The 144,179-nt window shown below is 38.0% G+C and overlaps 2 protein-coding genes across 3 annotated transcripts; one reads left to right on the top strand and one right to left on the bottom strand.

The window, feature by feature from the left end:
• Positions 1-19,255: 19,255 nt before the first annotated feature.
• On the bottom strand, positions 19,256-19,855 carry LOC131874294 (uncharacterized mitochondrial protein AtMg01250-like). The gene has a single exon (XM_059217593.1). It carries the CDS (start codon positions 19,853-19,855, stop codon positions 19,256-19,258), a length of 600 nt encoding a protein of 199 aa, XP_059073576.1.
• Positions 19,856-23,477: 3,622 nt separating this feature from the next.
• LOC131050148 (uncharacterized) lies at positions 23,478-103,254 on the top strand. Of its 2 annotated transcripts, none has more exons than XM_057984332.2 (3): positions 23,478-24,235; positions 69,736-69,946; positions 102,680-103,254. In XM_057984332.2, exons 1-3 carry the CDS (start codon positions 23,810-23,812, stop codon positions 102,958-102,960), a joined length of 918 nt encoding a protein of 305 aa, XP_057840315.1. In that variant the 5' UTR covers positions 23,478-23,809; the 3' UTR covers positions 102,961-103,254. The 2 variants fall into 2 exon arrangements, with proteins under 2 accessions (XP_057840315.1, XP_057840307.1); XM_057984324.2 differs by having other exon boundaries at positions 23,480-24,235; positions 102,659-103,254.
• The last annotated feature ends 40,925 nt before the right edge of the window (positions 103,255-144,179 follow it).

Below are 144,179 nucleotides of genomic sequence, written 5' to 3'. Positions count from 1 at the left end.
AGCTGATATGAGAATTGACTTGCTTCTCGCTATTATGATTTTGAGACTTGTTTCTTGAGATAAAAGCCTGAGAAAGGGCCATTCATGGATTTGGCAAAGACTCCCCACAAGACCTTTTTTTCCCAAGTTTTACCCAATTTGCACCCGTGGAAATAGAATTTGCAGTAAATCATGTTAGTCCTTGTGGTGGCCACCAATTGTCCTTCCTTGTCAAGTGGTCCTTGTGGTTTTTGAGTGCCGATCTAGGGTTCCTTTGTTTCCTCGACCAATTAGTATCTACTGCCGCAGATGCAGAGATATCCTGATTATTTGTAAATTTAGATTTATTTGGGCTGATTGGGGGGCCACCTGGAAGCCTAGCTGCATCCTTGCAAATTTTATTTAGAGTAATCGAGATCGAATTTACTCCCGTAGCGCAGGATTGCATAGATGAAAGGGCTTCAAATCTATTCGCTAAACCCACCTTGTTTTTGTGGGCATTATGAGAAAATGAATTAGCTTGTCTTGGGGATATCCTCTTTGTTCCCTGGATATTTTTAGGGTGAAGGATGGACTTCGCAGCTAGATGCGATTTCTTGATCGTAGGATACTGTTTACCACTTGTTGTGGTTTGGGCGAAATTTTGCCGAGCCATTTTTTAGAATACTCACATGAAGTTTTCATATTTTTAGTTTTGTTTATCAAGAAATTTAATTATTTTACGATATAAGAAAACATATATCTCTCAAATATTTTAAATAAGGCTTTGTAAATCATAATATTTAAAAAAAAATGTATTTAATTAATTTTCAATATTATAAAGTGTAAAAATATAGAAATTAGTAAATTTAATTTATTTGAATTGTTGAATTTAAATGTAAATTGATATTTCAAATCACACTTGTTGATTAAAAATTCTTCTTGTTTATTAAAATATTTTTTTTAACAAAAAATTCTAAAAATATTTTATCTTTCACTTACTATATCTCTTTTACATCTAATTTTAACAAATTAAATTAAATTTGATTAAACAAATTTGAAAAATGAAATGTATATTAAAAATATAATTAAAAAATAAAAAATAAATTTACACTAGTACAAAATCAATTTATTTGAAGTTAGTAAATCATTCTAATTTAACATCGATATAAAATAAAAATAAAACTTTCCATATTTAAAAATATGGTTTCAAAAGTTTGATAAATTTCAATATTCTTTTGTAATTTAGAATAAATATAGTTTGTGTTGGGAAATAATTTAATAGTTGAATGGTGTAGCAGTAGAATTTTTTTTTACAGTATCAAAATTAAAATAGAGCCAATAGATAAAAATGTTTATATTGTTTTTTTCCATTATCCAGTAAAATTGCAACCATAATGTGCCCAAAAAGTTGTTTTATCTAATCAGAGGAGAAAAATAATTATTGTAATTCATAAACTTAAAAAATATGCATCTAAGCTTTAGGATAAGTAAATAAACTTAAAGAACAAAAAAATTGCTTACAATTGATTTAAATAAATATTTGTTTATTTTATTTTTAATAAGTAATACTAGTATGGGGGTAGCACCCAATGTTACTGAAAATAGGAAATAAATAAAGTATGAGCATCAACTCAAGTACATAGATAAAGCAACCCATTATGTTACATCCCATTTGCGCCCTAGTTGTTAATATGTTGTGATTACGTCATGTTATATGTGTGCCCTAGTTGATCTATGCTATACTTGCAAGATGTTTAAGCGTGCCCTAGATTTTTCATGTTGTAACTAAATGAACGTGCCCTAGGTGTTCATGTTTTAACTAAGTAATGATGCCCTAGATGGTATTTGTGTCAGTACGGTGAAATGAGGACTTGCAACGGTTAGATTGATGTTTTGATATTTATCATGATGATATTTAAGATGTTTTAACAACTACATTTATCAATCGACAACCCCATCCTTTGTTACTGTGAAGGAGCATGCCTCTAGGTGGGGTTCGAGCATGCTTTCTGGCTATTTACCTTCCCACACGAGAGGAGGTTGCGTGCTTTGACCGAACCCATTATACATAGTAATAATGGAATGCGTGTGGCCTTAGATGGGTCCTAGACCAAGGAGGCACATTGTATCCCGAGAAGGGAACCAACGAAAGGGGAAAGGGTGGAAAGGGCATAATGAGTTCAGGTCAAGTAGGCAATTGAAGGCAGGATGAAAAGGACATTTATTACTTCTTTTATAGAGAACGTCTGCTCTTGTTGGCCCACATGACGGGTAATATACCTCTTTGCTTGGGGGAATAATATAGAGCTATTTTGTCCTCATTGAGCAGGTGAGGAGATCTACGTGTCTATAAGGTGGACATGTGGTACTACCGCTCCGCGTATTAGCACAAACATGTTAATAATATTTTTGAAATGTTAGAGTTATGACAAGATTTCAGACTAATTGTTTGAACCGAACCAAGTGTGTGCAGGAGTTCATCAACCTCCGAGAAGGGAGGGGAAGTATCATCAGGTCAGGAGGTAAAGGAAAGAGAACTCGTGCCATCTGAAAAACCTTGACCATAAGTTGAGTCAAGTTGCCTTTATTTGACCATATTTTTCGTCAACCTGTTGTAACAAGTAACCCTATTCTAGTTTGAATAGGCATTTAGGGTTTCACATCTTAAGTCTTTGAATAGGTATTTCAAGCTAAGTTGTTGTTTTTTGCTTGGTTTATAGTTGATTTTATTGAAATCGAGTTTTGAACTGGCCTGAACCATTTGGGGCTATAGCCAGGGAGCCCCTCTCCAAAGTGACTAAATATTATAAAGATCAATGATTACATTACTGGTTTAAATCCCCCTTATCTTGAGATCAAAGTGTCCTACTTATGCTCTCATCCTTATCCTTCATATGCTTCTTCCTTTTAATCTCAATCTAGCCTTCCTCTCTTGCATTCTCTAGTAATTTCAAATTAGAAACTCCCAACACTTCCTTCTCCCCTGCCTCCAACCTAGGTAAATTAGAGTGGATCTTGACAATAGCCCTTGAGGTAAACCTCATCTTAGAAACATCCTTCACTGCAGCCTCCTGAACACCGGGCCTACCCTGTTCCACCTCCCAATTCTTTAAAGGGCTTGAACTATCCTTAATCTCTGATTCCTTTTCATTGTCATCATTGTGTTTTCCACTCAAAGACTGAGGGACATTGTGATTCTCAACCATCTTCTCCATCATGTGATGGTGAGTAGCTTCTTCCTTCCACCATGAAGTTGGTTGCTCCACTCTAGGCTTGTCACAAGCAACCATAATACGCCTAGTTTTAAAACTTCTCCTGCATCTAAAAGGAACCCCTTCTAAGTCAACCGACTAAACCCAACTACCTCTTGAAGATTTAAAAGAGATCTCCGAATGAAGTTCTTTGGAAACATCCATCTCCACCAGAATCCAGGAAAATGTAGTATGTAAGAAATTAAGAGATTCATTGTCAGTCATCAAAAAATTACCTAAAGAGTTCCCAATAGCCTCAGAACAGGAATCAAACCAAAACTACATAGGAAGATTAGGAAGTCTCATCTAGAGAGGGATCCGGTCAAAATATTTTGAAAGTGGATTAAAGGTCGGATGCCATGGTTTTAGCATCAAAGGGTGGCTATCCTCCTAACACCATTGACAGTCACATAGGATCTTGTTCTGGTCCTTCTCGTTTTCAAAAGCTACCACCAAAATCCCTCTAGCATGCAAGTAAATTTGCACACAACCATCTACAATGGGTTCCCAGTGAATAGAAATCCATTTATGTAGATCCCCTAAACTTGGCCACAATCCTCTAAAGCGCCCTATAAGCCCTAGCCCAGAAAAAACCCTCTCATTGTGCTCCACCTCTTTATCCACCTCCTCTATCATATTAACTATGATCATCGTTGATCCATTCAAAGATGTTGGGCCAATTGAAGTCTCAACTTCCTGAGACAACGATTCTTCATGCAACTCAGACAAAAACATCTTTCTGCCTAGCGTATAACCACTCTTCACCCCCTTACCCCATCCTTCCTCTACAAAAAGACCATTGGGGGGTTGTTTCCCCTTGCCATATCTCACTTCAGAACCACCCACAATTCCGTGACTGGAGTCATTGGTCTCCAACCCCAAACCAATGCTTCTAAAATGATTGGGATCACCAACAAAAATATACGACAATATCCTTGCCTTGCCATAGTAGCCCAGGAGGCTCGGCCACTTTGCAAAAATCCTTCCACCGACGACCTCCATTGCTTCCAAACCCTAGCGATAGGAGCAACTCTCAATGACATCTCTTATTACCGCATCAAGATAAGTTATTGTTTATTCTCTTATTAATGTTATTATTATTTTAATTCCCTTTTATTATAATTAAAAAGAAAATAATTTTGCAATGGGCACTCTCTCTCGTGTGTGTGTCTAAATATATATACATACACACACACACACACACACACATGTGTGTGTGTGTGTACGTATATGTGTATATTTATATGTATATGTATATGTGTATGTGTATGTGTATGTGTATGTGTATGTGTATGTGTATGTGTATGTGTACATACACATACGCATACATACATACATATATATATATGTGTGTGTGTACACACACGAGAGAGAGTGCCCATTGCAAAATTATTTTCTTTTTAATTATAATAAAAAGGAATTAAAATAATAATAATATTAATATCTGTGTGTGTGTATACATATACACATATACATATAGATATACATATATACATGTACATATACATATATATATTCATATACATATGTATGTATATATAATATATATATATATACACATACACATATATATGTATGTATGTATGTATATGTATGTGTGTATACATATACACATATACATATAGATATACATATATACATGTACATATACATATATATATTCATATACATATGTATGTATATATAATATATATATACATATATATACATACATACATATATGTGTATATACATACACATACACACATACATACATACATACATATATATATATATATATGTATGTATGTATGTATGTATGTATGTGTGTATGTGTATGTATATGTGTATATATATGTATGTATGTATGTATGTATGTGTGTATGTGTATGTATATACACATATATGTATGTATATATGTATATGTACATGTATATAGATATATGTATATACATATACATATATACATACATATATGTATATGTATATACATATACATATATACATACATATATGTATATGTATATACATGTATGTATATATATACATACATATATGTATATGTATATACATGTATGTATATATATACATACATGTATGTATATATATACATACATATATGTATATACATGTATGTATATATACACATACATATACATATATATATATATGTATGTATATATATATATATACATACATATATATATATATGTATATGTATGTGTATATATACATACATGTATATACATATATGTATGTATATATATACATACATGTATATACATATACATATACATATATATATATATGTATACAGATACACACACACACACACATATCTGTGTGTGTGTGTATACATATATACATACATATACATATATATATATATACATATATGTATATATATACATATATATACATATATGTATATATATACATATATATACATACATATATATACATATATGTATATGTATATATGTGTATGTATATGTATATATGTGTATGTATATATGTATATGTATATACATATATACATACATATACATATATGTATATATATGTATATATGTATGTATATATATGTATATATGTATGTATATATATACATATATGTATATACATATATGTATATATGTATGTATGTATACACATACATATATACATATATGTATATATATTTATATATATACATATATGTATATATATATGTATATATACATATATGTGTGTGTATATATGTGTGTGTGTGTGTATGTGTATATGTATATGTATATGTATGTATGTATGTATATATGTATGTATATATACATATACATATACATATACATATATATATGTGCATACATACATACATACATACATACATACATATATATATATATATATATATATATATATGGTGGTCTCAAACTTCATGTTATTCTCCTTATCTGTTCTCGCTCTGCTTCATGTTTTTAGTCATTTATAATTCCTTTAATTTCCACCCATCGATATATGGCCTAATACCAATATAAAGTTTAGCGGAGCTTATGAATTATTAGAAAATAATCTTAATTTAAGTGTCAAAGCACCCCTTTACGTACTTAGCTTATATATATAGGCGTTTTTAATGCTAATGTAAGCACAACAAATGAATTTTCATTACAATAATTGCTTTTCATTGGTCTATATAAGCTAAGTACGTAAATAATTGCTTTTCATTGGTCTAAATAATTTTTTTTAATAACCATATAAGCACAACAAATGAATTTTCATTACAATAATATTGCCTAATGACAAGTACTAATAACGTGAAGTTTGAGACCACCACAGAAGAATTTATCATGCCATATATTTCATTTTTATTGAGATTCATTCAATTAAAAAAAATTGAAATAATGAGAAAGATGATTCTTCTAGAAACTTCAGAGGGAAAAGGCTTTATGTGTGACCTTCATCTTTGCCCAAAGAAAGGCAAATTTGGGTGTGATTATTGAAATAATGAGAAAGATGATTCTTCTAGAAACTTTAGAGGGAAAAGGCTTTATGTGTGACCTTCATCTTTGCCCAAAGAAAGGGAAATTTGGGCGTGATTCTTGGGGGAGAGGCTCGACAACATTTTTGAGGTATGATTTTGGTGTGGCCATGGGAGGAGATGTTTTCTGTTGGGTGTGAAAAGGAGGATACGAGGAAAAAAAGAAGAAGACGAGCATGGTATTTTCTAGAAACAGACGTATTTTGGGAGAGGGAGGAGGAGTTCGCTCTCTCCGTCATAATCACCTTTCGTGGATTTTGCAAAGAATAGAGGAACGGGGAGACGGGCATTCATTTTGTGAAGGATTTCTCCTTACTAAGTGAGGGAAAGCAAAAAGATGAAGATGCGACTTCCATAACTTACCATGGAAGCTAGGAAAATTAGTAGGAGACCACAGGGAGATCACATTCGCCTATTTACACCAGGTCATGTAGATCATACCCAAGCCTATCAAGGTTTTGTGTAAACATTCTTTCCTCGAGTTAGATTTATATTAAGAAAAGTTCACATTCGCAGTTCTAATAAATGTATAGTTGTGTCTTCTTTCTTGTTAGCATAAATATGTGTGTGTGTGTGTGTGTGTGTGTGAACATGATGTGAATACACAACATGGCCATGAAGGCCTTGTTTCAAGAATAAAATAATACACTTAGAATTTCTCTTTAGGGGATGGTTGTGAATTGAACCATTTGGATACGGGAAGAATGTATACATTTTTAGTATCTTAGAACGTATCGCCATGATTATCATTATGTAAAAAAAAAGATTAATATTCACTATGCAAATTTTATAGAATGGTTGTAGCTTATATTTGTTGTTAAGAAAATATAATCTCCTGTACCTTATAATGTCTGGTTGGGATTATTTCTTTTGTAGAGGAAGAATACCTTCGACTACACATTATAAGGTAAGGTTGTGATGATTCTTGGAACAATAGAAAAATCACATTTACCGTGTAATTTACAACATGACTGTACATACACAGTACGACTGTGCATTTACATCATGACTATGTATACACAATATGGATGAGGATTTGTAGTATGGCAGTGCATTTACCATATGGTAAAATTTAGTTCTTAGGTGGGATAGAAAGATATTCGCCTAGATTGTAAACTGGTCTTTGTGGTCTTGTTTTAGGAACCTCGGTTGGGTTCTCAATTAAACCTTAATAATCGTTGAGGTTGCATTAATACATAAATTTATGCAAGAAGGAAATGAATGAGCTAGTTAGATTCCATTCTTAGCACTGACAGTATGGAATACAATAGGTGAATACTATTTTTCAGCTAAGAGGTTGTTCTAGAACTTGAGTTTAACCTTGGCTGATAAGATGGCTAATTTTCTCCTTAGTTGGAAAAAAGGAGGGTAGGCAAGAGTAGCTTTTTAGTGCTCATTAATGCAGTTGGGCATAATAAACATTATAGGAGCACTTAGACTTTTAGTAAAAAAACTATCTCAATGCATAAAGATTTGAAAGACAAGGAAGCTTAAAAGGCCTCTTAATACAGATAGTCATATGTATGGAAATACATAGCTTCATAGCTTCCTAATGCAGTTTCACATTCAAACAAAATAAATAGTTTCACTGAACAGTATAGTAGCAACACGAATGCTCATAATATGCACATAACATAGAAGCTTATGTTGATGAGGGTGATAGTACTCTGTTGTCTATCTCATCTTTTCCTCACCAAGGTAAGTTTACCGATTAAAACCATGCTTCAATAAAACCTAAAAGGAACAGTTTACAACTTATATAAAGTAAGGCCTTGAACCTCAAGATGAGGTAGAGTACCAACTGATACAATCAAACATGCCAGACTAAGGAGAACTATTGACTGTTGATATTCACCTATTATTCATGTGTAGAGAAGGGCATTATATGTTTATCATTTGCAACTTAATGACATATGCTTTTCAATAAAGGCCAATATGGGTTACTTCTCTTGTGTAAACAACATTGAGACCATGGGAAATACAAACTAATCAACTATTGTACTTAAGATTGGTAAATATGTACAAAACATTAGTTCATAAAAAGGAAGATTAATTCTACATATTCATTAAGCTTGAATTCATCCTTGTTCATGTGAGAGAACGAGTTGATAGCTCAAGGGAACAAGTATGAACTCTGTATTATATTAACCTAGGGTTTGACAAAGAAAGGTTACATTATAAGAGTGTAAGTCATCTCAAGTTTGTTGACCATCATGGGAAACTTGAGTCCAAACATTTATGATAGCCAATGAGTCTCATAGAGTCAGAATGTACTAACATAGAGATAGACATGAGGACTTAGATACCTTCAGGAATTTAATCCAACCAAGCAGGACGATGAACAATTAACTTCATGATCTAGCGTTAATGCATTAACATAGAAACCCTCAACCAAGGTGATGTTATCTCTGTAAGCGTCAACCAGTTTGTTAATCCAAATACACAATCCAGTCAGAGGTCATACTAGATAGGGGCAACCTACAATGTATGACCGACTAGGGATCTGTGTAGGATTATCCACCAGTTTTGATGGCATGAGTTAGACTCCTGTTACCTCCCTGTGAAGGGTCGGGCCAATCCAATTGGATATGGTATGAGGGACTAGTTAGTCCGTGGTTGGGAGGAAAAGCACCTTGATGATACTTTCCCTCCTCATTGGTTAGTTGATAAAGTTATGGAAGATCATAATTTTAGCATCTAGAGAAATGCACTTTCTAAACCCTTTCTCTTTCATTTAAAATGAAATGTTTTAAGTTACATTTGTATCTTTTGTTCATGCCTACAACATAGATCTTGGTTAATTCAAGCTATCAGTTAAGATCTAGTTTCATTTTAGTTATTGATGATAAAAAAAAATGGTGGTTTTTCCCTCTTTTTTCTGCTGAAAAAGATATAAAAGTTGTTATTTCCAATTCACATAGGTTGTTGCATGTTATTGTAGTGTTATAAAATTGCAACCCTAGCAATTTTAACCACGTTTTAAGTCTTCACCTTGGCGACGACATCCCCCTTCCTAGTCGAGACTGCTTTCTGCACCTTCACCCTTAGGTTCTTCCTTACTCGGGCCTGTCCCTGCCTCTAGACCCTGTTTGGGCCTCAAAATAGGGCACGACAAGGGCATGGCGCCCCTCTCCCCACCTCTTAGGGTGGCCCTATGATGGGTTTGCCCGGTCCCCTATGCATAATTTGACCTTTAGGGTTTGCATTTCCTCTTTGGTGGCCTTCAGTGATTGAAAATTAATCCTTGAGGCATGTATAAAAGGAGATTCAATTCCCTCATTTGAAGGAGGTGATACAGGAGCAAGATAAGGATAAATTCAAGCAAAGGGTCTTCATTACCTAACATTCAAGCTTTCAAGTCTTCTCCATTCATCCATTGGAGCAATATTACAACATTATTTTGCAAGCATGTGTGTGTGTTAGGGTTTTGTCATGTTACATGCCATTTCATGCAACACTTGTGATTACATTCAAGAAGCAAAGCAATCATCATCGAAAAATTATAGATCTGCGAGGTATACAATTCCATTATTTACATTTCAACATTTGCAATTACTTTCTTTCAAGGTTGATTCCTCAACCGGGGTTTGACTAAGGCAAACCCCTATCCACAACCCTTCTCCCCTTCTTTTATGTGTGTAGGTTGCAGGTTTGAGCTTCATTTGCAAAGACAAAAGAACCCTTTTCGTTTCACAAATTTTGTGGAGGACCATGTACACTATCACCACAGTCTCGATGACTTTTCTCCAAATTTGTAGGACAAATCCGTATTAGTCTAATTATCTCAGATTTGAAGTTACAACGTGATCCCGAAACGGTAGCTCCTCATTTCACCCAATTTCTCTCTTTGTTCCACATAGTCAACAAGTCAACTTTCCTATTTACAAAAGAGGGCAAAACACACATCAACCCTTGCAATCCACTTGGAATTCATATCCTTGCCTCCCTTGGATTTCGATCTAGTGGATTCAAGCCCCTCTTTTGAATGTAAAGTTCCTCCAAGCGAAAATCATCCTAGTGATTTCTTTTCTCTCTCTTAGGTGGGGAGTCACCAGGGTCCAATTTTCCACTTTACATTTTGGTGAACCCGACGTATTACACATTAATTCTGATTTCTCATTATTAGATCTGATTACTTGCTATTTCAAATTCAAATTTTCATTTCCAAGTTTGATCTATTTGCAAATTTTAGAGGTTAATGGCACAAAAACCCTAATTTTTCATTTTGATAAAATTAAGCTTGTGAAGTGTAAAATTTTAATTAATTATTTCAAATCTGATTTCTATTGCAATTCAAATTTGTCTCTTTATTATGAAAATTCAGTGGTTAAATCATAATACCCTAATTTTTAAGATTCTTCTATTTTTGACCTTTGACTGCAAGTTTGACTGATCTAGACATCTCCAAATCGACTGTTTTTTTGGATTTTGCATTAAAATCATAATTTCTATCATCCCTGAATTTTTTTTTAAAAGTTGGTCGGACCATGTGCACTTTCGCCACGGTCCTCGACTTTTTTCCCAAAATTTCGAGAGATGGAATTGACTGTATTTATTCTGCTCAAATCCAAAAAACCGATGCACTTTATCAATTTTAACACCCTCTAAGGTCAAACACAAATTCAAAATTCATCAAATTCACAATTTCAAATAATTTTTATAAACAATTTCTAATTTTAGATCTTCTTTTCCAGCAAATTTAGATTTTAATTGAGAGACTTTCAATGACAATTAATAAATTGGATTTACTTGCTCTTTCGCATATGATTACATTGATTTTTGCATATATTTACTACAATCATGTGTCGGATAAGAGTTTCTTTCATTTCTTGTTGCTTCTCTTTATTCATAACACTTGGTCATATTGTGTTGTTAGGATTTCCAAATTATTTTATTTTCAATTAGATCTCGAAGCTTTCATGTATCATTTATGTTGCATTATGGTGATGTTGTTAACAAAATGCATTTCCTATGTTAATCACCTTAAAGCTTTTGTAGATACTAAACCTAGAGATCCTAACCTTTGTACCTTTCCTAGGGTATCTTGTGTGGATGAGATGAGACCTAATTCTTTAACGAATGATCTCTCTAAAAAAGAGCAAGCATTGAAAAGTAATATGAATCCATCTTCTTCTCATACACATACCCTTGAGCAAGGAGGGCAAAATCAAAACATCAACATTCTTACATCTTTAGATCCTCCTTATTCTCCTAAGACCTATCTTCAACATCAAAGTATATGTAGGGAGGATGATGTCATGCATTTTATTCATGACCTTTCCCTTGCATAGAAATAACTAAAAATGAGCTTTTAGATGATGAAGATGTTCCTCCCCAATCTTCCAAATTGATAAGCTTGATAAAGGAAATGAGATTGTAATTTCACATAATACTCCTTCTTCATCTACAAATCCTTTTATTCCTCCTTACACATCAGAATTCAAAGAAATTCACGATCATGTTCCTCCATCTAGTCAATTGCAACATTCTTATAGTTGCGGCTTTCATATAATTACAAAACAAGGTTTTAAAGGACAAGGAATTGGGAAATTTGAGCATGGAATTTGTGTCCCTATAAATCCTCCCACACAAACTAATACAAAAGGCCTAGGAAGTGGTACCCCTCTTTCTATGGACAAACTCCTTAGGCTCCAAAACTTTAAAGATTATCTCCAAAAACAATAAATCAAAAGAGCTCGTAAGAATGCTTCTTCTTCAAAGCGTCCATTTTGTTCATTTCACCAAACTCATGACCATAATGCTGATGATTGCCCTCATTTTCAAAAATCTATTCAAGATGGCATAGATAGTGGCAAAATTAGAATTGTCAATAATAAAACTTCTTCTCCCAATAAACCCTCTCCTTTATGTCAAGACGATATTTACCATCCTGACAAATTAGCTGCAAGAATATATTGGAGATTGAAATATGACAAGAACTTTTCCTTTCCTCCTCAAAATAAAAACAAATATCTTAAGCAAGTGAAAGGAATTGAATACTGCATTTTTCATGATTTATATTCACATTCTCTTGGAAAATGTTATGCATTTAAGAAATTTGTTCAACTGCAATATGATCTTGCACAAATTTGTCTCACAACAGATCTAGCTATATTTCTTGGTAAAAATATAGTGCCTTAGCACTTCTTTTCCCTCCGTGTTGCTCTTCACCCTATGACATAACTAGCCCATTTATCGAGATCTCTTTATCATTTGTGGTGGTATTGTTTCAATTTTACATACTTTGGGGCAGCAACATGGAGTCCATTTTCCTCCTTCTTTCTATACACTTGTCTTTGTCTTTGTGCATTATTCATTATTAGATCTCTTTTTTAGCATAAGAATCATTCCTATGTGAGCATATAATTGTTCTTGGGTTTCTTTGCTGAAGAGAGGCTTCTTTAATGGATAGTGCCCTTCTTCTCTTTCTTTCATTCTCTTGGAAAATGTCTCTTTTCTATGGTTGCGATTATTCTCAAACATGATATGCCTCCTTGCATGGAATGATCTCTTGAGAAGTGCATATTCCTTCCTTTAGAGAATTTGTTCCATTAGGAAGGCATATCACTTGAAAATAAACACCATTGGAAAATGTGTACCCCTTTTTCTCCTTGTCCTTCTTACTTGGGGGGCAAGGATTTTCACTCCTATCTCTTTCTCTTTATCTCATCCTTATTTTCTTTAGGGGCTGCCTTTTTCAAATGTGCTTATCATTTCTTACAATGGTATGTTTTCATGATTAATCCCCTTGGGGAATATGCGATGCTTTATCTCTCTTCCTTTCGAAGAATACCACTTCTTGAGATGTGTATTTTACATATAATGTCTTTTCTTGCATGCAAGTACATTGTGCATTTGATTATGTTAATCTATCTCTAGAAGACTGTGAAGTCCTTCTCATTGTCCCTGCACTTAGGGGGCAATTATCTCTCTCTCTCTCTCTCTCTAGGAATCCACTTTGCCCTATTTTGTGGATGGTGTGAATTATATTACTTGATGTCATTCCTTGTGCGCAATTGTTGGTTGTTGACTCAAGGATTCTCTCTTATACAAGAGGTGTAAGTCCTGGTTTGAATTATATTACTTGATGTCATTCCTTGTGCGGAATTGTTGGTTGTTGGCTCAAGGATTCTCTCTTATACAAGAGGTGTAAGTCCTTAACTACAACCTCTTTCACACTTGGTAATGTACATCTATGATAAATTCACCCATCCCTCTTGGGGTTAAATGTGAGTCATCCTTCATCAAGAATCCCTTTCACCTAGCAATAGGAGGAAGGATTGTGGTCTTGTTCTCTTCTGCGCTTCATTCTAGAAGATTTTATATTTGTCTAAGACAACTCCTCTCGGGGGTAGATGTATTTTGAACAAAGATCTCTTCTCCTCCAAGGATCTCCTTTACACTTACAACAAGATATCTCTTTTCAACTATCCTATCCTTGCTTGAAGAGTATTCCCTCTCCTGCTTGTATTTATGGCATTATTGCATGGCGAATGTCTTCTTTGTGATGAAGGTAGGTATCCTTGTCATACTTTCTTTAAGATATCAACATAAACCTATGTTGACATCTTAAGGGGGGGGAACCTACACTACTCCATTGTACCTGTATAATTTTCTTGTACAGTGAGACATTCTTGGAACTAGAGGGAGGCCTCTTAGAGCAAGATGTTGTCACTTTTCTCTTGTACAATAGGTCATTCTCAGAACCAAAGCACAGACTCTTAGAGCGAGATGACACTGCTTTTTCCTTGTACAGTGGGTCATTCTCGGAACCAGAGCATAGAATCTTAGAGCAAGATGTCTTCACTTCTCCTTTTCTTGTACAGTGGGTCATTCTCAGAACCAGAGCACAGACTCTTACAGTGAGATGATGCCACTTTTCTCCTATGCAGGATGATTATTCTCAAAACCAAAGCACAGACTCTTAGAGCGAGATATCATGCCTTTCTTGACACTTGTACTATACATTCTATACAAGTTGTAGCGTACTCGGGCATAGACTCCTATGAGGCGCTTCGAACCTCACTTGCACACATGCACTTGAGGTTGGGTGGAACTAACGGTATTCTCACTCTCCTCCCTTACATGGATCACCCAGATAGACTCTGGGGGATAGATTTCCATGTCCTTATCTCCATGGATCACCTAGTTTTAGGGGCAAGATGTCCATGGTTTCTCTCTTGTTCGCCTTTCTTCTCATGGATCATCAAAGTGTGTATTCGTGTCCTCTCTCCTTCCTCTCATGAACCCATAGTTTTGCTATTGATGGTTCATGGATGATGTCAACTTTTCTCCTTTATGTGATCGCTCGTGTTTATGTGATGGCATTGGTCTTTGTGTCCTGATTAGTTGTTGAGACATCTAAGTATTGAGGTCTCTTCGGCTAGTTGGTTTGTCGTCTTGTGTCTTGTTCTTGTCGTGTGTCTTTTGCACTTTGTTTTTGTTTTGTGTGCTCTTGCATATGTTGGAGTGAGTTAAGATCCTAGGCTTGGGGGTTTTTGTTCCTCAATATTAGTGATGTCTTACACTCCTTGTGGTATTGCTTTGCATCTCTCATCTTCATCTCTATTTCTTCTACTTTATCGACAATATTGGCGTAAGTCGTACTCCTGCTGAAGTGGGGGCTAAATGTAGTGTCATTAAATTTCAAACCCAACAATTTTAACCACATTTGAAGTCCTCACCTTGGCGACGACATCCTCCTTTCTAGTCGAGACTTCTTTCTGCACCTTCACCCTTGGGTTCTTCCTTGCTCAGGACCTATTCCTGTCTCCAAACCTTGTTCGGGCCCCAAAATAGGGAAAGACAAGGGCCTGTCACCCTAGGATAGGGGCGTGGCACCCCTGTCCCCACCTCTTAGGGTAGCCCTATGATGGGTCTACCTGGTCCCCTGTGCATAATTTGACCTTTGGGGTTTGCATTTCCTCTTTGTCAGCCTTAAGTGATTGAAAATTAATCCTTGAGGCATGTATAAAAGGAGATTCAATTCCCTCTTTTGAAGGAGGCAATACAGGAGCAAGATAAGGATAACAAGAGAAATTCAAGCGAAGGGTCTTCATTATCAAGCATTTAGGCATTCAAGTCTTCTTCATTCATCCATTGGAACAATATTACAACATTCATTTGCAAGCATGTGTGTGCGTTAGGGTTTTGTCATGTTACATGCCATTTCATGCAACAATTGTGATTGCATTCAAAAAGCAAAGCAATCATCATCGACAAATTACAGATCTACAAGGTATACAATTCCATTATTTACATTTCAGCATTTGCAATTAATTTCTTTTAAGATTGATTCCTCAACCAGGGTTTGACTAAGGCAAACCCCTATCCACAACCCTTCTCCCCTTCATTTCTGTTTGTAGGTTGTAGGTGTGCAACTGTAATTGCAGGTTTGGGCTTCATTTGCAGAGACAAAAAAACCCTTTTCATTTCATGGATTTTGTGGAGGACCATGTACACTGTCGCCACGGTCCCGATGACTTTTCTCAAAATTTGTAGGGTAGATCCGTATCAGTCTAATTCACTGAGATCCGAAGTTACAACGCGATCCCGAACCAGTAGCTCCTCATTTCACTCAATTTCTCTCTTTGTTCCATATAGTCAACAAGTCAACTTTCCTATTTACAAAAGAGGGCAAACCATACTTCAACCCTTGCAATCCACTTGGAATTCACATCCTTGCCTCTCTTAGATTTGGATCTAGTGGATTCAAGCCCCTCTTTTGAATGTAAAGTTCCTCCAAGCGAAAATCATCCTAGTGAATTCCTTTCTCTCTCCTAGGTGGGGAGTCACTAGGGTCCAATTTTCCACTATACAGTTACACTTTAGGCCAAGCTATTATTGATGAGAGCCAATCCACAATCAATGTTAAGAAAATGATCCCCATTGTTAGTGGACATCTAGTTGTCCTTCAAGGACAAAAAGGCAGAAAATGAGTTCATGTCATTTCGCAAGACCCCTGTTCTGAACAGTTCCCATGCATTCTCCCTTAGTGATAGATCAACTTTCTTTGGATGACACCGGGTTGAAGATCCTTCCCCTTTGTCTGTCTTTCTCTCATCCTCCTCAACCGTATTTGGCTCACTGTCCATTTTAAAGAAAACCTGGAGATAGGTCACACACTTTCCTCGTTCCACCTCCATTATAGCATTTGCTATAGTAGGCCGATTGTAATCCACAATGAAGAGATTGACTAGATTGAATGCTCTTTCTCTTGAGCCAAGGATGTCAATCAAACAAAAAATAATGGTTTCATAGATGAAACCATCACACTAGTGGATGCCCGAGCTTAACCGAGCTGCAATTACCTACCTTAATGCACCCACCATGTTTGGGTCATTGGTTATAAATAGTCTTTTGCATTAATCATCGAGGAGCTCCTCCCGACACAAGCAACTGAGCTCGAATTGGTGCACCATGATGTGTCTTGCATACATTTCAAGAGTCTGATTGCCATACATAACCTGCCTGTTAGAAGTTTCTAGATACCATGAGATTTTTCAAGGCTTCAATCTTGCCAGATCCAAAAAAAATTAGAGCAATTATAGCTTTTGCCTCTAGTTAAATAATAATATCCATTTTGTCTTGAGTCCTTCCAATAGATATGGCATCTCAAAACTGACCATGTGAAGTCCTTTTTGGATATCATGTGACTGTTGAGAGACAAAATAAAATCTTTTATAGCGTAGAAATCCATGATAAGGTGCATGGCGTATAGATGAGCACACTTTGGTCAACGAGGGCCAATCTTTGGAATTGTTGCTTCTAAATATTTTGCTGCTTTGTTCTATATTGTAGTTTGCCAATATGTCTATTGTTTTATTTGCATCACAATATACGTGCTTAATAATATAATCCTCAAACCCATCTAATAATTCTTTGGCCAACTCTAGTCACCTTCCCAGTCTCTAATTAGGGGTGTTGCCTCTAATCACTGCTAGAGTGACGATTTGTGAGTCGCCTTTGGTATCAATCTGTTTTGCCTCTATGTCCTTGCATAGTTCTAACCTGGTTATCAAAGCTTTGAATTTGGCTTCATTATCAGTAATGCACCCGATGTTTTTAGATACACCACCAATGCATATTCGCATACAAGCCACACCTGCAACCCCTAGATTCCCTTTAGATGTGCCATCGAAATTAAGTTTCCATCTCCTTGAGATTGGACGGTCTCATCTTGCAGATTGTCGTTTTGACTTCTCAGCCGAAATACTAGGTCTTCTGAGCTCTGTCCATTTTCGTTGGATTAGTTTGTCCCCCAATGTGAATTTGGTTTTCCTCTTACATTTCACATTTGTATTTACCAACTCAGTGACTTCATATTTGATTCTTTTTAAGAGCAAGTCCACAGACATCTCTGAGTTTTTTAAGATACACTTGTTTCTTTCCTTCCAAACATTCCAGATGAGTTGTGTAGGAGCCAATATCCAGATCAATACCCATAATGAATTTTTATGTTTATGGCCAACTAATTAGAAATTTCAAGAGGCAATCATGTATGGGCCCAAACCAAGAAAATTCATTTAAAAACCAATCCCAGCAACTGGAAACATACTCACAATTCATGAATAAATGATCAGCTATCTTAGAATCTCTTTTGCAGAGAACACATCTGGATGGGCCCGTGATACCAATTGAATTAAGCCTATCACTGATCAAGCATTGTTTGTGGAGTGCCACCCACAAGAATGCTCCAGTTTTTGGCAAAATACTAGGATCCCAACATAACTTGTCCGCCCCAGAACCATTCTCCTCAATTTTCATATGGATTAGGTATCCCATCTTAGCTGAATATTCCCCAGATTTGGCACCACACCAAATAATTTCGTTCTCCATATTTGTTAGAACGATTCTCATTTTGTCTAGCTCATCTTTTAAATTGTTCCATAAGTCTAGTGGCAGACCATAATCAGAAAGGTTGATCCATTTCAGCTTTGCATCCCATGAGTTAGCTTTGACCACAAATCTGCAACTTTGCATCCAATTCTACTAATCAATCCCTCCTTATATGGCAATATGACATCCATATTTTCCAATTCATCATAACTGTTCTAGGATTCTACCTAGAAATCTACTAGTTTGTCGTTGTTGATACGCCAGGTTAGATGATTGGTAATTGATTTCTTGGCATCCCACAAGAACCTCCATACAACAGAACCCCCGCTGGAATTCTCCATGGCGATGATCCGATTCAGGTTGTCTGTATCCAAATACTTCTTTTGAAATTTTTTGCACCACAATCGTTCAAGATGTCTATACATCTTCCAAGTCATCTTTGCGCCGAGGGCTAAGTTCTGTCAACTAATTTTCCTTAGACCAACACCACCCATAGTCGTATGCTTGCATGCCTTATCCCACCAAATTAATGGTATTTTATTATCTACCTTTGAGCCTTCCCATAAAAAAATATTTGAATATACCTTCCAAGTCTTTTTTAACTTTGTGAGTGGTCCGAAGACACGACATGGTGAATTCTCCTTGCCAAAGTAAGCCACCAATTTTTCCACGAGGCTTCTTTACTCCTGCATTTATCCATAATCTCCTCCTAATTTCGAGATCTGTATACACCATCAATGGTGGGAGCCTCCAAATTCTTAGTTGGAAGAGCACCGATACATGTTCCCAATATTCTTGCCATTCTCCTCTGCAAACATGGTTTGGTATTGAAGAAATAAATAGTGGACTTCTCCATATTCATCACTTGCCCAGACAACCTCTCATATTCACATATTGTGTGCTTGATCTGCTCAGCCTCAGTGACACTGGCCATGTCAAATAGAGTAGTGTCATCAACGAATTGAGCGTGGGTGATGACTTCATTGGTAACATTAATTCCACTCCAGAGACCCCTGCTTCTGCTAGCCTTGATTGCCCTTCCAAGAGCCTCAGCCATGATGACAAACAAAGATGAAGAAAGCGGATCACCTTGGCGCAACCCATTTGTTCCATTAAAGAAGCCAAATAACGAACCATTTGCAGAGATTAAGAAACAAGCAGTTGATATGCAAAATTTAATCATTTCAGTCCACCCTTGACAAAAGCCAAATTTTTCCATGAACCTTAATAAGAATCGCCAAGCAACTCTATCATATGCCTTTGAAACATCCAATTTAATCATCACACCTTTGATCTTTTCTGATTTCATCGAGTGAACAACCTCATTAATCAAGATAATAGAATCTGCAATATCTCTCCTAGAACAAATCCATATTGCTCTTTCAATACTATCTTATGCAAGACCTTCTTTAGTCTATTTGCAAGGACCTTGGCAATCGGTTTATATATTGTGTTGCATAATGAGATTGGCCAGTAATCATTGGATGAGGTATAGGCTTGTTTTTTGGGAAAAGAGCTATGGTCGTGTTATTGAGGTATCTCTCAAACTTCTTGTACTTGACAAAGTCATCAACTAATTTTCATAGATCATTCCCCGTAAAGTGCCAACAATTTTGAAAAGAATCTTATAGGGAATCCATCCAGCCCCGGTGCTCTGTCCGGTTGCATTTGAAAAAGGGCAGATTTAACATCCTCCAAGGACACGGGCTCACATAACATCCTATTATCTTCCTCCGAGATCAGTCATGGAATATTCTCAAGTGCCAAAGGAGAATCATGTGCAGTGCAATCGCTCCCCAGAATCTCTTTGAAGTGTTCCACTGCGAATCTGCCAACCTTTTCAAGGCTAGAAACCTCCCCGCCATTTGAATTGGTAATCTTATCGATTTTGTTAATAGCCCTATGCTCATTGGAAGTGGCATGGAAAAATTTGGTGTTCGCGTCACCCTCCTTAAGCCAACATTGTCTTGACTTGTCCCGCCAATATATTTCTTCCCTTTTAAGTAATTTAGAGAGTTCTTTTAGTTGTTTTTCCCTATTGTAGTCTTCTTTAAACATACCATGACGGATGATCTTGTCATTGAGAGCCTCCAATTCTTGTTCAATTTTAATTTTTCTGAAAAGATGTTCTTGAACACTTTTTTATTCCAGTCCTTAAGCTTGTTCTTGATATGCTGTAGTTTCTTATGAATTTCGAAAACTTATCGATCCTCCAAATTTAGCCTTCATCCACCATGATTCGAGCAATGAGATTAGGCTTTGGTCCCTCCCCCACATGTTTTCGAATTTGAAGCATGACTTAGTATTGTGGGTGTTTCCTTCAATATGTAGTTCAATTGGAAAGTGATCTCAAATGAAATATGGGGTAATTTTTGCTCTTACAGAGGGGCCATCTTGAAGCCAATTTGAAGAAATGAGAAAACTATCCAATCTTTCAGAGATGTTTAGAAAATCCCTCTTGCGATTGATCCATGTGTACATGCCATTCTCAGTGCCAATGTCCATTAGCCCCGAATTGCCACCATTCCAGTGATGTGATTATTACCGCCAAGCTTCTCTAAAGCATCTAGTATTGAATTGAAGTCTCCCCCCATAATCAATTTCCCATGCCTTTGCTTATTGATGAAGTGAAGAATCTGAAGCTTTTTCCTCAGTCTTGATGGGCCCATATATACATATTCCAATGAAATCCATGTTCAAGGGTATGCTGACTACTTTGACAACCATCCAGTTAGAATGCGTCTCCAATAAAGATGCCGATATTTCCTCGTCTCCATAATATACCAATACCACTCGCCTAGCCATTAGATTGCACTAGCCAACCATTTCATCCCTTGGAGTATGCTGAAAACCGTTCACCATCTCTAATATAAGTTTGTCTCTTGTTAAAAAAACCATATCGTCGATGAAAATTTGCAATTGACGCTTCACCAGGCATCGCTTGTTAGGGGCCCTCCGTGATAGCAGCCTCATTGGTTTCCAAGGGAGGCCTTACAGCCCTTGGTACTAGCCAAATTTTTTTGTGATGCTGGTGAATTTCTTCTCCTTAGCCTCAAGTTCCTTGAGTTCTTTGAAGGATCTCCTCCCTTTGTGTTTTTTGTTAGCCTCCGGTTTATGTTCTGATTGCTTTGTAGTCTGCAACATGTATCTCTCCTCAATGATATCCAGTTCATCCCCAGAAGGCTCATCTTACCTGCTTCCATCATCAGACCTAATGTAGATGCTATATGAGCATTCTTTGCATATTCCCGGCCTGCCTTGATCGCCAAAACAGGATGATATGGGGCATCATTCATAACCTTGGTCTAAACAGGCTTTGATTGTGTTTTGTTTTGTTGATTGGCAATCGGTCTCCATACCTTCTTGATTTTAGGCTTCTGAGGGCAATCAGTTTCATTGTGTTTTCTAGATCCACATTTCAGGCAAACTTTTTTTGTCATCTTCAATCTCTATTTGTTGAACCCATTTTCGGTTATTGATTATTAAGGATAGGGTTTTAGGGATTCTCTTGATTGGCGTGATTTGGAACTGAACAAACTTCCCCATATTGCCATCGATCACATCCCAGTCAATATCGATCAGGGCACCCGATGCTTGGCTAATTTTCACCAAACAATCCTCCGCCCAATATTATAATGGCAGGTTGTACATTCTTATCCAGACAGGGTGGTTGATAAAAACAAAAATACACACAGAAATACAGAGGAGAAGAGACATGAGAGAAACCCATAAATGGGCTCTACTGAACACAGGCCCTTACAATTGAATTTATAGGCAAAAACACATTAAATGTTCTGTCAACTGTAGACATAAGTTAGATGCAACATTAATGGTGGGCAAGTGAAGGAAGTCACTGGAACAACTGCACGTGAAAGCCATCAACGTCTAGAAGCTTCCCTTGCTCTGTGTCGACAGTTGATTAGCAACAATTAATTTACCTTCTAACAGTGGTTCGTGGGATGAAGCTTAGATGGATAAAAGTTCTCACACCATTGTTGAATATATAGGGGCACACCTTTCATTTTCCATAATCCACCATTTACGAACCTTTGTTTATTTGCCCCGTCAGTGAATACTGTCATGCTGAATGGTTTCGGCAAAAGTTTGATAAAAACATCCACTTGCCACACCTCCCATATCCATTTCTTAATTTCCTCTCTGGATGCCCTAAGGCTGAAGAATCGACATATGATAGCTTGATCACGCATGATGTTGATGTTGTCTTCAACCTCTACTGTGACATCGATTAGGGTTTCTTCGCATACTTCACTGAATTGGGGTTTTCGTCATCCGTGTCTGCCCTGCCTTTTCTCATTTGGCTCGCCATTTTTCTTTCTTTATGAATTAATTTTATTTTCAATTTAAATAAATATTTTTAATAGCATTTAAGCATAGAAACAAATTTCATTGCAATACTATTGCTTAATGGAAAATACTAATAATATAACTATGTTGCATTAAAATTGCGAAGCAAGAAAAAATGAGGGGGAGAAAAAAAGTTAAAGCGAAGGTGAAATGAAGTAAGCATGTATCATATTAATGAATTAAAATATTAGAACATGCAATCCATCTTGTTGTCTTATCCTTTGCTTTATCCTTTGCTTAATGAGAAAGGATGATGTAATAAGTTGTTTTTTGTTTTTGAAAATTTACATTTTATATTTGTATAGACTAATAATGAAAAAGAAAAATATGTAAAAATTAAAAATAGATTATAGAAATTTTATGCAACAATTCAAAATAATATAATAAAGAAAAATATTACTAAAATTAAATAAATGAATACAATAGATATCCCCAAAGAACAAGATGACAACTAACTACCTACATATAAACATTTTCACCCTTACAAAATTAAATCAATCTCATCAACCAATCATTTAAAAATAATAATAAAAAACAATTTACAAAAGTAGATCAATCTCTCCAACCTCTTCACACAAATTCAGTGAAGGAATACCCATCATTGAAAAGAGTGCATTCGAAGGGTTTACCTGTCGGTAACTGCAAGCTGTCATTTCGCCGTCATATTCCACAACCCATGGAGGGATATTATTAAAATCAGCCGTCAACCTGGTTACTCAAAAACACTTTCTTCTAATGCTAGGGTGGCTTTAAAAAAGAAACGTCGCACTCTCTCTCTATATATGTGGGTGTGTTTCCAGAATTAACAAGAGCAGTGGTGAAAGCACATTTTAGTGGGCACTGAGAACCATTAGAGGAAGGGTTTTCTTTTTCTGAATTTGGTGAAAAGGGTGGTCATATGAGTACGCACAGAGAAGCAGAAGTGGAAGTAGTTAAAGATGATCTCCGTTGTAGACGGTCAGACGGAAGAGGATGGAGGTGCGGTGCCCCTGCCATGAGTGGCCGCACTCGCTGTGAGAAGCACTTCAAAAGGAATCAGGGCCGCGAAAGGAAGAAAAAGGGTGAAAAGTCTACCAAAAAAATGAAGAGCTTAGAGGCCGTTTCTGGTTTTGCCCAGGGCAACCCGGATTTGTTCGGCAGTTCATTGAAGCCCGAAGCCAAAGATGGAAATGCTGGTTGCCAAAACGAACAAGAGTCTCTGGAAACAAATTTCAATGAAATTAGTGGGCGCTGCAAGTCTGCATTTGTGATTTCCGGCCATAATGTGGAAGCCGAAGCAGCAGAAGTGGACATTGTCGCACGGTTGAAATCCCTCACCAGAATGGTACTTTGGGTTCCTTATTTCATGTTTTTGGTTTTTTATTTTAAAGCTCTCTATAATTGTTTCTACCTTTGGTTTATGGGTGAATTTGAATAGTTTACAAAGAGGAAAATAAGTACCTCATATTAAGTTTGAAAGAAAATCAATTATAAAGTGATTCCATGCTGCTACTTATTATATTTTTGTTATTATTTTTAAAAATGCGATTTCATATGTACTTTAGCCAAACACAAAGATACTTTATAATATTTTCTTAAAATGTTGGCTTCTTTAATGGTGGCCTTAATAGCACGTGTTTCCATGTACCTTATAATCTTCTCTTATAATGCTGTTTTCTCTAATGGTGGCTCTAATAACATGTGGTTTCATATACCTCTGGATAATGAATGCTAAGTTTGAAAGAAAATCTATTGTTGAGTGATTCTATGTTACTATTTAATTGATTGTTTGATATTAATTTTTAAAGAACATGAGATTTCATATAATATTAATAACTAGAGAGAAAGGATGATTTATAATCTTCTCCTAGAATGTTGGTTTCTCTAATGGTGGCCTTAATAGCACATTTGGTTTTGTGTAAATTTTCAATTAGCACAAAAGATAAATTTGAAATTTTCTTCTGTAATATTGGAGTTGTTACAATTTAGAGATTGAAATTTCATCTAGAAATAAATAAGAGAGTTGAAAATATGCAGCCATTGCATGATGAATCATGCATCTTAAATAATAATAATATATTTATGAGTTGTAACTGTTGGAATGCCAAGTAGTTCTTTTTATGTACACGGATCTGCTGACCTCCTATTGTTGCCACTATTACGCCTCTCAGCATAAAATTATGTCATATAATTGTACATATTTCCTTTCTTTCTCTTTTATCTTTCCATCCAAATTTCACTTTCAATTATTTGCTATGTTCCATGGGGACACATCCTTGCCCTAAAATCCCCCCATCCCTAATGATGTTTTAGTTATGGGGGAACTGTATTAGATGTTCACTTGCCATCCCCAATCTTCAAATCTTTGAAATGTTTTTGAAACGTGTTGCAAAAATAAGAAACACCACAAGAACATTTGGCTATGTTTGAGATTGTTGAAGATGTTTGATATACCCCTCAACTGCCCTAGGGACAACTAGACATCCCTCATGGCAAGGCAAAATTTTATTATATTTAAAAAATAAAATTGTTCATTACATTAAACAAGAGTGTAAAATATATCATGGCAACATTATAATAAACAACAATAAATATATCATGATAGCTGTTAAATTTTAATGATCAGACAGTAAGTCAAACATAAATGCACAGAATATATCCTGGGAAAACCTTCCCCTAGAAGGTGAAAAACCCAGCAGTGAATGTCTCGGATTATATTTGTCAAATAAGGATATGATTTTACAAGATTGCTTCTCTTCTTGAAGCTATATGAATAAGTCAATCATTCTAGACTGTTGTGATATAATCCAAACTCTTGTAGGATTCTCGGACTGCAGAAGAATGAATGATGATCTTCGATCTGACTTGAATATATTGCATAATCTGCGGATGAAGGAGGTTGATCTGCTGTAGGATGAATCCGATCCACTGAAGGTCTGACAATTCGATCTGCTTCAATCTGCTTATCGTATATGATCTGATAATTGTATATATTAAATCGTCCTGTTGGAATGTGTGGCAGATTGAATTATATATCAATATCAAACAACATGACTTCTTCAAAGTCGGTACTTCCCAAACATCATGTCTTTCCTCAATGCTTAACCAACACGTCTCTTTGTTAAGGTGAGTTCGGTATTAGTTAGATATATTAATAAACTGTTTTATTAATCTGCTAGTATAAATAAAATATCGGCATTATAGAATTCAAACTTTGAATTAAATGTGCAAGACCAAAAGGTCCTTCACGCATTTGATGGTAAAGAGTTGGTACCAAGGATCCGACTGACACTATCCATCAACAATAGCAATATTCAACAACAAAATTGATTATGACAATGGTGACAACAACAATTGTATAACAACAATAAATATATGATGATTCAAATTCGTTGCTAATGATACAAGTTACATAAAACACTAACAATAATATGATTTCTGTTTTCATTGTTCAAAAAAGCCTCAAACTTAAAAAATTTCAATATGGTATTAGAGTCAAGTTGCAAAAGAGATTAAAGGTGCATTGGCCATAGTATGGTATAGTGTGGTGTTGTATGAGGAATGCAGTCAAACAATTTCTTCTTGGAATGTGGTTGACATGCAGACATTCATTGACATCGTCCATCACCATTTTAATAGTGTCAATGTTATATTGTTGTTGTTATACTATTGTCTATTAACTTGTATAAATTTAGGTATCTCTCTTTTTCTTTCTATATATCTATATATATATCCCCTTACTGCCCCCCAAAAATGGTTCTCAAACTGCCATCCCCAAAATGCATTTCCTACCATCCCGTCATCATCATTTTCGAAATATCATGGATCATAGATTATTTGTTTTTTTCAAATTGACAAGGTGAAATCTTTATATTTTGACATTTGCTTAAAATCATGGGACCACTAACTCTAAAAATTGCTCCTTGAAAATTTGAGTATTGATTGCTAAATAAAATTAACTAAGCATTTTCATGGCTTGACTTTATTATTTGGCTTTTCTTAAAGATCAACTAATTAAATGATCAAAGTATTTGAAAATAAAGTGATTGTTTACCAATTTTGTTCATGAACTAGGTGAGTGGTGGAATGGTGATCGTATTTTTTTTAGTACTTCTTGATTGTAGTCTGAAAGCATAACTCTATTGTTTGTTACTATAAATCCTCCTCATCCTCCTTCCAAACCCAAAATTCTATCATGTGGCTATATATTGGATAATTTCAATTGCTCATTAAATTATTAAATAATTTAATGTTTAAGGAGCAATCCCAAATATGTCTATGCCTAGCTGAATTTATAAGACCATTTCCAAATTGTATGTATAAATATAAACGTAGTTCAAACTATCATATGGTCGAACTATTGTTTTGGGTAAATCTAGTGAGCTGTGTTGTAGAGAAAATTGCTCGCATGTGTTTTAGTTTCTTGCAAAATTCTTTTTTTTTTTTTTTTTTTTCTCTTTGCCCTTTTTCCTTTCTGAAACATATTGAAGTTGGTTAGGGGACATAAAAGTTATGACCTATTGCTTGTATGCTTATGGATTTGATTGTGTAATCATACAAGCAACATTTTCATGGATTGTGGAAATTTGCTATTAGTAAGTTATGACCTTTTAAAATTTCTATAGCTGCTTCTAGATTTGATTGTGTGACTTTTTTTGCATCAACGTTTTGGATCACACTCTGTGATCCATCATCAGGATGTCTAGAGAATGCCAAGATATGAAAGAAGGTAAATTTGTCCTTGCTACTGCAAATGGTAGATTGAAGTTGTGAATTGATTTCTATGGTTCTAATATACAAATTTAGTGATTATTATCTTCAATCATTAATGAGTATACTATGATAAATATGGTTGAATTCAGTAACCTTTCATTGTATTCTAAAAGGGTTTCCTTTAATTAGACTTGGAAATTAACAAGTAAGAACCTTGTTTTCTAAATCACCTAGTAGTCAGTGGATTTGAGGAACATGTGGGTTATGGAGTAGCCTTCGTGGTGTACTATTTAATAAATTTCATTACCTTGAAATTATATTATTGAACCAATGCCAATATGGGTTTTGTCTTTGGGTTACTATTTATTCATCCTATAGAATGTCAAAGCATCATTGTGAAATGATTGAGATATGTTATGCTTTGAACATTGAATGCCATTTATTTCCATGCATACATGCATTACCTGTTAGATTTACGATCTCTTCCATGATAAATTAACAATGGACAAATGTATTAGATATGTGATGCATGAGCATATAGGTATGCTAATTGCCAATAACTCACAGTAAACTAGATTCCTTCATGCATGTTGGCCACATACTTCTAGATTCTTTGTGGTGGGTCGGGCTTCTCCAATGGAGTAGCACGATGAAGCTAATGCTTTGTGGTAGGGTGGATATCATTGCAATGATGCTCTCTCTCTCTCTCTCTCTCTCTCTCACTTCAAGTTACAAAAAGGAAACGATAAAGATTCAGTAATGCAAATGATAACTTACTGTTTATCTCATCTTATTGATTGAGATGAGTAGACGACTCTTACTAATTGTTTTGTATTTGTCATTTACAATACAATATCTTTGAAATTTTATGAGAAGAATGGCTCCTCTCATTTGATTGGTTGCATATGTCATTTGGTTTCAAAGTGTGTTTTCTTGTATTTGTAACATATAATGATTGAGTTTGTAGTTATGCCAAAGTAAGGTAAATGGATTTGTACAAATTATAATGATTGTAGAATCATTTTATATATAGAAAGGAAAAAATATAGTCTAGTATTTGACTCTTGACTCTAGATTAAATTTTCTATTCTCATTAATTACCATATTTTGTTAGTGATTATTGGGTAGGTGTTACACCAATTATTAGTTTGTGATGGAGATTCATGCAAGGGAATGATAGGGAAATCATATATCAGCAAAGGGAGGAAAAAAAGTAGCCATGGGCTACTGAAATGAAGAAGTAAACATTCAGGAAATCATTAGAGATGAAAATAGGGGGAGCTGACCAAGGAATTGCATTGTTCTATGAGAGAATCCACGGTAGAATAGTTCAAACTTGAGGAATGAATCAACAACGAAGTGTTGGTAACCCAACCAAAATTTTGTGGACTCAACTTGTGATAAAGTATCAATTAATCCTCTTATGAAATTTTTGCAAATAGAAGAAGAGGATCATTTTAAAGAAGAGTAGCAATTATCCTCAAGACAAGAGGATGGGATGGCAAGGTATAAGTCCAACAATCCATCATGACATGGTTTTCATTGAGTACTATGAGATGAAAAAAAGGAGTGGGCATAGAAGGGGAAGGAGAGATCATTTGGATCAGCCCAAAAGAGACACAACATTGGTTGGGGAAGTTGTGATGTCCCCTTCTAGTTGACATCTGTCAGCTGAGTAGATTAGCCTATCACTGACCCTCTTTGGCTGATGAGGTTGGGTAGAGGGTCCTCCAGAGTTTGATTCACCACCTTCAAAGCAAGCACTCTAGGTTTGGTCTTCGTTTGAGGTCTCCAGGTGTCCGTTTGAGATACTTTCTATTTTTAGTAGTCCTGCTATTTATAGCCAGTAGGTTGGGCAAGGACAGATTATGGTTTGGCAGTCTCCAGTTCAGACGGTAGGCATTTCTGATGAATACTTAGAGAGATATTAATATTTAATTATTTTTAATTAAATATTAAATGGCGAACTTTAATTTTTTGATGTTTTAAAAAGTCACTTTAAGTTATAACTTAAGTGAGGGTCTATTTCTCATCAGATGGGGCCAGTGTTTATATTAAATGGAAGATGATTTATATTTGACACTTCAATAGTCAAAAATAAATAATAAAAGTTAAAACATCATTAAAGGCCAAATCGCACCTTTCTTGGGAATCGCGCCAACCCTAAATGGAAGAAAACAGTGATCAGAGGTATCGGTACAGGGAAACGTGGGATACTTGTACAACAGCATCAGAGGCTGTGAAATATCAGTTGATCTTGCTCTTACAGTTGGTTTCATTCAGGGACCAAGTCTGTGCTTATTAGTTAGAGAGGCACCGTTATTTATCAGTATTTTGTTGCTGCAACAAACAAGGAAACAAAGATACCCAAAGGAGATATTTTTTGATGGCTGTACGGTTGCCTGGGGAGTAGCCCCAATCACCTAAGGGGCTGCGATTTGCATGTTGGAAGGATCCAAAAAAATAAATAAAATAAGGAGAAGGTGCGCCTAGCCTAGAGTCATCCATTGAGCTACCATGCAAGCTATTTGGGTCAGTCTGAAGTGAGTTATAGCATGCTGTCATAATGGACTGTGTATGACCAGCAAGGAAGAAATAAGGGTTTCCAAAAATTCTTGGTATTTTTCAGTTCCTATCTTTTATTGTTTGTTTATGTATTGAGGGTAAATAAAGGTTGAATACATGCAATAAGGGTTTGATCAGTTTATTACTGAATTAGAATTGATTTCTAGCATTTCCCTATAGTTGCTTTTTGTGCTTAAGTTTGTCAAGATTATATTTGCTGTTACAAATTTGCAAAGAACACACTTGAAACGCAACAGGTTCAGTTAAACGTCAGTTGTCTCAGTTGAGGACCTTTTAAGGTTCTTATAGTGGTATCAGAGCTAAATCTTGCCATCCTAAGGGTTTAGCAATTACATGCAGTCGCAGGAAACGGGTTCACATAGGTATTACACACGCAACAAAGCCTTTCGTGAAGGAGAATAGAGTTTTAATAGGCAGTCAAATACCATGGGTGAAAGGCATACAGGCAATCCAACCAGAGGTCACAGAGCTGAGGATGAGGAGACAAGAGAATTCTTTAGGACTATGGCCACTGGGCAGCAACAAGTTGCTCAGGCTTTACAGGCACTCACCACCATGATGGAGCTTATGAATCCTCCAAACCGAAACAATCAAGAACCAGAGGACAATAGGAGTGTAGCCAATATTCCTAGACCTCACAGGGTAGCTTCACGCACAGTTGACAGGCCTTCAAGGCCAAATTTCTTGGCAGAAGAACCTGAGGATGTTGCCAGAGCTGAGGCAGAACCTGTCTCTGTTGATAATGTTATGACGGTACATGATGAGTGGAGTCTTCTTCCACCTGATGTGAGGCAGAATCTGAATTTTGATCTGTTCATGAGGCAAAAACGGGAGGTAGAGAGAAACAGGCAAGAGAGGAGGCCTCGTTTCCAACATAGAGATCTTGAGTTTGCCACAAGCAAGCTCACCCTACCTTATTATGATGGCAGCGGTGCAGTTACAGCTAGATCTTGGATCCATAAACTGTATACATACTTCACACTGAGACCCATGATTGAAAGGGATGCAATTAAGTTTGTAACCTTACACTTGGACGGTACTGCACATGAGTGGTGGCGTAATGGACTCATCACTCTCCAACATGATGAGATTACCACCTACCAGGAGTTCGCTGATTCGTTAGTAGAGAGGTTTGATAAGAAAGACCCTGAGTCATACTTTTGGGAGTTAGCACAGCTGAAACAAACAGGGAACTTGGAGGTGTATGTTTTAGAGTTTTTGAAGCTGGCATGCATGGTAAATAACATGTCAAATCAGCGATTAGTAGTTTTGTTTATAGAGGGACTCATGGAGCCTTTGAGAGGCTGGGTAAAGGCATTTGATCCCCCAACACTTCTACTTGCCATTAAAAAGGTACGGAGTATGGATGTGACAACCACTCAAAATAAATTTGGGACAAAAGGGTCAACATCTTTCAAAGATAATAGGAATTTCAGCAAAGGGAAAGAAAAATCAGACTTTAGAAATGATTACAAGCCAAAGCCAGCAGCCCCTCCCTTAGATCGGGAGACACTTAACGATTTAAGGCAAAAGAAACTCTGTTTTTATTGCAAAGGTCCATATGATGCCAACCATGACTGTCCTTTGAGGCCTAAGGGCAAGGCAAACAGAGTAATGTGGGCATATTATGAAGATTCTGAATCTGATCACGAAGGTCAGCCTGCTGGTTATGAGAATTTAGAGGCTGAAGATGACACATAGGGTCCTTCGAGACTCGACAAAATGGATGCAGAAGGTGATGAGCACCTTAAGGAGGCACTTCTCACGAGTATTCAGCAGGAAGGGTCATTTAGAATGAGAGGAGTACTTGCTGGTCAGAAAGTTATTACACTGCTGGATACCGGAGCCACACATAACTTTATTGATGCCAGGTTGGTGGAGAAGAGAGGAATCCAAACAGAGGAGTTTGAGGGCATTTGTGTGACGGTGGCAGATGGTTACACTTTAAAGTGTAATAGGATGATCACACAACTCCCATTACGTGTAAACAATTATGAATTCAAGATTGATTTCTATGCGGTTCAGATGGGAGACACAGATTTGGTCCTTGGTATGAAGTGGTTGCATGAACTAGGCAAATTTACACTTGACTTGCAGGAGATGGAGATGTCTTTCACCATTGATGAGAAAACACATGTGCTGAAAACGATTAAGGACAGCAATTTCAGAATGATTACACTCAGGCAGATGGAGAGGCTCGTACGCCATGATCAGACTGAGTGGGCAGCAGAGTGTATGATCATGCCCATACAGCAGGATGCTCAAAAAGTTGAATATCATCCGGACATTTAGATACTGAGAACCAAACATAGCAAGGTTTTCAGTGACATACCATCCAAGAGGCCGCCAGATAGGGGTTTTGGGCACATCATTGAGCTAGAGGAGGGAGCGAAGCCAGTGATGATTACTCCATATAGACATCTGAAGCGCCTGAAAGATGAAATAGAGAAAACCATACAGGAGCTTTTGGCCATAGGACATATTCGGCCTAGTAAGTCCCCCTTTGCTTCTTCAGTTGTTTTGGTGAAGAAGAAGGATGGCACATTGCGGATGTGTATTGATTACAGGGTCCTTAATAAGCGGACAATCAAAAACAGATATCCCATCCCGTGTATTGATGAGCTCATAGATGAATAACATGGGGCCTGTTATTTTTCAAAGATTGATTTGAGATCAGGCTATCACCAGATCAGTGTTCGTGAGCAGGATATTGAGAAGACTGCTTTTCGTTGTCATTATGGACATTTTGAGTTTGTGGTTATGCCATTTGGGCTAACCAATGCTTCTGCTACTTTCCAGTCCACAATGAACAAAGTCTTCAGACATCAGTTGAGGAAATCAGTATTGGTGTTCTTTGATGATATATTGGTTTACAGTCGTACTTGGGAGGAACACCTCAGTCACCTAGATATAGTTTTGAGCATTCTGAGCAGGGAGTCCTTGTATGCCAAGGAATCCAAATGTGACCTTGGAATGACTGAGTTATTGTACTTGGGCCATATTATCAGTGCAGAGGGAGTGCGGATGGATCCCGAGAAGATCTGTGCTATTGTAGATTGGCCTACTCCAGTGAACCTCACTCAGTTGCGTGCGTTCTTGGGCCTATGTGGTTTCTACCGCCGTTTTGTTAACGGTTATTCGCGCCATGCGGCACCTTTGACAGACTTGATGAAAAAGGGTGCCTTCTTATGGACTCCTGAGGCCCAGGAGTGTTTTGAGAGGTTCAAGGAGCTCATGACTTCATGTCCAGTACTTGCTACACTGACTTCTCGAAATCATTTGAGTTACAATGTGATGCCTCTGGTGAGGGCATTGGGGCGGTGCTTATGCAGGACAAGCACCCTATTGCTTATGAGAGTAGGAAACTCTGTGGACCTGAGAGAATTTACAACATTTATGATAAGGAAATGTTGGCCATAATGCATGCACTGGCCAAGTTTAGACAGTTCTTAGTGGGCAGCAAGTTCTGCATTAAGACTGACCACAATAGTTTGAGACATTTCCTTGGGCAGCGTGACTTAAATGACAGGCAACAAAAGTGGGTCAGCAAACTTTAGGCTTACAACTTTGATATTTCCTATATCAAAGGCACACAGAATGTAGTTGCAGATGCCTTGTCACGTCGTCCCCACCTGAATTCTATGGTCCAAATAGCAGAGGATTGGCGGCATATTATAGTGGCCGAGTACGTCAAAGATAGCTGGGCTGCAGGTGTGATAGAGGGGTCAGTAGTGGACAGCAGGTATACAGTTGTAAATGAATTGATCATTTACAAGGGGAGAGTGTACTTGATCTCAGGATCAGAGTTGAGTAGGGTACTGCGGTTCCGTCATGATGAACCGATAGCAAGACATCCTGGGTTTTTCAAAACCTACAGACAGGTGCGTGAGTGCTTCACGTGGAAAGGGCTCAAGGCGGATGTTCTACAGTATGTTAGAGAGTGCCCTGTTTGTCAGCAGAATAAACAGGAGCATACATACCCTGCTGGTTTACTTCAGCCACTTCCAATTCCTGACAGGAAGTGGGAATGTTTGTCTATGGATTTCATCACAGGGTTACCGAGAGCACAGGGACGTGATTGCATATTTGTGGTTGTGGATCGTTTGACGAAGTATGCTCACTTCTATCCGATCACCACCACTTATTCAACTATTCAGGTAGCAGAGTTATTCTTCAGAGAGGTATTCAAATTACATGGGTTGCCTCGGACTATTGTTAGTGATAGGGACACGCGGTTTTTGAGCCACTTTTGGAAGGAACTTTTCAGACTCTGTGGGACCGATCTTACACCGAGCACCAGTTACCACCCTCAGATTGATGGCCAGACTGAGATAGTTAACAAATGGGTGGAGGGATACCTTAGGAACTATATTTCAGGGCAGCAAAAGGTGTGGGTGAAGTGGATTTACCTCTGTGAGTACTGTTAAAATACCACTCACCACATGTCCATTCAGATGACTCCATTTACAACACTGTACGGGTATGAACCTCCCAGTTTCATTGACTTATTGCTGAGTGACAGTAGGGTGCCTAGTGCGGGAGACATGATACAAGAGAGTCAGGACATTGTGAAGACTCTTAAGGAAAATATAGCCAAGGCACAAAATCAACAAAAACAATATGCTGATCAGAAGAGGACAGAGAGGTCATTTGAGGTAGGAGACATGGTGTATTTGATGTTGCAGCCTTATCGACAGTCTACTCTCAGAAGGAGTGGAGCAGAGAAGCTCAAGCCTCAATATTATGGCCCTTTCAGAGTAACCAGGCGTATAGGTGAGGTGGCTTATGAGTTGGATTTACTGGCAAATAGCAGAGTACACAATGTGTTTCATGTGTCACGTCTCAAAAAGGCGTTGGGACACCGTATTGTTCCTTCCACGGTCTTACCACCCATGGATAATGAGGGAAAGTTGATACTCGTACCTGAGGCTATCATTGAGTTCAGGGAGAGGAATTTCAGGAGACGAACTATCACAGAATACCTGGTGAAATGGAAGGATTTGCCAGTAGAGGATGCTACTTGGGAGAGCGAGGAGATTTTACAGCATCCGGAGTTGAGATTGCTTGAGGACAAGCAATTTCGGGAGGGGCGGACTGTGATGTCCCCTTCTAGTTGACATCTATCAGCTGAGTAGATTGGCCTATCACTGACCCTCGTAGGCTGATGAGATTGGGTAGAGGGTCCTCCAGAGTTTGATTCACCACCTTCAGAGCAAGCACTCTAGGTCTGGTCTTCGTTTGAGGTCTCCAGGAATCCATTTGAGATACTTTCTATTTTTAGCACTCCTGCTATTTATAGCCAATAGGTTGGGCAAGGACAAATTATGGTTTGGCAGTCTCCAGTTCAGACGACAGGCATTTTTGATGAATACTTAGAGAGATATTAATATTTAATTATTTTTAATTAAATATTAAATGGCGAACTTTAATGTTTTAATGTTTTAAAAATTCACTTTAAGTTATAACTTAAGTGAGGGTCTATTTCTCATCAGATGGGGCCAATTTTTATATTAAATGGAAGATGATTTATTTTTGACACTTCAATAGTCAAAAATAAATAATAAAAGTTAAAACATCATTAAAGGCCAAATCGCACCTTTCTTGGGAATCGCGCCAACCCTAAATGGAGAAGATTAACGAAGATTTTAGGTCTTCTTTTCATTATGCTAAGTTTTGATATTTTTGTTTGGAGCTTTGAGAGGAGTTTTGGCCAAGGGTTTCAACAGAAGATTCTTCTGCAGTGATCAGAGGTATCGGTACAGGGAAATGTGGGATTCTTGTACAATAGTATCAGAGGCTGTGAAATATCAGTTGATCTTGCTCTTACAGTTGGTTTCATTCAGGGACCAAGTTTGTGCTTATTAGTCAGAGAGGCACCGTTATTTATCAGTATTTTGTTGCTGCAGCAAACAAGGAAACAAAGATACCCAAAGGAGATATTTTTTGATGGCTGTACGGCTGCCTGGGGAGTAGCGCCAATCACCTAAGGGGCTGTGATTTGCATGTTGGAAGGATCCCAAAAAAAAAATAAAATAAGGAGAAGGTGCGCCTAGCCTAGAGTCATCCATTGAGCTACCATGCAAGCTGTTTGGGTCAGTCTGGAGTGAGTTATAACATGCTGTCATAATGGACTGTGTATGACCAGCAAGGAAGAAATAAGGGTTTCCAAAAATTCTTGGTATTTTTCAGTTCCTATCTTTTATTGTTTGTTTATGTATTGAGGGTAAATAAAGGTTGAATACATGCAATAAGGGTTTGATCAGTTTATTACTGAATTAGAATTGATTTCTAGTGTTTCCCTATAGTTGCTTTTTGTGCTTAAGTTTGTCAAGATTATATTTGCTGTTACAAATTTGCAAAGAACACACTTGAAACGCAACAGGTTCAGTTGAACGTCAGTTGTCTTAGTTGAGGACCTTTTAAGGTTCTTACAGAAGTTCACTATACCCACTCATTATGGATTGAATAATTATACAACTATCGCATGGTTGTAGAAGTTGGATACCTACATCTCATTGAATCCTATGTAAAGGAAGCAATTAATTTTGTTAGCTTACATCTAGAGGGTGTGGCTCATGAATGGTGGTACCGTGACATGGTGACTCAAGGGCATGGTTCTATTACTACTTGTTAATTTGTTTTTATGCACGATCAAACACAGAATAAAATACGAAATTATTTTACCCTGTCTTGAACAAAATCACCTCAGATGCTAAATATTTGATCAACTAAGATGATTCCAAGGTTTCTACAGTCAGTTATTGACATGCGGGTAACTCAATGGCTGATGTGATTTGCTTTTGTCACTTGGAGACTTACGCAATTGTTCGGACTTGTTAAGCTTATTCATGAATGGGAATTGGTTGCCAATGACTTTGAATGATTTTGCAATTATAGCTCTTGATCTAATCTAACAATGATTTTCAAATAAAATTCAAAAGGATGAGGGTTTAGTAATTCTATCCTAAAACCTAGAATGCAAGACGTGAATGATTCAATGAAATTCAATTAGGCAAGGTTTCACCATCAATGGAAAATTCAACACATGCTTAGGGCAATCATATAAGGTAGCGTTAGAGATGTTCAAATTATCACCATTGACATCAATACCATCAAGGCAATGCATATCGATGGACATGCAATCATTGAAGTTAAGTTGAATTCAATTTCCAGTTGACCACACAAGGCAAACTTATAATCAGTAAGAAGCTAGTGGTATGGATTATACGAATCTCATTCAAATGCATTCAACACTTCTTTCATCCAATCTAAAATACTTGAAACAAATTCTAATCTAACTTATACAATAAATTTTGGAGGTAATTAGAATCACAAATGCGTACAACATCTAAACAAAACCACCAAGCTTCAATGATTTGTATTCTCAAATGAAATGAATGGCCAAGATTCATTTAGAATCAAGGGCCAAGATCTTTCCAACACTGCCCTAAAATAACCCTAATATGGATTTGCAACAAAAAAGAAGAGGTCCACTAGGATGACACCTAGTCATCAAGCAAGGAATCTTCTAGAAGATTCCGACTTGTATGCCTCTCTCTAGTTGCATACCCCACAAATCTGGCTAAGACTGAATTGAGTTCTTCCATGGTGACGTTGGGTAAAGCTTCTTGTTGCTCATCAATCACATCCAAGGCATTTGAGCAAGCATCAAAGACACTTTCCCAATCCAGTATAAGCTTCTGTAAATTGTAGATGTGAACCACGAGAGAAACCAAAACATCTATCCGACTCTTCTTCAAAGATTCTAACTGTTTGAAGTAAACAAACTTCATCTTTTCTTTCAATTCTTCTAAGTCTAAGCTGTTGGAAGAATGGACATCCATTCCCAATAATTCATCAATAGATGTAAGGATCTTGGATTGTATCTCTTGGATCGATCCTTCCATCTCTGTGCAATCTTGTCTTGTATGATCATAAGCGAACTTCCGCATAGCCAAAGAACAATACCATCCCTGGAAATCATAAACATTACTTGCATGCTCAACTCCCTCCTAGATCAACGTAGGCATCAGGATTCGCTTCAACACTCTAAGGCGAGGAATTGTCTTCTCTTGCACAGGTTGGAAATCATCCCAAACTCCCTCCAAATACAAGCATTGACGTTTTGTCAAATGCTTGGACAAACTAAGCTAGGAAATCATTTGCTTGTTTCGAAACATCTTCAATCCACTCTCCAACCTCCATTTGTGTATTCCTCACTGCCTCATAGTCAAAGGGAATCCGCGATCAATAGCAATAGGTGAGACAAAAGTAGGATCCTCACGCATTTGGGAGTTCATCCCTTCAATGTATTCTTTGAGTCTCCTATTCTCATTTTCAAGCATCTTCTTCTCAATAGTGCCTCAATTGTCGTGGTAGTATCATTCAACTCTTGGAATTCTTGCTTCTGTGTAGTTGGTCCAAGGTCAATTGTGGTAACCTGATAATCCATAGGAGTGACAACATCTTTGGTCTTATTATCCATCGGGACAACCGCTTGTGCAATACATGTTAATGCATGATAGCTTCGGTAAGATAAATGATTGAATGAGAGATAAATGAAGTCTCTCATTCAATCATTTATCCTATCGATAAACCATCAAGAAAAACTTCAAGCTATTTTCATTTGATAATCATTCCTCATTTATATATCAAATCTTCTTAGTCGATCAATATCGATAATCATATTATAGCATGGCATATTGGTGATCATCGATGGTTATCGAGTTAACCATGTATTCCGATTCACAGTGGATGTGTTCCCAACAATAAACAAATAATGATTATCGTGTTGCTTTCGAGTGGCAAGGTATGCACCGCTTGACATATATAACCTTTAGTTAGTGATCGGTGTCGATTAACTTAGACATCGATTCACGTCGGTTAATATGCCACGCCAACACCATCGTGAATACCGATTGGCATATACACTATGTTACGTGAACCCTGATTAGTATCGAGCTGGTAATTAATTAAACACCGGTTGATAACATATATCAAAGGGTGCGATCAAGTAGTGTCTTGACCGGTCATGTCCATAAGACATGACCGGTCAAGGCACTGGTTGATCCTCCCCTCTTGCATATATATAAATATCATTTGATATTTGTGAAGAGGATATTGAAATCGATAAATACTCCTCTCACCTATCAAACAAAGAAGATAGTCAGATATATAATAGAGATAGAAAATTACATAGATATAGAGAATACAAATAAGAATACGTCTTGCATATTGAATTGTAAATTGAACATCATTTACATGGTATCAGAGCTATAGTTAAATCGAACCCGAGGCTGTTCAATTTTACGTAAAATTCAAATCAAGCATATATTCAACATAACAATTCTCTCAATGGCTAGCGCTATCAGATTTGAAGATAGACTCGGAGGAGGTGATGACTTCTCAGCATGGAAATTCAGAATTCAAATGATTCTAAAAGAAAATAAAGTCGAATCATTTGTAAAGACCAGTGTTCCACGGGCGTCGGGGACGGGGGGACGCGGGGACCAAGGGTCTAAATTTGGGGACGGCGGGGGGGACGGCGGCGGGGGGGTGGCGGGGTGGTGGTGCTCATATACTTATACATATACATATAGTACTTGAAAAACTAGTTTTGAAAAGATGTATAACAGTATAACAGTATAAGAATTAGATTTCAAATGAAACTATAGGAAATACCAAGATTACTTAGATTAGTGATACGTAACTAATTGCTAAAAGTAAATAAAATTTGACAAATGAAATTGTCAAATTGGAGATTTCTCATTTCTATCATATGAATATCGAAAAAGGAAAACGAAAATACGAATATCTGATGCCATTGCAAAGTCTATAATAATAAAGATGATTACATGATTCATCATTACAATGAGTAGCCAAATACAAATACGTGTAGCAATAGCATTACAATACAAAATGACAAAATTGAAAAGTGAAAACTGAAAACTCAAACTGTAGCTAATGGAGGCCTCTAATCATCTGCGAACTCCTCCTCACTGGAACTGCTGGACTCCTGAGGATCAAGGTCCCTCAAGCTCACACCAACTAGCCCTGCATCTGAAGTGGTAGGATCATCCTCATCAATCTGTGAAGGCTCCTCTGGCTCTACATCCCATCGTGCCGCTGGACTCTCCTTGTACATAAGTGTCTTGCGGTCAATGAGACGCAAAGCACTGTGTACAGCCACAAGCTTCTCTGCTCTCTTAGAGGTAAGTCCGTTCCTCTTAAGAGAGTGGATGAAGCTATATGTAGACCAATTCCTCTCAGCAGCTGAAGAACTGGAAATCTGGGATAGCAGACGGATGGCTAGAGTGGTGGTCAAAGATTTCGGGCCATGACAATTCCACCATAAAAGTGGGTCCTCCTGTGCCATGTTGTCTATATCCATCTTTGCCGCATCTGAATAACCTCTAAGAGTGGCAAATCTTCCCCACTCAGTGCGCATTGTGCCGACATCTTTGGAATCAAACATCTTCTCTATGCACTTAAAGAAACCCGCCTTCACCTCATCATCCTGAATCGGTGTCAATCTACCCGGTCTAGCCTTGTACCACTTAGGATTCAAGGCAAAGGTAGCCATATGCAAAGGAGTGTTCAACTTGTCCCATCTACGCTGAATGATAGGCTGGATTTGCTCATTGTAGAATGCTAAAGAGGGGTCCTTCACTCGCACAGCAGCCCTCATCTGGTCAAGCATAGAGTCAATGCACTCATACACCTCTCCAAGGTTAGGTGCATCCCCATCCCCATATCTGATCACCTGGAATACTGGAGTAATGATAGAGACAATGTATTTCGCATCAGTCCAAAACACATCACTCTTCACTATCTCCTTCACCCTTCTCCCTTGCTCTTTCTTGGCCTCAGCCCACCTATTCCACTCTTTAGTCATAACCATGAGTTGCAATGCCTCTTGCAACTCAATCATTCTCTCCAAGAGAATGAAATAGGATGCATATCTAGTCTCAACTGGTTTCAAGAACTCCTTCTTCGTGAAGGTCCTGAAGAGTGCATGTGAAGTGTGGTGGTTGCAGATAAACATCTGCACATCTCTCGCATCGGTGACCACTCCTCTAATCCAGTCTATCTTCCCCATGTCCTTGAGTGCATTGTTCATGGCATGCACACAACATGGGGTCCACCAAATGTGTCTATAGGCTGCCTCAACGAGTCTCCCTGCTGCTCTACACACATGGGCTGCATCTGTCACTACTTGGACCACATTTTGTGGCCCAACCTCCTCAATAGCCTCCCTAAGGACCTGAAACTGGAAATCAGCATCTTTACGATGCCCTGTACAATCAACTGCTCTAAGGAAGTATGGGCCCTCTGCACATGTGACCATGACGTTGATGAGTGGACGATGGCTAATGTTCGTTCACCCATCCATAACTATGCTGCACCCCGATGCCACCCAACATGCCTTCATCTTCTCCATCAAAATATTGATCTTGGAATAGCTTTTATCCAAGATCGAGGTCCTCATTTTCGTCTCCCCTGGTGGCACATAACATGGTCCTCCCTTGGCCACCATATCCATCATCTTCCTATAATAAGGAGACCGTGTAACATGAAATGGAATGCCATTGGCAAAGAAGAAATTGCCAATGGATTCATCTATCTCATCTCTCAGTTGCACATTAAACATATCAGTAATGGGGTTGCTCTGTGTTGTCTGCAACTTACGTTTCCCAGCCCTGGCGGCAGTAGAAGTGGAAGTGGATGGAGATCCAAACATCATTCCTCCCGTCTGCGAAGCATGAGAAGTATGAAGTGCTGCCCTAGCAGACAAAGTAGTAGGCATTGAAATATTTGTGTCATCTGGAACCCCCCAAATCCTGTTAAACTCAATTCTGTACTGTATATTTTTGGCTTCCTCCAAAAACTTACAATGTTTCACGCCTTTTCCTCTCCAAAACAGAAAGTGTGCACACTAATGCTACCGAACCATTCTGTGTCACAAATATTGCACTTCCACTTCCTTGTTCCCCCACTTGAATGTGATGCAGTGCCTTGTATTGATATTCGTGAAGCAAACTGTTTTAGAGGAGACTTAGGATCAAAATGACCCCTAGCATATGGTGCCAACAACTCTGAAGGGCAACCTGTACTAGCTGGTGCACTTACCATAGAGCTAGATTGGGCTCCAGGATCAGCCCCATGGTCACCCCCCTCATTTTCAGGTTCATATTCTGAATCATTCTCACTATGAGAATGGATTTCTATGTCATCTTCACTCATGCCTTGGGAGCTCATTGTGAAATTGACACTGCATTTGACAAAATGAAAATAAAATCAGCCTAGTTTAACAATATATTTTTAAATTTTTTTCCTATTCATCTCAAAATGAGATTTGATGTTGAATCTTGAGGGCAAAATGAGCTCATTGTGAAATTGACACTGCATTTCACAAAATGAAAATAAAATCAGCCTAGTTTAACAATATATTTTTAAATTTTTTTCCTATTCATCTCAAAATGAGATTTGATGTTGAATCTTGAGGGCAAAATGATGAATCATTTTGCCCTCAAGATTCAACATCAAATCTCATTTGAGTCTTGAGATGAATAGGGAAAAAAAATCCAAAAATGACATAGAACAATGAAAATCAGAAAATATTAAAAAGAAAACAAAAAAAAAACAAGAAAAAGTTGAAAAACCCTACCTTGTGCTTGAAAAATCTCTCCAAAATGTAGAAGAATCTTCTTCTTCCTCTTCTTCTTGCTTCTTCTAGCTCCTATCACACTTGCAATCAGTTTTTCTCACCCCTTCAATCAGTCTTCTTCAAGTTTTTCCTCCTCTTTAGCTTGCTGGAAAAAAAAATCAGATTACCAAAATGAGAGTTAAATCTAAAAAAAACATGCTTTTGTGTTGTTTTGGGGGGGTGGGTGGAGCCCACGTCCAATTAGGGTTACCCCTTAATCCCCCCAAAAGGCAAATGTTTTTTAAAAAATTGCTTTTTTTGTTTGTTTAGGCGTAGGGACGCGGGAGACGCCTGGGCGTCTCCCCGTCCCTCGAGAGACGCCTAGGTGTCTCCCTCAGAGACGCCCAGACGTCTCCGAGGAGACGTCTCCCTGTCTCCACGTCTCCCTGGGAGACGCGGAGACGGGGAGACGTCTCCACGTCCCGACGGCGACTGGGTGGCGGTGGCGGGGGTCCCCCCGTCCCCGAGACGTCCCTGACGGGGGGACGCGTCCCCATTCCGAGACGTGGAGACAGGGAGACGTCTCCACGTCCCGGCGGCGACTGGGTGGCGGTGGCGGGGGACGTCGCGTCCCCGTCCCCCCGTCCCCGAGACGTCCCTGACGGGGGGATGCGCCCAAAAGGGGGGGGGGACGCGTTCTTGTGGAATGGGGGTAAAGATTGAAACTGCAGAACCGAAGACTAAACTTGACAAAACAACTTGGAGAGAATGAAATAATAAGGCTATTAAAATCATAGTTGATGGGGTAAGAAACAATATTATGCCCATCATAAGGAAACATGAAACAACCTTCAACATGTTCAAAGCACTTGAAGATGCTTTTGAGATATCTAATGCTAGTAGAACCTTGGCTTTAATAAGAGAAATAAATCACATAGCCATGATAAAACGAGAATCAGTCAATGCCTACTTCATGCGAATATCTGCCCTAAGGGATGAACTGGCAACCCTTGGATATGAGATCCAAAGCAAAGAATTAAACCTCATTGCTCTAGATGGGCTGCCTAGCATATGGGAAACATTTGTCCAAGGCATCAGTGCAAGGGATGAATTCCCAAAATTCAATAGGCTAAAGGCTGTCTGTCTCTAAGAGGAGTCAAGGCAAAATAAGAAAGGGATCAAACAGAAGAATAGAGATGAAGACCTTCAAGTTCTAAATACGAACTCTAACAAGAAAGGCAAGCAGAAGCAATTCAGGAAGAGAAAAGGTCATCACGGCAAGAACTCCTTCAAAAAGGACCTTTCTTAGATTCAGTGTTACAGATGTGACAAATCTGGGCACTATGTTGCCAAATGTCCAGAAAGAGCTAAGCAAGCCACATTTGCCAAAACAGGAAAATCTAAAAGGGAAGAGGACTCTGAGAAGTATGTACTCTATTCAACACTCACAAACCAAGCATCAAACAAAATGAACTCTTGGGTGATTGACAGTGGCTCATCCAGACACATTACAGGATTCAGAGAAGTACTAGACTCCATGAAAGAGGAGAATGATGAGGAAGTAACTATCGGAGATGATTCTACACATCCAGTCAAAGGAGTTGGAACCTACACCATCAAACTAAAGTCGGGTGTATCATTACAACTTAGAGGAGTACTATATGTTCCAGGCATTAAGAGAAATCTAGTCTCAATATCAGCACTGGAGGACAATGGATATAGAGTAACCTTCATGGACAACAAAGTATTGGCTTGGCCAAAGAACTCATCCATCAAGAAAGCTAAAACAATTGGTCAAAGACAAGGCTACTTGTATGAGCTATGTACAGAGCCCGACTTAGCCCTAATTCATGAAACTACAGATGCCAATGAAATCTGGCATAGAAGACTAGGCCACCTAAATTTTAGAGCTTTATCATCAATGGGAGACCTTGTCATAGGTCTACCTAAGTCAAAGCAATATCATTTAGGGGCATGCACAGGATGTGCCCTAGGTAAAAATACTAAGGGTGCTTTTCAGAATAGTACTAGGAAAACAAGTAAAATTTTAGAGTTAGTTCATTTTGATGTATGTGGACCTATGTCCGTACCTTCATTGGGGGGATTTCTGTATTATATAATATTTGTTGATGACTACTCTAGGAAAACTTGGATCTACTTTCTGAAATGTAAAGAATCAGAAGAGATCCTTAATAGGTTTAAAAAAGTCAAATCACTAACAGAGAACTACAAAGGAAATAAAATTAAAACCCTAAGAATTGATAATGGGGGGGCATACACATCAGAATTATTTAAAGAGTTTTGTAAAAATTTGGGGATTAAGAGGGAGTTAACAATACCTTATAACCCTCAACAAAATGGGATAGTTGAAAGGAAAAATAGGACAATCGTTGAAGCTGCCAAAGCTATGATTCTTGATTAGAATCTAAATGTCAATCTTTGGGCAGAAGCAATTAGCATTGCTGTATATATTCAAAACATATGTCCTCACTCTCATCTTGAAGATAAAACCCCTGAGGAAGTATTTACTAAATCAAAACCTGATATTAGCCACCTTAGGATATTTGGATGTCTTGTCTATATTCATATACCTGAGGAGAAAAGATTAAAATTAGAGCCTTCTGGAAAAAGGGGAATCTTTGTAGGATATAGTGAAACCTCTAAAGCCTACAGGATCTATATACCTGGTCAAAAGAATATTGAACTAAGCAGGGATGTGATCTTTGAAGAAAACTTAGAGTTCAAAAGAGCCCAAAGCTCTCTAGACTCTGAAGTCTATATCCCCACCCCTAGCATAGATAGAGATCCTATTCCTGAGCTTCAGAGGGAGAATCCTGAGGAAACTATAAGTGAAACTCAAAGTCCACCTAGAGAAAACCTCAAGAAAAGACCACTATGGGCCACCAAGACTGTAGCAGAAGCTCAGAAATTTGTTGCTCCTTCAGGGACCTTCAGGGAAAGCAAAAGGCTTAACAAATTCACTAGCTATGTTGCCCTTATGAATAATCTCTCTAAAGCAGAACCAAACAATGTATCATAAGCTCTTGAACATCAAGTATGGAAAGATGCTATGTCTGAAGAGTATCAGTCTATTATGAAAAATGATGTCTAGGAGATTGTTCCTAGGCCAACCAAGAAATCTGTTGTTTCATCTAAATGGCTTTTTAAGATCAAACATGCTGCAGATGGTAGTATTGAAAAACACAAGGCTAGATTTGTAGCTAGAGGATTCTCACAAAGGGAAGAAATAGATTATGAAGAAACTTTTGCACCTGTTGCCAGATATACATCAGTAAGAGCTGTATTAGCCATTGCAGCAACTAAGGGTTGGAAGGTACACTAGATGGGTTTGAAATTTATAATGCAGAGTCTCATGTGTGTAGACTCAAGAAAGCTCTCTATGGACTTAAATAGGCTCCCAGGGCTTGGTATGAAAGAATTGACACTTATCTCTTAGGACTAGGCTTCTCTAAAAATGATGCAGATCCTAATCTCTATTACAAAAGATATAAAGGCGATATGCTAATGTTGATTTTATATGTTGATGACTTATTAATCACAAGAAATGATCATCTTATAGATCAATGCAAGAAAGATCTATTCAAAGAATTTGATATGAAGGACTTAGAACTCCTTCATTACTTCCTAGGATTGGAAGTATGGCAGAATTCTGACAACATTATGCTAAACCAAGGAAAGTATACCTTGGATATTTTGAAGAGATTCAGAATGCTAAATTGTAGGCCCATGACCTCTCCTATGGAAACCAATTTACATAAACTTAAAGAAGCAGCAACAGAGTCACAACCCATTGACTTTACTCTATACAGACAAATGATTGGGTCCCTGATGTACCTGGTGAATACAAGGCCAGATATCTGTTATGCAGTTAATGCCTTAAGTCAGTTCATGTGTGAACCTAAGGAGATACACCTAGTTGCAGTAAAGCACATCATGAGATACCTACAAGGTACTCTAAACCTTGGTCTCAAATATGAGAAAGTTGACATAGACCTACATGGATTTACAGATTCAGATTGGGCTGGAAGTGTAACTGACAGAAAAAACACTTCAGGGTGTTGCTTCAGTCTAGGTTCAGCCATGATATCTTGGATCAGTAGGAAGCAGTCCTTTGTAGCTCAAAGCTCCACCGAGGCAGAATACATTGCAGCTTCTATGGCTGCTCGAGAGGCAGTATGGCTTAGGAAGTTGCTTGTGGGGTTGTTTGGAGAACCTATGAAACCCACTATTATTCATTGTGACAATCAAAGCTGCATAAAACTTTCAGTTAATCCAGTGTTCCATGACAGATCCAAGCATATTTAGATCCCATACCACTATGTGCGAGATATGGTAGACAAAAATGTGATTCAATTAGAATATGTTTGTACAGGAGATCAAACGACAGATATTTTGACCAAATCTCTTTCTAGAGTGAAGGTTGATCACTTCAGAAAAGGTTTAGGTATGATAGAAAGGTAATTTGCTTTGTAATTTGTATTTACATATCAATAAGATGTTTAATGCGTAAACTTCTTTGTCATGATAGGACATTTTGGATTTTTATCCCTTGGGTTCATATCTAAGAGGTGAAGAACTCTCAAGATAATGAACACTTGTATGGAGACATTATAAGGTGATGATCTTATAATGTCCAAACCAGTTATCATGTTGGATCTCTGGTGTGTCATGGATGTGCCATGATTGTGTTGTGGTAAAACATTTATATGAGATGTTAGTGCACCTACCACAACTTGGATAAAGATGAGAATTGAATATTTTCTCATATGATTATCCTTAAGTATTGCGTGCTTAGGCAATACTGATATCACATGCTAAGGTGATATCCTGTCATCACAAGATTGATGTGATGGACATTTTGTATCACGTGTTTAGGTGATACTTCATATCATGTGATTAGGTGATATGATTTCCTAGAAAGTTAGATTGTGTAAAGAATGCTAACTATCATTTGAATTGTGATGTTTGATACACTACTCTCATTTATCTTACCTAGTTAAGAGGGAGTGTTAATGCATGATAGCTTCGGTAAGATAAATGATTGAATGAGAGATAAATGAAGTCTCTCATTCAATCATTTATCCTATTGATAAACCATCAAGAAAAACTTCAAGCTATTGTCATCTGATAATCATTCCTCATTTATATATCAAATCTACTTAGTCGATCAATATCGATAATCATATTATAGCATGGCATATCGGTGATCACCGATGGTTATCGAGTTAACCATGTATTCCGATTCACATCTGATGTGTTCCCAGCAATAAACAAATAATGGTTATCGTGTTGCTTTCGAGTGGCAAGGTATGCACCGCTTGACATATATAACCTTTAGTTAGTGATCGGTGTCGATTAACTTAGACACCGATTCATATCGGTTAATATGCCATGCCAACACCATTGTGAATACCGATTGGCATATACACTATGTTACGTGAACCCCGATTAGTATCGGGCTGGTAATTAATTAAACACCAGTTGATAACATATATCAAAGGGTGCGATCAAGTAGTGTCTTGATCGGTCATGTCCATAAGACATGACCGGTCAAGGGACTGCTTGATCCTCCCCTCTTGCATATATATATCATTTGATATTTGTGAAGAGGATATTGAAATCGATAAATACTCCTCTCACCTGTCAAACAAAGAAGATAGTCAGATATATAATAGAGATAGAAAATTACATAGATATAGAGAGTACAAATAAGAATACATCTGGCATATTCAATTGTAAATTGAACATCATTTACAATACACACACCTGCCTCGTCTCTAGTTATCTTTGAGAACACCTTAGCCTTCTTCTGTTCCTTTTCTTTGCTAGTTCTGGCTAAGAAATCATCAATATCTTCTATAGGCTATACCTCTATCATTTTCTTCTCCATACTCTACAACAACCAATCGGGAATAGTAAAAATTTTCATCTCGTCCTCAAGGCTCATGTCCTTGTCCTTAGTTAAATCCACCACATTGTTGCCAATTTGACCTCTAATTGGATTGTAGGAGATCCCGACTGTTCTTTATCATCATCATGCAGTGCCGACTATCCTGTAGCATGTAACTCCTAATTATTCTTAATTATTCTCTGGTAGGATTTCCGTATCAGAATCCTGTCTGGACTCATCATCCTTCTTTGTCATATCATTCTCCTTCATAGATGAGGAGCTCACAATGGATAAAGGAGTGTTAGACTTGTGCTTTTTCTGCCTTGACTCTTGGCTAACAGTCTCCTTGCCTTTCGCTTGTGATTCTCTAGGCATACCTTTCCTTCTCTTAGGAGATTGACTCTCCTCATCATCATGTGGTCTAATATCACCGACTGCCCTTTCATCATCATTGAGGGAGGACTCCTCATTTCTCATCTTCTCATAGGTAAAGGTGACCTTCAACTTTCTTAACTCATTGACGTACTTGTCCACCCTTTCCTTGGAGTAATCATTCACTTCTCTCATTAACACATTCAAATCCACCAACATAGATTGTGTCCAACTGGGTAACAAGATAGGCTTGTCTTTTTCATTTACGTACTACGGATGGACAGGGTCACCATCATCTTGAACCTGATCTGGAATGGAGAGAAGATTACACTTCCTCATTAAGTCCATTGACATACGAGACCACATCCTCTTCTTAACTGTGTGCTCATCCATAAGATTATCCCAATAGTCTTCAATGCCAATTTTGTGTGTAAATCTTCTTTCCTTGATATTTACAATATTCTGAAATGGATCAAATTGATGCCTGCTCTTGTAGGTTCCAAGGTGATAGAACTCTAATTCTTCAATTATTGAATCTGTTGCGGCTGCGGTGTGGAATAACCTCTAATGTCTTTCCAAGTGCAATTGGGAGAGTTATCCCCATTCTATGCTTTTCCTTTTGGAGGAAATCATACTCGAAAAGTTGTCTCACTACCTCAAGTAAAATCATCTTATCTGTCAGATACCTAGGAAGCTTGTATGGTTCGGATTGAAATCCTTGAATCCGTAGGTATGTGAAGGTAGGAAATTGTATATACCACAATCCATACTTCTCAATAAGCCTTGTTGCCTCCTTGGACAATCATTTGTGGATCTCGCCTTGCAGCAGTCTAGTGATGTACATAGTGAAAGCATTTTTCACCCTTCTATAATGTTCAATCTTGTGCATATGGAGTTGTGGATAACACTCATAAACTCTATATTGTCCTGGCCAATTCTTGACTTCGCCCTTGCATATCGGTCATTTGTACACAACAAATTTGGCTAGTGCGTGCACAAGGTAGGATGTCATGTTGAATGTCTGTGTTTTCTCCAAACCTCTCAATTGGAAGTCAAGGTTATCACTTATTATTTTGGCCCAGTTGATCATTGTGCCATTTGACATCTCCTCAATAAAATAGTACATCCAATTCTCAAATAGCACGCCTTGAGGTGCTCCCATCACTCAATTGAGTAAAATTATCAAGTCACTATATTCATCATTGAAGTCCGAACATAGGAGCCTCTTGGGTAGGCTAGAGTGGTGATGCCTTGGCTCAATAACCCACTCGCTGTTGGCAACTATCATACATGCATTTGCTCTCTTCACAAATTTTGCTAAGGCTTCATCCTTAGTCCTCTCTTGCATATCCGCACAGCACACTTGGGAATTCCAAACACTTCCACAATTGATTCTTTAGCTAAGTTTGCAAGCACTGTCTCCTTGAGTGATTTGATCATCCTGGTTCGCGGATCATACTGATTGGCAAACTCAATAACAAGCTCACTGCATTGGATAGATGGTGGAAAGCTAGCTACGTGGTAGATTCCACTCTTCATGATATTAGCCGATAGGGTTGAAGGAAGATGATTCTTCACTCCAAACATTCTTTGTCTCATCTACTTCATGTCCAGGTACTCCATGGTCGTATCCGTGATCTTTTTTCATTGGGATGATATCAACGACTCTGGATGGAATCCTTCTTGTACGATTTTCAACTGGTTCTTTCTTGCTTATATTCTCGCCTTAGACATGGTACCTGTATGAAGCTCAAAGTTAATATCATGGAAAAAAATCTCTAAAAGTTTGTTTTCAGAATTTCCTAAGTTCTGATTTTTAATGATTTTGTCATTTTAATGGTCTAAAATTAGAAACTTAATTCTGAGAACAACATGATTTTTGACATAAATTCTGATTTTCGGACTTATTTAAGGTCTGATTGTGAAATATAAGTTTGAAGACACCCTGGCATACTCTGAAAATGAAGAATTTGGAGCTCAAAATTGTATACCCAGGTCTGAAAATGTCGCTCAGAGGTCTGAAATTGATCTCCAAAAGTCTGAAAATATTCAAAGAATGATCCACATCAATGGCTGGAAGTTATCACAGCCATGGCACGCCTTCACTCTTAAGTTGTTTTGTCTTCAAAAACTCCTAAATGGCCACACCTGGGCACAAACAAGTGGCTGGGAATGATGTATCAATCTGAGAATAATTCTGAAAATGGTGCTTAAGACTTGCACCAGCAATGGTGTCCTCACAAAATACCTTCAATCTCTCAACAATGGCATCCAAAACAAAGTTGCCTTGGCTGGGAACAATAGTTCAGATCTGGAATTTCAATGTCCTTGGCAAGGACCAGCAATGGCGCCCTCCAAATGATATCAAAGTTTCTAACCATGGCACCAAACTAACACTTAGGTGAAATCATAATCATTACCAGCAATAGCGCCAAATGAAACGTTTACAAATCACCCCCCAAATGTGAGGCAATCAGCCACACACAAAATCATAGCTCCCAATAATCGTGGTGCCAAACATAAAAATCGCCCAAATCACTTATGGTGCCCCCCAATCAGCAATGTAAATCCTCCAAACATGGCACACTTTAACTCTTGGATAAAAAAATGCCTTCAATCTGCTGTAGCACACCCTCAATCAGCCCCTTCAACTGTCACATCGAGGCAATTTAATATTAATGAAGTGCTAGCTGGGTAAATTAATTCTTGTTCTTGCCTTGAGAGTTCACCACACGAGCAATGTGGTATAAAAAAATGCCTTATAACAGCCTGGTGGAAAATCAATACACATTGGGATAACACATTTGACATTAATTTGTTTACACTTGATCATTAAATAAGTGTGACAAGGCAAAATTAAATCATTTGGGGCACACTTGTGATTAAAATCCTTCACTTGCATTAAATTTCAGCCACTTGGGGGAAATCGATCCCTATCTGGACAAGATATTTTCACTTAAATTCATCTTAACTCATCGCATAAAGCCTTGGGGGAATAATGGCCCTCATTTGGACTCGAAAATCATCATCATTTCACTCAATTTGTCCAAAAATATCACTTTGGAGAAAAATCAATGGCCATTTGGATTGTAAAAAATTCATCAATTCATGCAAAGGTACATCCTAGTGGAAAATCGCCCTTCATCTAGACTCAAAACTTGTCAAAATCATTAAAACAGTTGCCAGGGGAAAATTGATCCTCATTTGGACAATAAAAGCTCATTAAAACTCATCAATTCATCCTAGTGGAAAAACGTGGTCCATCTGGACAAAATAATCTTGTCCACACTTAACTCCATGTCACTCATTTTCTTCCTTTGGTGGAGATTGAAACCTCATCTGGACAAATCATAGCACTTAACTTCGTCATTTTCACCCCTGGTGGAAATACATGGTCCATCTGGACAACTGCAGTGGAGAATCGAGATGCATTGGGATTTTCCTCATAAACACTTGCAACTTGGTGGAAAAATGCCCTTTGTAATGTCCCAATATCTTAAGACTTATGAAAATAGGGACAATTAGCTTATAGGAATCAATTGCAAGAGACTTCTTCCTCCATAAATCAAATAATGCTTAAGGTAAGAATAATAGAAATTACTTGATTGCAAAATAATGATTTAAGATATCACTTAATGACTGATTGTCCTTATGAGATATAATCGATACCACTTATATTCAAATATTATATGTTATATGGTAAACAATGTTACTGTGTAATGTATGCTTTGAATCTCCTTAGATTATAGTGATAATGCTATGCAAGCTGTGTCTGATTTGGCAATGATATTATGCTGTTAAACTTTCCCTTTCCTCTATATTGATGAAGGATGAATTGTTGTCTCCGATTTATACTTGAGAACTATTCAATGTCTTGGTGCTATATCTGACGTAGACTTTTGAAGAATGCAACCTGATTTGTAAAGGCAATAATATTCAAGAGAGCCGATCCAAATGGGATATAAAATAACAAACAAGTTCCCTTTTTCTTTTCCTTGATTGAATGGGTTCGAACTGTGATATATATCTTGCACGATGGGATGGGTTGCCGTCTTAACTATGCCTCTCTATAAGCAATTCACATCTCTTCATGACAATATAAATTGATCCCTTGATTTAATCACACTCTTTCTCTAATTAGTGATTGTTGGCAACATTAATTGATAATTAATCTTCCTTTAAAGGTAGCAACTCTTGTATTTGCTAAGTCCTTAGCATTTTTATTGCTGTCAACATTAGTTGTTACCAACATTATTAATAATGTTTGCAATTATGGCTCTTAATAGTGTAGACCAAATATTATTCGTCTAGTGCCCTATTCGATGTCTACGTACTCCATGTGTATGATCGTTGCATGAGTAGTTTACTAATCTTTCTTTGTTATCATCTCTCCTTTATCCAGGTACTTGGAATTTATCAATCTACGCTTTATCTCTCCAGACTATCAGTTCCTTGGCACGACAGATAACATCCTTCATTTGATTATAAATTGCAGCGATAGAGATAGTGTGATCACCTTGATCGATCTAATCAAGCAATCGATATTCATGATCACCTCTATAGACATCTCTCATCTCTATGATCGAGTGCTTCTCTTAATGATCACCCTCACTCCTTGCTATTATTGCATTAACTGTATATTTCATTATTTGTCTACCTTAGTCCTTGCTGTCCGAGTATGGTTCATAACTGCACATCGTACCATACTTTAGAGTTTAGTTATTCTTTAATTTCTATGCTTGATCTCAATCATTCTTATCAATGCAACAATAATATGTCCTGTTTTTGGTCCTCTTTATTCTTTGAAGACTATACACTAGCAACGTTTGAGGAGAAACTATTTCCGTGAATTTCCTTCTGTCGAATATGTTATTATTTAGTGGCTTGATCTTCCACATCCTCGAATATTTGCTTGCCTCAAAGTTTTAGTACCGTGGTGGCTTGAGTATGGGCATTTTATGTTGTAGAGGAAGATGCAACATCGCTGGCAAGAATATTTCATCTCTTCAAAAGGTGATTGTCGTCATCTTCGATAAATTGCGTCACCACCATATATTCTTTTGATTAATCAAATAACTATATCGACTTCTACTTATTTCCAATATGGAGTCTTCAGCAGTCTTTAGAGATATGGTTATAAAGTTCATCGAAGGTCATGGGATATGATTCTTTATAAGTCGATTATACTCATCTCGTTGTTGAATGTCTTCATTATAATTATCTGGAGAATATAGATGATGACCGACAGTGGTATTGCTATCAATCAATATGTATTGATGGTCTCTTAATATCCAACTTGTAATTAATTGTTTTCTTAATAATAAGTTTAAATATTTTTAATTAAATATTATTTTAATCATATATCTTAATGTCCTGAATTGGGGACATTACACCCTCCATCGACACAAAGTCCAATTTTCCTTCAAAACTTGGTGGAAAAACGTCCAGATCTCCCATCTGGACAACTTGATTTTATGCCTTATTTTCATGGGGTAGAAACGTTTCCCATCGGGACTATGGTGTTTTTCACATTGAAAAAGTTAAAACTTATCAAACTCTATCATTCTGCATCGAGACTTTCATCATTTTAACTGGATTTGAGTGGGGAAAAATAGGAGTCCATCAGGACTTTGTGCAAATTTGACCTAACTTAACCTTCTAGGAGCGGGATAATGACTCCTATAGGACACTTGAACACTCTAGCACAAAATAACCCCGACCTGAAACATTTAGACATATTTACGCTCAATTTACAACTTGTTGCAATCTAAGACCTAGGCAAAATTTAGGATCATAAAAACATTTGGGCATTTAAAACATATGATCCTATTGAACTCAAAAATTCAAAATTCAAAACCCTAATTAGGACATTGAAAACCTTTGGGCAAGATCATTTCAAAAACGAGACTTAGGCACCTGAAAGCTCAAAATTGCCACCTGACTGCCAAACCCTAAACTAACAATGTGTGGCAAGCGGGAAAGAGGGGGTCCCCGTTTGCAATGGGGCGATGTATGAAAAGGTCACAACACTACTCTAGAAGAGTTCAACTAGAAATTGATAGAGAAGTTTGATAGGAAGATTCTAAAAATTCATTTTAGAGAGTTAGCATAGTTGAGGTAGGAGGTTAGAATTGAGCATCATGTGGTAGAGTTTCAAAGGCTATCAATGATGCTTCTAGCTGTGATGAAGAGGAGACTCATGGTACTATTTCTGAAGGGTCTAATTGAACCGCTCAAGGGTTTGGTGAGGGTATTTGATCCAAGGTCTTTATAGGATGCCACTAGAAGAGCTATGAATTTGAAGGGTTTGGTGGCCAAGAACAAGTTTAGCTCCAAGCCTCTCCCAATAGGACAGCAAAAGAAACCCTTTCGAAAGAGTTTTCCTCAACTTGAGGTGTTACCTCTAAGGCCTAACAAGCAATGAGGATTCAAAAAATGAACTTTGAATGAAGAAATTATATTTTTATTTTAGTGAGCCTTGGGAGCATGGGCATAGGTGTTTGGGAAAAGGACAAGTGCATTACATAGATGAATTTTTAGATGAAGAAACACAAAAAGAGGAGCTAGAATAAGATGTTGAAGAACGAGAGATCCAAGAGTATATCATTGCTTCTATTTTAGGTGCTCCTAGATATCGTCTATTTTGAGTTTGTGGAGTGTTGCATGAGCAAAAGATTAGAGTGTTGATTGATACTGGAGCCACTCATAATTTCATTGATGAGGATTTGGTATTTAGGAGGTGACTAGCCATAGAGGAATTTGAGGGATTCAATGTTGTACTTGCAGATGGCTTCACCATTACTTGTACTAAGAAGATAGGGCAACTTGACATCACCTTGAGAAGACATAAGATGTGTGATGACTTCTATGTTGTTGGATTGGGATGGACTAACATAGTTTTGGGTGTACAATTTCTTCTTCCCTTGGAGAAATCATCCTATACTACCAAATTTGGAGCTGAAATTCAAACTAGAAGAGGTAGTGCTTCATAGCATCAAGGATGGAGCTCCAAGAGTTGTCAAGGCCACAAGATGGAACATCAATTGATGACAACAACAACTCCATACATAGGTTAGATACTTTTTTGTGGTGGTATTCAATCTATTTTGGATTAGCATAGTAGGGTGTTTGATGTTGTGACTCTAGAATGGCCAATGAATAGAAAAATTCATCAAGAGACAGATAAAGGATATGTTGCAGATATCTTTCCCATCAAGGAAGTAATTGGCACCATTAAGGGATATCAAGGTGTTGTGACGTTTTCACACATCGCCCATTGCAAATGGGGACCCCCACTTTTGGCTTAGGCTTAGGTGTTTTGTTGGGTCGTCTTAGCTTGGTAAGTTTAGTGGCTGTTAGCCCTCTCTCATGAGAAGTGAATATGTCTTGTCAAGTCAGGATTGAAGTTGTGTTGCCAACCTTGCTAAGGTGGTTTATGCTGCTAAAAGTTGTCAATTTGCAAGAAAAAGTCTTAGGATTTGAAATCTCATGTCCTAGGTTAAGTTCGGATAAAAATAGACTAAGGCATGAGTTAGCTCTAAGAGATGAATTTGACAAATGCTTGTTTAGCAGGTTCAAGTTTGTGCAATTAAGAACCTTGATATGCGAATTTGAACAAGGTACGAATGAAGGTGAGAATTCCGCCCTTCAAGTTGAATTGTTCAAGACTTGGAAGAGGTATGAATGAAATGAGGAACAAACTTGGTACAAATGAAGGTGAAAATTGCCACCCTTCAAATTTTAAAGTTTAGGACTTAGACATGGTACAAACGGAACATGAGACGACTTTGGTACAAATGAACATCAAATTTCCGCTATTCTGAGTTAAGATTTCATAAAATAAAAGTGGTACAAATAAACCATGAAATCAATTTAGTCCAAATGAAGAAGAAAATGCCGCCCTTCAAGTTCGAAAATTTAAGACTTGGAAGTGGTACAAATGAAACATGAAGTGAACTTGGTACAAATGGATGTCAAAATGCCGCCCCATTCAAGTTTGAGATTAATGAAGAAAGAGTTACGAACAAAATGCAAAATGAAAATGATGCAAACAAAGTTCAAAACATTGAAGTACAAATGAAGCTTAAATGGCCGCTCAAGTCGCTAAGTACAAATGAAGCCCCAATCACCGATTTGAGAAAGAGGTTTTGATCAATTTCAAACGAAAGAGCTTCCAAGTCCAAACGAAAGAGGTTTTGATAAAGTCCAAACGAGAGAGCTTCCAAGTCCAAACGAAAGAGGTTTTGATCAAGTCCGAATGAAAGAGCTTCCAAGTCCAAACGAAAGAGGTTTTCATCAAGTCCAAACGAAAGAGCTTCTAAGTCCAAATGAAAGAGGTTTTCGTCAAGTCCAAATGGACTCAAAAAAGCCGCCAAGATCATCAAGTCCAAATGAAGATGCAAAAGTCGCCAAGGATATCAAAGTCCAAATCAACTCAAGTATGCTGCCTAAGTTTATAAATGAAAGTGAAATTGAAAATGATGATCAAGATCTAAATGAAAGAGAGATAGGCAATTCATAAATGATAAATTGAAGATGATAAAAGTTGATCATTTCAATTGGAATGCACAAGTGAGTACAAGAGGGTGAAATGCAAATGAGAATAAAAGATTGATCAAGGAAAGATAGAAAATCAATCAGATCAATGAATTTCACCAAGAAATTTTTGACAGAGGTGCAAATGAGAGCCTAAATGCCGAAAACCTTGTGCAATTGAAAAGGCAAGCACTGACTTAATAAAAAGAAGTCGTTGGCCATGAAGGATAAGCGCTTAGCAAAGAGATGAAATAAAATGTTTTATTTAGAATGGAAAGTCGGCCTAACAAGAAGTTGAAATGAAAAGTGGCAACTTTTAGCCCTTAGTGCCTATAAAGGATGACATTTGCAATTCATTTTGTCACACATCAAAACATTATTCAAGCAAAACTCCATCTGCACTCCAAAACATCAACGATTTTTATCTTCAACACATTCAAGGTGATAATTTTGAAAGGCGATTCTCATCTTCAAGACAGCAATAGGACAAAGAAGATCAGCGATTTGGACAAAGAATTTTGATCATTTCATTGATCAAAATATACTTTTGAGGGGGGCGATTTGCATTATAAATGTTCTGATCCCAATCTGGAAATTTTTCAGTCCAATTTGAAGGCAACATAGACAAAATTTGGTCAAATTCTGTGCATCATTAGACCTATAGCAAGCATAAAATCAGGCATATAGAGGTGGGATGTAAGTGAAAATAGTATGTATTCTATGTATTTGACACCCTTTTGTTTGCTTTGTAGGTAATTAAGTACGGAATCAAGGACAAGTCAACATCAAGATAAAGTTCGAGTCATGCAAAGCTGAGATCAAAGTCAAGAGCATGAAGGAGACATCTTATTTGACGAAGGAATGTTTTACAATCTTGAATTCCCTTCGGGAATCCAAGAATCAAAGTTAGTACATTGAGAAGCTAAATTCAATTGGGTGTATCATTCATCAAATGTATCATGAACAAAGGAAGGTCAATCAGGGTCATCGCATAGTCTACATCAAATATGAGCAAGGAAGAAGATAGTTTCAGATAGTCAAAGTTTTCTTAATCACAATGATGCTTCCTATCATCACTGTCACATCAAGCTTGTGATATTGAGTATCAATAGATATTGCTCAAGGTATCAACCCTTCTTCACGATGACATGTCAAGTTTACAAAGGCAAGTTGAGGTGTCATCCTAGTCACCACTCAATCAATCAATAGATTCCACATCAGCATGTCCAGATGCAATGCACCTGACTCATCTTATGGAGGCACAAACTTTGAGCTACCTACCCTCATTTTCTATTGGTTCACATTCAATATTGAACCTAAATGTAATTTTCTCATTGGTTAGAGGAGTTTGATGTAACAAACCCTAATTAGGGTTTTCTATCATGTAATCTCGGCCATTGATTTGTGAATCAATCCGAGCCATTGAATTGTATTGAGAGCACTATATAAGGCTCAACTTTCTCATTTGTAAGGGGTTAATAGAATAATAGGGGTTAATAACAGGTCAACGATAGTATAAGAATAGAAATAGTTAGCAATTAGAATAGAAATTAGATTAGGAGAAGGCAAAGATTGTTGCCAAGATTTTGTTGTAAAGAGCATATGATTTCATTGAAGACATGGTGAATTTGATGTGTTATTTCAACAAGTTGCATGGTCTTTACTTCTCAATTCACATTCATGTTGTTTAGATGAATGAAAGAACTTTGTGCATTATGAATGGCGAAATTCATATATCCATACTGCTAGCAATTTGCTGATTGTAAGTTTGCCTTGTGTGGTCAACTGGAGTCTTTAAATAAGCTTAACTTCAATTGATATTCACACTTTGATATGCATTGCCTTGGTGGTATCGTTGTTGTTGATAGTGATTTGAACATCATTTTGTTCTCCTTAGAAGATCACACTAAGCTTTGTGGAGTTGTTGCTTTGCATGTCAAAACAAAGCTTAGTCAAGTTTCACCAAAGATTGTCCATCGTTCCTAAATTTTTAGGATTAGATTAACTTCTTTAACCTTATGTCTTTTGCCCTTTTTTTATTTTATTTCCAAGCAAATAGTTAGAATCTAAGTTCCAGCAACATCCAAACATTCAAGCATTCAAGTATTCAACGCAAGTCCCCTTGGATTACCAACAATCACATCAACCAATTGAGCTTATCCACACGTCAAGATGTGACCGTATAAACCTTGGAGTTGTCTCATTTGATTGCAAAGCATAGAATTTGAGAGACTTTATTCAAGAGAGAATAAGATACCTTGGTATTTTATTATGTGTTCGATTGTGCTAAAAGACACATCAACATAAGGGATGCTCATAAGTTCGGTGGAAGGGCTTCAAGCTTTGATATATTTGCAAAGGATGACAAAGGGGGCTTAGTGGAGAAGAGTAGTGATGACATATTGCAAATTTGATGTGAGTAAAGCATGACCAAATCCACTATCATCATAAATCCTAGCTTAAGAGAGGCTACCTTTTGTTACCTTTTCACACATCGCCCCATTGCAAACAGGGACCCCCCTCTTTCTTGCTTTCCGCATCATGTTAGTTTAGTGTTTTGGTAGTTCGGTGGAAAATTTTGAGCTTTTCAATGCCCGAGTCTCAAGTTTTGGTATGATCATGCCTAAAGTGCTATTAGGGTTTTGAATTTTGAGTAGGATCAAGCATATGAAATGTCAGATTGTTATTGTGATCCTAATTTTGTCTAGGTCTGGATTTTGAGTGTCAATGAGTTTAAATGAGTCTAGGTTGGTGATATTTTTGTGCCTAAGCATCAAGAGGTCCTTTAGGAATTGTTTTTTCATTCCTATTAGGTAAATCAAGTCAAATTTGCACTTTGTCCCAATGGAATCCTAATTTTCTTGCTCAAAATCTAGTTAAAATGTGAATGTCCCAATGTGTAACGATGAAAATTGACATGTCTGGATACTTAGTGGTGTGAAAATCATAAAAGTTTTGATGGGAAACATGAAATCAAGGTCTAAAAATAAGTTTTCCCGGTGAAACGATGTCCCTTTCTGAGTTTTTAAGGCATAAATGGACTTTTTCCCGATGAGTCATGATTTTCCCCACTCATTTTCCTAACGAGGGGCGTTTTTCCCTAGGTATCCTGATAATTGTCCTGATGGACCATGTTTTTCCATTGGGAGGCCTAAAATTTCTCTATGTTGGAAATTTTCCTGATGAAGGTCAAATTTCCCTAGGAATGAATGATAAAGTTAATGCGGACAAAATCCTTTGTCCTGATGGAGGGCGCTTTTCCCCAAGACCAATTTCTGGACAAATTTAAGGAAATGAATGCAGATGATTGTCCAAATGGGGATATATTTCCCCCAAAATGGAATTTATGGATGAAAATGTATGAATTGGGTATCCAGATGACATGTTTTTCCCCAAAGTGAATTTTTCCGGACAAAATGATGGATTTGAAGTGTCTTGATGAGGGTCAATTTTCCCCAAAGTGAATTTTTGGGACTTAGTGAGTGAAATAAAGTGATTTAATACTTCCAGATGGGGATCGATTTTCCCCAAATGCCAATTGTGATGAGTTTTGAAGAATTTTAATGCAAATTATTGGCCAGACATGGATCAATTTTCCACAATTGGCTGGAATTTGATGACTGTGAATGATTTTAAATTCCAAGTGTGCCAAATTTGATTGTTTTTGCCTAATTATATAATGCCTGGAAACAAAAATTAATTATCCCAAGGCAAATCGATTTTCCCAGACAAGTATAAAAGGCAAGTTTTTATCCCACATTGCTTGTGTGGTGAAGTTTCAAGGTGAAAACATGAATTAAGGGACCCAGCCAGCAATATGATATTAGTATATTTTGCTGATGTGACCAATTGAAGACACCATTGGAGGCTGATTGGACTTCCCAGCTGAGCAAATTTGTCTAAGTGTCATTTTAGACACCATCATTGAAGGTTGAAGTTACAGATTGAGGGTGATTTTTGCTGAATCAGACTTGGGTGCCATCATTGGAGGAGAGTTGCAGTAAGTTCAGTGACTGGTTAGGCCACATTTTTTGGTGATTTTGTAGAGGTGGCGTCATTATTGGATGCCACAGTTTTGTGTGTGGCTGGTCCTTCGACTTTTGGGTGATATTTTGAAGACATGGTTGGGCGCTATTGTTAGGGTGTGCTGCCATTATATTCAGATCTGCATTTGGCGCCATTGCTGGAGGTTATCTTGACCACCATTGTTGGCTGGACTTTCATTTCCAGGCCTGATTTTCACTTCCAGCCTTAAGGCGATTTTGTCTACACATCAAATTTGGAGACTTTTGGGGCCATATTGTGGCAGCACCATTGCTGTTACAGTCTGAAGCTTCATATTCAGCTTTGTCTTCAGACTTGGTTGTCATCACCAGTCACATATTTATGCCCAGACTTGGCCATTTTGACCTTGGAGAGGTAAAATGATTCATATGCAAACATTTCACATGGCCGTGACTACTTCAAATGATTGATTCATGTTAGTTGTAGGTTGTCTTCAGACTTTTTGGAGGCCATTGTTGACCTTGGAAGGTGTATTCAAACATAGAAAGTTGAAAATCAGACCTTTGCACACCTTTTTCCAAGTGTAATCAGACTTGTGGTATATTTACGAACCCCATGTTGACATTTTTCTGAGTATACCAGCTTGTTTTCAGACTTAAGTTTACATGATCAAACCTTATAAAGTCTGAAAATTAAGGTTTATGGTTTTGTACCTATTTTATCAAATTTTTATTTTATTTTCAGAATTTGCAATGAATATTGTTGATTTTTGATCCTAAATTTGTCTAAATCATAAAAAATCAGAACTTATGTAATTCTGAAAATAAACCATCTTAGTATTTTCCATGATATGGACTTAGAGTTTCATACAGGCGCCATGTCTAAGGCTGGGATTGCTGCAAGGAAGGAAAAATTGAGGATAGTGCAAGAAGGTTTCTATTCGGATTCATGGTTGTCATCCTGATGGAAAAAAATTACGGATACAAATATGGAATTCTTGGAAATGGAGCGGATGCGGTAAAGGATGTTCGGAATGAAGAATCGGCTTCCTTCCACACTTTCCGCCAATATCATAAAGAGTGGCATATACAAGGCGGTTGGCTTTCCTCAATCCATATAATGCAGTGAGCTAATCGTGGAGTGTGCAAAGCACTATGACCCGATGACCCGAATGATCAAATCAGCTAAAGTGGCCGTGCTTGCATGCCTTGCTGAAGATGCAATTGTGGAAGTGTTTGTGATCCCCAAGAATACGGATATGCGGGAGAAAACCAAGGATGAATATGAAGCCAAGTTTCTGAAGAGGGCAGATGCATGTATGATAGTTGTAAATAAAGAGTGGATAGCTGAGCCTAGACCTCACCATTCTAAGGTTCCCAAGAGGCTCTTATGTACGGATTTCATAGATGAATATAGCAACCTAATATTTTTGCTCAATTGAGTGATGGTGATGCCTCAAGGTGCCCTATTTGAGGGTTGGATGTTCTACTTTATCCAGGATTGTATAAAAGGAATAGTGGTCAATTGGGCCAAGATTATAAGTGATAATCTCGATTTCCAATTGAGAAATGTGGAAAAAACCAAGTCATTTGGAATGACTTCCTACCTTGTGTACTTGCAAAATTTGTCACATACAAGGGACTGATATGCAAAGGAAGTCGGAAATGGACCAGGACAGTACATAATCTACGAATGCTATATGCAACTTCATATGCACAAGATTGAACATTATAGAAGGGTGAATGATGCTTTCACCATGTACATCACAAGGCTACTGCAGGGTGGAGTCCACAAGCGGTTGTCCAAGGCGGCAACGGAGCTTATTGAACAATATGGATCGTGGTGCATTCGGTTTCCGACTTTCACATACCTACGGATTCAAGGATTTAGATCCAAACCTTATAAACTTCCTAGGTATCCGACATATAGAATGATCCTACTTGAGGTGGTGAGAGTCCATAGATGAAAAACTCTGCGGGTTTTTCAAAAACTCGCGAGTACTCGCGGGTCGAAACCCTAGCCGAGTCACTTGCCATTAAACTTGGCTCCGAGTTTCTATAAAACACGTAGCGTTTTTGAGGAAATACTCGTGAAATCTCGCGAGTTAAACCCTCTTTCTTGAGAAAAACTCGTCAGGAATTACAAATTTGATTCGCAACTTCTATTTTTTGGCCATGAGACAGGATGCGCTAAGGTTTTCATCAGGTTTTTGATCGCGAATAAAAATGTAATATGATTATATGAATGAATAACTAGTTAGAATGTAATATGATTATATGACTGTATTTTCAAATGTTTGATAAAGTTACCGAGTTATTGCCGAGTGTTTTAAATTTTTTGGGCTTGCCAAGTCATTGCCAAGTCTGAGTTTTTCAACTATGGGTGAGACAACTTTTGGAATTTGATTTTATCCAAAAGGAGAAGCACAGAACAGGGATAAATCCCCCTATTGCATTAGGGAAGACTTTGGAGGTGTGCCATAATGCGGCTGTAGCTAGTTCAGTCATTGGGGAACTTGAGTTCTATCATCTTGGAACTCATAAGAGCAGGGATCGATTTGATCTGCATAATAATGTTTAAAGGTCAGAGGAGAAAAGTTCATATATAAGGTTGACATTGAGGATTACTAGGCTAATCTCATGGATGAGCAAGTAGTAAGGAAGAGAATGTGGTCCCAAATGTCAGTAGATTTCATAAGGAAATGCGAACTGTTTTCCATTCCTGATTAGGTAGTTGATGATAGTGATCATACTCATTTGCAGTATGAAAATGAAGTGAGCAAGCCTATCTTATTGCCTAGTTGGACACAACGTGAGGTGGTGGACTTGAATGAACTTATGAGAGAAGTTAATGATTTCTCCAGGGAATGGGTGGACAAATATGTGAACAAATTGATAGAAATGGGTGTCACCCTTATGAAAAAATGAGACAAGTGGAGCCTTCTCTTGACGATGACGATGAAATAACACCTACATATATAAGAATACATGCAGATGAAGAGAGTCATACTCCCAAAAGAAGGAAGGGTATGCCTAGAGAGTCTAAAATGAAGGGTAAGGAGACAGTTAGTCAACCATCAAAGAAGAAGAAGCATAAGCCTAGCACTCCTTTATCCACCACCAGTTCCTCCTCAGTAAAGAAATAGGAATGCCAGAAAAGAGTAAAGAGTTTAAATGATGTTCCAATGCAGAGATCTTGTTGGAAAAGATTCAGGAATTACAAGCTACAGTGCAGTTGGCACCGCCGAATGAGGATGAAGAGCAACCTGGATCTCCCACAGTCCATTTGAATGTTAGTTTGGGCAACAACGTGTTTGATTTGACTAGGGATAAGGAGGATGACGATGATGCCATCTCAACATTGAGAGGACTAGATCGAGAGATGTGCCTCGATGATGGGATGGGTATTTCCACCATTCCCGATTGGTTATTACAGAGCATGGAGAAAAGCAAGATGGTAGGGATGCAACCTTTTGAGAATATTGATGATGTCTTAGCAAGAATGAACAAAGAGAGAGCAGAAGAAGGCTAAGATATTTTCCAATGTGGCTAGAGATGAAACAGGTGTGCAAATTGCACAAGTGGCTATCCCAATGAGTGATATGACCAAGGATGTGGCCGCTCCCATGGATTATTAGATTACTTTGATTGCTCTTGGATGAAATACAAAGAAGTAGGAGTTCCAATAACTTGATGATATGGTCCAGGCAATCAGGGCATGACTGGATAGGACAACTGAAAAGAAGAATATGTATAAGGAAGAGAATAGGAGACTTAAGGGATATATTGCAGGGATGAGCTCACATAGGAATGAAGATCCCACTTTCGTCTCACCTATTGCAGTTGATCGTGGATTTCACTTTGATCATGAGGTAGTGAGGAATACCCATACAGAATTTGGGAAGTGGATTGAAGATGTGACAAAGCAAGTAGATGATTTCCTAACTTAGCTTGTCCAAGCATTTGATAGATCGTAAATGCTCACATTCAAGATACAATATTTGGAAGTAGTTTGGAATGATTTCCAACCGGTACAAGAGAAGACAATTCCCCACCTCAAGGTGTTGAAGCAAATCCCGATACCCACATTGATCCACGAGGAAGTTGTGCACAAGGGTGATATTTATGACTTTCAAGGATGGTATTGTTCATTGGCCATGCAGAAGTCTACTTGTGAGCATGCAAGGAAAGATTGTGCAGAGATGGAAGGATCAATCCATGAGATTCAATCCAAAATCCTTTCATCCATTGAAGAATTGTTAGGGGTAGATGTCAATGCTTCCAGCGGTCTACACTTGGAAGAGTTGAGAGAAAAGATGAAGTTCATGTACTTCAGCTAGTTGGATTCTTTGAAGAAGAATCAAATTGATGATTTAGTTTCCTTGTTGATCCACATCCGCAGTTCGCAGAAGCTTATGTCAGATTGGGAGAATGTTTTGGATGCTTGTTCGGATGCATTGGATGCGCAACAGGGGGCTTTGCCTAGCATCACCATGGAGGAGCTAGATTTAGTTTTGGCTAGATTCTTGGAATATGCTTCTAGAGAGAGGAATGCAGGCCAAAATCTTCTAGAAGATTCCCTATTTGATGATTAGGTGTCATTCTATTGGATCACATGTTGGTGATTCCTTTTTTTATGTAAACCCTAATTAGGGCAAATTTAGGGCTGTGTTGGCATGATCTTGGCCCTTGACTCTAAATGAATATTGTCCATTCAATTCTTTTGAGACTATATATATCCGATTGCCTCTCATTTGTAAGAGAGATTTTTGAGAATTGTCGTCGACATGCTGCAGATTTGAATACAATCATTGAAGTTTGGTGATTTTGTTTAAGTTTTGTATGCATTTGTGGTTCTCATTGCCTCCGAGTTATATTAGAATTTGCTTTCAAGTATTGTAGATTGAATGAAAGAAGTGTTGAATGCATTTGTGTGGAATCAATTTAATCCATACCACTAGCTTCTTGTTGATTGTAAGTTTGCCTTGCGTGGTCAATTGGAATTTAAAATTGAACTTAATTTCAATTATTTCATGTCCATTGGCATGTATTGCCTTGATGGTATTGATGTTGATGGTGATAATTTGAAAATCTATGAAATTTACCTTAGATGATTGCACTAAGCTTGTGTCAAATTGCTCTTTGATGGTGAGACGTTGCCTAGTAGGATTCCATTAAATTGTTCAATGCCTCTTGCATTCTAGGTTTTAGATTAGAAATTCCTAAATCCTATTCCTTTTGTCCATTTAAAAAAAAAAACTTTGTTAGATTAGATTGAGCTCAATTGCAAAATCTTAAGTCATTAGCATAACCAACTCCAAATCCATGATAAAATTGATCGATCCAAACAACTGTGCAAGTCCCCAAGTGAAAACAACATATCACATCAAGCCATAGAGTTACCCACATGTCAAGAACTGACCGTAGAAACCTTGGAATCATCTTAGTTGATCAGATATTTAGCATGTGAGGTGATTTTGTTCAAGAGAGGGTAAAATACTTTGGTATTTTATTCTGTGTTCGTATGTGCATAAAACACACATCAACACTACCCTCATCATTTCCAGCCATTAATCTAGTGATTTTCAATTTGTTGCTGCTATTGAACTGTTTTCAGTCATTGCATGGCTGTTTCCAACTTCTTTGTTGCTGTTTTTGGTAAAGGATTTTCAGTATTACAGATTTTCTACCAGTTTTATACTGCTGATTTTCAAGATTTCTGATTTTGAAATACTTTTATCAATCATATTTAGCTACTAGTTTGCAAATCTTTGGAAAATTTTCATGTATTATGTTGTTTGTGAAGGATTTCAGCCATTGGAGTTGCAAAAAACAATTGTTCCAATCACTGCACTGCTGTTTTGGATGAGGTTTGGAATGAACTTTGGCTGTTGCAATTTTGTTTCAGCTTGTATGCTAGGAGATTGGTTCAAACACTTAAGGGTTTCAGCCTACAATACAATGTTAAGGTCCATTGGAATTTGGGTGAGTTATCATGTTCATTTTCAGATTAGAGTGGTGTAACAAAAAGGTGGTGGTAAATTCACGGAGTTGTCTTTGGTTTTGTGGTTTCTTGAAGATATATTAAAGCAAGGAGAAGAAAGCATCATAAAAAAGGAGCATGTTGTGGGTTGGCTACTAACATTTCTTGATCCAAGTCAAAGGTGGGGAAGTATCATCCCAGAAGTTTGCATTTATTCTATCGGGAGTCATGCACACTACTTTGACGTCAAATTGTTGAAGGTTTATAAATTGCATAACATGATGCATAGTGTTGGTACAATAGTATTTGAGCATTCGAGTATGCTTGGTGCTCTTTGGCAAACGTTATTTCATTTGATAGGGACAAGATCTAGACTCTATGGATATTACAACATGATTAGTCATCCGAGTTTACAATTGCTTGTGGGCAAGCAATTCAAGGAAGAGCAGAATGTCATGTCCCCTTTTTTCAAATTAAGATAATTAATAGTATTGTTTAAGTAGGGTCCAATAATCTCTTATTTTAAAGGCAACTTAATAATATTATTATAACTAAAAGAAAAGTTGTGTTTAAACAATAGTATTAAAATCGAAGTATTTTCAAATACTTAAAATAAATAAATAAACTAAAATAAAAATTAAAAGTATATTTAAATTCTTGAAGGGTAAGTAGGAACCAAGGGCCCAATTTGAAAAGGTATATCAAGAAGGTGCCTATCTTCATTTGGCATTCATTCAAGTTATCCTTTGCATCTAATTTTCAGATTTGGGCAGTTTTTTTAATCTAGGGCATCCAAGGTCTAAAACCCTTGGTTTATTTGAGGTTTGAGAGGACAAAAACCCTTGTTTCTCATTTTGTGTTATTCCATCAAGGGATCACAATTGTGTTGATATGTTGAGGATTTGAAGACATTTTTCATTTAGCTCTAGTGTTTATCATTGATTTGTGGAGATTTCAAGCAAATATTCCAATGAGAAAGTGATTAGTTTGCAATAAAAGTTGGCAATTGGCAATTGGACAGTTTCATTGTTGGTTTTTCAAAATCAATTGCTGTTCATCATCATTTTCAACTAGATCTGAGGTGCTATATTGAGGAGGAAATTTATTATCATTGTCTATTTCTCTTTCAAATCCTAGTCATTAGATTACAAGTAATTTCTGCATTTTTTGGTGGTTGATAATCAACATTTTATGCTGGATTTGAGTGCCATATCTAGGAGATTCTAATCATCATATATTATTGATTTTTCAATGGTTTGCATGCATGTTGATCAGTGTTTGCCTAGAATTTATTTCAGATCAGTGGAATACTAGTCCTCGTGGGTCAAATTGCATAAGCCATACAACCTTTAGATATCTAGCAGCCATTTATCATCATTCTATATTGTTTACCAGCATCAAGGAGGGTCTGATCAGATTTGGAGGAGCTATAAGCACTGTTTGTTGGTATACAGAAACTTTTTACACCATTTTACTAACTGCTACAATTCTAAAATCCCTGTCGTGACCTACAACAATTCATACCAGGTATTTGAGGGTTTCAAGACAAAATGATATTCTTCAAGGATGTCTAGGTCTACAATTTGTGAGTGATCTTTTAATGCTAAAATGAAAAAAGTATATTGTTACATGCATTGCAATAATTTCCAGCTCAGTGGGTAATTAAAATCAGATCCCTGAAGGTTCCTAAATTGATTGTGTGATGTGGAATGATGTTGAATTGAGTATTTTAATTCAGATATGAACGTTTGGAGCAATCTAGGGTTTATACCAGCAATTGTAATTGATGTGATTGATCATATGAAGTCTTGTATCAGCAATTGAGGGTTTGCTAAAGTGTTTCTAGTCAATTGTTTTCAATTTTTATTTTCTGTTCTATCTTGGCTTGGTTTTCAAAATTTAGAAAAAAAGAAATACCAAATTTCGTAAAGCTGCACAAAATATTGCATGATTTTAATTGGGAACTTTACGTGATCTTTGAGTAGAGTGCCATTCATCCTGCCTACGAGAATATTGGGGATGTCTATTCTTCCTGAAAAATGATTCCATTTAATGTGTATCATTTGATTTCTTTTCATTGTTTTTAATTTTGCAGACACTAGCTTTGCTGCTACAAAACTTGACAAGAGATGACTTTATCAGGGACATTGTGACATTGAAAGTGCAATGTGAAGATGATCCTGGTGCGACATGGAAGGTTTTCGAATGCAATCCCTACATCTTGGGTGAAGCAGAAAACCCAGATATGTATATTTCGTTTCTAAACTACCTATGCAAATTGGCAGAAGAAGACCATAATGTTGTTGGTAAGTACTAAAAAATAAAATGATTAAGAGTATACAATGCACATTTATAAATAATACTCAATTCACAATTGAAGAACATCAAAACCATTATCTAATGCAAGGAGTTCTATAAAAAAACAAGTTATGAAGACCAAGCAACGTCTAGTATATTAGAGAAATATGTCACACCAAACCTTAATAAAGAGTCTATAAAAAAGTCCCTGTCACAAAGAGGGTTGGTAACTTGGTGGTATAACAAATATGTTTATGGAAGGTTGTAGGTTCGAGTCCTGATCTGTGGACACTAACACAATAATATAAGAACTCAATACTCAATTATAACAGTATATCACCTCATGATTAGAATGGACAAGGAAGAGATGGAAAAAGGATAACAATATGTTTAAATATCAGTAACAAAAAGAAAATGGATATAACATCAACTATGGCAGGATCTGAATCATGAGTCAGCATTGCATCATATCTCTCATACTTAAAAAAATTCTAAACTTCTTGATTCATGAGAATCTGGTTCAATAAATGTGATGATTACTTCTATGATCTTGTTTGAATCAAGCAACCTTACCATTTTGATAAATATGTTCTGTAATTCTTCAATCTTATAACAGTGAGCTTAGTGTCCACTATTCTTTCAACGTGCTCCCTTTGTTCTGCAGTAGCTGTAGCATCCATTGTTCATGCACATTCGCTTGAATTCAATTCATTTTTACTTGATAACAATGCATATCAACAACGTTAAGGATGGAATTGATGACAAATTCTTTAGGCAGAGCTACCAAATAGGCGATTCTCATTTGTCTGCTTGAATATGCATGACCAATTTTCTTTGGTTTGAAATTGTGGTAACCTTGCAGGAAATATCTATTTATGAAGGTAAACATGACTTGTTCACTTCATAGTTGCCTTTGCTCTTTGATGTAAATCTGCACTTCTCTTATACTTGTCTTTCATGATTTGGAACTTGAGCTTAATTTCTTATAACACTCCATGCACATGCTTTGCAAATTCCTCCTTAAACTAAATCCTACTGTTTTGGAATCTCACCAACTAGGCACCAAAGTGAATTGCCCAAATTTCTCGCCACCTCTGGTTGCTTATCCATTTGTGGGTGGTAGGCTGAACAATACTGCGACTTGATTAAGGCTAGTTTGTCCTGCAAGTGAAACCACATCCCATTGACATATCTAGCAATAGGCTGCTCTTTGTCCTTTTGCAAATTTGCTCTATCTGCAACTTCATAAACTGCTTGATAACTTTTAGCACTTTCAGATTAATATAAACTCAGAAAACAGATTTTAGTTTCTAACTAAATTGATTAGATGCAAGATTTAGAGTTTTCTAGGTTTAGGCATCACATAAAAATGAACAAAATAAGAACAAGACACGGTTACCCTGGGAAAACCTCCTAGGAGGAAAAACCCAGCCAGAAAAGATCCTTAGATCTGATTATGGATTATATTCATATGAAGATTACAACACTTATCTTTAGTACTTGAAGATGATTGCACATAGGGCTGATAAGGTCTTCAACAAGTCTGCACTTTTGTAAGTCTCAAGCCTGCCCCATTTAACACAGTAATCAGCAATCAGATCCACACCCTAGGTCAGCACTTTATTGTATCTTAAGTCTGCCCCTTTGCCTGAAATTGGACTGCAACCCTAGCTGTTTGAATCTGGAATAGTTCGCCCTCCTTGTAATGGTATTTGCATAATAGTTCGCCCTCCTTGCAATGGTATTTGCTCTTGATATTATCGCCCTTTTATGACAGATACAAATCGCCAATATTACTTCTTTAAACTTCACATTTTAGGCAGAGGTATAATTCGCATGGAATGATGAATTGGTGAATGATAATGTGAAGTTGTTCTTTATTTATATGGTGAGCAATGACTTTAGTCATGTTGGCTTGCTTTATAATTTATTTATTTATTACTTTTCCTTTTTAGCCTTGATAGGGTCGGCCCTATTTTGGGGGAGCACGTTGAGTGTGGCATGAGCAAGTTTAAGTGGTGCCGTGGGGTTTAGGCAATGTTACCCCGAGTTTCCGGGACGGGGACGGCAGGGGACGGCGAGATGTGTTTCCGGGACGGCAAATTTTTTTGCCAAATTTGGGGACGGCGGGGGACGGCTATTAAAATATAGGAAAAATTTAAAATATATAGGAAAATTTCAAAATTCTAAATGTTCATATGAAAACATGGATAAAGCATGCATACACACATTATATTCATATGAAAACAATAAAACATGGAAATAGCATGTGTATGATACTATGAAAAGTTGAAGACATTTTAGAATGAAAATTCTGAACATACAACATTGTTAATACTCAATAGACAATATGCAATTATGCATTCATAAATCAGAATTTCAATTCATTCACATTGTCAATATGCACATCATAATAGATATTAAAGAAATAACATACAAAATGTCAAAACAAGGAGGTTAAATTTTCCCTACTTCTATCGACGCGGTTTCCCCCCATATTTTTCAACGGGGGTTTGGGGGCAGCGCCCCCAAGGTGGGGTCAAGGGGCAGCGCCCCTTGCGCGCTCCCTGTCGCGATATAGGGCGGGTTCGAGGGGCAGCGCCCCGCGAGGCCAAAAAAACTTATTTTCATAAAGGTGTTGGGTGTTATTTTTCTATTAACTCGCCGAGTTTGGCGATTTCCTAATCTCTGTGTCAAAATGCCCAAAGGCTACACTGCTGCCATATAGTTTCATTGTCAAAATTATAAATTAAATTAACGTTATCTTTTAATTTTTTTATTTTTAATAACAATTTGAATTAATAAGGGGCCTATATTAGAAAATTTTAAAAAAAAATTGAAAATATAACTTTTTTTATTTTTTTAATATTTTTTAATGGGCTTAGATAAGGTGGACGTCTGGCCGTCCCCGGGACGGATTGGGGACGTCCCAGCCGTCCCTAGCCGTCCCCGGGACGTACGGACGTCCCCCAAGGCTAGGGCAGCCGTCCCCCCCGTTTCGGGGACGTCCCCTAAAAATATAGGGCAATTTGGGGACGGGGGGAAACATCCCCTGGCCGTCCCCAAGTCCCCGAAACGTCCCTGGGACGGGGACGGGGACGGGGATGGGGGTTTTCAGGTTGGGGACACGTCCCCGGGTAACTCTGGTTTAGGGCCCAGCCCTATACGTTGGAGAAAGGGGCCAGCCCTTTGGGCGGATTCCAATGTTGCCCAAGGCAATTGGAATCCGCCATTCCCTAATTACAATCAACACTGCTCTATGACTTAAACAAAAAAGAACTTCCTTTGCCTCAAAATTTGGAATTGTTTGAACTTTGAATATCTTCTACAAATAAACTGTAGGTAAGAATTTGGCATGCAGCTCTTTTAATATCTTGGGGCAGAATTTAATCTTGTCTTTACATTGTCCTCTCTGAGTATTTTGGAGATTATGCCACCATAAGGCGGCATGCAACTAATTCTTGCCACTATCAAAATACATTGCTAGTTCTTGTAGCCAATCCATTAACAAGTCAGGGTTCAAATCACCACAAAAGATTGAAATCTTGGCCTTAACTTTTATCTTCTATTTTGAAATAAAATAGCTTGTATCAGTCTTTCTATGGGGTATGCTGCTCTAACTCATGTTCCCAAATCTTCTTGTTCATCTTTGAATTCATTCAGTTGGAATCTTGCATCAATTCCTTCTAATCTTCTAAGAAATCCATCTCCACCATTCCTATTTCTCCTAGTTCTCTTTTCCTAGTTCAAGGTCATTTTATAGTGTTCTTTGATACCAACCAATGTAGAATATTTCTTCTTTCTGCCGCAACCAATGCACAAAATCTCTCCTTTATGCTGCACTCCTAAAACAACTCTTTGATGTGGTAACAGTATATAACAAAAAAAAGAAAAATCCATAGGACACCAACTGCCAAGTAGAATTTCTCTATTTTTATTAAGCTCAGCAGAATAAAATGGATAATCTCTTTATTTATTGGAATATAAAGTCCCCTGCAGCAACTTTTTCTTTTCTATCCAAACTATTCTACAGAAAACTTCTATCTTCCTTGTAGGAAAATATTTTTGATTCTCTGAATAGACTCCTTTATCCAAGTTACTGGCTAACAAAATTTCGTAATTTTTTTCCTTCTTATCACAACATGCAACAACTGGCAAGATCTCAATCAAAATTAGTCATTTTCATATTTAATCATAGCACTTACCTGTATCGTTTTTAAACCTTGATAACATGTCTTTTGTCCTCTCATAACCATAAACTTGCTCAAGTTCTTTCTTTAGAGACAAACAAGAAGTGATGCAATCCATGCATTGTCTTGTTCTGCATTATAGATATTTTATATTAACAATCTTACTCCCCAGGAGAGGCAGTTCCCACATTTCCTCTCTTCTCGGTTTCCAATATGTCCATCTTGTTCTCAGCAATATGTGGAAACACTCTATTGTAAATTTAGAAATTACTTTCAAAATACAAAATACGTCAACTCAGAAGCTACCATATCCCAGATATCAAACAAATTTGTTTTAGGTTTAAAGCGAGGAAATTGACTTGTGCTCGTATGTCTGAGAAATTTCTGAGTCTGCCTTGTGCCCCTCAATAGTGCTCTGCCCCATTCTTCCATGGCCAAAAAATTGTATTCCATGGTTCAGAATTGTTAATTGCAATTTGTTCTTTCCTCTTATTTGAATCAGGAAATTTTTCAGATTTTCTCTAATTTGAAAGCTTCTTGAAGCCTGCCTCAGAAAACATGATAATGAATAATCATGGTTAAGAGAAATGATTTCAAAATGGTCGGCTTTGTTTTTCTTTTCCATTAAATATTTTCTTGTTCTTTTTTAATCTTCTATAATTCAACATCGTTAGTGGCCACTTCTTTCTTTGTAACCCTCCTAGAAATAAAATTTTCTGCTGCAATTGCTCTTACATTTGTAGTCTCCTTCCCAGCCTTTTCCACAAGCATCTTCTTCTTCATTAAATTTTTAATTGAAACCATTTCAATGGGATGCTCTGTTTACCTCACTGGGTAAACAGGAAGAGTACAGAAATCGAACAGCAATGCACAATGCAAATACAAAAGAAGTACTAGAATAGGCTTGCCATTAATGTCAAAAGATGTTCATAGTATAATCTGTCGTCAACATTACATGTCCCCCAACACCCGGAGGTGGTACAATATATGACAGCCGAAGGGGTGCGACACAACCGTCGCGACTCCAACTACCTACCCGTCGGCTAACTGACTATCAATAATTAACATTACTAAACTATACATTTTTTCCGATAACATCATCCCCCCCCCAAAAAGAAGTCGTCTCCGACGACTAACAAAATGGAGACAATGCACATATACACCCAAAACAAAGTCAAGGAGGGGGCTGAGGAAGCGTCCCTGAAGTCGAAGGCTGGGATGCTGGTGTCTGGGCCGCCAGGCAGGCGCTGAGGTCATAAACCTGCTGAGTGCGTGCTGCCACATCCTGCTCCGCCACCAACACCTTCTCTAAAGCCGTCTTCACCATATGCGCAGCTGCCAGCAACTCCTCCTTGGTATCCGCGGACTCTGTCATACCGACCAATTGAGTCTGCAACAAACCCCGCTCTGCAGTAACAGCATCCAACTCCTGCTGCACAAGGCTCCGCGCACTCTGCTCCTCCGACAGGCGGATGTCAACCGCAACCTTCTCTGCACGGGCTGTCTCAAGCTGTGCTAACAACTGCGTCCTCTCGGCTGCCCACGAAGCTTGCTGTCTGGCGAGATCTCTCTCTATCTCTACACGAGCAGCCTCGCGGACCGCAGACTCATGCTGCGTCTGCCGTAGTGCATAGTAGGCATCCCTGTAAACCTGCTCAATCTGTCGGACGAGAGTAGTCACCCTACCCTCCACGACGGGCTGAGGCACACTCCAAGCCTCAAGCATTGCATCTGTCTGAATAGCTGGCCACCCCTGTGACTCAAAGCATGTAGCAAAAGCTGTCGAACAGCCTACCCGCATAAATTGGAGGACCTGCTCTAATTCCTCCACAACCTGCTGCAAAGCTCGCGTCTGAGCCGTTGCCACCACTCGCCGACCCCTCGTCACCATATCTGCTAAGTAAGCCTCAATGTCCTCCCCATCCTGCCCTGAAGGCTGGGACCCCGATATCTCGAGTGGGACCAAAACTGTTGCATCCTGCTGGCACAAAGGTGTCTCCTCTACCCCCGCCTACTCCTGGATAGCAGGGACGACTTCTCCTATCTCATGCCCTATTGCGGGTACCGGTGTCTCACCCGATGAATCCTCCAAGTCTACCACCTCCGTCGGAGGCTCTCGTCGGGGTGAGAATACAACAGCTCCTACTGGTGGCATCACCGTCATCTGAAATCGCCGGGTCAGCCAACTCCCCATAGCCTCCACCGATGGATCCGTATTGAACACCTCCGGGCCTCTCTCCACCTCTAAAGTGTGTCTCTCCAGGGGCTCCTCCAACAAAGAGGCAGACACAGTCACTACTGCCTCGGATCCCACAACGTCCAACCGCACCTGAGGCTCTGCGTCGACCACCTCCCTGTGCTCCTCCTTTGCCACTACTTGCTGCGGTGATCCACACGACTCCGTCATGCCTTCTGTACGTGCCTCTATGGCCGGAGGCGGTCCCGCGGGTGGCGCACTAGCCTGCAGAGGTGGTACGATGGAAGGTGATGCCACCTGCTGCATTGGCCCAAGTGCAACGGGTGTGCAGCCCTCCCCAAAAGCTGGAATCGACGTGCCTCCCACTCCCGCGGATGACCTCACAAGTGTGCCAAGTGGTAGTGAGGGTGGCGCAAACAAGACTCGCTCCCCCGCGGGCTCCATCCTCCCCTCTTCTGTCACCCTACTGCTACTATCCTCCACCGAATCCTCCTCCTCCGAAACCTCTTCGCTGCTGGAAGTCTCTCTTCCACTATCAGGTTCTGCCGAGGGGGTCTCTACTATCCTTTTCCGTTTCGCGAAAGAATGGCCAATGTCAAGGTGTCTCCAATGCATGATAGGAGGCTCACCTACAGCCAATGGTCTCTGCGGCTGTATCTCCAATTCTGCCTCCGATACTACTTCTCGCGTGGCCTCTAGAAACAATCCGATGGCATAGTGGGGCATGTAAAACGTGCGATGCTCCATCATCAAAAACTCGCACATCCGCTCTGATAACAATGTAGCCCAATCATACACAATGCCATTCAGAAGTCCATTCATCAATATGATCTGTGGGAGAGCGATGTCCGATGCCCTACCAGACCCCGTCAACCTGCTCTTGATGACGTCCATTATGCACCGCCAATGGCCCTCTGCAACAAAAGACCTACGCATCCCACGGCTCTTCGTGGCATCAACAATGCTCTCCAATTCTGCTGTGGTCAAGTCTCGGGATACTCGTTTAATCCAATATTCTTTTTCCTCTCGCGTCATCTTCTTAGCTTTCGATTCCACTTTCTTGCCATGTACTCCTGGAATGCCAAACACTCTCGTGAAATCTGCCGGTTTGAAGGATATCGTGATATCCTTCCCAAGGTACTCAAAAGTACTCTTCCGTGAATGGCTATCAAAGGTATCAACCATGAACCGTAATGCTCCCTCATACTCACGGATAGCAAACACAGGCATTCGGATGGCCCACTCCACTCCTGCTTTCCGAAGGCTCTTCTTCACCAAATCATCATCTGGTGTATCCTGCCACCACTTCCTGCATTCGGACTCATTCAATCCCTCAAAGGTGATATTATGCGGAGTCCATGTGTTCTTCCCTCTTGCGGCATGCTGCTGTGGTGTCTTTCTCTTCTGCGTGGCGTCCATTGTGCTACCTGCTATGCGTACACCCAAAGGGAGAACTCGCTTATCTTTATTCATGTGGCTGCCCTGCTGCAACCGTTTTTTCCAATTCCTTTTTCCTGTAGACTCCATTATCTCCCTGTAACTAATTTGTTTAGGAAAAACTCTACCCTTCGTAACCGCCCTCTCTTTTTTTGGCTGCCGCCGTGCGGCTGGTTGGTCTACCTGTGGCTCTTATTTCTCCCTTTGCGCCTGCTGTGCGTGACCCTTGCTGTTTGGTCTACCTGTGGCTGCGTGGGATTGCTGTAGTTTTTTTTTTTTTTCCAATCTTATTGCTATTTATGCTTGGTTCTAGTTTGCAATTAAACTGCACAAGAGTGCAGGTTTTTAACCTTAACCAATCAGTCCAGAACTGTGGCAAACAATTGATTCATTTCGGCGCCATTCACATTTGGTGATGGAGATAGCGGCTTGCATGAACCCATCAGTATTTGCAAATATTGAACAACCCCACGAAAAACAGAAGAATCTGAGCCCCCGCCTTCAAAATTTTTTTTACCGAAGTCTCTATTTTATTCACGGACCACGGCCATTGTCTCCAAGAAACTCCCTTGCTGTGCGTGGTTGTGCGGTGGTCTGGCTGTGCGGTGTGGTGTCTCCTTCGTTTGGTGTGCGGCGTGGTGTCTCCTGCGTGCGGTGTCTCTTCCTTGCCTCGGCGTGGCGTTTTATCCCTGCGGCAGTGTCTCCTTCGTGCGGTGTGCGGCATGGCGTTTTATCTCTTTTTAAGCGGCCTACGGTGGCTTCCACCGCACGGTGGCTCCATCGTCGGTGGTCCCACCGCACGGTGGCTCCACCGTCGGTGGTTCCACCGCACGGTGGTTCCATCGTGCGGTGATGCCGCCTTCGGTGGGCCCACCGTACGGTGGCCACTTTTTTTTTTTTTTTTCTTTTATATTTTTTTCCAAATTTTCTTTTATATATATTTTTTCGAATTTTCTTTTATATATATTTTTTTCAAGTTTTCCAATTTTTAGCAGCCGCTGTCTGACTGGGGGTTCCCGGTTCCCTCCGTTCGTGATAGACCTTTAATTTCGACCCGTTGACTGCGTCTGGTATCTCCTTCCCGTCCAGCGTCCATAACTTTATCGCCCCGTTCGTATTGACTTCACGTATCCGGAAGGGCCCTAACCATCGGACTTTGAATTTCCCCGGTTTAATTTCGTTTCGTCCATTATATTTCAAGACTAACTGCCTCGGGGTGAACCTCGCCCGCCGAATGTGTTGGTCGTGCCAATGTTTCCTTCGTTGCTGGGCCACGTCTGTCACCCATTGTGCCATCAGCCTTCGTTCATCGAGTTTGTTTAGGGCATATAGGCGCTCCCTCAGGCTCTCCATATCGCCAAGTTTATTCTCAATAGCAATTCGGAGACTTGGCACCATGAACTCCATCGGTACTACTGCTTCTTGTCTGTACATTAATTGAAATGGTGTCTGGCTCGTCGTTACTTTGTAGGTGGTGCGGTATGCCCATAACACCGACGGTAGTCGCTCCTCCCAATCTTCCTTTTCTACCCCGCACGACTTATAGATGACCGAAACCAGAATCTTGTTGGTCGCCTCCGCTTGACCATTGGCCCTCGGATAATACAGACTGGACAAGGAGTGAAAAATTTTGAACTCCGTCGTAAGGAGTCTCACCACATGGTTCACAAAATGGCCTCCTCTGTCACTGGTTATCTGAAGCGGAATTCCATATCTTGTGATGATTTGTTCATAAATAAATCTGGCTGTACTCACCGCGGTGTTATCAGGTAGGGCCCGTGCTTCAACCCATTTTGTCAAGTATTCTGTAGCTACCACGATGTATGTACATCGCCGCGGTCTGCTGACTTTTAAAGGCCCCACAAAATCAAGCCCCCAACGTTCGAATAACTCTTGTGCCGCTGAAGGGTTTAATGGCATAAAGTCTTGTTTTAGTGGTTATCCGGCCCTCTGGCATGTATCACAGCTTCCGACCCATTCTCTGGTGTCGCTGTGTAGCGTCGGCCACCATAGTCCGGCTAACAGTACTTTCATGGCCGTTGTGTCCGGCCCCATATGACCTCCTGCGGGTCCTTCGTGTGCTTCCTTCAAAATCCCCGGTATCTCTTCCTCCATCACGCATCGGCGGAGTACTTCATCTGTTCCCATTTTGTAAAGGAGTCCATTGATCAGTTGGAACGTTCGGCTCCTTCGGACCAATTTGTGTCGTTCCCTTGGTGGCATGTCCTGAGGGAACTGGGACGTCGATAGGTACTCGCCAATATGAATGTACCAGGATGGTAAAGCCGCAATCTGGAATAAGTGCGCATCCAGGAAATCATCATTCACCCCCTCCGCTCGTTCTCCCGACTTGATTCGTGACAGTTGGTCAGCGATCACATGGCTCTTCCTTGGCTGTACTATAATGTTGAATGTGAATTCTTGCAGTAATAACAGACACCGACTCACCCGTCCTTGAATACTAGGTTTATTCACCAAGTACATCAAAGCTTGGTGGTCTACATAGAAGGTGAAGGGTGTCGCCAACAAATAATGTCGGAACTTCTGTACTGCGTAAACCATGCCGAGCGCTTCCCGTTCAGTTGTACTGCAATTCCTCTCAGCTTTCGAGAGTAGTCTATTGGCGAAGTAGACCGGGTGATCCAACCCATGATCCCCAACTTGTGCTAATGTTGCACCTATTGCGTAGTTGGAAGCGTCGACGTGCACATGAAATTCTCTGTCCCAGTTTGGGTAGGCCAATATTGGTGCCGCCAACAGTCGTGATTTCAATTCCTCGAAGGATTCCGACTGCGCCGTTCCCCATACGTACGGTTCCCCTTTTCTTGTGAGGTTATCCAGGGGGTAAGATATCTGGGAGAAGTTTTTTATAAACCTTCGGTAATATCCGATGTGTCCCAAAAAAGATTTTACCCCTGAGACATCCTGTGGGGGTTCCATCTCCACAATCACCCGAACTTTATTCGGGTCTGTTTTAAGTCCCGCTTTACACACTGTGTCCGAGTAGTCTACCCTAAGGTACCATGAATCTGCATTTCTTAGGGTTCAGTGCGAGTCGTGCCCTCCGGCACCTGTCCATACATTCTCCGAGTGCCTTCAGATGCGTCTCCTCCCCGCTGTAGATGGACCAATCATCTAGAAACGCCTTGAAATTACCCACGGACATCTTATCAAAAATGTGGAGAATTATTCGTTGGAACGTTGCCGGAGCATTGCAGAGACCGAAGGGCATCCGGTTGTAAGCATATACTCCGTCCTCCACCACAAATATCGTCTTCAGCGTATCTTCCTCCGCTATTGATATTTGGTTATAGCCGGAAAATCCATCCATAAATGAATAGATTTCATGGCTGGCCACCTCTTCAAGAATAGAGTCCGTGAACGGTATGGGAAATGGATCTTTGATGGTAACTGCATTGAGTCGCCGGAATTCGACACAAATCCGGATCTCGTTACCATCCTTTTTGAGAGATATTACGATGGGGGATACCCATTCGCTATTCTGCACCCTAAAGATAATCTTGGCCTCCAGCATTCGTTCATTCTCTTTTTGTACTTTTGCAGCATAGTTTTTATTCATCCTGTACGGTCGCTGCCGTACTGGTACTGCGCCTGGTACCAACAAAATACGATGAACACATAACTCCGGTGGGACTCCCTTCAAATCCTTATAAGTCCATGCGAATACATCTTTGTACTCGGTGAAAATCTTGAATGCGGCCGTTTTCAGCACTGGGTTCCAATCATCTCCTACCAGAATGATTTTCTTATCCATCTCCGTACCTAGATTCAAAGGTTTCACCGTCGGTTCTTCATACTTCATGGCCTCCTTGTTTCTAAATTGATGTGCGGGTACGGTGTCCATTGTAGCTTCTCTTTCCTTATACTCCTCGTATTCTGGAGGATATTGATCTGGCTCCTCTCCTTCGACGCTTAATACGTTACAGGAGGGTGAGAACATCTCATAGTCCTCCTGCTGCCAATGGAACAATCCATTTAGTGAATCTGTGTCATCCTTTGAATAGCAACCTCCGATTTTTAATATGCCTTCGGCATCTGGGTCCATCCCCTCTCTCCCTTCGTCTCGTGGGTCATTTTCCCTCTCGGATTCAGATCCCGAGGAAGAGGCAAGTTCCTCGCTCACCAACTGCGTCCGGAGATCAATAGTGAATTTCTTGCCTTCGCTCTCCATCGAGAGTGTATTTCGTTTCCAGTTGTGGTTTGCTTTCGCTGCCACCAACCATCCTCTTCCAAGTATGGCGTCATACCCTTTCTGTTTCAATGGAATGACCACGAAGTCGAGTACAAAAGGTTGTGCACCCACGGTGACTTGCTGTGCCATCAACATGCCGATGGATTTAATCCCGTGCTGGTGTGCACCTAGCAGATTAAACGTAGGTGGCCACAGAGTGGGCTTTCCTAGCTTTTTCCATGTGTCCTCCGGAAGGACATTTACTCCGGAACCGCCATCTACTATAGTATCTGTCAGGATGGTGCCCAGGATGCCCATCTCCACCACGGCTGGGTGTCGGCCGTTGTTGACGGTAAGTACAACTGGATTTGTTGCCGAGCTTCCTAGTATGGGAGCGTCCATGTCTCTCAGTTTGGGTTTATCAACCTTTGTGCCCAACAACATCTTCCCCAATTGTGGTATGGTGTGTAGGAGGTCTTCCAGTTTCACAGGTACCTCCATTTGGAGCATCTGCCGTACAATGTTCCTCTCCGCATCTGTGCAGTAGGGTCCAGATGACTCGTGTGTCTCTCCCCGTTGGGCTTTCATGGCCCTTTCTATTTCCTCCCTTGCCTCCGTCATTCTCTGCTTCTCCATGCGGGGATGGGGGTATCGGGCTTCCTTTGCCTGCCCTCGGGTAAGAGCAAGGATGGCTTCTTTACCCCGTGTGTTGCCTTGGATATCAATCAGATTGGCCCCTACGCCAGACTTCGGACAATCGACATCTTCATGGTCACCGGGGCCACACCACCGACATAGCTTTTGAGCGGTGTCATTGTTCTAACACTCTCGTGCGTAATGACCCCATTGATTGCAAGCCCTACATTGAATCATCGGGCGTCCCTTCGCATCGTATTGGACCCTGTTTCTGGTGTAATTATTATTATTCCCCCGTCCGCCTCGTCGGTTTCCTTGGTAGCCTCCGGACGATGCATTATTGTTTGAATCCGATGTGGAGGGCTGCTCATGTGCAAAGAGCACTTGCTGGTTACGTGCCTTCAGATTGTATGGGCATTCCTTCGTAGAATGTCCCATGATCTGGCAGATGTCACAAAATGCCTTCTTGGGACAGGCACCCTTTGTGTGGCCGCTCTCCTTACAATCCGTGCACCACAGTTCATCATCCTTGCTTGTGGTCCCCTTCATTGTCTTAAACTCTTTTAACATCCGTTCCATATCCTTCTGAAGGGCCGTGACTTTCTTCTTCGGCTTCTCATCACTGCTACTCTCTTCTTCCGACGTATCATCTTCAGAGGATGACGAAGATCTATTCTTCTTCTTTTTGGCCGTCTTATTTTCACTTTCCAAGTCCATGGCCCGGTTGTATGCATCATCGTAGGATGTCGGAGGCACAATTTTCATCTTTCGTCGTAGCTTAGGGTTCAAACCCTCGACAAACCACCGCTTCTTTAAGCCATCAGCCGGTTGGCTTTCCATCTTTCCGACTAATTCCTTCAGCCGGCGGCCATATGCCCGTACGGTCTCCTTCTTTCTTTGCTTTGTTCCATAGATTTCAGAGACTATCTCATTATCATCTCGGAGAAGTCGAAATTCCTTCTCGAATGCTTTCTTCAATTCATCCCACGTAGTTACCCTGGTTTTATCCAAGTCTGAATACCAGTCAATAGCCACTCCTCTCAGTGTGGCGGGAAATTGCTTCATCCATTCATCCTGGTCAGTCACCCCGTTGGCTGTCCAGATGGTTTCGCATGTACGGCAATGCCGTGCGGGATCATCTTTGCTATCCCCGTTGAATTTGGGCAACTTCTGTTTGGTCGCCATTGATGGAAATCGTCCACTTGGAGGTGGTTGTGGCTGTGTCTGCCCTCCGGCCTCCGGCGGTGCTCCCTCCGATGCCGCTGATGTCTCTTGTGGTGGTGACCGAAGGTACGGTGTTTTGCCTTGTACCTATCGTGCGGTTAGCTTCCCCTTCGTCGTCACCCGTGCCCGGCTCCCTTCGGTGATCCTCCCTTTGTGGCGTGAGAGATAAGTTTTTGAACCGATCTCGAGTCTCTTCAACTAGTTCTCTCCGTAACCTAGTTTCCTCTAGAAACTCTTCGAGGCTTCTCGCTTTACAGTAGTCTGGTGATGCGTAGAAATTCCCCTCGGCTTCTGCACCTTCCGTGACACCTCCTTGGTTCCCTTCGGGCAACCCTTCGGCAGGTCGTCCTTCGGCAAGTTGCCTCAGCCTCCGTCTACGTTCTACACGTTGTTCTAGAATCAAAGCCTTCTACGCAGCCTCCCACTCGTCGGTTTCTAATTTCTTATTTCTGTCTTTATTCAGTAAATTGGGCATTAATTGTGGTACAATTTCATGTTTCACAACACATAAACCAAAACACAACACGTCTTTATTAATTCATTCTTTTGTATACAATCAACATAATTCTTCTGCTTCTAACAGTGTTCTTTATTTCTCTCCCTTCACAATTTAAGGATTATTTGTCCTTCGTCGGTCTTCTCTACGTCCGTCATCCTGGCGCTCATGAAATTCTCGTAAGATTTGCTGTCGTCGGTTCTCACGGTAGGTGTCTTCTCTGCGGTTTTGAAGAGCCAAAAATGCTTGAGCCAGAAGGTTAGGCAAATTGCTCATCAACCGATTCACCGCCGGGCTTACACCAAGCGTGCTCCACACAACATCCTCTGGAACCGCCTCAATGGTGGCTTCCCTCCGTACGTGTGTTTCGATGGCCGCCTGAAGGATGCAAGAGAAATCTTTTGTGAGTGCTCGTTCTCCTTCGAACAGTTCTTGGTGATCTTCGTCAGGGTTACTGCTCGTCCCCTCGGGCAATGGTTGTCCCATTATCCCTGTGCCATGTAGTATATTCCCGTCCCTCTCGAAATAATTTCGGCAACGGCGCCAAATGTTTACCTCACTGGGTAAACAGGAAGAGTACAGAAATCGAACAGCAATGCACAATGCAAATACAAAAGAAGTACCAGAATAGGCTTGCCATTAATGTCAAAAGATGTTCATATTATAATCTGTCGTCAACATTACATGTCCCCCAACACCCGGAGGTGGTACAATATATGACAGCCGAAGGGGTGCGACACAACCGTCGCGACTCCAACTACCTACCCGTCGGCTAACTGACTATCAATAATTAACATTACTAAACTATACATTTTTTCCGATAACATGCTCCTCCTTCATCTTACTTCCCATTGCAATCTTAATTATGTGTTAGACATCTAAAAGTCACTCTTTTGTAATGTCCCCAATCGAACAACTCTAGGAAATTAGTGATTTATCAAACATATACAAGTTGAAACAATAATCAATTACCAGTGTAGATTCCAAACCCTAGCTGACTAGCAATAACGCAGTATTGTAAACCTTTTTAAATTAAATTTACACTTCCAAACAGTAAATCCAAACTCTCATAATGTTAGCGTACATCTTCAAATGTAACATAAAGAGCAGATCTGAATTGTAAGTGTCAAATATATTAAATATGACTGTCAATTTATGATTCGATACAATTATTCACCAAGGTTTATATAAAATTCTTATTCAATTAAATCGACCAAATATGAAAGTAGATTTGGATAATGAGTTGTTGGATAAATTATGAGACCAGCAATAAACATGCAAACATCAACTTAGAAACACCAGATCTGATTTTTATTTGCAACAGCCAATGTAATCAGCAATAATGTATGTAAAAGCAGCAACAAACCCTCATAAATTACCAATATTAAGTCTGTAAATGATTTGAAAATTCCTTTCAATCATCCAATAAAATAAATATAACTGATTTGCTTGCAGATATTAATCAATTCAAATCTCCATAAACTGAAAATTCAATAAATCATTGTAGCGACATTGTAGCAAACTAAAAATGACTTCAAATTACTATAGCATGTTGAACATGACTTCAATCAATAAGCCCAAGTGCAATCCTTGACTAGAATCACTTCAAATGGAGATGACAGTCTTCATCCTCAAATCCATAAATGGAAAGTCCAGAGGATTTAGATCTTCAAAACCAAGAATTTTCATCTTTAAATGCTTCAATCTCCAAAATGGAAGAAATAATGAAATGATAAAATTAGATGCTTCAATGTGAACTTCGACATCTCTTTTCTAGATGATTTATTTTGGGCCCTTTATTTTATTTTTCTTTTTCCCTCCAAGTATAATATATTTTTAAGCTACATGCAAAGGCTGTTTTTCGAATTCCATTTGAATAAAGTGTAAAAAAAACTCTTTAAATATTACATAGGACCTAGAATATATAAAATGATTGGGCTCGTTTAAAATAACATTATTTTTATTTCCCTTGTTCTATCCTTTAGCCTATGGGAAAAGGGGATCGGCTAGAGGTCTTCTCCATCGATCTAATCTTGAAAAGGGGACATAACATCTTCCAACTTTGAAATCTCATGCTTATCCACTCTTTGATCTTCATCCAAACAACACAGTAGTGTTCCCTTGTCTTCATGGATTGTTAAAGTTTATGACTTATCTATACTAATGTTGTCTAAAAGTTCTTAATCCATTTGTTCTGATTTTATAAGAAAATTCTCATTTAAATTTTTTTGTTTTCCTAAAATATTGCCCAGCTTCTTTAAATAATAAATCCCTTGTCCCACGAAACAATATTTAGACATTTTCAAGGTCTTAAGAAACTCTTTTCTTTGTTCCAAAGATGCATGGCATAATCCACGCCATCTTTCTATTCTTCTTCTCTTCTCCCTGACATAGATCAAGATTTTTCCTCAAAACCATTTGTTTGAAGTTACTGATTTCCCCCATTATCTTCTCATTGTTTTTCTTCTTTTTTTTGTATGCTTTTCTTCCTTCATCATTAGGTGCAACCCCAATGGGGAAATCTTTTTTTTTCTTATGACATTTCCTCACCCCTAGCTTAATCTCTTTAATCATTAGTCTCTCATCTTGAACTACTGCCCATCACCCTCCATTGGGAAATAACTTGTCGTATCACTGCAAAATCTTGAAGGCTCTGATATAAGAATGATGCTGTCCATGCACTGGCTTGTTCTTCATAGCATACATCTTTAACAAGAACAATCATACTCCCCAAGGAAGACAACTTTGTCATCTTTCCTCTCTTCTTCCTCAAGTATATATCTTCTCACCCATAAACATATTGAGGCACTTTATTCTAAAAGTTGAAACTGTAAACCAGCTAAAACAAAACATTTTCTAAATATATAGAAAATATTTCAATGTGGAGAGTTGGATACTTCAGATATCAAACAGATTTATTTTGCATTAAGGTAAGGGCATTGACTTATGCCCCTAAATTTTAAAAACTTTTTGGTTTGCTTCATATCCCACCAATAGTGTCCTGTACTAACGAGGGAGTGAACTTGTAAGCTATTGAATAATATTGAGTCTTTTTGTTCAATTTAACATTTATTGTAAGATCAAGTTCGCCGGACATAGAACTGCTGCTAAAAATTCTCTGAGTAGCAACTTGAGAATCAGAACGTGAGCTATCCACTATAGGAGGAAGAACTTGAAGAGAGAGTCAGGGTTTGATCTACCATCTCAATAGGAGAAGTGGGCACAATGGATGTCTGATATTGAGATGTAAACTGATTCCGTCAAGGTAGGGGTTCCAGTTAAGGACTGCCTAAACTTGCAGCCTAAATACCTCGTTTTAGTACAAACAAATTTATCTCTGAACATGAAAAAAATGAAAATTTATATATTTTATTTAACATTATTGCACCTTCTGGTTACCACATATAAATCAGTCTCCAACGTACAAAACAACTTACATAAAGTACCTGGGCATAAGCTCACAGTCATTGTCAAGAACACTCCAACATGATACCAACGTTGCTGTTGCAGATGAGACCAAAGAAATACTCCTACAATGAAAGAAGCTCCTTCCAGCTGAGGATGATCCTGCCAGACTTGCTGCAGCTGTTTGGGCTACCAATCAAAATCAGGTTTCATTTGTGAATTTTGTCAAAAGCATTGTTCCCATTTCATCTGCCTCCAGCAAGGTCTTCCTTTTTTGTCTCTTTACTAAGCACTTCTGGACTACAGTAATACACTAGCCCTGCACATATGGACACATGAAATCCCTTTAAATGGCCCACACCCCACTTTTGCTGCATTCCTCTTCCTTGGCCTTTTCTGAAAAAATAAATTACTTTTATCACCCCTCTCCTTCCCATGCAGCCTTATTTTGGCTTGGAATTTCTGTACTATATGGACAAAATTGCCTTCGCTGTGGCTATAAATGCTCACTCTTCTTCTGTCATGTGGTCTTTATTGCTTTCCTTTCGCACCCAGACAAAAGTGTCTCTTATCCCCTCCACATTCTGTTCCATTTGATCCCTAAATGTTTTTGTTCCAATCGATCCATAAAATGTTCTGTTATGCCTTTCTAATCGTCAATTCTCTTTTCAGTTTTTTTGGTTTTGTCTCCTGCCAAAATACAAGTGAATTGAGTTGCTATTTATGGTTGCCCTCTTCTTTCTCTCCAACATATGGTTTTAATCTGTCCATCCCCTGTTATATACACAAGCTGCATGTGGAAATTAAATGACACTATTGGAATCATGGATGAAGTTAAGCGTTTGAGAATGATCAGAAGACAAAGTCAGGGTAGTTATTCCTTTATTTATTTATGTTTTCATTTTATTTTTATGGTGATGAGGATTGTTGCATGCTGAGGATGCTCCTGCATCAGATACTCTGGGTAAGAATTTTGTGACTTTAATGCTCACCAACATAGGCTGAGTGGTAGAACCATTCTTTTGGCCAACTACCATGGCCATGGTGTTCCTTTCCACCATTTCAAGTGTGACCGCTTTTGTCTCCTTCCTTTCTATCTCCTCTTGATTATATTCTAATTCCTTCAACTTTTCTTTTCTCATCTCATTTCGGAGACTACTATTAGACTATAAGTCTTATCACCAAAATCTGTGTACAGCTTTCACCTCTTCATACTTGTGCACTACACTTGGCACATGCTTGTCTCTAAATATCCTTAGGAGGAATTTATTTTTCTACATTATTCTTGCTTTTCAAAAATGACTGTAGTTGTTTAAAGAACAATTTATCCTCTACACCTTGCTCTAGGTGCTCCTATAGCAACACTTTTCCTTTCACCCCACATATGTAGTTTTGAAAAGCCGCAACTTTTTCAGCTATTTATGCTGGATCAATACCCTCATCTGCGTTCTCTTGGACTGAACTAAACTTCAACTTATTTCTGTCATCTTCTCATTGCCTTCACTTATCCCGTTAGGCACTGCAGGCATGCTCTGCATGAAGTTATCTACACTTTATTGCTTGTATATGAACAAAGCAATTTTGAACACTTCTTTGTCATCATCTGTACAATGTTGTAACACCATTTGCACCCTTTATTATTTCTGAATGATGTGTCACCAATTGAACTACGTCTTCCTCTACCATATTTTCCTCCCCCTCTTGGTAGATATGTTCCTTCTCTAGATAGCCAGTCTTGTGAAGTACTTAATCAGCTCCTTGCAAATCTTGATTCTTCTAGTGCCTTGCATATTTTCATCTCTATAAAATTGTGCAACACCTCTTGCTGTACTCTATTGGTTTCTAGATAGTTTCTCCTCAGATTTTAAGCTATATTGATATGCCTCATCCATAGTACCATCTTTGATTATAATTAATTCAATGTAGAGCTGAAATCTTAGGCCATAGAGGTATATAGCAGCTGCTTTATTTTTTTTTCAGTGTACTGTTGTACAAACAACTCCTGCTGTCGCAGATTTTGAAATTATTTAAACTTTTGTTGGTGGTCTAAGGGCAAGAACTTTGCCTTAAGATCTTTTAGCATCTTAGGCCATAACCTTAATTGAAAAGAGCAAAGAACAAAACAGGAAAAAATAGCTGAATGACTTGCTGCATACTTTTATTCATTTGATGATACAGATAAATAGATACAGTAACCTCCGGTAACCTCAACAGTTATGCTATAATTCTGTTGTGGAATTTGCTGATAAACTAATATGACTGACAGCAAACTAAGACTAAAGAAAACGAACTGCACTTAACATTCAACAACCTGGACACATCTACAGTTTTTTATTTCTATGTTCATCCTGAATGAAATTCATTTATTAGTTATTCTACATTTCCTCTTAAGGAATAACTGAATTTTGATGATTTCCTAACATATCTCTATGTAGTAAAAAACTGACTAACAACATAAAACAAACTAGTATGTTAGGTAGAAGCTATCCTTTGAAAACAGTTCTTGGACCAGTAAAACTTCTTCAAGCTGCTCCCCAAGTATAGTTGCTCAGCTATCATCCAAGTTCCCAACATCATTGGACACCATTGGCACATGAAGTGTTTCGTCACCTTCATAAAGGTATGATGCTGAATTTTCAGGTTTCATGTAAACCATTAGACACCAACCTTCACATGTATGTCTCATAACCTCAATGAGGTATAGTTTCTCCAATCCACAAGTACCTCAGATTATTGAGCATATAACTATTCTCTACTGCATGCTTCCTTGTCTTCAAAGTGTTGGCCTCTTCAAAATAAAACAAGTTCTTCAACAATTATATTTACTATCAACATTTGGTGGTTCCTCAACAACAATTATATCTACTAATTCTTTAATTTTCTCTTTGGGAAGGTCACTTGCATGAATTTTACAATTAATTGCAGTATGACCCGTTTTCTCATAGTTGTAACACTCAATCTAATTCTTGCCTGAGATTCTCTTTCCTATCCTTTTCTTTGAGTATAATAAAATCTCTTGCTGAGTATCTCCTCCAGAATTCCCTGGAGTTGCTCTCTTTTCTTCAACTAAGAGCATTTAAATCACATCTTCTAAAGTCTATGAAGGATGATTGAGAGTAAAAATAGCATTGCTATATTTTGAAGGCAAACTATTTAACAAGATAGTTTTAGCATTTGTAGGTACTACTGTGCTATTCACTATACCCCTTCAATTTGTTTTCATCAATTGCATTTGTATTTTCACCTTCCCTGTGAAAATCATGACCATTAAATTTTTCTATTGGTGTTTCCATTTTGTGTTGGAAAACAAAAAAAAATACTTTATGAACATATCGCAATGGAAGGATTTGCAGCAGCAATAGGGGCTTTAGCGACCTTTTTGGACTTTGTACTCTTTTTCTTCCTCTAGCAGCCATCAACCACAGGTAGTTCTCTGCAATATTTTAGATATCTACCAAAAGGTCCACGCAGCAGCTGTAATATCCCCAAATAGGGGTGATAAAAACAAAGACAAAATTTTGCAAACTAGGGCACAACTGATAAAAGAAAACAACTCTGCAAACTAGGGCATAAATCTGGAATGAACTTGCACATGATTACATCTCAGATTTATGCCAGTTTTCAGATCAGATTTAGGACCAAAAGCAGAAATTTCTGTTTTTTATTATACTCAGAAATTATTACAAAATAACCCTTGTAATAGCCCAGAATTTTCCGAAAAACATGTCTGATTTTCCCTAATTTTTTTCTGAGTTATAGACAGGAAAATAGATAGATTTAGGCACAAGAATACCTCAGATTTATTTTTGAATTTTATCAAACCCAAGCCATCCCTCAAACAAGCACTAGGCTCTTAAAGAGACCAGCAAATAAACTGATGTAGCTGTTCCTTTGCAGCCGTCCCAAAAAGGTGCTCAGAAAGTGACAATGTACAGCTGTAGACGTTCACCAATCTGAATTTTCAATGCTGGTGTCTTCCTCTAATTGGCCTCCAACCTGATAAAGACTTGCAGCCCAAAATTTACAATGTGCTAGGGTTTCACAAACCGGAGTTATTCTATTGAAACACACTCTTTCAAATTAGGGAGAGCCCGTGTGTCTCAACAAAACTAGGGATACTCAAGGGTTTGAATCCTCAAGCCAAGTTGCAGCAGCAATAAGTAGAAAACTTCATCACATAATGATCTCAAAATGAGCCCTTAGGATGTTTTATAAGAACTTATAAAAAGATGGAATAATCTCTACCCTTGATAGTCCACCTCTTAATTCAAGGCTCGAAAATAAAAACCTAAAATGTGCACCAATAAGAACTCTTGAAGGTAGGTGTCCACCTTGGCTTTTGTCACATGTTTTAATTAACTCACTTCAGTACATAAAAAAGGGGACAACTTAAGTCCCTTGGGCAGACATCATTTAAAATTGCCTAAAAAAGTTGTGCCTAACTTAAAATAACTTAGTCTCTGAAATCGAGTTCACTTAAGTTGTATCAAAAGACATACACTCAACTTAAAATTAGAAATTAGAACAAACCAAGGACTCCATATTTTACCCAATGATGCTCGATGTCCTCTTCCACTTGGGTAATCCAAGGAAATGATGGCCAAACTACTTCTAAGCATCTTGATTTGAGTTGAGGACATTACAGTCCTCTCAACCCAAAGAATGCTTGTCCTCAAGCATTTGAAGACTAGGATGCTTAAGAATCTGCTCTCCTTCCCATGTTGCATCCTCTAAGGGCAAGTTTTTTTCATTTGATAAGATATTCATAAATTACCTTATTCCTCAATCTTTTCTCCCTTGTAAACTTGTTTCTGGAATAAGTATCAATTTACCCTTTTCATCCATTGGAGGCAATTGTGTTGAAGGTATAACATGCTGTCAAAGTACCTTTTTGAAGCATGACACATAGAATACATTATGAATCTTGCTGGTAAATTGTAGCTTCAACTCATATGCCACCTCTCTTATTCTCTTACTCACCTTGAAAGACCCATAAAATCTGGGTTTAAACTTTTCCACCCCACTTATCTTCAATGAAGATTGTCTATAAGGTTGAAGACGCACAAATACGAAGTCTCCCACCTCAAAAAACTTCTCAACTCGATGGCTATCATCATATTTTTTCTGTTGTTCTTGTGCAATCTAAACATTCTCCTTGAGTGCTTTGAGGATATCTTGATTTTCTTTAGCCCACTCAAGAGCTTTTGGAGCTCTAGAATTAGAAAAGACCAAATCCACAAATGTAGAAGCTTCATAACCATACAAAGATTTGAAAGGAGCCATGCCAATGCTCACATGATATGTAGTGTTGTAACAAAATTCTGCCAAATGTAACCATGTTGCCCATGCTTTTTGCTGACTCAAAACATAGTTCCTCAAGTAACTTTGAAGCCACTTGTTTACAATTTCAGTTTGACCATCTGTTTGAGGATAATAACTAGTACTATGGTCAAGTTCCGTTCCGGCCAATTTCATCAATTCTTGCCAAAAAGTGCTGATGACTATGCGGTCTCTATCACTTAAAATCCTCTTTGGTACTCCATGAAGTCTAAAAACTTGGTCAAAACACAAACCAACAATTTGTGGTGCCTTAAATTTGAAAGGTAGAGGCATAAAATGAGCATATTTCGTAAGTTTGTCCACCACAACAAAAATACAGTCCTTACCATTCGCCTTAGGCAGCCCCGTAATAAAACCCATAGATATTTGCTCCCACTTTTGATTAGGAATAGGGAGTGGTTGTAGCAGCCCTGTTGGAAAACAAATTTCAGCCTTGTTTCTTTGGCACTCTAGACATTCTCTCATGTACTTAAGAACATCATCCTTCATACCCTTCCATGAAAATCTTTCACGATTGTACTTATATGTCTTCAAATAATCAGGGTGACCAGCAAATTGATTGTTATGAACAGCAACAAGAATTTTATGTTTAAACTCACTTTCGGACACTAGGTAGATTCTATCTTTGTAATAGATGATATCATTAATCACCTTGTACTTGTCATCTACAATTTTACCATCTAAAATATCGCAAGCATGCTTTTTTTTGGTATATTTTGCTAATATGTGATCCTTCCAAGTGGCTGAAATTTTTGAAAGTGACCAAAATGTAGGATTTCTAGACAATGCATTAGCAACAATATTATTTTTCCCCTTGACAATTTCAATATCAAAATCATACCCTTGTAGCTTACTTACCCAACGTTGCTGTCTTTCATTCAATCCTTTTTACTCCATGAAATACCTGAGGCAATTATGATCAGTCCTCACTATAAACTTGGTGGCCACAAGGTATTGGTGAAACTTTTCAAGTGCGTGCATGATTGCCAACATCTCCTTATCATCCATCCAAACAAAACCATCCTTCTTGGTCAAATTTGTCAAAGGAGCGGTTAATGAAGAAAAGCCCTTTACAAACCATCTATAGTATGTTCATAGATCAATGGAGCCCCTCAATTGTGACACATTCTTCGGTGGTGGCCAATCAAGTATGGCCCAAATCTTCTCCCTATGTGCCTTCACTCCACCATTCCCATTGACATATCCAAGATACAATAGCTCGGTCATGCTGAACTCACACTTAGAAGCTTTTGCAAACAGGGAATTATTTGCCAAAATACTCAATACCTCATCAAGGTGCCGAAGATGCTCCTCCCACGTCTAGCTATATACTAGGATGTCATCAAAGAAAACCAACACAAATTTCTGCAATTGCTTGTTGAACACATGGTTCATACAAGACTGAAATGTAGCCAAAGCATTTGATAATCCAAAGGGTATTACCAAATACTCAAAATATCCATAGTGACATTTGAATGTTGTTTTGTGCACATCTTGCTCCCGAAATCAAATTTGATGGTATCCTGATCGAAGGTCGATTTTGGAAAAATAGACCACTCCATGTAGCTCATCCAACAACTCATCAATACGCGAAATAGGATACTTGTTCTTGATGGTTTTCTTATTAAGTGCATGATAATCTATGCACATCCTCATATTACCATCCTCCTTCACCAAGACAATAGAAGAGAAAGGACTAGAATTGGGCTGTACATGTCTTGCATCCAACAACTCCCTAATAGTCTTCTCAATCTCATCCTTGAACTGCTTGGGATGACGGTAAGGATCTGTGACAACTGGCTTGCTATCCACAAGCTCAAGGACATGCTCAAAACCATGATTTGGAGGTAAACCATGTGGTAAATTTGAAAACACTAAGCCATGCTTGTCCAACAAGCCTTGTATCAACATGATATCCTTGTCCTATATCTTTGGACTTATCTGTAATAAAACACTGCACTATCCACTCAGTCTCTGAATGTTGAAAAATGTAATGTCCCCAAGTAAGTTTAACCATTTAAGACATCATAATTTGAACATTCTCAAAGCAAATAGAAATAGAAATAGAAATTAACATCACGATGGAGTTCAACGTAAAAACCTTACTACTAATGTAAGTCTCGAAAGGATTATGATCTTTAATAGGACACTTTGATACCTCAGCGTGACGACTCCTCAAGGTTTTGGATCCAAGCCCAGGCCTATTTTTGGGACGACACCCTCAAGGTCTTACATGGGTCGCTGATCTCTACCCATCTTGGGATAGACGCCCGATGGTTTTACACAAGCCTTTCCCTATTCATTCATACAACCTTCCGACTACATTCATATTAAGGATTAACAATTTGTTTTTGTTTTGTTTAATTGTTCTATCTTGTTCCTTTGCTAGTTACGGATAAGAGTTGGTATGATAAAGAATATATAGTTCTGGATTCCTAACCTTAAGATATATGAATTTCAACAATTTCTTATAAAGTCGTGACTCTAATAAGAAACACATCTTTATGTAGAGGCGTCTTCTATCGGTGATTAGTTATTATTGTAATGGTGGGAGTAAATTACATTAGCAACTTTATGTATAAACAACGATTTCCATGATAAACATGTGATCATCGATTACCATTTTGATCTTAGACTTCCTTAATATAGGTGCTGCCTTAATCTATGGTTTATTTAAAGGATGGGAAAGCAGACAGATCTGACATGTGTCAGATCTTGTCTGCCACTATATTGTTATATATTGTTTATTAATGTTTCTTTAGTCTTATTAGTTATTGTTGCCTTGTCAATATTACATTATGATTACCATGTAAATAAGAATATTAATATTATGCAATATTTAATGAACATGTATTATTAATGTAAATGTGTGTAATAATCCATTTATTATGTTTATGAAACTGATTACATAATACTATAGAGTTTCAGTCATAAACTCATACAATTATATAACTAATACGTAAGTATATTCAGATATCAATCACTATTATGGGGACATCACAAAATTTTTTCTCCATCCTCTTAGCTGAAACAACTCTAGGTGCATCTGAAGATAAGCCTCTCAATACCACTTTTTTACCATTCGTTGTAAAACTCAATTGCATAGTTTTGAAGTCTGTCAGATATGGACTTATAGAATGCAACCATTGAACTCCTAACACAAGATTAGTTTCCTCAATGTCAATCAAATAAAAGTCCTCAATAAGGGTGTAATTACCCAATGCCATGCTCAATTGTGGAACAAGATTTGCACAACGCAATGTGCCATTTGCTGTCCTCACACGGAAACCTTCATGTTCCTCCACTTTCGAACCCCTCTTTTTCACATAGGACACATCAATGAAGTTGTGGGTAGCCCCACTATCAATTAATACAAGAATCCGTTGTCCCTGCACAACACCATTAACTCTGAAAGCACGATAATGAGGAGCAATTGCACCCTCCATTTGTGGCAAATCATCCTAATGCTTGTCTTTGCCTAACTCTCCATCCATATTCTCTTGTTGCTCATCACAAACTTGTGTCTCCTTATCACTGGGCTCCTCAAAGACCTCAATCTAGTGGGCTTTGCCCCCACTCTTACACCTATGTCTAGGTGTCCAAGGTTCACGACAATCAAAGCGAAGCCTCTTTCGTCTTAACTCATCCCTCAAATCATGAGATGTCCTACCAACTGACTTAGATATCTCTCTTGCTGGTCTAGTATATTTTGGTTCTTATCCTTCTTCTGCCGCCAATTCTACGGTGAGGACCTCTACGGAAATTTGCTAGGAAACCTAGCCTATGGTGTAGATAACTCCATATTCCTTGCTTGCTTAATAGCATCTTCCAAGGATGGCGGATCAAAAGCTTTGACCCAACCTCTGAGAGGTTCTGACAAACCTTCCATGAACGAAGAAATCAATCTCTTCTGTGACACATCAGTAACCATAACTGATAATCGCTGAAACTTTGAAACATATGCATCAAGTGTTCCAATCTGTCTCAACTGAGCCAACTATCTAGAACGTGCCTCTGAATCCTTACGGTCAAATCTCTCTATCAATGTAGCGCAAAACTGGTCATAAGAAACTATTGCACCATGTCCTTGTGTCACGAAACCATGATTCCACCACTCGTGCAGCCCTTTCAAGGTGAAGTACAAAAAATTTGATGGCATTAATCTCCCTCATCTGGTTCAAAGAAAGGTAGACGTCCAACTTTTGAATCCAAGCTATAGCCGTACACTTGAATGATCCATCAAATCTAGGTAAGGATAGTTGTCTCAACCTCTTTTGTAGCCCATAATTTTGCTTCTCGTGACTCATTGTTTCTGCTTTGGCTTTGTTGGTTTGGTGACCTCCAAGTAGTCTTTAAAAGAGAGCTGATTGAAAATCTTCCCCCAAAGCTTGATACTTAGCCAAAATCTCAACATCCTCATTGTCCTTTACAGGTTCCTTTTGCATAGGCTTATCTTCTTGTATAAAAGTGGGCATAAAATGTTTGGATTGTGACGAACCTATGGATTTGCTAGTAGAATGTTCCTTGTTTTTTGCAGCTTTGCTACTTTCTTCCCTTTCTGTATGCTCCAAAGTCCTTCCATATGCTGTGTTATGCGCCAACTGACTCAAGTAAAGGTTGTTTATCATTCAACAGTCTTATCATGTCTGAAAACATTTGTTTTGCTTCTTCATCACTTGATGATGGGGGTTGATCTGAACCCGCTATTACTCCTTTCTCTTTTCCCAAGCAATGACCACCTTTTCCATGCATGCAATCAACCCAAACAGGCTGCCAAGTCTTGCATCTCTGATACCATAGTATTAAATTTAAATAGGGGTGCTAAAAACAAAGACAAAATTCTGCAAACTAGGGCATAAATCTAGAATGAACCTGTACATGTTTACATCTCAGATTTATGTCAGTTTCAGATCAGATTTAGGACCAAAAGCAGAAATTTCTGTTTCTTATTATACTCATAAATTATTACAAAATAACCCTTGTAATAGCCCAAAATTTTCAGAAAAGCATGTCTGATTTTGCCTAATTTTTTTTTGAGTTGTAGACAGGAAAATAGATAGATTTAGGGACACGAATACCTTAGATTTATTTCTGAATTTTATCAAACTCTAGTTGTCCCTCAAACAGGCGCTAGGCTCCCAAATAGACCAGCAAATAGACTGATTTAGCTGTTCCTTTGTAGCCGTCCCAAAAAGGTGCTAAAAAATTGACAATCTACAGATGTAGATGTTCACCAATCTGAATTTTCAATGTTGGTATCTTCCTCTAATTGTCCTCCAACATGATAAATACTTGCAGCCCAAAATTTACAATGTGCTAGGGTTTCACAAACCGAAGTTATTCCACTGAAACACACTCTTCTAATTAGGGATAGCCCGTGTGCCTCATCGAAACCAGGGATACTCGTTTTGAATTTTCAAGCCAAGTTGCAGCAGCAATAAGCAAAATAATTCATCACAAAATGATCCCAAATGAGCCCTTAGGATGTTTTTAACAATTTTCAAAAAGATGAATCAATCTTTACCCTCGATAGTCCACCTCTTAATCCAAGGCTCCAAAATAAAAACCGAAAATGTGCACCAATAAGAACTCTTGAAGCTGGGCACCCACTTTGGCTTTTATCACATGTTTTAATTAAGTCACTTAAGTACATAAAAAAGGGACAACTTTAGTCCCTTGGTTAGGCATCACACTCATGCTAGAATTCTCTTAAGGAATTTGCTGGTAAACTAAATATGATTGACAATAAACTAAGACTAAAGACACTGGACTTAACAGTCAACAACTTGGACACTTCTTTATTTCCAGGTTCATCATAAATGAAATTCATTTATTATTAATTCTAACAACCTTAGCTTCTCCTTGCCTTGTCTTCTCTGTAATTGTTGAATGTTGTCCCACCATAAGGTAGCCCTTGACTCTCTAAGAATCATCCTCACCTCTCAAAGCTTACCATATCAAGCTACCTTTCAGGCTCAATCATCCAATCCACAAAGAAATCTAGGTTTTAAATCCCCTGTAAAATTTCGATATATCATCTTTGTTCTTTACTTGGTTATAACTTGAATTAATCTCTCCACGGGTTCTATCTTTAGCAAATTACTTATTACTTATTTAATATTTCACCTCATCGCAACTCTTTTCTTTTATACAGATGTACAAAAGAATTCACCAAAACACCTCTACGCATTTACAAGCCTGAGTTTTGGTAAACTTGCCTGTAGTACCAACAAGATTCCCATTGTGTAAGGGTAGGTTATCATGCGGCTGGTTAGTTTATTTTGGCTAGCAGCCAAATTTTGGGGGGCTAGTGGCCCTATAAATATTAAATTTTGTTGCTTATTTTTAAGCAATTGTATTAAATGGTATTCTTAACTATAATTGTTGTAAATAAACTTTGGAGAAAAAATTGGAGGCAAATTAAAAGGAGAGCTCAGAATTGTGAAAGCATGTCATTTTTCCCAATAATAAGTTGCTTCTCATTTCTAGCCCCCCCCCCCCCCCGCAGTTTTTCAAAGCTTACCCCATGTTCCCATGCTGCTGCTTATGAACAATTTCTGCTTAAATTTAAGCAGCTAGAGTGTACCCATGTAAATTTTTAATTAGGGGAAAAGGATAAATTGGAATCTTCCCTTATTTCAGTGAATTCAGTGGAGCATCTGCTGCTTAAAAATTGAAAGTAAGCTCTGAAAAAAGAGGGCCTGGAAATAAGAAGCAACTGCTTATTAGGAAAAATGACATGTGCTTTCATCATATTTTTCTTCTTCCTTTTAATTTGCCTTCAACTTTGCCTCCAAATCTTATTTGCAAGAAATATTATTAAGAATTTCATTTAAAAATACAATTTAAGAAGATTGCATAAAATTAAGTTGCAAATTTTACTATGCATGGGGCCATTAGCTCCACAAATTGATTTTAAAAAAGCTAAGCAGTTGCTGCTAGCCAAAATAAGCTAAGAAGCCGCATGGGGGCTCGCTCTTACCACATTTCCCCACCACATTTCCCCATGCAGCTGCTTAAGTGCAATTTCTGCTTTAATTTAAGAGACTCCAGTGTTCTCGTGCAAATCTTTAATTACAAGAAAAAGATAAATTGGAATTTTTCCCTATTTTAGTGGAGCAGACACTGCTTAAAAAATAAAAATAAGCTAGGGAAAAATGTCACATGGCTCCACAAAGTGTTTTCCCTCATTTTTATTTGCTTCCTACTATTTCTTCAAATTTTACTAGCAAAAATTACTATTAATAATTTCATTTAGAAGTGCTATTTAAGATGAATGATTAAAAATAAGCACCAAAATTTAATAATTATGGGGTCACCAGTGCCACAATTTGAAGCCTAACTAGGGGGACTTGCCCTTACTACCCCAAGTACCCATGTTGTTGCTTATGTACAACTTCTATAAATTGGAACCCTTCCCTATTTTAGTGGATCTGTTGCTTAAAATTTGAAAATATGTTTTGATAAAAAGAGGGGATTGGAAATAAGCAGCAATGAAAAAATGACACATGGCTTCACCATATTTTTCTTTCCCTTTTATTTGCCTTCAAATTTTATTTGCAAGAAATATTATTGAGAATTTCATCTAAAAATATCATTTAAGAGGGTTGCTTAAAAATAAGTAACAAGTTTTATTATCAATGGTACTACTAGCTCCACAAATTGTTGCACAAAAAGTTGAGCGATGGTTGCTAATCAAAATAATCTGCTCCACTAAAATAGGAGAAGACTCCACTTTATCTTTTTTCAGTGATTAAAATTTTTGCATCATAACACACCTACTTAAATTTAAGCAAAAAATGCAAATAAGGAGGCTACATGGGGACATGAGCAAGGGTAGGTCCACATGCAATTGCTTAGCTTATTTTGGCTAGCAGTTAGTTGCTCAACTTTTTTTTTTTTTAAAGTTAGTTGCTCAACTTATCGCTGCTTAGGATAGTAAAATTCTCTTAAATCATTTTGTAAATGAAATTATTAGTAATATTTGTTGCAAATTAAATTCAATAAGTAGTTGCTTATTTCTAGCTCCTCTTTTTTTCAAAGTTTAGGTTGGGGTCCCATGGAGGGGGGCTTTCTAAAAAATAGAGTTGGAGCCAACTTAAACATTTAAGCTCCTAAATTTAAAGATGTTGGGAGTCTCATCTTAAGTTTAAACTTCTAAATTTAAACAAGTTGATTGTAAAAAAAAATTAGTTTTCCCCCGAATTATCGACAAATGGCATAAAATATTCCTAAGCTGGTGGGGCAATTTCTAGCCCCACCCCATTTTCACGTGCTTAAAATTATAGGCTTAAAAAGTAGGGTCTCCTATTTTTTGGGAAAAAATTCTAAATAAGGTTGGGGTCCCATGGAGGGGGGCTTCCTAAAATATAGATTGGGTGCTACAAAGATTTTTTAAGAATTTTTTGAAGTGGGTGGTTCCATGAAATTGCTTAAAAAATTTAAGGTTCTAAGCTGCAGCCGTGAAAAATGAAATAATTTTTTTTTAATTTTTATTTTCCCTCTAAAATTTTTGGTGGGACTAATCTCAACTCTTTTCTGATTGCCAAGTGGCAAATAAAATTTCTAACCCCCTGTCCCCATGCGGCTGTTTAAGTGCATTATCTGCTTAAATTTAAGCAGCTGATGTGTCCCCATGCAAATTTTTATTTAGGGGAATTGGATAAATTGGAATCTCTCCCTATTTTAGTGGAGCAGCTGCTGCTTAGAAATTAAAAATAAGCTTTGAAAAAAAGGGGGGGGGGCTGAAAATAAGCAGCAACTGCTTATTGAGAAAAATGATATGTGGCTCCACAAATTTCTTTCCCTCCTTTTTATTTGCCTCCAATATTTTCTCCGAAATTTACTCCAAAATTATTACATACATTTTTTCATCTAAAACTAAAATTTAAGGTAATTGCTTCAAAGATGAGCAGTAAAATTAAATATCCATGGGGCCACCAGCTATATAAATTGCTCCTAAAAATATTGAGCAGTGGCTGCTAACAAAAATAAGCTTAGCAGCGGCATGGGGACCTGCCCTAAGCTCCCCACCCCATTTTCATAGGCTCAAAAATAGAAGCCTAAAAAGTTAGGAGCTTCTATTTTTAGAAGTAGATTTCAAATAATCCAGTAGTCCAATTTTTTTTTTCTTCATTGGACCACCTCTTCCTTAAAAATAGAGCTTAAGCCCCTCCAATGGGACCCCTACCTAATCCCCTAGCAGAATTTTTTTTTTTTCATGGGACCACCTCTTCCTTAAAAATAGAGCTTAAGCCCCTTATGGTACCCTGCCTTATTTTCAACTTGGGGTCCACTAAAATAGGGAAAGATCAATTTATATTTTTCTCCTAATTAAAGTTTACATGGGAACACTCTAGTTACTTAAATTTTAAGCAGAATATGTTCATAAGCAGCTGAATGAGGACATGTGGGAGCCCAATGGGAACATGGGGGAGTAGGTTTGCCAATTAGACATATAGTCTTACACTTGGTCTTAACCCATGTAAAGACTGGAACGGAATTTATCAGATTCTTGATAAGTTTCCATGCTTTTTAAGCAGTTACAAATTTCGATATTACTGATGAATGTTTCCCTTACCATACACAACGCTTGAATTGCAGATGACATATTTGGTGTTGCAGAGAAATGGAGCACCGGAGAAGGTGATCGTATCGAGTATTTATTCAGAAGTTTTTCTCCGAATGAAGTTGGGACTCGTGAAGTATTTGAACCCGATGAGGGTTTTTATATTATGGGATATTCGAGGCAACTTCCATCGCCCAAGCAATGGGCTGGAATGAGGGTGTATGTACATCTAACGATGTCGCAGTTTTTGAAAGGGGAAGAACACCTCTCAGTGTTGAAAGGTGCTGCTCTGCCTATTGCCCAGCTGCTGCCTACCGATCAGTCTGGGATTACCTAATGGAAATGTATTATCGGTGTTTTGGTTTTCCATTTGTGAATACTTATACCTCAAAGCAATAGAAAATCTCTGCTTTTATTTTGCTGTGCAATTTTGAAACTCTACAAAGTGCGTTAACTTTACAAATATATGTCAATATCCCTCAGTATAATGTTACAGTTGGTCTTTGATTGTCTGAAAACTGCTGCCTAATTGATGAACAGGGTGAGTTGGTCCCCTATATTGTACAAATGCAGACAAGCTTATAATTACAGTGTCTTTCAACTTTTTTATTGACAATCTCCTTTTGAGCTTGATTGGTAGATAGAAAAGAAATTAGCTGTAAGTTCCTCCGTTTTTGTTTCTTGGCATCGATTTACTATGGTTGTTATTTCCAAATTTTGTTGGGGAAAGTACAGAGAGTTATTGGCGGCTGCTGGAAGCTTCAATTTTGTGGAAAGAGGCCAAGTTGTACATTTTCTGAAGTGGCAACGTCAAAGAAAGGAAGTTTATCATAAAAATTATCAGTATTTGATACGACTTCCAAGACTAGCAGTAAATATTAAAACACTTAAATCCTCGAGATTTTTTCATTTTTAGTTTGAAGTTGAATTTGTAGCATTTTTAATCCTAAATTCTGTTATAATTTGAGTGCATGAAACATCAGAGGTACTTATAAGCATAGGAGCAAACAGCTAAAAAAAAATTGTAAATTGGCTTCTCAGGAGAGATTTTTTCTCCCAATTTGTTTTTTAAAATCTGCTGACTGCAATTTTCAATAATACCTTAATCAATCTCTCGCCAACCTATGAAACCATGGAAACCCACAGAATGATGAAATTTTATATGAATAATGTAGTTCTGTGACATTTTTTTATGAACAACTACAGCTAATGGTGCCTCCCATGGAGGGAGGCAGGGCTGGAGCTACTGAGATTTTTTTGGAATATTTTAAAGTCGCTGATCCCATGAATTTTGTAGTGCAGTTCAACTTAAAAGTTTAAGTTCATTTAGGTGTAATCTCTCATTCCTCAAGTTGATCCACATTAATTAAACAACTGCCTCGATCTATAACATGCATGAAGGCAGGCTTTTTAATTAAGAAAGGGAGTTTTCCTAAATCATGGGAAGGAGCACTTCATTATTTTTGTAGCATTATTATTACCAACGAAAGAACTTTGCCATTATTTTGTGGATTTTGAGGAGTATATTTTTCACAGTTTTGCTCTCCAAACCCTCCTACATTCATTTTTTGGGATTTTCGTTGAGGAAATATTTTTGTGGGTAGCAACTCAATGGATTTGTCTACATGGATTCTCCCTATTGTTCAAAGGATTTGACTTATGAAGTTTTGCTCAAGTTGTTGGAGGAAAACTTTGATTTTTCCCTATTTCGATTTGCTTGTAGATTTCTGGCTTTGATTGCATAATAGTTTTTGAATCAATGTTTCGGATAACACTCCCCATTTGCTCATTCATTTTGATTCTTTTTTTTTAGATTTAACAATATGATCTAGAACATTTCTCCAATTTGGATCAAGTGGTTTTATGCATTGTATAATTTGTATTGATTGATAATTTAAAATGATGTCCTAGCTAGGGATATGCTGCAAAAATCTGTATAGATGATTGAATAGTGAATTTTATTGTTGGAATGTGATGTTCATATTTGAACCAATGGGTATTGATTACATTTTGGATTTTTTTGATCATTTTGCAAATGTAGTATGATATTCATATGCTCGTGTATATACTAATTATTTATTGATATAAAAGTGCATGGGCTAATACCCTTGTATCCTCTTGAAATTCTCTTGTTCATCCACCTAAGCGTTTGCATGCTTATTTGTATGTCCGTAAGCTCTTGTGTGCACTTATGCACTCTTATGCCTCTGTACACTCATTTATGTTTTGTGAATATTTATATGCATTGTTGTGTATTCAATGATTGTTTATGTGTTTATAGATGATGTTGAATATGGAGGAACAAAGAAGGATAGATTATCACCCTATATCTATTAGTCGACAAACAACTTAAAAGATGCTTTGACCAAAGTTTTGTTTGATTAATTATAATATTAGTCTATGCTACCAATTTTGACCATTGTCTTATTACTCTTTACTGTATCATGATATCATTATATTAACATTAGAAAGTAGATATATCATGTTGCACAAATGCCATTACTACCACCCATTTTTTATTGCTAGACATCCTCATGTTGGGTCGGATATTCTTCATGTTAGAAAGAATTTCGAGGGGTGTAAATATTTTGTGGTTGGGTGGATAAGCACTACGATAATGTTTCCACCCGTGATGTGCTTGAAAGAGATAGATGTTGAGAGCACCCATCACCCATCACCCATCATGATGTATTTTATATATATTAATTTCTTATGGTGGCTAGGCTTTGTGATTTGTGTTGCTAGTCCTACGATGTGATATTAATGTCCTCTATCATGTTTGTAATGAACATTGATAGAATGTTGAAGGAAGTAGATAATGGAGAACGTGCCAATCTTGAACTTGTATTAGTATCCCGATTGAACAAAATCTATTGTTTTATGAAATGTTAGAGATGTGAAACATTGCATGAAGTAATTAATGCTGAACGATATGCATGTTGATGTGAATTTCAAATGTTGTAAGACGCATTACATGGATAGTGATGCGATAATGTAAATGTTCTACATGTTTGATATTGAATGAAGTAAATATAATTTTACTCTAGTATATATTGATGTTTCTGATTACATTTGAGTCTCTACATGAATATGATGTCAATTTAGAAATTTATGTGTTATAAGCATGATGTGTGTTGATGGCCATAATGCCTAGGTTGTATGATTGGATAATGATTAGATGGGCATGATTCATAGGTCACATGAGCTAGCTAGGTGGATCCACTAACTATTCAGGTTATTTGCGAGTATCCATGGATGATCTATTAACATACCTAAGTATCATATGTGAAAGGGCATGTATGAACAAATTATCTGTATATGAGCAAGTTGTGATCTAGTTTATTGCAATTCTTAGTTGGACAATTTTAATCTTATATGATTTTTTTAACATGGAAATATTGAATATCAAAATGATCTTTCTTTGAGGTATTGATATTTGTGAATGAGCTAAAAATGGTGCAAGTGTGTTAGATACATGATACACCAAGAACGATGTTAAGGAGTACATAGTAACTTGGTCAAGTTATTGAATTGTGAGGGTAAGTGCAAGTATGTATGATACATAACTATCAAGTTATGATCTTCTATAATGATTCCTTGCTTATGCATGAATGCAATATTGAATATATGGAAAACATGCAATATATCATTTCTTATGAGATAGAGAGTATATTTTAAGCACGAGTTAAATAAACATTACTTAGACAAGAACAAGTATGTTGAGAAATTTTTGATTTATGGGAACTCACTTAGGATATGTTAAATATTTGAATGAATTTGCATGTTTGTTTTATTTTAAGAGTTCTTGCATTAATTGATTGCAAAAGTGAAGAACAAATTGCATGCAACTAATGAAAATACTAACCATGTCGGGCATGAATCTTGTTGGCCTTATTTTTGGTATGATGATAAAACTTTGATTGATGCATCAAGACGATGCATATTTTTAGGAGGGAAGTATATCATAGCCTTAAAATTCACACTTTATTTTAAACATTTCTTTTAAGTTGAATTAGAATGATTGAGAATGAATTTCTTTACAAATAATAAAGTATATTGGGATGTTATTGTCATTCAAGACATCAAAAACATTAAAAATTAAAAATTTCTTGTTCATATGTTAATGTTCTATATCATTACAAAAATAAAACCATTACTTTGCATTTATGCTACTATCATACATGTACATGTTTCACACACACACACACACACACACACACACACACACACACACACACACACACACATATTTGTGTGTGTGTGTGTGTACATACATACATACATACATCTACACACACACACACACATGCCTAGCTTGGACAACATATACAACCTATATCTAGAACAACCCCAACAACCCCATTGACGAGAACCATGCAAAACCAATTGAGATTGCCCTACAAAGATACCATATGACTATAGATACAAGAGCCATTCAAAAATTCACCAATTCAAACCATCATCGCAAGACATGACCACCTTTTGCATGACCACCATTAGCATTCTTCGGTTTGCAACCTATAAGAGAAGAGGAACCACTTAAGCCATCGTGCCACCCAACCAAAAATGATATCGACCATGAGTGTTTAGCTCATGGACAAAATGAGCTTCAACAACCATAGTGCTTATGGCCACCCACTTCATAATTGCAAAAAAAACATAATAAGTACATTAAATAGATCCAAGTTTATCTCGAGAAATCATCAATGAAGGAAACATAATATTGAGATTTACCCAAAGAAACAACATTTTCTAGACCACACACTTCCAAATGAATAATCTCCAGTGATCTAATTGCCTTATAGATTCCTTTAGGAAAATGATGTATTATGTTTACTAAACAAACAATGCTCACACAAATATTTTTTGCCAATCGAATAATTGGAAAGATCGTCAACTAACTGTTTATTTAGAATGGTCCTAAGACTTTTTTCACCAATGTGACCCAATCTCTAGTGCCACATCATACATGTATTTTCATCGATAGTTACATTGACAAAGTTACAAAAAGTACATGCATTAAGCCTAAACAAAGGCCCTATTCGAGATTCTTTAGCTATTGTTTTTCACGCTTGAATGTTGTAAATGCCGAAATAGGGAATAAGGATGATCACAAGATCCTTAACCATCAAAGCAATTCCAAACACAAATCAATGAAATGAAATGCACAAATGAAAGAATTAAACAATTATCCCAATTGAAAACCCCCTCAATTGCATTGTAGCTTCCATTGCTCTTCTCTTTAGTTGTTGTTGAATTGGCTCTTAGGTATTGCTTTGATTTCCTACATAGAATAGCAACTATTTTGAAGACCGTGATTTAGCTTGAAGATGAGAAAAGGGATTTAATTTATAGATTTTCAACACAAAGGAGGTGAGAATTTGAACTTCAATGTTGATTGATAGATAACTAAAATTGATTGATCAGTGAACTCAATAGATTGATTTGTTAACATAATTGATTAGAGAGTGAACTCAATCGACTAACCAATAAACTAAATAGACTAGTTAGTTGACTAAATTGATAGAGAGATAACTGATTAGATGGATTAGAAGACTAAAATGATTGATTAGTCATAAAAAACTGATTTTGAGTGAAAACGGGAGATTGAGGAGTAAACCGATTAGTCAACTGGTTTGATCAATCAGTTTGATTTCAACATGTGCTATAGAATTTTGAAATTGAAATTGATTTTCATTTTCAATTTGGATTTGAATTTGGACTTTCGAAAGTTGAAATGCACATGAAATTAACTGAAATTCAGATTTGGTGAAATGTTAATTTGGAAGAAATGAAATTAAGTGAAATGATATGAAATTCGAATTTGGGAAAAATGAAATGAAATTAATTGGAATTAGAATTTGGGGAATTAGAGGAATAATTAAATAATTTAAATGAAATTATTTAAACATTAGAAATGAAATTTAATTAAATAATTAGCAATGTAGGAGAGGATTTACCGATTAAATTGATTTGAGCATAGAAATTGAATAATTAGCAATGTTGAATGTGATTGATAAGAAGAAATAATTAGTTTAATCAAATAATTAAAGAATTAATTAAGTAGACGAATAATTAGTATGCGATCAATGAGACATTTTTAGGTGTCTACATTTTCCCCTCTTTGACACAATGTCGAAACGACGTCATTTCAAAAAAAATGAAAAAAAAACTGCCCTTGTATGTCCTAATGATGCTTAGGGTGTAAATATGCCCCCTCGAAAAAAGTGCTTGAAAAATTGTGAAATTAAGACCATTTTTTCGAAAATATGCTAGTAATCGTTCGTGTGAAGTTTGGCGAGGTTTCGATCTCGGTTGATATGGCTACGATTGCGTTGAAGTAGGAGGGGATCACGACCGTTAGGGTGGCCAAAACCCTAATTTGAGCTAAAAATTGAAAATTGGTTTTGATTTTAGCTCATTTGTACTCATTTGCTTTGTAGGAGTTCCTTTGAGATTTGAGTGCTTTTAGCGTCCTTGGATCAAGATGGCGGGTCATAGAGCGAGGCTGCATTTGTCTGAGCGAGTGCAATCATATCAGAGACCTCTTGACACTGGCAGCATGGTGAGTCATTAAAAAAATATGCACATTTTTGTCTGTTTTTTCAAAAAATTTCATCTGTGTAAATGTGCAAAAGATTAGCTAATTCGCTATTGAGTGTCGTTTTATTCACAATTGATAATTTTTGTTCGCAATCGACAGTAATAATTCACAATTGCTTTTTTATCTCGCAATTGTTAATATTTATTTGCATTTGAAAGTTTTAGTTCTCATTTGCTTTTAACAGTTCGTACTTGCATTAAATAGTTCGCAAATGTTAATTTTGATTTGCAATTGACAAAATCGGTTCGCTTTTGACTATAAAATTAAATTTCTTTGTTTTTTTCTCGTGATGGGAATGATGTATCTAATTCGTTTTGCTCTTTCTTTTTTCAAATGCAGGAGAATTATCCAGTCTTGGTTGCGAGACAAATGAGGCCAGGCGGTCTTGATCGACGTCATGAGTTAGATGCCGAGGATACAACTCTGCTCTGACAAGTTAGATTATACCATATAGTGCACTTCCCTGAGGTTATGACCAACAGGGCCATGATTATTGTCTTAATTGAGCGATGGCATTCAAAGACTTGCTCATTTCATCTTTCAATAGGTGAGGCATCCATCACACTTGAGGATGTGTGGCGTATTATACACATTCCCATATTCGGTGCACGAGTTACAATTGATTGTAGTGATGGAGAATGTGCCTTGTGCGCTTTGTTTGAGTGTTCCGAGGATGATCTTCATATCCGAGGTCATTATCAGATTCATTGGGATGATCTAGATTATGATGATCTCACCATTGTTCTTTGTTGCACTGTTGATCCTTGATAGACATACCCATGGTTTCCTTGTTGGATGTGGACGAGTGATTCATGATATGGTTATTGATAGACGAGTGTTTGCTCAGGGTCCCTGTCTTCTTGCCACTTTATATCATCAAATGCATGAGATTGTATATTTGTAGCAGAAATCCATTGGATGTGGTGTTACTTTGCTCCAGATATGCGCTTGGGAGCACATTTCTATATTTCGGCCTATGATACATGTTGTTTTACAGCCAGAGCAACCATACACTTATAGATACACTATTGGAGTGAGACATAGGGTGTCGGGTAACATTTTGTATTGGCGTCATTAGATTGATACATTACAGTACTTCCCATGGAGACCTTATCTTACTTGTCCTCGTTGGGCTGATGATGCCCAACATCTTCCTTTTTGTTGACAATAGAGATACCTTATTGGGCGAGATGTTGGTGGTCACGGGGTTATTGATATACATCTTCCTGGTTGTGTACTCTGACAATTTGGGGAGATACAAGGTGTTCCAAATGTGATAACCTATTTTGCTCGTACTACTTGTGAGATCGGTGATTGGGGTGCATGTGTAGTTCCATGCTCTTGCTCCTGTTCAGTGGGGTTGGTTAGTTGGTGTTGCAGATCCAAGGACTACAACATAGTATAGTGTATGGTGGATACACCATAGGTCCATACCTTTGACATATCCTACAGTTCCGATTGGAGCTCAACAAATTAGGCATAGCAGGAGTCCCAGGGGGAGAGGGAGAGGACGAGGTAGAGATGGAGGAGGGAGAGATGGAGGTCGAGGAGGATGAGATAGAGGAGGTAGAGATGGAGGTTGGGATAAGGGTCAGATAGATCTGATAGCAGCAATTGCAGAGTAGGTTGAGAGTGGAAAGGAGGATGTGGATGTCGGTGGAGACACTGCATCTATGAGCAGTTCTGGTGAGAGTGGGAGTGATGAGTCAATATTAGGTTCATCAAGCAGTGATGGAGATGAGGGTGGGGATGGTGGACATGATATTGATATTCCCCAGGCCATGGAGACAGGAGGTGTGGAGGGAGGCGATTTGGAGGGAGATGATGAGGAGGGAGTGAGGGCTCAGGTTAGGAGTTTGGAGGACTTGATCGCTACTTTGCAGCAGCGATGGATGGAGGATAGAGATTAGTATCGACGGGTGATGGAGGAGTTGACTACAGAGAGGGATTAGATAGCCTCAGAGAGAGATCGACTACAAAGAGAGAGGGATGAGGTAGTCAGAAAAGCTGAGATCACCATGGATGCATATGACCAATTATTTGGGTTAGTGACAAAGGCACAAAGCTAGACAGATAGATATTTTGCTGTTGCACAGGAGGCTATTTACTATAGGTAGGCTTATGAGAAAGCCATTCTGGAGGGCCAGAGAGAGCCTAGTTTTAGCACTTTCATGGGAAGGAGATTGAGTCAGTCTACCTCTCGACAGACTAGCAGTGGAGGAGTGATGGGTCCACCTAGGGCGCCGTCAGGACAGACTGGTGTTTTGCGAGGTACGCCTACTAATAGGGCAACATCAGTTGAGATGATTTGTTATTGATGATGTATCATAGATACAATGTATTTCAACACATTGATGTGATACATGACATGCATTTTTTTGTGATGAGTTATGCCTTATTTGATGGTGCATTCTATGATCTAATGTTTTTTATTTTATTTTATTTTATGATGAATGAATCTATGTGCAATAATGATCTAAAATTGCCTAAGTGAAATGCATTGTGACAATGCAAATGTTATGCAAAATGTGAATGTGCAAAAATGATCTAATGCAACATTATATGCAGATGTGATGATTTAAATGAAAATGCAATGTGATATTTTTGTTGTGTCAAAATAGGTGTTGAAAATTTGTGAATTTTGGAAGAAATGTTAGTGGTTAGATGGAAAATAGATAAGAAATGATGAACTAATTGAACCAACCTTTATTTATTCCAGAAATAGATTTGATAAGATCAACTTGACTGATAAAACGTTGATGAGAAAGTCTTCGTTGCTTTATTCGTAGTGCAATACATTATCATCATTGAGCTTTATTATGTAACAATGAAACTTATTACACTAGGGTATGAGGAACAAAGATGTATAGATATATCATTGCAAGAAACAAACACATAGCAAACAAGGAATGAGCCTTCCATTTCAGATATTATGTTGGGAGTCGAGGTATGTGTGGCATTAACATAGCGAATGTATTTATCACAAACACCCACAACACAATTGTGCTGAAACTTCATTGGTTCAAACCACAAACAACAAACAAAGAAAATGATCATGCCCATCACGACTCCTGTAGTCACTTTCTGGACATCCTTGAGTATCTAAAAGCAATGATCTTCACCAAATTGATAAAAAGATTCAACCAAAATAGACAAAACTCAGTAGTTGGACTGACTGTGTCTTTGCTTTAATGTGTTTGATGTGATTTTGATAATGTCTAGTTTCAAAAGTTTTGGACCCCGTTTAAGACTGACCTGTATGGTTTCGAGTGTACCGATTCTGTTTAAGACAAGATGTTGATCACGTTGATAGTTTGATAGTGATTCGATACATTAGATAGGTGATCCGCTTGATTGCAGATGTTTTTGTTGGGAATATGCCTTGAATTCTCCTGACCAGTGTTCGGGTTGATCGATGTAACTTACCCCGATGGAACAGCTTGTGGGAAGGTATTGGGTTGTGGAATTTTCCTATCGGTGTAACTCTGGCCGATGAACATGTTGCGGACAAGTATCAGGTTAGGTCTACCTGATGTGTCCTCCTTGTTTGGTTATTGGGAAGCAGTGTTCGGATCCATTTTTTGGTCATCGGGTTAACATCGACTTTCGGGTTAGCAGGTTTGAAGTCATCCTGATGACTCGATAAAGTCGACTTCGGTCATCGGAGTAACTTTGACTATCAGAAGGACTGCATGAGCATTATACTGATACCCGATGGAGTCGCTTTAAGCGGTTGGGGTTTGCATCGGCTATCGGGTGGACCCGATCAGTGTTATGCCAATACTCGATGGATCCACCTTGGGTCATCAGAGTGCTATCGAATATTGGAAGAGCTTTCTGGATGTTATGTCGAAACCCGATGGAGTCGCCTTAGGCGATCGAGTTGACATCGACTATCAGAGGTCTTGGTTTGAAGCTACGCCGATACTCGATGAAGTCGCTCTCAGCGATCGGGTTGATATCGGCTATCGGGTTGACGAGAAGATAGTTACATCGAAGTCTCGATGAGCCCGCTTTGTTCTGTCTTGGAGTGCTTTGCTTATCAGGATAGCATTTTTGGGCGTGAGCCGATGACTCGATGGGACCTCCTTAGGTTATCACAATGCATATCAGCATAGCCCGATGACCCGATGAGACCACCTTAGGTTATCGGGATAACAATGCATGATCAGGGTAACATCTCAAGGTTGGTTCCAATGGGCCGATGAGGTGCGCTCTTGGCTATCGAAGATCGGGATAACTTCTCAAGGTTGGTGTCGATGTCTCGATGAGGTCTGCTCTTGGTTATCCGAGATCGGAGTAACATTTTACATGTCTTGCTGATGACCCGATGGAGTTGCCTTCGGCGATCGGGTATCATCGGGCGATCGGCTCTACTGGTTGAAAGCTATACCGATGGCCGATGGAGTGGAGACCAACTGTGGGTGTGCGATCCAACCAAGTTCCAAAAAGGTGAACACTTGGATACTGAAGATAGTCTTGTTGGTGTATTTGAATAGGAGCCGACTTGACTTTCGGATGAATGTGAGATATTTGGTTTCCACGAGTTCATGAACCGAATGGCAGTTGCTCGACGGTTAGACTTCCTGGTGGTTGGAGCGACTAACTGTTAGAGTGGTAAGATGAAACCGAAATGCAGTGTAGCCGTTGGATGGATGGAAGACTGTTGGATTCCATAATGGTTATGCTTAATCGATACATTGTAATCTTGGTTGGTATATATGTTGCCATAAATGTAACTGAGATGTGACAAAGGTTGAACTATGGCTGAGTAGAATAGAGTGTGAGTCTGAACGGTGGTTGATCATAGCAGAACGAAGTGACTATGAAGGAATGTAGAGAGGCTACGTAATTGAAGTCTTGCATGTCTGTAGTCTTGTACGTTCTGCATGATGTTAAAGCGGAGTTCTAAACTTGTAGACTGAGAATGGATATCTTCTCTATTAAGACTGTAAGTTTATTGTAATCATTTTACTGTGAATAAAGTAGTCTTGCAGTTGGGTGGTGGGTTTTTTCCCGTAAGGGTTTTCCCACGTAAATCTTGGTGTCATTTATCTGTTTGTTTGGAGACTTGAATCATCTATTTGTGTCATCTTAATGTGTTGCAAAAGAATTTTAAAAAGGCACACTTGCTTAATCCCCTATTAAATTGACGTTAGGAAGACGTTTCCGCACTGTGTTTTCCTTACAGTTTTGACAAGATAGTCGTATCCTTTGTTTAACTTCATGGGAAGTGTTTGCTATATATCTGCTAGGGTGTTTGATTCTTGCGAGATAATTTATTGCAAGTTTTTTAATTGATTTTTAAATGTTTTTGTATTTTGTGGATTGATATTTGAATTTTTCGTTTCTTTTTTCAGGACTTTATGTGAATGTTTTTGATTGATTTTTTTAGGACTTTATCTGAATGTTTTGGATTTTTGTCAGGATTTTATCTGAATGTTTTGATTTTTTTGTTAGGACTTTATCTGAATGTTTTGATTTTCTTAGGACTTTATCTGAATGTTTTGATTTTTTCAGGAATTTATCTGAATGTTTTGATTTTTTCAGGACTTTATCTGAATGTTTTTATTTCTTCAAGACTTTTTGCTATTTTTAGGACTTTTTTAGTTATGCTCCCAAGTATGCAAACCTGCATGATATGATGATCTGCAGAATGTGGTGGAGATAATGAATTTTCAAATGCAAATGATGCTAATGCGGTATGCGATATGAAGATGCAGTACCTATTCAAACAAGGATGACTGTGTGTGCTCCTCATTCTGAAATGCACTGATTGAATTGAAGGTGTGAAACTTTTCAGAGATAGGAGTTAAATCTGTTCTCAAAAGGCTTTAGATCATCCAATCTAATACACTGTGTAGCCAAGATTTATGAATGGAGGCGCAAAAAACTTCTCCATCAATTCTTGAAGCTTTGATCTTCTTTTGCCAATGTGTGTGCATTTGAATTCGTTCTGACTCTTATAACCATCAAAGACCCTTGGAATCCTATGTGACTAGCTATGTGAGTTATTCTAACTTCAAAAGCATCCTGGATAGAGCATCGCTGCTAGCAAGCTTTTAGGGCTCCGATGAGGTTATGCACTGTAATCTCTCAAATATTGCTCCATTGTCAGCAGGTGTCCATAGCCCTAATGGAGTTATTTGCATGTTCCCATAGTCAATCTTTTATTGTCGCACTTGTATGCGTGGTATTTCAATAATATATCATTGTTTATTTTGCCTTGAGATGGATACTGGCATAGTAATTTTCTTTTCTTTTATTCATTTTCTTGCGTTGACTTGTAAGTGATGAAACCTACATGGGTATGACAATTACATCGACGTTGAAGTAGAATTTTGGATTTTCACTAGCCACATGATCAACTAGGTATTTGTAATGACTTAGAGCTATTGATTAATGTGTGAGATATAACAATTGATAGGTTTTGAGTAATAAGGCTCAATAGTGAAACCTCTACACAACTATGGATAAAGCTCAATGACAAGGTGACACTGAAAATGAATGACTAAAGGCCTCCTAAAGACTTCATGATCAAGTATCTAGGAAATGAGACCACCTTCTTTCCTTTCAGTGCAGGCAGGTGAATGACTAAGACAATCATCCTCTTTTATTTATGAAATGATATGCTATGCAAACTATATGAGATGCAATGCTTTCAAAATGATATGCAAGTACAGAAAGTAAATTCTAATTAAAACCCAACCTTTTAGATATAGTATCTTTTTAGGTGCATGCTGTTGATGGGATCGAGGAGTGGATCTCCCTCCATTGTTTTCAAATGATAAGCGTTGTTTCCAATACCTTGGTTATAACAAAAGGACCTAACCAGTTAGGCTCAAATTTTCCTGGTTTTTCGCGTTCAGTGAGATTCCTTTGATTTTATTGAAGAACAATATCTCCTACCTCGAAGAAACGTGGGTTTACTCTTTTGTTGTAGCTTCTTCTTATTCTGTTTTGATACCCTTGTAAGTGATTTAGTGCACTTTGCCGTTTTTCGTCTAGGAATTCTAGTTCTTGCAAACGTGCTACTTTGTAGTCTTCTTATGATATAATGTGTTTTAGAGAGACTCTTAATGATGGCAATTCTACCTCGATAGGCAAAATAGCTTCTAAACCATAAACCAAAGAGTAAGGTGTGGCACCAGTGGTTGCGCGGACACCAGTTCGATAGGCCCAAAGAGATGGATTTAGTTGAAGATACCAATCTCGTCCAGTGTTGTTGACAACTTTCTTTAAAATTTTCAAAATAGTCTTATTTGTTGCCTCTGCTTGACCATTGCTTCGGGGATAGTAGGGTGTCGCAAAATGTTGCTGGATTTGAAATTGTTTGCAAAGTTCACTCACTTCTTGATTTTTCAAGGGTCGCCCGTTGTCAGTTACAATGCACATGGGTACTCCATATCTGCAAATTATGTAATTCAAAATGAACTTAGCTATTTGCTTCCCTGTTGTGAAGGTCATCAGGATTGCTTCAACCCATTTGGTAAAGTAATCAATAGTTGTGAGTATAAATTTATATCCATTGGAGGAGGTAGTATGTATTTTCCCCACAAGATCTAGTCCCCACTGTGAAAATGGCCGTGGTGATGTTATTGATTGAAGATCTCGAGCAGGTGCATGGATCAGGTTTCCATGTATTTGGCATTGTTTGCATCTTTGGACATACTTGTAAGCGTCCTTTTCCATTGTAGGCCAATAATTATCTGTTCGTAACAGTGTTTTTTCTAGGGCTGGTCTAGAAGAATGTGCCCCACATATGCCGTGATGGACACATTTAGGGTGATTTGTGTTTCCTCAACATTGAGGCATGTGAGAAAAGTGCTGTCTACACTTGTTCTGTATAAAGTGTCAGTAATGATTGAATGTCTCTCCGATTGTTGGATGAGTGACTTTCTTTGATTTGGTGAAAGATTAGGAGGTATATATTGATCATGAAGGTATGCATATATATCTTTGTATCATGGGGACTCAGGTCCTATTATTATACATACATATTCAGTGGACGATATTTCATAAGCTGGCACAATGAGTTGTTCCACTTGAAAATCAAAGTGAGTTCCATTGTTAGGCATATCCAAGAGAGAGCCTACTGTTTCCATTGCATCGGCTGCCTTGTTTTGCGCTCTTGGTATTTGTTCAAATGTTATATTGGTGAAACATTGTTTGTATTCGTCCACCTTGTTTGTAGGGTGTCAGTTTATCATCTTTTGTACTGTAATCATCATTGACTTGGTTAATAATAATTTGTGAGTCTCCGAAGACTTGTAATTCCATGATCTTCCATTCTAGTGTAGTACGAAGTCCTATCACTAGGGCTTCATATTCAACAATGTTATTGGTCCAAGGGAAGCTGACCCTGAATGATCTGGGAATGGAATCTCCTTGAGGAGTAATGAATAGAATTCCCGCTCCTACTCCATGACTTATGTGAGACCCATCAAAGTATAGTTTCCAGTTCATTTGTGCTGATGATGCAAATACTGATTCATCTGGAAAATCTACCACCATTGGATGACTGTCTTGTAGGGTTCTACAAGTTGATCTGCTATGATCTGTCCTTTGATGGCTTTTGTGTCGACATATTTAATGTTGAATTCACTGAGTATCGTGACCCACTTGGCAAGCCTTCTGGTTAATGCTGCTATGTTCATCAAGTACTTGAGTGTATGGAAGTGTGCATCGAGCTGGACATTATGACTCAACATATAGTGTCTTAGTTTTTGTGATGCAAAAACTACTGGAAGACATGCTCTATCTATTGGTGTGTAGTTGAGTTCATATCCAATAAGTGTTCTACTGATGTAGTAGACAACTCTCTCTTTTCCTTGTTCATCATGCTGTGCTAGGAGAGCACCTAAGGAGGAATTTGTTGCAACTATATACAAGAGTAATGGTTTCCCGTGCATGGGTGGAACCAAGATTGGTGTAGACAAAATATATTCTTTTAGTTTCTGGAATGCATCTTGTCATTGTTGTGTCCATTTGAATGTGACACCTTTCTTTACAAAATGTTGAAAAGGTTGGCACTTTTCTACTAATTGGGCAATGAAACACCTTATGGATTGTAATCTGCCTTGCAGGCTTCTGAGTTGCTTGAGTGTAGTGGGTGACGACATGCCTAAAATGGCTTTTACTTTTTTTGGATCTATTTCACTGCCATGATTAGATACAATGAATCCCAAGAGTTTGCTGCATGTTACTCCGAAAACACATTTTTTTGGATTGAGTCGTACATTGTACTGCTAAAGTCTATCAAAGGTTTTAGCCAATATATCTAGATGTTCATCCCTTGTGCTGGATTTTGCTAACAAATAATCCACATAGTCTTCCATGATTGTATGTATCACATTATGGAATAAGATGGTCATTGCCCTTTGATAAGTAGCGCCTGCATTTTTAAGGCCAAATGGCATCACATTCCAACAATATGTTCCCCACAGACAAGTGAATGCTGTCTTAGGTTGGTCTCTGGTGCAATTTTGATTTGATTATAACCAAAAAAACCATCCATGAGTGATAGCATTTCATTTCCAACTATTAAGTCCACTATCATGTCTATGTTAGGGAGTGGAAAATCATCCTTTGGGCAAGGCTTGTTGATATCTTTGAAGTCGGTGCAGATCCTGATACCTCCAATATGCTTGGTTACTGGACTAGATTTGAAATCCACTCAACATAGTCTATGGGTCTAATGAAACCCACTTTCAACAATTTTTGTACCTCAATTTTGACTAACAAAGCTATGTAAGGGTGCATCTTTCCGAGTTTTTGTTTGTATGGTTTTTCTCTTGGCAGTAATGGCAAATGATGTAAGATCAGTTCAAGATCTAACCCTGGCATATCTTCATAAGACCATGCAAAATTGATTGATCTTTGTTTAAAGAATTGTATAAACTTCTCTTTTTCTATTGGATTCAAAGACTTTGCTAGGTGTATATTACGAACTTTTTCATCATCACCAATGGTGATTTCTTCAATCTCTTCTACCAATAATGTTGATTGTTCTTTATCAATATGAAGAGTGTCCATTCTGTTATGAGAAGTATGTTCAGCTTCATTGTCATTGTCTTGAATTGAAGAGGAGCTTGCTTCTTAGAAATATGCAGTTCTATCTAGATCTATCGCAAGACCAGCCTTGTGATCATCATAAGGGAAACCATTTCTTGCACCCAGGAATTTAGCTATGGATTCATCTTTTTGAAACCAATCTAGAGTTGGTTTCCCTTCTTGCCCCCAATCAAACAACTATGAATTTATATGGGGTAAGTCATTGTTCCCTTCTGTTGTAAAAGATCCTGATAACATTCATACTTGGTTATTTGGATGATCTAATATATCTTCATCATAAATTGCTTGTGGGCTGTCATCATGATCAGATAGGAATTCATAGTCATGAGAATCTGTCACACTTTCTATGTATGTTTTACCTTCTGAGGATGTGTCACTTATCTCCTCTTGTTCTTGTAACTGAGTTTGTTGTAGATTTGTGGACCTCCTTTGTATGGTAGATATCCTTCTTAAGCCTTGTATCAGTCATTGTAGTCTTTCGTCATCTGACTCAAATGGAGGAGACTGATTTGTTTCCCTTGGAAAAGGTATTGATAGCAACAAAGGATTAGGATCATTTACTGGTGCTAAGCCTGTGTCTATTACCATATTTGCTTGTGTAGATGTTTTAGGTAATGTATTTCTAGATGATTGTGTTGGTTTCTTGTAGAATTTGCCTCATATCTTTACCATCTAATTCCATACTAGGAGATCTTGGTGGTTTCTTTCTTCTCTAAGATGAAGGGGGAAATACTCGTGTTGATAACTGATTTTAAGGTATATACTCTGATGGTAGTCTAGGTTTGTTAATTATATCTAGTGTACCTTGTCTTTCCTCTGTTATCTTTGGTACATGTTTATATCCTAGCCCTTGATTCTTTCGATTTTCATGCGGTAAAATAGGTTCTAATCTTCCTTGCTTCTATAGTCCCAATCATGTGGTACCATCATACCCATGTTTTTGTAGCATCTTGAAACCGTTGCCATATTGGTCTAAAGGTAACCTAGGTATTGTCATGCCATCTTGTTCTCTATATATCCAGTGATTGACATCTTCATTTAGAGATTCTTCTTGTAAGTCTCCCCATCTAATGAAAGAGCATGAATTTGAGTACTTTACCATCTCTTTTGCTTTATCTTGTTTCATCAGTGTTTTCTGAGGCTTCCCAAAAGATGTAGGAGAAAGAGATAATTGTCTGCCATTCGAGGTACTTGAAATGGAATATCCTCCACAACCAACCTCCTTAATCTATAAAGAAGATGCAGTAGGTGTATTATTCTGTGTTTTTGCAATTGTCAATGACTCCATTTGTAAGTGAAGTGGAGCTACCTGATTGATTGGTACTTGATTATCTGTGCTTTCCCTTAAATAATTGTAGTGTTGAAAAGGGTTTGGGTCGCCATGAATGGTGATCTCAATGCCATTGTATGGGAACTTAACACATTGGTAAAAAATTGATGGTATGGAATGTATCCATGGGCGGCCTAACAACATGTTTTATCCCAACTCTCTATTTAGGACTTGAAAGGTGATATCTGTTGTAACTGGTCCCACTTGTATTGGCAAAGTCACCACACCCTTAGAAGGGCGTTGCTCATCAACATAAGCTTTGATATTGATTCTCTTGGTAGAATCAATATAAAGTTTGAAATATCCTAAATCTTCAATCAAATGCAATGTGCATATGTTAAGGCCAACTCCACCATCTATAAGTACTCTTCGAACTTTCTTTCAGTGAATCAAAGCTTCCAAGTGTAAGTGATCATTATGCATGGGTCAGTTTGTAGGTACATCCTGCTCATTGAATGCAAACTTTGAAGCCTCCAAGTTTCCAGCCATGGATTGGAATGTGTTCTCATCAGTATCTCTAGCAACAACTGAATCTTGTAATGCTTTGTCAAGGATTGCCTTATGAGCTGTCGAGATGCACAGTAACTCAAATAATGAAATTTGAGCTGGAGTTCGCTTCAACTGATCCACCATATTGTAATTGCTAGTTGTTGAAGGGGGATTTGAAGATACCCCTTGCAATGTGACCTTTGATATTCTAGTGATGACAACACAGTCTCTACTTGTGGGATTTATTGTGATTGTAGCCACTATGTCATCTCCTGCACTAAGTGCGTTTATGGCAATAATCAAATGCCACATTGGTATAATTGGTAGTATTGTTTTGTGCATTGGAACTAGAAGCCTTTCCTTTGTCATGCTTGACAAAGGGATCCTTAAAGATGGTATGATATGTATTTGGTGTCTTATTAGCATCCACAATAATGTTGCCTTGATCAATGAGATCTTGTATGAGGTTCTTCAGTTTGTAGCAACTTGCTGTCTTATGACCTTTCTTGCCGTGGTATTCACAAAAATCATTGTCATTCTACCAAGCGAGCTTGGATGGACCTAGATCATATGGTCTAGCTTCTGGTAGAGTTATGATGTTACTTTGTATTAAATTTTTGAGTGCCGACTCAATAGGTTCACCAAGGGGTGTAAAGTTTCTTTTGGGTGCACCTACCCTTGGCGGTCTTGGATTGGTTGCCTGAATTGCATTAGTGTTGCTTATCTGATTTTGATTCTTACTGGCAAAATCGGCTAGTCCTTGTAGAGATACTGGTGGTTGAGCTCTATTTATAACACGAGCATCAACAACTCCGTCACTTATAACATTTTTGTTCCTAGGCCAAAATTTTGGCCTTTCATTGTTTGTACTTGTGGTTGGCCCATTATCTTTGTGGTGTTTCAGTATCCCTTGCTCTAATAAGCCTCTTTCACATTTGATGCCTTTTTCCGTGATGTCATTAAAATTGTTTAGGCATTGTATTTGTAATGGATACTTAATTTGAGGTACGAGATTTTCATTGAAAATGTCCACTTGCTCAACTCCAAGGATGTGACTAAGACATCTGCGGTATAAGCCCCTCCATCTTTGCAAGAATGTAGCGAAGGTTTCTCCTTCCTTTTGCTTTGTTTCACATAAATCCATCAAGGTAATTGGATTATCTATATTGAATGCAAAGTTTGATATAATAACTCAGCCAGTTCACCCCATGAAGCAATCTTAGGTGGGAGGTGTGAAAATCATTCCAATGCTGTCCCTCCAAGATTTTTGGAAAATAACCTCATTAAGTATGTATCATCGTGGGCTACCTCGATACATGTCGTGAATAATTCTCTAACATGATCTCGAGGATCACCTTTCTCTCTATACTTGTCGAACCTTGGAGTTTCAAAATGTGGGGGAAATGGTGGCATGTATATATTTTTGTCAAAATGATATGGATGGAGGTCCTCCATTGTATAGCTCTTTTTGTCATTAATTTTTTGCATACTAGTCATCTACTTCTAAAGATTCTCCATTTGTTGAGTCAGGATCTCTATTTGCATCAATGGTGTACTGACTTGATGAGTGTTTCCCACAAAAGGGATAGTGTTGGAGTATTTTGGAGCTTGCTGAAATGTGGATTGACCATGTAGTTGTGTACCATAAGTCCCACCAGGTGGTGTAAAGTATGCAAATTGTGTATTGACATTCAACTGAGTTGAGCTAGTTATCCCTTGATTCACATTTTGGCCACTGTAGGTGGATCCAACTGAAACTGAGGGTTCAGTTATACTTGCTGAAGCAGTGTTTTGAGCTATGGTAGCTTGCATTGTTATGTTGGGTGTTGTCTAAGATGTAACATTAGTACTTGCTGATGCAACTGTTGACGGTGCTGAAGTTGTAGTCGCTTGAGTATTTTGAGATACACCTTGGGTTGATGTAGCAAGTGTTGCTTGAGTTTTTGTAACAATAGGTACTTGAGGAACATTTTAATTCAATGTCACACCTAGCGGCAATATAGCCAAAATATCCATCCCTGGAGGTAACTTGGCCCTATTTTGGACTAAGAGTGTGAGCTATCTGTCTCTATCATTGTTGATGAGAGCGTTGAGAATCATAAGCATTGCAGGATCTTGTTGGGCTACTTCCAATTCTTCTTTTGTCAAATTAAGTTTTATTTCATCAATGGAAGGCATCCTGTTTGTGTTTGTTGATAAGGTTGCGGGTCTCTGACCCGATGTTTGTTGATTGTGGACAAGTTCATTTTCCATGTTGAGTTAACCGAAAGGTTGTTGTTAGGTTCCATCTACTGTTTTTCCTTTTGAGCACATGTTAATGACATGAATGTTATTCCAACGTGATCTTGACTCTTTAAGACTCTCTAAAATGCGAATGCAAGGCTCAACTAAACGTAGCTAGGTATGCTTCTAAGACTTTCTAAAGAATAAAATGCAGACAATGCAATCTATGAGTGAAGACTTGTTATTAATGATTTCGGAATTCAAACACAATGTTTTCAACGTATTGCCGAAATGCTTCTAGTTCTGCCTCTTCTTTGATATTATTTTCGAGGTCTATGTCAATTTGTACTTGTAGTGTCCTAAAATTGCAACCCCCGCAATTTCGACCACATTTTAGGCCCTCACTTATGCGATTGCATTTCTCTCTCTTGATTGAGACCTCTTTCTGCACTTTTTTCTTGAGTATCCTCCTATTGTGGCCCTTATGCTGCCTTAGGACCCTGTTTGGTCCCCAAAATAGGTTAGGATAGGGGCGTGGGGGGTGGCGCCCTTGTCCCCCCTCTTAAGATGGCCTTAAGATGGGTCCATCCGGCCCCTTTTGCTTAATCTTCTCTTCGGGGATTTAAATCTCTCGTTGTCGACCTTCGATGGATGAATAGAGAGACAAAAAGAAAAAAATAGGCAAGATAAGGATAACAAGCAAAATTCAAGTGAAAGGTCTTCATTAAGCATTCAATTCTTCTTCTTCATGTGTCTTCTTCATTCATCCATTGGAGCAACATTACAACATTCATTTGCAAGCATGTGTGTGTTAGGGTTTTGTCATGTTACATGCCATTTCATACAATATTTGTGGTTATATTCAAGAAGCAAATCAATCATCATCATCAATTGTAGATCTACAAGGTATACATTTCCATTATTTACATTTAAGCATGTTGGCATTTGCATGAAGATTGCATTAATGATATGTTATGTTGTCATTGATGTCAATTAACCGATAATGGTATTGTTGTTATTTGTTGATATTGTCTTGTAACTGGTAGGATGAGCTTTGTGAAGGATATTGTAAACCAGTATGTAAGTTTGTGAGTTGAACCGGTAACCAATAAAAGGTTAAACCCTATCTATTTGATATAATCGGTAAAACCTACCAGTTGTTTTTGTTAAGCCCTAACCGATTAAAGTTGTTGAATTGATTACGTTGGTTTGTGATCTAATGATGAGTGGTAATGATGGTGACACGTATGGTCATTGTATGAAAATAATTTCAAGATGTTTTTGGCATGTTGATTGTAAACTTTTGTCTAGGGAATGAGAAAAGTGTATTGCATCTAATGCAAAGTGCATGATGAGTTACATAAATCGAATAGGTGATCAAAGAGCGGTCAAGGCTTTCTTGATTAATGTGCAAGAGATTGTTATGTAATCCAATGGTCATACTTGAACTAAATTTATTTGTAATCTCGATGAGAATCAAGTTTTTTTTATGTTGTTGATCTAATTGATTTGCTTATAAGGTCGATGAAGTTGTTTTGTTGAAGGTGGTGGCAGAGACCGGTTGAGTGTGTGGTTGCCAAACCGGATGACGAGTTTGTAGTTTGAGTAGAGGCAGATGGAAGCTTAAAAAGGATTTGATCAAGCAAGTGTAGTGCTATTCAGACAGATCAAGAAAGTGTAGTGCTATTTAGACAGATCAAGCAAACCCCTGTTGTTTTCTAACAATTATAGAAGAACTGAAATCCCCTAACTGGGTAAGCTCTAACAAGCTTGGTAACTTTTTAAATCCTCTAACAAGGTGATCCATTAGCTTGGATTTTCAAATCCTCTACTGAGGTTACTCCTAACATGGTATTGCTTCTAACAAGACATTTGTAGTCAATCCCTTATCCGGGTGATTCTTAACAGGACTTTTGTAAAGCTTTAACAGACTTGGCTCCTAACAGGGCGAACTTCAGAAGAGTTCATATATTTATTTTGTGAGTCTCATCTCATCGTGGTTTTTCCCATTTGGGTTTCCATGTCAAAAATATTTGAGTGATGTGGTGAATGTTTTTGTGGTTATGATCTTATGGTTGATTTGATTAACTACTTAACTATTTTGATAGAGTCATGATAATCAAAAGCATTGAGAAAGGAAGTTTGTTGACATATGATAAAGCATTTGGATGTTTATAAGTTTGATGTTATTTATTGTTAAGTTGCAGTAACAATCAATCGGTTTATATTATGAGTTTTTATCTTGACAGTGATATTTCATTGATAAGTTGACTTTGTGTGATTGAAATTTGGATTGGGAAAGTTTATATTAGTTTTTTTATTTACTGATTCACCCCCCCTCTCAATATTTTATCGGATACTTATTCTTTCTTCATACCATCAATTGGTATCAGAGCATCTCAGGTCCTTTAAGATCTAAGCCTAACAAATTGAGGTAAAGACCTTGCAGATCATAATGAATAAGGAAGGTCCGTAGTTTAACAGAGAGAACTATAGGATATGGAGCGACAAAATGAAAATTTACATCAAGAGTCTGGGAAGTCAGTATTGGGAACATGTCACTACTAAATATGTTGCACCCACTAGGATTTTGACTGATGATCAGAAGAAAGTGTGAGATTTTGCCAAGATCAAGAGACAATGGAAAGCACAAATAAGAGAGAACAAAATAGATGATAGAAATAAACTGTATTCTATCAAGATGAAAAATATGATCAACTGGATCATTAAGCATTTGTTGTTACCTACAATGAATATGAACCAGGCTTATGGATATGTGAGCACACAAACATGACATGTGGCTCAATAAGAAACAAGGGTAGGTAGGAAATAGGTGTGGGTAGGTAGGAGAAATAATATAATAGTCCACATGAGGTGGATCACCCACTGAATGTGGAGTGTAACAACAAGATCAACACCATAAAAGGTGGAAATTCTCCTACACACACTATCCCAATGTGGCACAAACACCCAAGTGTCTCATACCCAAACTACTATAAACTAATGGAAAAATGACTCATTCATTATGTAAATGAAACTATTACAGCACCACCCGATCCTAAGGCTGATCCTAATGCTCAAATTGAATGGCTTACTAAGAATGCTATGGCACTTGGAACACTTAGAAAGTATGTATCAGATGACCTCATTTTTCATATTCATAAGTGTACTAGAATTAAAGAGGCTTGGGATATTTTTAAGAAATTGTATGGTCAAGTTGATGAGATTAAGGGCTACAAGCTTGATAGTGAACTCACAACTTTGGATACCAAGGATTTTGATACAATCCAAGATTATGTCACAAAAGCAACTGAGCTAAGAGAAAAGATAAAGGATTGTGGAATTGACAAAAAGGATGCTCAATTGGTTTATAACTTGTTGGACAAGCTTCCTTCAGAGTATGCAGCCTTTGTATCTAGCTTTCACACCCATAGGTTAGCTCAAGGTTCCTCATACACTTCTCCCTCATTTGATTCATTCACGGAGATGTTGATACTTGAGCAATCTAAGTTGACCACAATGGGGATTCTCACATGTGACCCCATTCTTGAGCCTTGTATTTCATCTCCTCATATTGATATCACATCACCTATTGCACCTGATGATGCAGATAGTGCGACAGTTTTGCCTTCATGTGATTCAGTGCAGCAGGATATTCATTGTCTTCCAGCTTTAGATTCATGGGATGATTACTTGACAGACATTGCAGGTTTGTTTGTGGAATCCTACATTGCAGATTTGGGAGACATCATTGATGACATTCATCTTCTCTTTGATGAAGGTGATCCTTCTTCGATTGTTGTGAGGGAACACTCTGACCCTCTTGTTCATTCTCTACATGATCATTCTTTCGAGGTTGACATGATTGTGGATACTTATGTACAACAGTTGGAGGAGGTCTCTTTATCTTTTGAGGAGACATGTGAGTCTTTGGGACATGTTCTACATCCATCTCCACTAGATCTTTAAGTGCCTTTTTCAGCAGTGTGGCACAGTTTACCACCTTTGGAGGGGGTATCTTTCAACATCGACATGGGGACACTTGAGCAGTTTTTAGAGATTCCTTTCATCATGAGTTTCTTTTATACATCTTCCCTTCATGATTGGGGAGACTTTTTGGATACACCTTTGGTTTTGTTTCTTCCTAAGGGGAGGAATGTGGTTCGACGTTCGTGGAGTAGTTTCTTCATTCATCTTCGAGCTTCTATCATTGATGCAGAATCCACATTGAGGGGGGGCTTCCTAGCTTCTCTTCTTCTCTCATATGGGGGGGACTTTTTCCTCACATGGGGTTTTGTCCTTCACATTCTTCTATGAGAGTTCTCTTGTATGTTTTCATCTCTCTTTTGGGGGAGGGTTTTTTCCCATTGCGTTTTTCTCTCTTTCCCCACTTTGTGAGAGATTTCATTGCATTGGTTTGCATGCATTTACATTCGTACATGGGTACCTAACATGGCCTCATAGCCAGGACTCATCTTGCATTGCTTAGTTGCATTGTAGACTTAAGTGCATTCCCCTAAGTTGCACTTAAGAGGGGGTGTTGGTGTAAATAATTATTCATCTTGGATATTATTACACTTACTTAAGTTTGCTTAGGAAATGCATTTCATAGTAGTTTGGGTATGAGACAAGTGTCTCATACCCAAACTACTATGAAATGCATTTCCTAAGCAAACTTAAGTAAGTGTAATAATATCCAAGATGAATAATTATTTACACCAACAGAAAGAACAACAAGAAAATTATCAAGCATTAGAGGCCATTATCAGTTCCTTGTTTGATGCTGAATATGTAGATGTTCATGGTCTAGAGACTGCACATGAGGTATGGAAAAAACTTGAAGAGATTTATAGCAGTGATGAACATGTTAAGATTGCTAAAGAGGAGAGTCTAAGGGGAAAGTTTGATGACATGCAGATGGATGAAGGTGAGAATATCGAGCAATATGGTCAAAGGATAAAAGAGATAGTCTATGAAATTAAGAGTGCAGGAGGGAAAGTGGAAAATGCCATAGTGATCAGTAAGGTACTGAGAACCCTGCTACCGGTCTACGCTATCCGAGTTGCAGCTATTCAGGAGCAGAAGTCCATAGACAAAACCAATGTAACTCTTGACTCTATCATTGGAAAACTTACTGCTTTTGAATTAAACAGTTATGATGGTAGTGTACATAAATTTGAGTATGCATTTAGAGCTTCTATCTCTAACCCATCTGTGAGAAAAAAGTAAAGATACTAGTCATAGTTATGAATCCAGATCCAGGAGAGATGCTGATGATGAAAACAATTTAGTGGAGCTTGAAACATTGTTGGAAAAGCGGTTGCCTAGAGGCACTGACAAGTATAGAGGTAAATTACCTTTAAAATGTTTTGCATGTAACAAGATTGGTCACATAGCTTCTAACTGTCCTAATGGTGAAAATGAACATAAGCGAGATAAATTCAAGAAGTATAAGTGTAAAGGAAAAAGAGATTGTCTTATTGTTGCTGATAGTGGTATCGTTGATGGAGAATCTGATGGTGATGCTAGTGAAGATATTGTGTTTGTAGCTATTAAGGAAGAGATATCAGACCAGAAGGCATTAGTGTCTAGGATGGATAGCTCAGATGATTGGATCATTGATAGTGGTTGTTCACATCATATGACCGGTGATTGGATAAAATTTCTTTCCTTGAAAGAATTTGATGGCGGAGTTGTAAGATTTGGCAATGACTCACCCTGCATAGTTAAAGGTAAGAAAGTTATTTCTCTTATTGGGAAGAGCAGTGCAGATGGTGTTTACTGGGTTGAAGGTCTAAAGCACAATCTTTTGAGTGTGGTACAACTTAATGACATAGGATACCCGTTGGAGTTTAAAAATGGTATGTGCAAAATGTTTGACAACAAAGGTGAATTGATTGCAACTGAGAAGAAAACTAAAGGTAACCTATTTCACCTCAATCCTAAAGTTAGCAACTGTTTAATTGTAAAAATAGATGATAGCTGACTTTGGCATAAGAGATTTTGTCATATAAACTTTGATAACATTGTTAAAGTGAGTAAGTCCAAGAGAGTGAGAGGTTTGCCTCAGTTGGACAAACCGGTTAATGCTCTTTGCAAAAAATGTCAGTTAGGAAAGATGACTTCTTCAACTTTCAAGAGAAAATCCTTTTCAGTGGAGCATTTGTTAGATTTGGTTCATACAGATCTTTGTGGACCAATAAGAACAAAAAACATTCAAGGTGACAGATACTTCATGATCCTCACTGATGATTGCTCAAGGATGATGTGGGTCACATTCTTGGAGGATAAGGCTAAAGCTTTTGGTAAGTTCAAGGCATTCAGGACCTTAGCTGAGAAGGAGAGCGACAAGAAGATAAATTGTTTGTGGACAGATCAGGGCAGTGAGTTTACTTTTGAGGAATTCACTAGGTATTGTGAAGAGAACGGTATCAAACGACAACTTTCTGCACCAAGGACACCACAACATAATGGTATCACAGAGAGGAACGACCGGCCAGTGGTTGAAGCTACTAGGACAATGTTGATACAAGGAGGTGTAGAGAAAACATTTTAGAGAGAAGTTGTCAGCACAACTGTCTACACTATGAACCGAGTTCTGGTAAAAAGAGGTAAGGACAAGACTCTTTATGAATACTGGTATGGGAGATCACCTGATGTTAGTTATTTTAAGATATTTGGAAGAAAATATTTTATTAAGGGAGGTGATTATATTAGCAAATTTGAGGCTAAGAGTGATGAAGACATATTTCTTGGCTATTCCACCAAGAGTAAGGCCTACAAGTGTTTTAACAACCTTTCATAGAGAATTATTGAGAGTGCTGATGTTCGAGTGGATGAATATCCTAAAGTTTCAAAGGAAACCAGTTTGGAGAAGAAGGATGAAGATCCGTGCATTTTTTTTTTGGAATCAGAAACTGTGAAATCTAAAACTGACAAAGCAAATTCTGATGCACTTGTTCAACCGAAATAGATAAATTCAGAAGATGATGATAATGATGAAGCAGAACCTGAAGAAAATGATCATGTCATTCCAAGATATGTGAGATTGAATCACAATCCTAAACAAATTATTGGGGATAAGGATGCTAGAGTACTAACCAGAAGAAAAATAAGAGAAAACTCTTGCATGATCTCCACCATTGAACCAAGAACTGCAAAGGAAGCATTTGGTGATGATTATTGGGTTAAATCTTGGGAGGAGGAACTGGATCAAATTGAGAAGAACAACACTTGGACCCTAGTACCTCGACCGGTAAATAAAAATGTAATAGGTACTAAATGGGTATTCAGGACAAAGTTGAATGAAGATGGTGTTGTCATTCACAATAAGGCTAGGTTGGTTTACAAAGGTTATGCACAAGAGGAAGGAGAATATTATGACAAAAATTTTGCACCATTAGCAAGACTGAAAGGTGTCAGAACTTTACTTGCATTTGCAGCCCATAAGAAATTCAAGGTATACTAGATGGATCTTAAGTCTGCATTTTTGAATGGGATATTGGAAGAAGTATACATTGAGCAGCCATATGGTTATGCTTGACTGATGAGAAAGACATGGTATGCAGATTGCATAAGGCTTTACATGGATTAAAGCAGGCACCCAGAGCATGGTATGAGAGGCTTCATACATATCTGATGAAGATAGGCTTTCTGAGAACCAATGATGATAGTAACTGTTTATGGTAAAAATAGATATAACTATATTGAAATACTGAATAGATTAAACCACAAAACCCTAGCCTAACAACAACAAAGATCCACCATAACATATGAAGATTACCTAAGACAAATGCAAGTCATTCAAAATCACAAAGATGATACCATCACATGTCCAATGGGGTTTGAATCTCCATTCTTCCTATCTCCATTGATCTTGCTTGATATATTTGCTCTCAGATTTTATGTGTGCACAAGAGCTCAACAAAGAACGAAAATATGGTTGCAAGTAGGCTTGATCGCATATGAAAGTTCAAATGCTAGAATGATTGGGAAGGGATTGATAATGAGAGAAACATCTCCTTATATAGAAGACACTGTAAGAAATTGAGGGATAAGATTAAGAGGTGTAAAAGATAAATGGTCGGCTAGGATAAGAGGGTAGGTAAAAGAAATAAGAAAATAATGAGAGGGTAGGTAGTGTAGGAATTAAGAGATAAATGACATGTGCTATAGGTAGAAAAAGCTAATAAATTAATTAAATAAATAAAGATTTATTTAATTAATAGAAGAAATGGGAGCAATTAAATAAATAAAATATTCATTTAATTTAGGAAAAATGATAATTCAAATAAATAAATGTATTTATTTAAATGAAAAATAAAGCTAGAAGAGGATAAATGAATGAATTAAATAAATAAAGATTTATTTAATTAATAGAAGAATTAGGCTTAAAATAATTAAATAAATAAAATATTTATTTAATTAGACATGACAATTTTAGGTGTCTACATTTTGCCCCTCTTTGAGATAATGCAGCTTGTCGCGTTGTTTCAAAGAAGATGAGATGAACTGATACAAAGTTGCTCCAATATGGGAATGATATGCCCCCTCGAGAGATTGGATGAAAATGTCTAAAAAGATCACAGACAACCTCTTGATAAGAAAGAAAGTCTAGAAATGACTGACAAGATAAGATAGAGTGATAGAGTCATGGGATAAAGAAGACTGACTCAGGAGACTAGGGGCTAGGGTAGTCTATAAGATAGACTACGAGGGAAAACATCCTCATTGTCATCCACACATCTAAGAGATTAAAATGCAGAGAGAGCAAAGAGCAGTCAACAACGATGACATTGGTGCACAAATTTGATCGCGTTCACCGATATCAGAGGCAAGCAAATGCAGGAGAGCCAGTGAGTACCACAAAACCTCCTTGTACCTTGTTGCATGAATTTTTTGTCATAAATACATGTTAGGTAGGGTAATAAATGCATATTAGGTATATTGCAAAAAAATGTCAAGCGGGGGAAAATGGAAAGGCGCGTCTGCATTGGTGCCAGGTGCGTCTACGTAGAATGTAATCGCGTCTATGATTGTAAAAGCGTCTATGTCAAATGCGAGCACATTTATAAAATACAGACACATTTATGTAGGGCAGGCACGTCTATGCAGAACATAGGAACGTTTGTGAAATGTAAAAATGTCTGTGAAGTATGTAAGCGCGTTTGTGTCATGAATGCACGTTTATGTCTTCAAGGTCAAATCGACAATTCTGTGATCAACATACGTTGTCGATTGGATAAGCTGCTGAGAGGATACACTCAAACAGGTCCTCTTAGGGAAGGCTAGGATAACAGGTGGGCTAGGATTGACAATTCTGTGATAGAATATATGTTGCCAATCAAGAAACTACTCAAGATGATACACTCAAACAGAGACCCTAGTATAGGATATAGCGAGACACTTTGCGATGAATAGGGAGTACCAAAGAAATTGACAATTCTGTGACAGAACATACGTTGTCAATTGGATTAGGCTGAAATTGACAATTCTGTGATAGAACATATGTTGTCAATTGGATAAGCTAGTCAAGATGATACACTCAAGTAGGTGCCCTAAAGATAGGATAAAAGCATCACTTTGTGATGAACAAGGATTACCATTAGGATAAAGGAGCAACACTTTGTGATGAACAGGAAATACCACTAGGATAGAGTGCCATATGATAGATATAAGCACTAAGATAAAAAGAAGCACTTTGTGATGAATAGGGAATGCCACTAGGATTGACACAATTGATTTGCTTGACTGCAGGAGGACCTGCCTATGCTAGAGTCATGGGAGAGATACCCTTTGACTCAGAGTTTATGACCAAAGCTGACATTTGAGGATAGAGCAATAGTTGAGGCTATGAGATTGCAATACATTATGTATGTGCTTGAGTTTCAGGCGAACATGGGATTGCTGACTGAATTAGCTGGGAGATGACACTCAGAGACATGCATATTTCATTTGTCGATGGGTGAGATGTTAGTCACATTAGAGGATGTGTACAAGATATTGAGGATATCAATTGATGGGGAGTTTGTTTTGTATGATCGAGAGGGAGACAGGGATGCACTGAGATGAGTGTTTTAGGATCCAGGACTGGAGACGAGGGCATGACATGTGGCTTGGGACACCATGACAGCAATAGGATTAGCACTACCAGCGGTGTTGGCATGAGTTATCAATGGGTTCCCATGTCTAGATAGGGTGACACGAGGGTTGGCTGTGGGATGGGGGAGGACACTGGAGACATTGGTGATTGAGCACACCAAGTTTTCATGGGGGTTGTGTCTGCTGGCACACTTTTACTATGAGCTAAATCAGTTTGTTTATCATAGATCAACAGGATTGAGGTGTAGAGTGACATTACTGCAGGTATGGGCTTATGAGCATCTTTCGATTACACGACCGATACACTTTAGAGGCCGGGGATATGGACACAGTTTTGTACATCTATATGATATGATTACTTCATATCCATAGATTGGGAGGCTAGAGTACTAGAATTGGGTTATCAATGAGATATATATTGTGGTATGGAGGCCTTACCGAGAGTGTGAGGAGTGGGAGGATGATGCAGTGGAGCTGCCATATGTATTCTGGAGTAGGTATCTGATAAGGAGGACACCATATGTCATTGAGTGAAAGTGGATAGATAGGGTATGCATGAAATTTGGCAGGATACAATGGATGCCACGGGGGTCAGGGATGTATGCACGAATGGTGAGGGATCGGGTTCATTTGGATCCATTACTGTCTTATGATCAGGCAGTGACACAGATGCAGGAGATGGTTCTGATGCCTTGGGATATATGAGAAAAGGTGGAGGATGTAGGGATGGATGCAAAGTACATTGCATATTGGGCAGAGCATCCATTTCCACGACTGATGGATCTAAGGGAGTTGATAGAGGGTGATGGTGGAGACGGTGGAGATGATAGTGGAGATGGTGGAGGCAAATGCCGACAACAAAGGGGGGGGCAGTAGTAGAGAGGCAGATAGCTCAGAGGAGAGAGAGAGGACATGAGAGATAAGTGCATGTAGTGAGGGGTAGAGGTGGATTGTTGTTATAGGTGCCAGCAACTCAGGGTTCCAGACATGTACATGGACAGGGATAGGGACAAGAGCAGCCATAGGAGCAACCAAAAGAACAGGGTGAGGGGGGAGGAGAGGAGGAGGATGAGCTACTATCCTTGAGGGATATTTTCTAGGGATAGGTGGATGAGATCCAGGATCTAGAGAGAGATTTGGCTAGGCTTAGGAGATAGCTGAGGGACACTGAGCGGGAGAGGGATCATGCTATTTAGCGCTATACAGAGGTTGCAACAACACCGAGGGCAAGCAGACAGGAAGCAGAGGACACAGGGGCTAGATACGCCTATGTTCTATGGGTAGGGGAGGAGATAGCCTACTGGAGAGACCTGTACTATAGAGTAGTGCCACCGGATCAACAAGCTAGGAGCTTTCGGAGACCATCATAGACTACAACGACCACTGGAAGGAGAGACATGAGACAAATGTCTAGTGGTGAGGTCATGGGTCCTCCACCACCACTAGATAGAGGGGGTAGAAGAGATGATCCTGGGGCAGGGACTTCCAGAGCTTAGACTTTGTCGAGGCCATCTGGCTCCGAGGGAGGGAGTTCATCATAGCCTTAGAGGGCTCCCTATGTATCAATTTTTGTACCATTGTTGTATGATGATGTAGACACCTTTGGGTGATTTTGTAGCCATATGTATTTTGACATCATTGTATCATGACACTTATGATTTTGAGATAAATATATATGAGACGAGTCATTCTTGCGGCAACTATATGCATGTGTACTTATGGGATGCATGTTTCTATGTGATGCATGTTTCTCTGTGATGCATGTTTCTATATGATGCTTATGATATGGATGCAAATATGTACATGATGAAACGCAATATTTTTTTGTTCTTTTATGTTTTATATGTTACGCATGATGCAAATGTGAATGTATGAAATTAAGATGAAAATGATAATGCAAAGGATGAGATACATGAGGAAAATGTGAAATGTGCTAACATGCGTTGTGTGCAAGATGTGGTGCAATTGTGATATCTATATGTATGAAATGCTAATATGTGGTAATGCAGGTGAAAAACTACATGAGATGCAGATATTTTTGGCATGTCATTATACTTAGTCATGTGATAGTAGGCTACATAGACTCAAGAAGGACAATGGAGGTCAATCAAGAAAGAGGGATCAAAGGTAGAAGATATGGAAATGAAAGAGCTTCTTGTGCGTTATCATCATTGAGCTTTATTATGGCAAATAGGCTATGACAATCCAGATGTAGGTTTGACCCAGAAAGTCATTTTACCCGTTTGCATGGAGATCAGATAGTTGCAAACAAAGAATGCCCTAGTTCATACTAGACTCATAGTGTCCTCATATCCTTGGAAAAGTCATAGTATTACTAAGAGACAATCCATAGACAACAAAGAAAAATAGGTGACGATACCCCATCCTTGCCTTTCTAGTCAAAGACATCTTAGAGATAAAATCTGTAGTTAGAGACATCCTGAAAAAGCTAAAAGAAATGTCACCAAAAGATAAAATCAAAAGAAAACCAAGACTCAACACCAACATCCACTGTAGTCCTCAAGTTAGTGTCGGATAAGTATATTTGATTGTGGTTACAATGTTTTCCTTCACAAAAGGATACATAGCATTGAACCATAATGTTGTCCGAGTCTGTTGATAGATTTGATTTGTTGAAGCCCATTGCTGTTGTGTCTCATCTAAAACTGACTAAATCCATGAAACTGATACTTTATTGCAGAGAAGATGAAACTTTATTGCCGATATGTGATGCAAGTGCTGCTTTATTGTGGATTGTACACGGATAGACTGAAGAAGGCTGGATGAAACTGTACTCCTCAGAACGTGTGATGCTCTCAGTTCCACACCCATCACTAGACTTAGGATTTGCCTTAGCTGAAAGATAGGAGATGATTTATTATGGATGGAAAGGGGTAAAAAGGAGGGATTATTATGAATGGTTAACCAATATTAGGTAGATCAATAACAATCCATGATAAGATTGGATAAGTTTATTATGGATGGATAGGCTGTGAGTGTGTGCAAAGTGAAAGGATGAAAGTAATCCTGAAGGAGGGAGGTGAAATGTCTCTACACATGGCGCCGGTAACCCGGTTTTCACCATGGTACTTGCCCAGGGTGCCATTGAAGTGGTTTTCACTGTTGGATGAATTTATTTCTCTTTATTTTTTTTTTTCAATTTTTTCATTTTTTTTTGATATTTTTCTATTTTTGAATTAGGATATTCTGAAGAGCTACATGTAAAACCTACAAAGGTGCATGCTGTTGATTGGATCTTCCAAAGGTTCTCCATCTGGGGTTGAAAGCTGATATGCTCCTGATCTGTAGACTATTGTGATGATGTAAGGACCAAGCCAATTCGGTTCAAACTTTCCCTTCTTCTCTCTATCTTGCTGATTTTTAGGTTTTTCTTTGAGAACTAAGTCACCCAACTCAAATGTGTGAGGCTTTACCTTATGATTGTAGCTAGACTGTTTCTTGACTGAATGATATGTAGCTCGATTAACTGTCTTCCTTGATAAAGGAGCTGATATATAATTACTAGTGTGTGAACTACGTAGGCCCATATATGTGTCACCTAAAGAAGTTTGGGCATCCCTGATAACAAAGTATCTTGAGGAAGCTCCATTAAAGGTCCATGATGTATCACCATAAGGGAAAGGATGTGTGAAACAAGTGGATGAGTTATGAAGGCTTATGATTGCGAGAAGCACTGAATGTAGGATAACATGATGGAGACTTAGGATCAACAAGTATGATTTTTGACTTAAAATTTTAGAACTTTTTCTCCCAGTTATTTTGATATCAAGGGAGATCAACTCTTGTTCTTTTTATTTCATAGGATTTTTATCCTTGACTTTTATTTTTTCAAAGTCTAGTAGCTGTTGATTTTGATTTGAACTAAAGGACTTTTCTTCATTTTTGACTTTTAGATTTTTCTTTTCAAAGCTTGATTTTTGATCCCCAATGAGTAAGGAGTTTTGTGACTCTTTCTGATCTAAGTCTGGGAGAGGAGTGGAAATGGAATGAGTGGATGAAATCGTAAAGCTATTTGAGTTTTCAAGAGGGTTGTCGATACACACAATAGATTCTTTGTTGGAACCACTCTTAGGACTATTGATATCAAGAGTTGCTTGCACCACTAGAGGAGATTTGCATTCAGACTTAGCAGCCATAACACTAGGTGCTTCACACCCAATTCCTTACAAAATTGTTTATAGATTGTTCATGTTGATAGAATTCCTTAGGAGATAGTGGGAGTTGATCAACATGAAATATATACTCACCACATCCCATGTCTTTAGCCTTGAATTTTTCTTTTAGCTCTGATTGCTTTGATGTAGAAGATTTTAATGATTCAGGATCAACATATGTTGATGAAGGAATAGCCTCTCGATTGACTAGGATTGTTATTTTTGATCTAGGTCGTAGATTGTTGCAATATATGAATCGGTTTGGATAAACTGTGACGGTCACTTCAACTCCATTGTGTGGAAACTTGATACATTGATGATATGTTGAGGGAACAACTCTCATTTCGTGAATCCATGGGCATCCCAAGAGTATGTTGTATGCAAGATCTAGATAAGGGACTTGACAAACCACATCCTTTGTAACTGGCCCAACTCTAAGAGGTAAGGTGACTGTGCCCTTGGATGAGTGCTCTTTGTCATCATATGCTTTGATGGTAATTTTGTTTGTAGCATTCACAACTTTATCAGAATATCCCGATTGTATTATTGTGTTTAATGTACAAATGTTCAGACTGGCTCCTCCATCTATCAAGACTCATTTTATTCGGTGTTTGTGTAAGAAGGCTTCAATGTGTAAGGGTGCATTATGCGGTTGGCTTACGGATGCATTGTCAACTTAAATTAATGTAAGAGAATGTGGAATGGAAAGGTATCTCACCATGGCTTGAAACTGGTCCACGTTCAAATCAGTGGGGAAAAAGGTTTCTCTCAAATCTTTATCAAGGATGGGTTTATGTGTAGGGGATATGCGTAAAAGCTCAAGGATGGAGATAAGCACAGGTGTCTTCCCTAACTATTCTACTAGGTCGTACTCAGGTTTGGTTGATGAGGAAGCGATGGTTTTAGCTGGAGCACCTTGAAAAGTGACCTTACCTCGTCGAGTTGTGACATTACTTTCAAAGGTAGATTCAGAAGAAGGTCCAATGCCTTTTAGGACAACTTTGGCTCTTTGGGTAGAACTTTCAGGTGTTTTGTCCTTTATGAGAATAGTAGAAACATAGTTGTCCATCGAAATGTGGTTAACAGTTGAATCATAGTTATAGGATGCTTTGTTATAGTTGGCTTGCTCATCTGTGGCTTTGGCTTTTCCCTTATCATGTTTAGGGAATGATTCCTTAAACATCTCATGTTCTTGATTGGATGTATGTCCCTCGATCTCAATGTCACCTCTATCAATAAGATCCTGTATAATGTTCTTCAACTGATGACAATTTCCTATTTTATGTCCCTTGCTCTTATGATATTCACAATACTCATGATCATTCTACCAATTTGGTTTGACCTTTGGCTCATATGGAGGATTGGGTGGAATTGTTATTATCTTGTTTGCCACTAGCTTCTTGAAGGCTAACTCAAGTGGTTCTCCCAATGGGGTGTACTTCCTTCCTGGTTTTGAAGTTGCTTGAGTATTTACTTGGTTGTTTGTAGAACTTGATCCAGAAAGAATGATTTTTGGTTTAACTGTGTTAGCATCAACACCATCATTTACTGTGTTCTTGTTTTTGTTCCAAAATCATGGCTTGTCTTTTCCTTTCAAGTCCTCTTTATTTTCTTTGAATATCTTGATGACTCCTTGCTCAATTAAGACCTTCTCTGTCGCTAATCCTTTCTCAATGATGTCCTTGAAAGTGGACAAACAAGCTTTCCTCAAATCATAACCAATTTCTTTGTTGACATTTTGTATAAACATCTCTACCATTTATTTTTGTGGAATTTCACAAGAGCATCTGCTGGCTAAATTCCTCCATCTTTGTAGGAATGATGAAATTGACTCCCCATCTTTCTATTTAGTGTTGCACAAAGTGGTAACTGATATATCTATCTACATGTTATATGAGAAATGTTGTATGAAAGCTTCTGCTAGATCACCCCATGACTTAATTCCAAGTGGAAGTTGGGAGAACCATTCCATAGCTTGATCACCTAGCTTTGTGGGAACAATCTCATCAAGTATGTTTCTTCTACTGCTACCTCAATGCAAGCTATGAAAAATTGTCTTATACGTGCCTTAGGGTCTCCATTGCCTTTGTACTTATCAAACTTTGGTGTTATGAAGTGTGTAGGAAATGAAGGAATTGGAATGATTTTATCAAATGGATGGGGACACATATCTCTCATTGTGTAAGCTGGATTTGATGTATTAATGTCCATTTTCTTTTGTAAGTCCTTTATCTGCTATTCCAAATTGTTTTTGGGTGGAGACCGACTTCTTGAACCATATCCCATGCTTGAGCCACTGGGTGGAGGAGGAGGATACTGCATATATGGATGGTATTGATTGTAAAAATGCTCATATGGAGGAGGTCTATAATGATATTGCATATAGGAACCACCTGGTATAGAGTCATAATGGAATGGAATATCTTCTTTTTCCATGCATATCATATTCTACAGGCATGTCATGAGTTTGATCTTGTGTAGTGCCCCCAAATTTAACACGGGGTTTTCTTGTGTCTTTGAGCATGCCTCTGGATATCCAATTATTTTAGAGGTTGGTCCTTGGCATTAGTATGCGATTGAGTGTATTTTTCTACATAAGACTTTCATAAAGGTCCGCGTAGACGGAGTTGTTCATGAGATGATTTTTCATGAGTATCATAAGCTTGACCATGTATATTTGGGATCTCAGGTTTTTGAAACAAAGATGATGGTGACTCACGCACGAAACATGGTCCTCTATTATCTCCACTATTAGGCCTTCTTTTATCCATGTTGAGTTGAGTTTCTTGCATAGGTCGATTTTCTATTATTTGAGATATGTCAAAATCATGAGGTATCATGGTTCGACTTTGTGCCATCACTTGTAGAAATATTGTCTATCTCTTCTCATGATCTCTTCAACCAATCTATTAAAATGGGGATCCATAATAGAGTCTTCCACTTCTGCTAAATGTACTGAAATGTTGTCCACATTGTCATTGTGTGTATCATTGTTGTTTGTATTATCCGTGTTCCCAATATTTTGAGTGTTTCTATAGATGTCCATGTTAGGTAATGTGGTATGATCAGAATTGAAAAAGATATCGTTGTCATACTCATAGCCACTCATGTTTGCAGACTCTTGAGCCTCTTTAGCTTCTCTCCTAGATTTTTGGGAATGGGTTTCAACCATGAACTAGGTCTTGAACAAGATGTGTGAGACTAGATGAAAATGGAAAGAGTATGGAAGACCAAGAGTTGGATGGAATATAAATGAATTTGAGGTGTACTAGCAATGTCGAAAGTTTAAGACCAAGTATGTATGTAGTAGAGTAGGTGTGACTTCCAAAGAGATGATAGATTCTCTTGATGAGGTAAGTTGACCTTGACTCTTATAAGTAAGACCAAATGAGACCCAAAGATGACAGACTTTGATGAGGGACCACTTAGCAAAATGTTGTTGTATTTAGTGTGTAGACAAAGTAAGATGAGGACAAGCAAGTGACCTTTTGAGTCAAGTTTAAACAAATGTGAATGTAATGCAAGGTGTAAAGCAATGATGAACTTTGTGAGATCCAAAAATAGGCTGAATTCTAGATGAAAACTGGGAGAAGTAACCTAGGAAGCTCAAGAATTCTAAAACTGATTGCTCTTGTTTGCTGGACTGTAAATTTTTCTGATTCTAAACATAGACATGCCTGTATACTTCACAGATGCGGTTACCCAACACAGACGTGATTAAACATTGCACAGACACGTTTATGAGAATCTTGTGAATGGAGTTTGCTCATGATAACACATATGCATTTCTATCCTACATAGATGCAGTTACATGACACAAACATGTTTTTGTCAAACAAACACGTTTCTGGAATCTGAGTGCAATTTTTTCCAATTTGTGAAGTTGTTGTTGTGGCCAAATCTGAATTTGTGACTGTTTTTCGTGACAAGAGGACACAATATTGATGAGGAATCAATGTTTGCAGATGTTTAGACTCAAAATGACTCAAAAGAAAGTGTGTTTAATGTAAAAATGTTTAGCATACACTTGAAGGCACAAAAGACACAAAATTTTGATGTTTGAATGTTTAAAAGAAAACAAGCACAATTCCTATGGTTGGCCAGGACAATAGTTGTTGATCCCACATGGGGTTTCCCCCGAGGCTACGCTATTCAAAGTGGATACTTAGATGCTTGACCCCACTGGCTCCACCCTCGACACTCACTTCTTTGGGGCAGCCATGCACCAGTCCCCACTAAAATTCCCCATGGCGAACTTTGTATCTCTACTAAGAACCGTATGTGAGTGGGCTGCTGTAGAGATCCGACCTCCTGCCCCAACAACTAGAAGGATTTTGTTTGTTTAAAACAAAAATGTGCTAGTAAGGGACATGCGACACTTTCATCTCTGTAAATACAGAAGGCTCCCAATCGGTATGGGTTGCACCCTACTACTAATCAAATAAATTTGATCAAACGGGTTTATGGGGAGACATAGTGTCAGTATGAACTAATCAACACACGTTACCCATGACTTTCACCATTGATACAACTATTTATAGTGGTTCAGAAGAGGGGGGTATTTCTTTGCTACCAGTTGCGTCATTCTCTCCTCACTAGTATTCCTAATGACCACACGAGGAGGCATGCCCTTTAAAGATGAACACAAAAGAGACTGGTTCAATTTCAGTTCACCAATTGAAGTGTTTGCTAATCTATGAAAACAAGGCACACACTGAAAATCAAAAGAAAACCCTTGCCAAGATTCTGCAATAAAGATTTGTTAGTAGTTTTGCAATAATACCCTTCCTGCAAGCACACAAGTTAGGTAAATTTTAGATCCAAAAGACTGTGAAATAGGGGCCTTCGATAAGACCTTTTTTTGATAGATTCAAAGATTTGATTTTTCCATACGTTCTTTTGCATCATTAAAAAAGACCACTTGTAAAATTTCAAGACATTTCCAGAAATGTAAGAAAATCTAAAATATTTGCTAATTTGCTCCAAAAATCATTTTTTTAAGAAAAATCATAAAAGATTCATATAGAATGCAATATTGATCCAAAAAATCTTAATTTTTTATGGGAAACTCCTGATAGCTTTTCCAACTTGCATAAAAAAATTCCTGCAAAAATTCCAAGCAGTTTGTGAGATATGATTGAAATAATGCAAAACCCTAATGTTTAAAGATTTGATTTTTAATGAAATATTTTGCATCAAAATTAAAATCACAAAGAATAGATCTTATTTATAATTCTGAGAGATTTACCAAAATATAACAAAATCCGAATTTTTTTCTCATTTGCTCTCAAAATGAATTTTTTATGAAAATGATTAAAAAATTCATAGAAAATTCAAATATGCTCCAAAAAATCTATTTTTTTACTAAGCATGTCTGATGTTGTTCTTGACCTGCCAAAAACATTTGGTGCAAAAATTCGAAGCTGTTTGTGAGATTGGATCAAATCTCTCCAAGATCTTGATCTTGTGTCCAAAACCCTAGCATTAGAACGTTATTCTCCAAATTGTTTTACAAAACAACAATATAGGGTTAGGAAAACCTACAAAAAAAATATAGATCTAACAAAAATCCATGTCCCATTGGGCGTGTCAAAATATTTATGGTGAAAATGGAAACAACAATATTGAAAGACTAAAATAAATTCAACCACAAAATCCTAGCCTAACAACAACAAAGATCCACCATAACATATGAAGATTACCTAAGACAATGCAAATCAACAAAATCACAAAGATTATACCATCACATGTCTAATAAGGTTTGAATCTCCATTATTCCTATCTCCATTGATCTTGCTTGATATATTTGCTCTCAGATTTTATGTGTGCACAAGAGCTGAACAAAGAACAAAAATGTGGTTGCAAGTAGGCATGATCGCATATGAAAGTTTGAATGCTAGAAGTGCTTAGGAGTGCTAGGAGATAATAGAATGATTAGCATAGATAATGAAGGAAGCATCTCCTTATATAGAAGACACTATAAGAAATGGAGGGATAAGATTGAGAGGTGTAAAAGATAAATGGTCAGCTAGAATTAGAGGGTAGGTAAAAGAAATAAGAAAATAATGAGAGGGGTGGGTAGTGTAGGAATTAAGAGATGAATGACATGTGTCATGGGTAGAAAAACCTAATGAATTAATTAAATAAATAAAGATTTATTTAATTAATAGAGGAAGTGAGATCAATTAAATAAATAAGATATTTATCTAATTTAAGAAAAATGACAATTTAAATAAATAAAAGTATTTATTTAAATGAGAAATAAGGCTAGAAAAGGATAAATGAATGAATTAAATAAATAAAGATTCATTTAATTTATAAAAGAATTAGGCTAAAATAATTAAATAAATAAAATATTTATTTAATTAGACAGGACAATTTTAGCTGTCTACATTTTGTCCCTCTTTGAGACAATGCAACTTGATCGCATATGAAAGTTTGAAAGCGTAGTTGAGGGAGAATGCGTAGGAGATAATAGAATGATTAGGAGGATTGATAATGATAGAAACATCCTCTTATGTAGAAGACACCGTAAGAAATGAAGGGATAAGATTAAGAGG

This window comes from Cryptomeria japonica, chromosome 3, assembly GCF_030272615.1.
Source record: "Cryptomeria japonica chromosome 3, Sugi_1.0, whole genome shotgun sequence".
In the NCBI taxonomy this organism is placed as follows: domain Eukaryota; kingdom Viridiplantae; phylum Streptophyta; class Pinopsida; order Cupressales; family Cupressaceae; genus Cryptomeria; species Cryptomeria japonica.
Note: the sequence above shows the minus strand (reverse complement) of the source record. Positions and strands in the feature narration are given on the sequence as shown.

Bases quoted from the DNA above. Each gene is read 5' to 3' on its own strand.
- LOC131050148 (XM_057984324.2), top strand. From the start codon at position 23,810: ATGAGTACGCACAGAGAAGCAGAAGTGGAAGTAGTTAAAGATGATCTC. The intron at 24,236-69,735 runs GTACTTTGGGTT...TTAATTTTGCAG, and splicing joins TGAAATCCCTCACCAGAATG to ACACTAGCTTTGCTGCTACA. The intron at 69,947-102,658 runs GTAAGTACTAAA...CTTGAATTGCAG, and splicing joins AGAAGACCATAATGTTGTTG to ATGACATATTTGGTGTTGCA.
- LOC131874294 (XM_059217593.1), bottom strand. From the start codon at position 19,855: ATGAAATCAGAAAAGATCAAAGGTGTGATGATTAAATTGGATGTTTCA.